This window comes from Panicum hallii, chromosome 5, assembly GCF_002211085.1.
Source record: "Panicum hallii strain FIL2 chromosome 5, PHallii_v3.1, whole genome shotgun sequence".
NCBI lineage: Eukaryota > Viridiplantae > Streptophyta > Magnoliopsida > Poales > Poaceae > Panicum > Panicum hallii.
In genome coordinates this window covers 15,963,914-16,095,956 of record NC_038046.1, presented here as the reverse complement: position 1 = coordinate 16,095,956, position 132,043 = coordinate 15,963,914, and the positions used below count along the sequence as shown (strand labels likewise).

Here is a 132,043-nt window from a genome sequence, read left to right as displayed (position 1 = left end):
ACGGTTGGTGCGTAGGTCGGCCGTACGGACAAATGCGTGTAGTCCAGATTCATTCATGGAGCCGCAGGGTCTTGCTACACGGCGCCAAGTACGTGGCCAAATTGGGGAGCCCTGCACCAGTCGTTTCATGTAGCACCTGGCCGCCCGGGGTCCCAACTCCCAAGTGGACAGAGCGCCAAGCCAACCAACCTGCGGAGTGCTTTCATGCCCAGTTGCCAATTGGGCTAGCACAACTGAGAATCTGAGATAGGATGACAGGAATATCTCCCTTCAAGATCTTCTTCGTTCCTGGTGCGGCAGCAGGGGTGTATGCTGGTGGTGGAAACAGTTGACGTGGGAGCAGACAAAAGCTAAGGGTGTTTGGCGCTTTATCAGGTACCGTGTGCAGTGTGGTGTCTCAAGAGTTTCAGTGTGGCAGGTAGCAGAGGATATAGATAGATGACATAATTTTTTTTCACTTGCTGCTTTTGGGCGATTGATACATGGCACTTGGCAGGCAGCAAGGAGTGTGTTTTTTTTTTTGCCTGCAAAGGAGCCTCGTGTGCTTGTTAGCACCATGGATAATCAACACGACAACACCCCACCCAACAAAAGCCATGTAATGGAAAAAAGATAAAAATCCGCGGGAGGCTATAAACTTTTATCACCAACTTATATGGGGAGCTAGCTAGTGGCTACTATTAGAATATCCGCTGGCTTCGCGTCAGTTAATGGACAATGGATGTTCTATTTCTCTTTCAGATTCGTATCCTTCTAAGATTTTTGTTGTATCTCACTTAAATTTTAAAACCAATATGTATTTTGATCCAACTATATATCTAGATCAACTTCTTCTTGTTTAAACCCTAACACTACCTGTTTTCTTCACATTACCTCCCTACTCCATCCTCCTGTGCATGACCTATATATGATGGGCTTATGGAGCCCATATCTTGCAATGCAGCTACCCAAAAATAACTACAAAGCCTTAAATTGGATGCGGTTGTATGGTACTTAGCCACTATAACTACTAATTAGTTGTATAGTGGGGCATTGAGACTAATCAATATTACAAATTTACAGCTTTTTAAATGAGACATCACTAGATGTGGTATGATTAGATACTTTTTTCTTAGATTGAGACCATTACTCATGGGTCCACCTATTTACCTGTTGACAAGTTATGTGTTAAATAAACTCAAATTCAAATTTTACTAGAGGTACATGCATTTATTTATACAACAAATATTAACTACAATTTACATATTGATCAATTGTAAAAATATATCTAATACACAAAAGAATGGCTCATAGTTATGAAATAAAGAACAAACATATATTTTTAAAAAATAAATATAATTTTAGAAAAAAATAGATGTGACATTAAACTTATGTTACGAAAATGGAATTTTATACGTGCACGGATAATATGTCTTGATAAATGATATTTCTATACAACACTCGAGTGAAATAGCTTCTTTTAGCACACGATTTTCTTAACACTAGATATAGATCCAATAGTTAGACATCTACTTCAACCTACAGTATAACTAGCATATTCTTCAACCTCATCAGTTTCCTCCCCAATCCATACTGCCTCATTCTCATCCCAACGTGCCCTTCCCCATGAAACGACAGGTTAATGGCTAACGTAGAGGATTTTCATAGGATTCTAAATGGATAAGAAATTCTAAACACAATCCTCAACATATAATGCATATAGATACTAAGACAGATAATGAACATAGAACAATAATTTATCAGCAATGATATTTATGCTCGATCAAACACTAGATCTGTTACATCAGATCATCGTACTATAAGTCACCTTAAAAAGATAACATGAAATAGATGTGTGCAGAAATTAAGAGGCAGCAAATTCTGATTGTTTAGAATAGCAACGGATTAATTTCATACCTTATAAATCATGCACAAATTAAAACAGTAGCCAACGAAAGAAGCATAAATATTAAAGTAGTTATGAGTTCAAATCAAACAGATTTTATGGTTAACAGTCTAATGAAAGACAAATAGCAATTATTAACTCATATTTAAGATAGATATATGATTATGAGGATCAATGATACCATAAATCAATAAATTTTATTCATAAAAATATCTAAGTGGACATGGTTTGAACTAAGATTAGTACTCAAACCTAAAATGTTGTGCCAAGCCGTGCACTGGTTCCTTTCCTTACGCTCTATTTCCTTTGTCATAGTTATTTTCATTTTTTTCTTTGTGATCTTGAATAAATATTTTTGTTACCAATCTTGAATTTTACTTTTTTTTTCCTTATTTATGCATAACAATCGAAATATTTGTCTCTAGTTTGAGTCGTTCAATCGTTGAAGTAAGCCACATGTGCGAAATATGGCATGGAGAGGGGAGATTCACTTGTGATGAGTCTGCTTTTTTTTTTAAAAAAAATGGCATTGGTTATTGTACCCATTGCATTGAATATATAAAACTACTATCATATCTAGTATGCCATTTTGTAGTCACCCAATGCCGAAGTATAAGTTTAGAGTTGGAAGACATGTCTTTTTAGCTAGAAGCAATGCAATGCTTAATTGGCATTAAAAAATATGATTGTGCCAAATTAAAATAATTTTATTCTAATAATATTTTTAGAGCAATTTCAAATTTAACACAAAGCTCTTGCAAAAGAAAATCGGATTCCTGGATTAACAACGGCCAAACTATCATCATCAGAGACAAAGCTCGTATGCATGCACAGCGGCGCCCGGCACGCACAGGTTGTCCGGTACGGTACCCGGCCGCGCCCCGGCGACGACTGTCCAGTGTCCACGACGACGCACCCGGAGCAAAACCCTATCCTTCCAAGCTTGCTGCCTATCCGGCCATCCGGGGGACCACGGGCCACGTACGCAGGCCACCGCGCGCTCCCGGGGGCAAGACGCTTGTATGATTTGGACGCTGCGCGGGGCGCCTTTCGGGCGACGGCGACGCGGCAGCGACCCTGTCCCCCCGCCCCCTCCCCCGTCCCTTCCACGTCCTCGCCTCTCTTGATTCGGCCTGCCTCGGAGTCGTCCACACGCGCGCGCGCGCGGGCGTTCGTGACATCTGCTCGGCGGGGCGCGCGCGCAGCCACATGCTCCGCCGCGCCGGCCCGCGCGCGGGCAGGCGCGCGCGCGTGTGGACGCCGGCGACCCATGCGAGGATACGGTCGGTGGCGCGGGCTGCGTGGCGGCAGGCGCAGGAAATGGTATGCTTCGGCGTGATGATGGCGCCGTAGCCATCGCGGGCGATCGCTCTTGTGGATATCCTTGGAGGTTCTTTGTTCGTGTGGATGCTTGGTTTGTGGAGTTGGCCAGTTGGGTCGTCGGAACGAATGCTTTTGCTTTTGTTTTGCACCGGATTATCAGGACCACTGTGGCTGTCGCCAGTAGCCCAGTACGGCGGCCTGCATACGTGTTTCTTGCTTCTCTTGTTTGTACTAGGTGTGTGTATCTGCGTTGGATCAGTGTACGAATATATCGGTTATGTACGTATATGCACTGGATCTAAAGATATAAAAAGTGGTGGTACTTCTTGTGTACTCCTGTTCTCTGAAAAAAAGAGAGGCAATTTTCTCGTACAAGCGAAACAGAGACCGGGCATAGACCAAAGGCTTGCTTGCTTCATGTCAAGCAAAAACAGAGTACGTTGGGAACTCTAGCACACCAAACTATTTTTTTTACAGTACTACTGGATAGAAAGAAACCTCGCTCTAACCTCCATCTAGGAAACAACAAAGACGAACAAGGTTTGCAGTGACCTACAGCGGCTAGCCCTGCTTTGCGGGTGTTAATCCGGTGTAAGTCAATTTCGTCAGGAGGCGCAAGCGGGTCTGATGGCATAACAGCTACACAGCTTTCAGCAAAGAGTGGACCACGGCGGCTAACTCTGCATGGCAGTGGCTGGCTCGTCGTGGGACATCGTCGTTATTGACGGCGCTAGCTATGATGATGGGTTATCATCTGAAGACCTTGTGTCCAAGCGACGTGCTCCTGTTGGTTCATGAGCTGCGGGGTTGTGGAGTATTCGGTGGTGTCGCTACCTCCACTCGACCAACCTCCTCCCCCGCGCTCCTCGCTTTCGTCGTCGCCTCCTCCTCCTCCCCTACGCGCCTCTAGTCGTCGCCGCCTCCTCCCCACGCGCCTCGCCGTCGCCACCTCCTCCTCCTCCCCCGCGTGCCTCGCCGTCGCCGCCGCCGCCTCCTCCTCGCACGCCTCGCCATCGTCGCCGCCGCTCCTGCTGCACCTGCGACCACCAGCATCTAGCTTGGGCCGGCACGACACGCACGGGCCGACCATGCCATCGTGCCGGCACGGCATGACCACGCGCCCTTTGTGCCGTGCTTGGGCCACGGCGGCGGCATAGCACGGTTCGCCGACCGTGCCTTGTCGTGCTGTGCCCAATCGGGCTCGTGCCGTGTTGGGCTGTACCGCCCATCTGGCCATCTATACTTGGGAGCAAAGAGTGTGTGAGCGCTTTTCTTGCAAAAGGTGCCATCATGATTGTAGGTTCATGATTTTAAGAAGTCAAACTTTGCAAGATTTAATCTAATGACACAGATACAATTAAATTCGTGTTTAGTGTACATACGTTGTATCAATATATTTTTATTTCAACGTGCTTTTTAAAATGGCGTTGTTCTTGCAGCAGCTACCAGCAATATTGTAAGAGAAGCGTTTTTGAAGCAATTTAGCACGAGAGGCTTATTCTCAACTACTTTATGAATTGATTGAGAACTGTCAATTAGGCCTCGGTACATATATAGATTATTAACACTGGCCATATTACAAATTAAAGATGGCATACACCTAGAAACAAAGAACCATAAGCTGCAAAGGGATGTTTTATAAATAACTCTCTCTCTCTCTAAAATATAGCGAGGAATCTAAAATTAGTGATTAGAATATTCAGATTAAAATGTTTGTCTTATATGCTTAAGATATTTGGATTAGAATATGCGGCTTGTGTATTTGTTTATTCGTTGATTAATTTTTATCCTCTTGTAATTAGTGTTTTATATGCTCAGGAGGTTATTAGTTTTTTATTAGTTTTATATGTATTGCAGGATCGTGTTAGGTTGGCGAAACCAACGTGACAGCCCGTGTATTATGTGGTTGTAAAGTTCTACTCGATACTCATAATATTTATCACGAGTACGTATCTAACAAGCAGCCTCCTTTCCCTAAATTTCTAGGGTCATGACTATGCGCCCTAAATTCATATCATCTCCCCAGGCGGTTCCACCTAAAGGGAACACTTCTGTAATAACGTTCTCTCAACTGTCAAACACGGCTATATTGACACGGCTATAAATAAGAACTACCGAAGAGATCTCTCCTATAGGATCCTTGGCACAAAGACTTAAAACGCACATCCAAACTAGTAGATATAGGGAAATTAAAGAAAAACTACTTTATTAAATCAAACAAGCTACATATGGTTTTGCCTTTCGGGAAATCCCAAACTCTTAAAACAAAGAAGGAAAAATATTACCTTACACGGGTTATTCTACGACAGGCTTGGTGGCTATTTTACAAGGATGGTACTAGGGATTTTATTATTTTTTGGGACTCTCAGCATGATCTTCGCTCTCGGAGGTTCTAGCTTCTCTCTTTGATGCCTTCGTTCTGTGTTATATACTGCTGCGGAGAGTGCTGAGATCTTCGCTGCTCTTATCTTCTTTGCCGAGCTTATCATTCTTCTACATGGCGCTAACTTCTTCTGCATGGTCTTAACTGAAGATTCTGCTCCGCTCGTGGATTCTATTTTTTAACAAATTCCCATATGGAATCCACAGCATGCAGAGTGCGTTCATACAAACTTTATCCAAAGCATCAGCACAAGTTCCTGAGCGCATGCAAGACTTCAACGGTGCCGCTTGCTATATCTCATGCTGCCTGATTTATTTTATTATTATTTTTCAACTATTTACCAGAGTGCATATTATGGATGATTTTGGAAAATATTTTTGGGTTTTTTACTTGGATATGTCTTCCATGCCCGAAGATTTGATAGTATTACTATCAAATTAAGGTGTTATTGATATGGTATCTTCCACATTCGAATTATTGATATTCTATCAATATTCAAGTACTTTCAAGCTTGGCTGTGGCCGCGAATATCCATCTTATGTTCTGGTGAGTCTTCTATTTTTTCATGAATTCAAATTTGTCATCTAAGTCTTTCTTTATAATTTCAAACTTTTCTTCAAATTCTTGTCTTAGCTTATTCATTATTTGGTTCTTCATTTCATCCTTTAATTCATTCATAATTTGTTCTTTTATTTCTTTTTTATACTATGGTGAAATATGTTCAATCATTTCTATGATCTTCCAATCTATATATTCACTATCTAGAAGCTCTATTCTTTTTTGCAGAGTTTGTTTATAAGTTTATCTGGATGGAACTTCTTGGGCTGTATTTATTAGGGATGCTCTTTGCTGTATTCCTTTTATCTTTTCTAGTTTGAAATTTTTGATATATTCTTTGGCAGCTAGTTCTATATAATAATTCACTCCCAATATAGATCTTGCTTTGGTCAAGACTTCATCAATTTTAGTGTATTTTTTCCATGCCATTCCGACTTGAGTCAGATTGGCTTCCATTTTCTCGGAGATTATTTCTTCAAAGATTATATATAGACCAGGTTGTTTTCCATCAGATATTGGTCTTTGTTTTGGAGCTTCTGGAATATTTGGGGTTGGTAGAATTTTGTTAATTTTGGTGGAAATATTCAGTAAGGCTATTTAGTATTGATAGCATGTAGTCTTTTTCTTCTCTTTTATTGTTGTATTGAAATCAGAAATTATCTAAAACTACATTCCTACACTTCATCCAAAACAATATGATCTCTTGGCTTGAATTTATATGAATTTGGTGTTAATACTTTGAGCTTGGTATCTTGTCCAAACACAAATATTTTGATTCGATTGAAGGTGACGCTTTTCTTCATCATTTCTGCAAGAAAGATAAACATGAAAAAATGTCAGGTAATTTGTTTTGCTTTTCTTTAATATACTCAAACATTACTTTATATCCATTTCTAGCAATAATATTTTTGAATAAAACACATCTTCTAGCAGAACTCCTTTTGCTATTTATTTGTTTATAATAACGACAAATGGCTTCGCAATCTGTTCACACTGTAAACTCTTTGAATTCTAAGTATAATCTAAAAGCATTCAGTGCATGAATTATCGCTAAGATCTCTCTATCAGTGTTATTCACTATTTCTAATTTATAGCTCCCTGAGGCATATCAGCATGCACTTCTTCTGTTTTTGGAGAATATTTATTTAGTTTCTATTTTAATATGGCTCCCCATCCAGATATCGATGTATCTGTTTCAATGATAAAATAATTATTTTTCTAAGGGTAACTTGAAAGGTTGCAGGTTTTTTACTTTTTTCTTTATGGCTTGGGCTAATTTTATATCTTCAGAGTTGAAGTATTTTTGACCATTTTTTCTTAACTTTGCATATAGGAGTCCATCAAGTTTTGCTAGGTTATCAATATAGTTTCTAGCATATTGACAATTTCAAGAAATTGTTGCACAACCTTTTATGTCACTCGTACAATTAGAAAATTGTAAAATTTTCTTTGCTATATGTTCTTGTAGATATATTTTTACTTCTCCTATTTCATGACCAAGGAATTTAATTTTTTATTCATATACTTTTATTTTCTTTTTAGATAAAATTATCCCGTTTTGTTCTAAGAAAACTTCTAAATGAGAAATATGTTCTTTATAAATTTTTGAAAGGACTAATAATTTGTCTATATAAACTAGTATATATTCTTGATTCTCATTAAATATATTTTGCATTTTTCTGTGAAATAATGCATGTGCATTTTTTAATCCTAGAGGCATAACAAGCCATTCATAGTGCTCTTGTTGGCATGTGAAGGCGATCCAAGAAATGGACTCTTCAACCATTTTTTATTTGCCAAAATCCAGCCTTGAGATCAAATTTAGAAAAATATTTAGTACCTTGTATTCTATTGATCCATTCTTGTTTATTCGGTATATTGTAAGCATGATCTACTATATTGTCATTAAGTCTTTTGTAATTTATTACCATTCTAGATTTACTTTTAACTATTTCATTATAATTTTTTATTATAAAAACTGTAGATCTATGAGGGCTTGTACTTTCTCTTATTGCTCCTAACTTTATTAATTCTTCGATATGCATTTTGAATTCTTTAACGTCTTTTGGAGTAGCTTCTACGGGGCTAGTTTTGATTATATGATCAGAGTCAATTATATTAAGTTTGCAAACAATAGCATTTTTATCCCAATACTTCATTGAAATTTTCCCAATTATTGGAATATCTTCTAGTCTTTGGACAATTCTTGCTATATCTGTGTACCAATTTGGTGCAAAAGATTGCAGTCCAACGCATTCTATATGATAGTTTTCTACATAATATGCTTCGATATTTTCATTAAGATCTATAGTATTTAAGGGTTTCAGATTCTATGTGTTTAATTTGTAAACATTGTTGAGTGCTTTTTTACTTTTCTTACTTCAGAAATAAATGGAACATTATAATGATAAGGGACAAATGTTACCTTAGTATGAGGGCACTTATAGAATTTTGTTAAAATGGTAACTCTATTATCATATCATCATTTATTAATGATTGGTCTTTTATTATAATTTCATCTATAATGTATCTAGTTTCATTTATATATGATTCAATGTTATATGCTATTTAGGTATGGACTTTTATTATACCAGACATATCTGTGGAAAGTCCAGTTTTATCATTATCTGTAGTGATAACTAATTTAGGGCATCTTGAAAAGTATTTATCATGAATGATATTTTTAGTGCAGCTAGTATCAAGTAAAGCTAATATATTATAGGAAATGTTAGGCTTTATGACTATTTTTATAGAGATTCTTATACCTAGTATACCTTTAAATGAAAATTTAACTATATATTTACTTCCAAAACTTATTATGGCATCTTTTAGTTGTATTAGTTTATCCTCCTTTGTCTCGCACTACTATCGTTTGTTCTTTATTTTCTATACTAATACATTTCTGTTTGCAATCAAAATATTCTACTTTATTTCTAAATTCTTCTAACTCTACTTCTAAGCTATTTATTTTATTTTCATGATTTCTAACTATACTAGATAATATTCTTTTCTTCTGGCTCTATTTCCACTTCTATTCTCCATTTTCGATTTCTTGATTTTTAAGCATTCACAACATGTCTGTTTGAAGCATAAGCTACATGTTGTTTTATTATCTTGCCTTGGGTAATATGTGCAGAAAGTACATTTTATATTATAATCACCCTTTCCCCTAATCCAATCATGTTCGCACTCTATTTAATTCATCATTTCAATATCTAGACCAGCTAACTCATCAATTAGATCTATTTCATCATTACTTGAATTATTTTTCTAATTCTTCATTTTCTATTTCGTCTATTTCTATGATAGAGTATATGGATTCATCATCTTTTATTTTATCAACACATACTAATATATTTTCATTTACACAATCTATGATTAGGACTCTTTCTTGCTCTTCACACCTATTAGAGTACCTTTTTTGATCTTTATTTGGACAGATTTTACTAGATTGACTGGTGAATTGCATATGAAACATTTAAAAATTTGGTCATAATTTTTTATAGAATTATATCTTCTTATATTTCTTTTATGCAAAAATGGTGCTCTATTATCTAAACTTCTAAGAAAATATCTTCTCTTTGTTTTAAAGTTATTGTTATATCTCTTGTAGGGTTTATAATCTTTTTATAGCCAGGTTTCCCATATGTCAATGGGATTTGGACAATTCTATTGCAAAAATTATAATATGATTTTTCATAGATCTTTGAGCTTGTATGTTTGTGTGTATTTTTCTAAGTTGCTTAAATACAATGGTTATCGCTTGTGATATATTTATAACAACTCCCTCAGTTTTATTTTTATATTCTCCAAATATCGTAGAAAATAAAAGACCAGGTAACTTATTAAAACATCTTTCTACTATTTCTCTATTATATCCTTGTTTTGCAGTAGTAGCATTATATAAGTAATGTTGTGAAAATTCTTTTATGCCCCTCCAGTTTGATAAAATTATTTTTTCAATTTTCTCAACCTCTCATTTTGTAATGTTGTATGACCTAATTCTAGGTCTTCTGTGTAATAATATTTGAGACAATATTAGCAAAATTATTTAGGTTATTATCTGCTTTTTTAATTCTTCATATTGCGCAGAACAATTTTATAACCATTATTCTCATAGAACTATTACTGATTCTCCAAGAAATATTTCTAGCTATGTTATCATGTCTTCGACTTTATTTCCTATATTAAATTAATTTTGTATATACCTTTGCACTATTGATCCTTTTCAGATATTTGTGATGTTTGACAAGTCTATTGGATCATGTGCAGTAAGGTTTAATATTGTACCATTAGTTTTGTGGTTTTGAAATTTTACTAATTTTTCAAAACTTCTTCTTTTAGAATCCAAAAATTTGTACTGTCCCGGAATATAATTATATGGGTATTCTTCTCTTTCTGGAGGCTATTTTCCTACTACTCTAGGTGATCTTTCTCTTTCTCCCTCACTTTTTACTGAGATTTCTCCATAATTCCTTGTTTTTCTTCCTTTTCCTAATTCTACTTCCACGGCTTTCATAGCATTTTCTAAATTGCGTATACTTTCATCATCTAGGAATTCAATATTATTATCAGAGTCATTAAATATATCACTATTATATTCTTCATATTCTTCTTCTTAACTTTCTAAAAGTAAATTATTATTTATATTCCATTGTTCTTCTTCACTTGGAACCTTATCCTTTGGGTATTTATGACTAGCATCACTTTTTAAATCAATTTTTTGTTTTCTTGTATATGAAAAATATTTGTAGCTAGATTTTTACTTTCCTGTAGCTTTTTAATTCTGGAAATTTCTCTTATTAGGAAAAGCTCCTTTTCTCTTATCTTAGGTCAATCTATTGTCATTGCATTTTTTATATTACCCATCTATTTTCTTTAAGATTTCATCATAGTGTTTAATTTCGTCATTCAAAATTGGTTTTTCCATACATTCAGATATACTATATCTTTTGCTATTTGATGTTTCTGAATCTAAATTTCCTATGGATTTCATCTTATATTTTGTAAATCTAATACTAGTTCCTTCTATGCTATTGTTATAACTAATATAATCCTTTGGTTGTTTTAAGGTCTTACTTTCTATTATCTCACTTATTTTCCATTCTTCTCCCGCTCTTTCTTCAGAACTAATTTTTAAAGGGCTCATAAATTTTATCCCTTTTGATTGTATACTTTCAATTACATCATTTACATTTACTTTATATCTGGTAACACTTCTATTAGTTAGTCTTTCTATAAATTCTATACTAACTAAAAGATTTTCTATACTAACTAAAAGATTTGTTCCTTTAAAATCTTCGTAACCCTTAGTTTGAAAATCAAGGCTCATTTTTTCTATAAATTCTTTTATAGGCATTATTAGGTCTGGAGCTATATAAGTTATTAGGTTATTTTCATTCATATCTTCTTCAAAAAATCCCATTGTTGCTTTATTTATGCAATCCCATCTTTTATCTAGTAGTGATATTAAAATTTTCGTTCCTAACTTTTTTCTAGTCATCCTCTTTATTCGAATAATATACATAGATTAGTGAATATATTTGTAACCTGAATATTTTAAGTTATTCTCAATATCTTTACTTACTATTCTTAGTTCAACCGGATGTGTTAGAACTTAGTTCTACTTCTCTTGATATTATGTATAGTCCCCTTCTACTTTCAAATATTCCCATTTGATATAGTTGTTGTGGTCTTAAGCTTCTTAGTGTATTTCTTTGGTATCTTTCCATATCTCTATCCACATCTATGACTTCTTCTAGATTATCTATATCTATGAGTTACGTTTTAATTTACTTAAAAGAATGAGTGGCTTGGAATCTTCTCTTACTAATTGGATGTGTTTGTCTCTTCTGATGAGGCTTTTAGATAATTCTATTTTTCTAAATTTATTGATTTACTATTGCAACTATCGATGATGAAGTTAATATAATTTCTTTATTACTTTGATTGGTGTCAAGTTTTTCAAGGACCTTTACTAACGATTGGATAATTGTATTATTTTGTCTTATTATAACACTAGAATCTTCTTTATATGTTTCGTAGTTTGAGAAGCCTATAGATGGAGACAGATGTTTTGTTGTTTCTTTTAGAGCTTGGTTATATTCAGATATATAACTAAGAAAGAATAAGAGTTTTAACTTCTTCTACTAATTTCTTAGTTTCAAGCACAACTTGAGCTAGATATGGATCTTTCTGAACTTGATTTAATTCTAAGTTATTGGCAGATAATTTAACTCTTTTCTAATAAAAGTTGCTTCTTCTTGGATATAATCACTATTTTTAGAGGTTTTGTTTTGTTGTAACTTTATTTCTTCTAGAGATTGTAAGATTAAATTAATTTTATTATCTAGTTTAGATATTTTATTATTGGTTCGCTGGTATTGTTTATCTGGTCTTTCAAATTTCTGATCTAAATCGTCTAGTCTTTTCATTCAAGTTATGTAGGAATTATGTATTAGATCAACAATTAAATTTAATTTATGTGACGTATGCCAAGTATGACCTTCTGTAGTATTAACTCTACACCTTATATTAATATGATCACTTGTGTTAACAACCTTCCCTGTGCTAACTTCAAGATTAAGATATTTTAATCTTTCAATATTGAACCGGCTTTGATGCCAGATAGATAGATAAAATATAGCGAGGAATCTAAGATTAGTGATTAGAATATTCAGATTAAGATGTTTGTCTTATATGCTTAAGATATTTGGATTAGAATATGCAGCTTGTGTATTTGTTTACGCGTTGATTAATTTTTTTCCTTTTGTGAATTAGTGTTTTATATGCTTAGGAGCGGATTGCATAATCGTTTCGGGTTGGCGAAATCAACGTGACAGCTAGTGTACTATGTGGTTGTAAAGTTCTATTTGTTACTTACCATATTTATCACGAGTTTATATTTAACAAGCAGCATCCTTTCCCTAAATTTATACGGTAGTGACTATGCAGCCTAAATTCCTGTCGTCTCCCCGTGCAGTTCCACTCGAAGGGAATACTTCTCTACGGTAACAAACTTTCTCTCAACTGCCAAACATGGCTATAAACGAGAACTACCAAAGAGGCCTCTCCTATAAGATCCTTGGCATAGAGACTTAAAGCGCACAACCAGACCAACAGATATAGGGAACCAAACAAGCTTACATATGATTTTCCCTTTTGGGAAACCCTCAAACTCTTAAAACAAAGAAGGGAAAAGATTACGTTACACTAGGTATTCTACAACAGATTTGGTGGCTATTTTATAAGGATGGTACTAGGAATTTTATTGCGTTTTGGACTCTTGCAGGATCTTCGCTCTTGGAAGCTCTGGTCTCTTCGATGCCTTCGTTCTGTGAAGCATCGCCTCCTTATATACTGCCGCGGAGAGTGATGAGATCTTTGCTGCTCTTATCTTCTTTGCCGATCTGCATGGCGCTAACTTCTTCACCAGTCTTAACTGAAGATTCTGCTCCACTCGTGGATTTTTTTTTGACAAGTTCGCCTGTGTGTTTGCTACTCTGCTGTGGAAGTCACTAATCACTTTCAGGCTTCAGCTGTCGCCGTCCTGCAAATCAGCCAGAGTTTTGTATGGACCTTCCATCACTTTAGGTATACGGAGCTTGTTTCAAACATGGGCCAGGATATATATTATCGTTCGAAATGAAGCGGGTGTAAGATTCATGGGCCGCATCCACGCTTACGGCCTGCGCACGGCACACATCACAAAAGACTCTGGACTTTATTTGTGATTCTACTTCTGTTTTCACTTCAAGTAATTTTGACAGCCTTTTGACAGACTTAATTTCAAGAGTATTTTGACAGCCGACGGTCAACACAGTAGGAATGGGAATGTTTGGTGGGCTAGTGATGGGAAAACAATCTTTTGATCTTTTTCTCATCTTTTCGTGGTTTTTTATTCTTTTATTCTGGATCCACCTAACGATAGTTACAATGGATTCTGAAGCTGTGTATCCGTTGAGATATTGATAGTGAAATAATGGTGAAGCCTTTTTCAAATCCCAAGTCGCGGAATTCTATTTCAATCAGAGATGACTTATTTGCTTCTACAATTGGTCAGTCAAGTCACCACTGAACAGTCCGCATTTGCCAAATTTGCTAAGCCGTTGAAGAGATCATCGGTAGTTCTACAAACTATTTACTAAGTAAAGTTTGGCCGACGACGGTGACTTCCTAACTTCATTGAGAAACAGATTTGCAGTTGTATGCAGGCAAGACCTCTTGCTGGCTTTTACATCTTGTCAGCCAAATCAATACCAAGTAGTCACATATGCCACTCTTATTCTTCGCTGTTGCAGTCTTGTCCGAGAATCTAGACATAACACCATATTATTCTCGCTACTCCAGCACCATCCATGTCCATAGATGTAGCTGATATAGGTAAAGGTAGACAATTCACTTATAAAATACTCCACTCATGTGTATACTCACTTAGACTTCAAACGTGGAGATAACACTCGGTTGTAATTACTTTATTTAATTGCGTTTGTCAAATTCGAATTCGAGACCTTTGCCTCTGGTACCATATTAAGTTGCATATATCCTAATTAGTTTAACAAAAAAAAATAAAACTGATGGTAAAAAGGTGGACAATTCGCTTATGCTTCAACATATTTGGAAGCACTTCTTATACATAATAGAGGAAACAATCCTAAACTTTGTGGGTCTCCCATAATTGTGAGCCTATTATCAAGTTTTGCACCGTTTCTCAGATTCCAATCACCACAAGAATAAATCCACATTGCTCTTGAAGTATTGAAGTATTCAAATGGCTACTCCTGCTAGGTCCATATATGCTTATGATAGACGGTATGCTCACCACAACAAACTGGATTACAGTTACTGCACAAGATATAATTTACTCAACAGAGGAGAGATAGATTTCGAGCAGAAAAGTTTCTTAAGATGAACTGATGGAGCTACCTAACATAGCACCACCCCTATGCATATACAAAAGTAAAAAAAAAGAAGAAGAATCAGGGTTTTCTGTCTTGAATTCCTGATTAAGATTACACATCAATCGACAGTGGCTTTCAAAGCTGAATCATCAAGTGCAGGCAGCCAAACTGCAGAAAGTAATACTATCAAACTAAAATCTTTCACTTGGTTGAAAAAGGACAACAGCAGGAATGATTCGATGCTATACGCATATGCCTAGTGAACAAATGTGTCTACTGAATAATGCCTAGTCCAGCCCAGCGACAATGAAATGGGGGGACTTTTCCACTATATCCATATCATTATTCAAGTCAAAGTCTTCTTTTGCAGTCAGAGACTAGCTGTTTCCATCTCCAATAGTCAACCAAATCATGATTCTTCTAATAGAGTGATAGGTGGAATCATTGACTTGTTCGCCTGCAGGCTCCTACTTTTCTCTGAACAACATATGATCGAATGCATACAGCTATAAATTTTACTCGTAACTTTAACAACTCTACTGATACATATGCATTAGTATCACAGAAAAACCAGAAACAACAACACAATCTCACGACTCCAGTACCCTCCATGGATGCAGCTTTAGCTCTTCGTCTCCTGCTTATTGTAGCCACTACCACTTCCTGCTCCGTGTATGCACACTGCATCACAAAAGAGAGGGATGCACTGCTCTCGTTTAGAGCTGGCATCACAAGTGATCCACAGAACCTCCTTGCCTCGTGGAGTGGCAAGGACTGCTGCCAGTGGAGAGGTGTCAAGTGTAGCAACAACACGGGCCATGTCATCAAGGTCGACCTCCGCAACAAATTCTTCCTAGATGATCTCTTTGCTCCATTCTATTCTCCCAGTTTTCGCGGGATGCACGGGAAGATAAGCCCCGGTTTACTCACTCTGCATCATCTGAAGTATCTTGATCTCAGTGGGAACCATCTCGGGGGAGCAGGCATACCCATACCAAGTTTCCTGGGCTCCCTCCGAAGACTGATATATCTCAATCTCTCTTGCATGAATTTTGATGGTATGGTGCCTCCTCAACTAGGCAATCTTTCTAAACTGCAATATCTTGACCTTGATAACTCTTACTATGATTATTACGGTAATGTTTTACTAAGTGTGGATATGTCCTGGTTACCACATCTCCCTTTTCTAAGGTTTCTTGACATGAGTGGCTTCAATCTTAGTGCCATTGGCCATTGGGTTCAAGTGGTTAACATGCTTTCTAATTTAAGGGCCCTTCATCTTCGTCAGTGCAAACTTGTTTTTAAATACACACCTCTTGTATATCGAAACCTCACGTCCCTTCAGATGGTTGATCTAACAAATAACATGATCGAAAACTTGAATCCCACCTATTGGTTTTGGGATGCTGGCACCATTAGGCATCTTGACCTATCATACAATATGGCTGTCGGTCCACTTCCAGACGCAGTAGGGAATATGACTTCACTTGAAGTACTCCGTCTTGGAGGCAATAACTTCTGTGATGTGAAGGCAAAAACACTGAAAGATATATGCAATCTGAGAGAGTTAACATTGAGTTCAAATAGCATCAATCAAGATATTTCAGAATTTTTGCAGGGGTTGCCTTCATGTGCATGGACTAAGTTGGAGTTGTTAGATCTAACTTCAACCAATATCAGTGGGGAAATTCCGAACTGGATAAACCGATGGACTAATCTGAGCATTCTTCAACTCTCCGCTAATAGGCTTGTTGGATCAGTACCTCTTGCAATTGGTTCGCTCAGCAAGCTCAGTCAGCTATATCTAGATTACAACCAGTTCAATGGCTCTATATTGGAGGAACATTTATCCAGTCTAGTGAATTTGAAGGAATTGGACTTGTCTTACAACTCCCTGAACATGATGATCAGGCCGAAATGGAATCCTCAGTTTCAACTGAGTCTGGCTTATTTCCCAGGTTGCAAAATGGGGCCTCGATTTCCTTTGTGGATTCAAGGGCAGAGGGATGTTAGCTATTTTGACATTTCTGACGCAGACATAGTTGATAATTTGCCAGATTGGTTTTGGAGTGTGTTTTCAAATGTTACATACTTGAACATATCTTATAACCAAATTAGTGGAAGGCTACCAAGGTCACTAGAATTTATGTCTTCAGCTCAGATATTTGACCTCAACTCCAACAACCTCACAGGCATGCTACCACAGTTACCAAAGCATTTGGTAGAACTTGACATCTCCAAAAACTGCCTATCAGGGCCACTACCGCGAAAAATTGTAGCCCAAAACCTTTCAGATTTATTGCTTTCTGACAACTATATCAGTGGTGCTATTCCAAGTTATATATGTCAACTGCCGTTCTTGTCAGTTTTGGATCTGGCAAAGAACCGTCTGGTCGGACAGCTTCCCTTGTGTTCGAAACAATCATTCATTTCAGCTCTGATCTTGTACGATAACCTCCTGTCAGGCAAATTTCCTTCAGTTTTGCAGAGCTGCCCTGATTTGATTCTACTTGACATTGCTGAAAACAAATTTACTGGAGAGTTACCAGCATGGATAGTGAACAAATTGCCTCAGCTGTCCTATCTTCGGTTGCGTAATAATTTGTTCTCAGGCTCTATTCCGCATCAGCTCACAGAGCTTCAGAACCTACAGTTCTTGGACCTTGCAAATAACAGTATATCAGGTTCAATACCTCGTTCATTGTTCAATTTGAAAGCAATGATGCAGGATCATTATCACCGAAAAATAGCGGATAATCCTTTAAGGTGGAGTTATTCTAGACCTGGATCTACCGAAATCTTTGATGCAAAATATGATGACACCCTAGAAGTGGTAGTGAAAGGCCAATATCTTGATTACACCAGTAACATTGCATACATGGTTTGTCTCGATCTGTCCCATAACAATTTATTCGGTGAGATTCCAAATGAAATAACATCTCTTGTCGGACTGATGAGCTTGAACATCTCCCATAATCATTTGTCCGGTAAGATTCCAGAAAAGATCGGCCAACTGCAATCCCTAGAGTCTCTCGATCTGTCATGGAACGAACTCTCTGGCGAAATTCCTGCCAGTCTCTCAGGCATGACAATGTTAAGCAAGCTGAACCTGTCGTACAATAATCTCTCAGGAAGAATACCCTCAGGGAATCAGCTGCAGACACTAATCGATCCAGCTTCCTCATACATTGGCAACAACTATCTCTGCGGGCCTCCTGTTTCCAGGAACTGCTCAGGGCCCGAGGTGGCTAGAGGTCATCATGATGAGCATCAATCAGATTCAGATGTGAGGTACTTGTATGTTGGGATGGCTGTAGGATTTGTTTTGGGCCTTTGGCTGGTCTTTGTTACATTCTTATTTGCTAGGACGTGGAGAGCTGCTTATTTCCACATGTTTGACAAGCTACTGTGCGGACTAGAAACTTCTGTGGCTGGAAATTTTCGAAGGTGTTAGGAAAACTGTATGCCAAATAAGGATAAGAATTACTACCTATGTCTAATTGCAACAATTTTGTATGTACATAAAGAAATATGAGAATGATGTTTTTTTTAAGTTGCACACCATACTGCTTTACAAAACACATGAAAGATTTTCAAAATTGTTGTCTACTATAGAGCACGAAGGTAAGCATTCCATCAAGCACATGGTGGGCGTGCGGGGAGCGGTGAAGAAGACATGATTGAATCAAGGATGGCAAACAAAATTGAACAATCTGTCGCGTATTTGCACCGTACCTTATCTGTTTGCTTACGCTGCTGCGGCATCATCGGCGCATCGCCCCACCCAGCTGCTGCCTGGATCTGTGTTGCTAGCCCGCCTCCGCCTCCGCTCTGCATCCCGCCGCCAGGAGTGATGGTGAGCGGCCCGCGGAGCCGCACGTTTGGGATTTGGGCACCGGCTTGGGCCTCGCGGCACATTATTGCGGCGTCGTAGTCGCTAGTGGGCCGATCAACAGTACACCGGCGACACATTGGCACATTGCGGCTCGCAAGCACTCTTCGAGTTTTTTTTAAAAAAGGGTTTAAAAAAATTAAAATTCGAAAAAGGGGTGCCGGTTGAGAAAAATTTGAAAAATGGGTGCCTCCCGCCCGATCATCGGGCGGGAGGCGTGGGGCCGGGGACATCCCGCCCAACCAGAGGGCGGGATCCTCAAAAAACTTTTTCCAGGCCCCCCCGAGGGCCCCTTCGCGAATAAGAAACTTTTCTTATTCGCGAACGGGTCCCTGAGGGAGCATCCCGCCCGGCCAGTGGGCGGGAGGCATCCCGCCCGGCCAGTGGGCGGGATGTTTAGAGCTATTTTTTTTTGTTATTTTCCTTTGGAATTTATGATTTACAATCTATTTGAAATTCAGACTGTTTTCAAATGCAATATTGATTCGCCATATTCTTTTGTGTACATATAAAATTTTAATTCAAATTTACGAAGAAGATTGCTCTATCTAAAATTCGTATGAAGATGGTTAAACGATAACGTTTTGCAACGTAGAATCCGAATATTACGACAGTACGATAGATCAACCGATTAAAAAAAAATAGTATCATACAAAAACAGTTTAAATATAAAAAGTTCACCAAATCAAGAGTATCTACTGCGCATGTCCCGGACCTCGCGCTCTCTTGGGCCTCCCGCCCCTAGTCCTAGGCCGTCGGCGTATGTGGTCCTCCGAGTACGTAAATGCATCTGGAGCACGGTGAGGACGAGGCGGAGGAGGTGCAGGTGTGAAGGGGTCATCCTGGGACTGTGCACCTGGAGCGTCATATGTCTGGGATGGACCAATGATGTCAGGCTCGGCGCCGCCGCCCACCAGCTCTGACCAAGTGGCGGAGCCGCCCTCCCAGGCGTCCCAGTCCGGCACACCGAATGGACCGCCGTATGCAGGAGCTCCCGTCGACCATGCATGCTGAGCATAGCCATAAGAGTACGGTGCAGCTGGCCTCGAGCCTGACGGGAGAGACGGTCCTGGAGCATAGGCGCCAAACGTCTGAGGCTCCATTCTTGCAGGAGGAGGTCCCATTGCCGTCGAGTGCATGACTACAAAAAGAAATGAAATTAGTCGTGTAAATCATAGGTGATTGAAATGGCAATTATGAAGAACTTACAGCTTGAACTAGCGGCAGTACCGCTGGACGCTGCGTGCGGTGCTGTAGAGGTCGACGGGCCAGCTGTGAACACGTGGGCGGACGCATGAGATGAACTGGAGGTCCCCACGTCGTCTCTGCCGCGACACGTCAGTGCACGTAACGCTCGCGTCAAGCTGTCTTGAATCTTACGGAAGCTGTCCTTGTACTGTGCCTCCGGTACACGCACTCCACGTTCAATCAACGTGATCTGAGATGTAGCTTCGACCTCCGCGAAGTTGATCAGATCGATCTGCATACGTAATGGGATGCAGATTACTATTGGTATCGATATTTTAGAAAAAATATTTAATAATTCAAGTTGCGAAACACGTACCGCGCCACGCTGGTCCTGATCACGGTACGAGGGATATGTGTCAGAAATGGTCGGCTGGTGCTGATCCTCCGCGTCATGAATATGTGAACGAGTGACGTACGGACGCGTACGAAGGAGGTACCAGCGGAGGTATGCGCTGTAAGACGCCTCTGTGTGTGGCTGCGGCTCGTCCCACACATCGTCAGGTGCGTCTAGCCACCCTTGCACGTACTCCTGCATCTTTACGACCCAGTTCACCTCGTTGGCATGATATCCCCTGCGCGAATATCTGTTGCGAACATTTGAAATTCAACATTGCTTTATGATAACGAATATATAAGTCATACAAAACGTGTTATCACAAACTTACTCGTATACGTTGCGCGGCACGGCCTGGAACGCTCGAGGTACGAGAGGAAACTGCTGTCGTCGCCCGAACTGTCTCATCACACGCTCGACGCAGTACGGCTCGACGAGAATATCGAACACTAGGTTCGCCTTTGTCAGCCAGTACTCCTCGTCACGCGTGCAGAGGGAAGACAACCCATGCGGCGCACGTGTCTGAATAGCCGCAGCGGTGTACGGTGTCCAGATGACATCCTGTGGCCGCATCCGATCAAATTCGGACACGAACTGAGGGTATGCTTTTCGGACCTGCCGATGTGCCCAGCTCATCTGAAAAAATTACACAACTGCATCGGTACTCCTCGTATACAGAAACGTATAACGGTAAATTAAAAAGCTTAAAAGAACTTACCCGTCGATCGGTCCAAAGCGAACCCATCGTGGGGCTATCCTCGTCCCACATCCCGTACATCTCGGGTGGATAAGGCTCTTCGCTGATTAGGGGACGCGCTATGGCGAATCGCTCGTACGACCATAGCTGCAGCAGAAGTGGGCAGCCTGTGATGACGGCAGTCCTCTCCGTCTTCAAACAGGCCTGGCAAAGACCTCGGTACGTCGCAGCAAGCACTGCCGATCCCCAGCTCCACCCAGGTACCTGGCCCGGCTCCGCATCCGCAATCGCGCGCGCGTATTGCATGAGCACCTTGTCCACGTAATTGCCGGTAGAGTTGCAGAAAAGAGTCCAGCCGAACAACCATAACAGATACGCCTCCAGGTATCGTGACACCTCGTACTGCCCAGCCAGAGGGTGCAGATCTTGAGCCTGTAATATATTTGTTCAAAACTTAGAGGTACTCACATATGATTCAATTAAATTAAATAAAAAATAACTGGACGTACCCTAAATTGTATTACCCAACTCTTGGCGGGGCCGGGCAAATCAGGTACGTTCACAACAAGTGGCGGGTTCGCGGGACCAAACCGCTCCTGCAGCTCCACCCTCCAGAAAGGTGGCACGGCAACCGGGCCAACAGCTTCACCCGCAATGGGAAGCCCGAGCAGGTACGACACGTCCTGCAACGTGGGGGCCATCTCCCCGCACGGCAAGTGGAACGTGTGCGTCTCCGGACGCCACCTGTCCGCCAACGCTGCAAGTAGAGAGCGGTCCAGCTGCATCCGCTTCTTCGCGCCACCGTCTTGGCCGTCGCCGGCCTGAAGCATACGTGCGAGTGGCAGCAAACCAGCCTCACGTAACCTGTATATTTTGCATTGTGGTTACAATTATCTTACACGCTATACATTAGTTTCGTAAAAAAAATATAAAGTATCACCTGTCAAGCCAGCGGTCGTCCAGGTGCAACAACTCCTTTGCTACACGAGGGCGCAACTCGTGAAGCTCCTGCCCCTCCACCGCAGCCAGGTACGACCTGTACCGTTCATCGATGTGCGCGTCAAGGAGCTCTGGTGTCTGCGCCATATCTGCATGAAAAATATAAGTACCGTGCTACACATTCCTACGAACAATTGAAAATACTATAAACTATTTACAATAGAACTAACCTAACAAATATTTGTAAAAGCTATTCAAAATACTGAAATCTATTCAAAATATAACTACCCTAAAAAATATATCTAAAAACTACTGCAATTATAAAAACTATTCAAAATATAACTACCCTAAGAAATATTTCTAAAAGCTATTCAAAATACCGAAACCTATTCAAAATACCGAAACCTATTCGAAATATAACTACCCTAAAAAATATATCTAAAAACTACTGCAATTATAAAAATTATTTAAAATATAACTAGCCTAAGAAATATATCTACCAACTATTAAAATACTCAAAACTATTTAAAATAGAACTATCCTAACAAATATTTCTAAAAACTATTGAAAATACTGAATTCTACGTATAACTACCCTAACAAATATTCGTAAAAATAATTAATAATTATACGATTATAATACCTCCAAACCGACGTGTGGACAGGACTTCGCCGCTTCGTCTCCTCTCTTCCTCTCCTCTCCTCCTTTTCTTTTTTCTGATTTTTGATGAATTTTATGAGAATTAGGGGGTGGGTGGGGGCTTAAATAGTGGGGGGGGGGGACATCCCGCCCGTTGGGAGGGCGGGACGTGCGCCTCCCGCCCGTTGGGGGGGCGGGATGCCCCCAACGGGCGGGAGGACCACGTCCCGCCCTCCCAACGGGCGGGAGGCCCCTCGGAGGACACCCCGCCCGTTGGAAGGGCGGGATGTCCCCTGACTTTTCGCAAAGAGGCCCCTGCGAAGAGGTTTTCCTCCCCCCGCCGACCCCCCGCCCGTTGGATGGGCGGGATGAGTCATCCCGCCCTTTCATTGGGCGGGAGGTACCCATTTTTCGAAATTTCCCAAACCGGCACCCTTTTTTTGAATTTAAATATCTTTTTAACCTTTTTTTAAAAAAAATTCAGCACTCTTCCACGTCCGAATTAGGCTCCAACGGCAGGCTTAGAGCTCGCGTTTCTACCAGCATGGAGGTGAGAGACGCAAAAATGTCAATGTCGACCTCTGACACACAAACATCGATGCTCACAGTATGCACGGTTCAGTATTGAACTACGATTCGATTTGGAAGAACACTGGAGCTGCTCTTAGTGTCTCAAGTCTCAACCACTACCAGTGGCCCAGCGCTAGAGTACGATCCGATCAGATACAGCTCGGTCGATATAGCTGACCCCGTATTTCATTTTCTTTTACCGAAGTTAGCAGGGAGAACCCCACCTATTTTTCATGTAAGTTTTTTTATTCAACCCTTGCATGCTTTTAATTGCCTTTTGCGAGAAGTTAAATGCTATTCAGTACTCTAACCACTAGACCGAGACTCTTTTGCATACCCACATTGTCTTGATTATATATAAGTAAATATGTATCAAATACATGATAAGTTCCTCGCAGAAAATGTCGGTCACGAATGTTCCTTTCGACACAGAGTAACAACAGCAACCATACATATCACATGTTCTAATCACTTGGTCAATCGACATATAAGTCCAAAGCTCAAGTACAATATTGTGCTTAAAAAAACAAATAGCTCCATCCGTCTTAAAAAATTCAGTCGAGGATTCAAAATTTGTACTAGGAAACAGGTCATTTTTACCCTATTTAGAAAGCGTATGTACATGCAAGAATTAATTAATTAATTAGTGCTAAATATGGATAATAATAAATAGGAACAAACATTGTAATTTTACCTCCTTGTTAATCTATCATAGAATTCCTACAATGATTTGTATTTTAGAATAGAGAGGGACTTGAGTTGCATAGATTATAGATATATGATTAGCTAAATTGCTGATGTTTTATGGGAATTTTAGATACATCACATTCTCACATATTGTATAGAAGTAATAATAGATAGTCGCAAAAAGCAATAGCATTGAACCAACTAGTGCAACATTGTGGGTGCTTAATTAAAGTTAAACTTGTCAATAAAACAACTAAATATTTTTAGTGATGTTAGAGTAATTTTTAGTTTAAATATATAAATACTTAAAAAATAAAAACTCTACTTCACTTAGAGGCCGTTTGGGAGGGCTTCTCCCAAAGCAGCTTCACTGGTGAAGTAAAAAAACTAGCTTCACGCGATTTCTAGATCGTTTTAGTCCGTGTTTACAAAACAGTTTCATGCTACAACAAAATAGGTGAAGTTGAAGCCAGTATAATCGCAAACAAGCGCTTAGCACTCTTTTAGTATGAAACATATTGGGCATTTAATTGGGCCCGCATGCCAAATCTAGTGGATATTCTATGCACGATGAGAGTTTGACTTAAAATAGAGGTAATATTACTTATAAAGTTGTAATTTAGAATGTAAGACTATTTCTAGTGCACGATTACATAGATTGCCGTGTCATCTAAGTATATTTGAGTTTGCGAATGAAACAAGGTTCCCCAATGCAAAGTTTCATTTCACGATTTTATAGACTAGACATAGCATTTAATTGTGAGATATGTGATTTGGCACAATTCCATGAAATGAAACTCTATAACCCCCAATGCAAGTTTCAATAAGTTCCTAGTCTTGGATTAGTCTTGGAAATAGTGTATACAAAGTTTCATCATAATGAAACTCCTCTCTTTTTCTTCATAATTACCTTGCTATGACATCATGAATGCTGATGTGTCATTGTATTTAATGTGCATGAATCCTCTATAAAACTTGCACTGGGATTAGCCTAAGCGGTACATGATATATTGAGCTTGGCTGGCCATAAGGGCAATCCCAACCCATAGTGTCTATGTTGCCATATCATCAACACACTATCTTTACAAACTACTACACTCTACAACCCATGATGTCTTGGTGTGGATTCTTATTAAACTCACTTTCTCTTCTCCACCTATTATATTTGTTCTCCATTTATTATGAAGACACCACCTCACTCCCAATGCTCAACTTATAGTGTTTATATTGGTTTTTATGTTGACACTGGGTCTTGCATGAGACCTGGTTTCTTCATCTCTCCACTCTCTCTTATTTATTATGGTGACATATAAGCTAAAAATCATATATGTATATAATTAATGTTATATGAAAACCATCCTACATGGAGGGTTGGGAATACCCTAAGTTTTGATAAGCGTGTGGGCCAGCCCAAGCCAACCTAGGTGGCACTCTAAAATTTATCCCAAGAAGCAGTTGTCTAGTCAAACCAAAAACAAGTTAAATCCAAATAAACTTCTATTTTCGTGCATAGGAACAAACTTGCACACACTATGCTTCATACTCTACGAGTCTAGGCCGGAGATCTAGTGAAATCCCTCCTAGGACTCCAACTTAAGGATTGCACCCAATCTGAGCGATCTCTTTTCAATGATAAACGGTCAAGATTGCCACTCCAATATTATTACCTAGAGGAATTTTGCTAAATGAAATATATTCAGTGATCGCTACAAGGATCTTGGTAATCGCTACAAATATACGAGGAGTTCACAATTCAATTTACGAACTGCCAATACGGAGAGTTTATTACCATTCAATTTACGAACTGTCAACTCCTCGTATACTTGAAAATGGTAGAAGTCAAGACGCTCCGGCTAGATCGAGGGCAACTTCGCCGCCGCTAATTTGGTTCTTGACCTAGTTATAAAGAGCCCCTTCGCCGCTTTGTATCCCACAAGCCGCGGCCCTCTCTGACAGCTCCGGCCATCAGGCATCAGCCATGACCGGCGGCCGTCAGCGTCGGAAGAGGCGTCTGCGAGAGGCTCGCCAAGCCGCCACGCCGCCGCCGTGGTTACACACATATCCTCCCTCCCCGACGACATCGTACGGGAGATCTTCCTCCGCCTCACCTCCCTCGTAACGCTCATCCGCGCCGCGTGCGCCTGCAGGGCGTGGCGGCGCGCGGTGTCCTCCTCGCCGGTCTTTCGCACCCGCTTCCGCGCGCTCCACCCGGCGCCCCTCCTTGGCGTCTTCTTCGACAAAGAGCGCGGCGATCTCCCCGTCTTCGCGCCCGCTCAGCGCCGGTCCGACCCGGACGTGCTCGCGGCCCTCCGCGGCGGCGACTTCTGCCTCACCACCCTTATGGAGGAGGTCGACGACGAAGTGCCGCTCGGATGGCGCCCCGTGGATTGCCGCGACGGCTACCTCGTCCTCGTGAACTCGGCCACGGCCAGCCTCAACCTGATCGCCGTCGTCAACCCCTTGCCCGGCAGCGCCCAGAATATCTTAGTATGCCCGCCTTGGATGCCGACACTGCAGACTTGCACTTGCTTTCTTCCGACGAAGACCCCATGTCGTTCCGGCTCGTCTGGCTTTTCCACGACATGTCCAGGACCAGCAGGGTGCGGGTGGCCGTCTTCTCGTCGGAGACCTGGGACTGGCGCGTTCTCCCATGGGTGGAGCTCGAGCATGAGGATGGCGCCAGCAAGTGGCTTCAGTTTGGGACGCAGGCCAAGGGACTTGTGTGCTGGGTTTTCACGGAGCAGGGGAGGATGCTGACACTGGACACCAAGACGATGAAGTTCTCCGTCCGGGAGCTCCCGCCATGCCCGGATCCGGAGCAAGACGATGCCTTCTTTCGTAGGGTGGTCGTCGCCGGCGAATCCAAGGATGGCGCGCTGTGCATTGTTCTTGTTGCTGCATCTGGCATCTATGCCTGGCTCTGGCTGATCGACGATGACTGCGGTTGTGGTGACAAATGGGTACTGCGCAACATTCTCAAGTACACCGGAGTAGCTGCGATGCTCCACAACGTCGATACACCGGATGTCGTGACCATAAGGGATGGGTTTGTGTACCTGGCCACATCAGACACGGTCCTGTCGCTCTGCTTGGAAACATGGAAGTTGGAGAAGCTGTTTTCGATGGGGAACTACTGTGAAGATTTCAACCCCTACTTTAATGTTCTTTAGTAGGCAACTATGGGAGGTTTGCAGTACTTCAAGATCAAGATGGTCCTAGCAATGATGCGTGACTATGTAGGCCGGACCTTGTTCAGCAACCATAAAGTTTGTGTGCCAACTGCTTTTATTATATTAAATCTGTTATTTGGATGCTCAATGTTCTTTGGATGCTTCATCATATTAAATCTGTTATATGAGCACCATGATCTGAATGAACACAATTTCATTCATCTCTGTGCCGTGCAATTGGCATTATTTGAATACACAAGTTCCTGAGGACTAGTTTAGTATTTGTGTTTTGAAATATCTTGCGAGTAACTTCTCCCTATTACGACTCATTAGAGGCTTGTTTTTACGTATGGACTCTATGGTCTATAAATTCATCACGAAACGAAGAAGAAATAGATTCTACAAATTCATAGAAGAATATACATATGGCCATCGATTCGGTAATTCTAATTGTTTTTCAGTAACTCTAATTGTTATTGACGATAACAGTCATTGGACCTAATTTGGTACTAAATAATTCACCTCTGTCATTACGAAAAACAACATAAAGTGAGATACTAAATATGCATTTGGATTCTCCACCTCCATTATTCTGAAAATTAATCTCATATAAACTACCTAATAGTATGCAATAATTAAAAATAAACTAATGACCCCTACATCTAAAAATATATCATAAGAAATACAATAAAGTCCATAATATATGCTTCTAAGTTACCCTATCCTACTATTAAACTCGCTCAAAGTACACTTGTATGTATTGTGCGCCACCGTGCTGACCGAATATGAACATATATTTCCGTAATGTAGCAATCGTGAAACTGTTTTCTTTACAAATAACATATCAATGACACTAGCAATGCATTTCAAATTACATTCATACTTCATGTTAATAAATTACACCAGTTTCTAATTTAGACAAAATTGATACATTTCGACCGAATAGTATATCGTATCTATATCAACAGCTGTGCTCGGCAGGCATTGCACATTTTGACAATCATTCGTCAAAGCTAGTGAAGGCGCAAGCGCACAGGATGGTGAAGCATATCGCGGATGCTGCTGCAGGTTGCCGGAAGCATAGGACTGCTTGCCTTGGTAATGCTGGAGTGACCGGGAAAGCGACGGATCTTTGCAACATCCTACTAACAAACTCAGGTTCGTCTGGGAGTGTATATATAGTGGCAAAGAAATCCAAAAGTGAGGTGCCAGATGACAAGGGAGGTCCGGAACCGTTTCCTTCGATGAACCGCCGCCTCTGAGGTAACGTCGCAGCATGACATGGTCACTAGCAGGTGGGACCCACACCAAGTGGTCCTGCATGTCAACGATCACGTCACGGTGCAGTTACAATATTTATTAAGAGTATGCACGCGGCGGCTGTTTTGGAAGTTACTTACCATGTCAAATGGACATTACATATAAAAACTACATTTCCAATGCATAGTTTTTTGAAAATAAATTGCTATCCAATCATATGTCTTCTCTCTCTCTTTTCCCCTATCATCTCTTATTTTATCTTGGTTTTCGCATAGATATAATTTTTTATATTTTCCTTCTCTCCTCATTAACTCCCTTGCCATCTCAATTTTTTGCTTATATGGCAACATATTTAATGCTGTAAAAACCAGTTGAGTTGGAGGATTGGGACTGCCACTTAAGTCTATGCTCGCGGCATGCGGCTAGCCAGTTGCTGTCCATATCTTTTTGGGCAGTTCTTGAATTGAACGGCCGGGCCGGCGAACTCCTCGTGGAATGGGCGAAGTCCAAACGCTACAACTGGAAATCGAGCGAGGCACGCGTCTTCTTGCTTTAAATCCTTGACTTGAGGGCTTGACAACCCCCTCCGATAAACAGCAAAACGTTTTGCCCCATCTGCAGCCATGGCCGGTGTCCACCAACGCCGTCGCCGCCACGCTCGCCAACAAGCTGCTGCCACGGCGACACACGTATCCTCCCTCGGCGACGACCTCCTGCTGGAGATCTTCCTCCGCCTCCCGTCCCTCGCCACGCTCGTCCCCGCCGCCTGCACCTGCCCGGCGTGGCGCCGCGCGGTGGCCTCCTCCCCCGCGTTCCGCCGCCGCTTCAGCGCCCTCCGCCCGGCCCCCCTACTCGGCCTGTTCGCGGACAACGACTGCATTCGTCTCCCTCTCCCGATCTTCGCGGCGGCCGACAGCAACGACGTCGACCCGGACGTGCTCGCTGCAATCCGAGGCGGCGACTTCGGCCTCGCCTCCCTCCTGCAGGACGGAGACGCGCCCGAGCCCGCCGGTGGAACGTCGCCTGCTGCCGGGACGGCTACCTCCTCCTGGCGGAGTGGGACGCCGGCGTGCTGCTCGCCATGGTGAACCCCTTGCCTCGACGGCGCCTAAACGGCATTGCAGCCGGGTGCCGTGGCTACCTGACGTGCCTCCGAAACGTGCACTGGCTTTCCTCCGACGAAGATAAAGACCCCATGGCGTTCCGGCTGATCTGGCTCTGCCACGACGAGTCGAGGGTGCGGGCGGCCGTCTTCTCGTCGGACACCTGGGGCTGGCGCGTCCTCCCGTGGGTGGACGACGTCGAGGCGAGGACGCCGCCGTACGACGAAGACGTCACGGATTGGCTTCATCCTGGGACGGAGGCCAACGGCCTCGTGTGCTGGCGTGTCAGGAACCAGGAGCGCTTGCTGGCGGTGAACACCAGGACGATGGCATTTTCCGTCTGGGAGCTACCCCCGCCATGCTGGCAGCTGGAGGGCTGGCCGCGCGGCAGCTTCGGCGTGGTCGTCGGGGAAACCACGCACGGCGAGCCTTGCATTGTTCGTGACACCGCGTTCGGGATCGACGTCTTGATGCGCCGCGGAGTCGACGGCGGTGCTGCTGCGGAGAAATGGCTAGTCGACGACGGCATCCTTAACTGGCACGACGCCGCGCTCTTTGACAACCCCGGCAGGCTGGATCTGCTGGGCGTCAGGGACGGGTTCCTGTACCTGGCCACGGCGGAGATGGTCCTGTCGCTCAGGTTGGAGACGTTGGAGATTGCGAAGCTGTTCCCGACGCCCACCGGTCACCATTTCAACATGGCACGCTTCTATCCCTACTCCATGGCGTGGCCAGCTTTCTTAGTTGCAACTGCGGCTGCGGGAGGGTTGTGAAAAGCTCCAAGGCCGATACGATTGATAGTACCAGCACTGCATAACTGTTCTAGTTCTACATTTCACGTGGCTTAATAATAAGTTTGCTGCTGCTTGTCTTCAAAATGTTCTAGTTCTTACAGTTCTGATCAAAAAAAATTCTGAATTTTCCAGAATTGAAAAAAGATGCCAAGATGGTGCTTTCAGGAGCAAGGTTCTTTGCAACTTTTTTTTAATTTCCGCTATTGTTGGTCGAAGATTTGAGGTCATGAGCAATCCCAGTGCCATATTGTGGACAAATTTGTACCAGAAAAATCTCATGTCGACCTGCTGAGAAGAGATATTGGGTTGACCTAATGAAAATAGCTTGAAGTTCTTGTTCATCTATGCAATCTGTCCAGAATTGTTTGGTTGATATGGCTATAATGTTAATGCCACTATATTAATTTTTTCAGATTTTTTTCGATTTCAGCAGTAAACTGCAGGTGTACTTTAATGCCAAGTGGTGCATAGTACAGTCCGTTTGCATCATCATATATACCAATACTATATATAGTGGCACCAGCAAACAAGTGGACATGGGGCCTCGGCTCGACAAGCGCCCGGGACGCCATGGCCACTGCGTGTGCGTCTAGGCTGCACACTCGCTAAGGTTGCCGGCGCTCGCCAAGACGCTTCTCCGGCCGCGGCCGGTCCGTCGCCAAAGTCAGATGGGTTTGCCTTGCAGCTGGGAAACGATAACGGAGGGGGAAGTTGCGGGCCCAACTGTTAGCGAGTGGAAGTTAACAGTTGTTAACGGAAATGGCAACCAAGGGAATGTAAATTTAGAATAGTGGAAATGAAGGGAAGCGAGAAGTTTCAATGGCAACGAGGGAATCTATATAAATTCGATAAATTCTAGTGGCAATGAAGGGATTTACTAAATAAAATAAGGTCATTCTGTTCAACCGCTCAAATGGAAAGGTTCCACCCGCTGTGATAAAAAAAGATCCGATAGAACACTGCGCAACTTGAATTTGGACCATCCTTTTCACCCCCTTTGAGACTCATGGGGATGGTCCAAACTCATTTGGGAGTGCCTTAACAAAATTAAATCCATTCATCAAACAAATCGTTGTCTCATGCATGTCTATTATCAGAATCGTTTAAGGTATCATGTGATCTGCTTTCCCTTCGAGCATATCCACCACGGTCAGCATGCTGGGCCTCATGTCCCACCGGCTCTGGATGCAGGATAGCGCCACCTTGACCACCGCCTCCACCTCCTTCTGGTCCACGAGCGCCATGGCCGCGTCCACCGCCTCCATGAGCTCGCCGCGCGCCATCTTCTCCCGCACGATTAACGGGAAGAAGTCCCGCGCGAAGTCCGGCGTCGCCGACGACGCGTCCGTGGACGAGGAGGGCTCGAAGTTCCGGCGCCCGCCGACGAGCTCGAGGAGGGTCATGCCGTAGCTGAACACGTCCGACCTGGCGGACACCGCGTTGACCATCATCTCCGGCGCCATGTACCCGGGCGTGCCCCTCCCGCGCGTGTCGATGTTGCTCAGGCCCTGGGTTATGGACATGGAGATGCCGAAGTCCGACACGTGCGCGCGGAGGTCGCCGTCGAGCAGGATGTTGCCCGGCTTGATGTCGAGGTGCAGGATTTGCTGGTGGCACTCGTGGTGGAGGTACGCGAGCGCCTTGGCCACGTCGACGGCGATGCCGCGCCGCGCCGGCCACGGCAGGAGGCGCCTCCTCCCCTCGCCGCCGTGGAACAGCCACAAGTCCAGCGAGCCGCTCTCGAAGAACGGGTAGACCAGATACCTGTCGCCCCCGCGCTGGAGGCAGTAGCCGAGGAGGCGCACCAGGCTGCGGTGGTGCACGTTGGCGACGATGGAGATCTCCCTAAGGAAATCGTCCTCGCCGTTGCCGGCTCTCACTATCCTTTTGACGGCAACCGCCGCGCCGTCGTCGAGGAGGCCTCGAAAGACCTGGGCGAAACCGCCTTGCCCCACCATGGTTCGGAAGTCTTGCGTCATGGCGCGGACCTCACCGGGAGAAAATTGCCGTGGCAGATCTTGGATGCGGAACGTGGTGGCCTGCCGCAGCGGGAGTTGCAGCCCTGTTTCTTCTTCCTCCAGAAAGCGCGGGGCAACAACACGAAGGTATTGGTGGAGCCAAGGCTTTGCAGCCAGGTAAAGCTTCCAGATGCAGTACGAGGACAGAGCCACAATATTGGCACCGAACATAGTTGCAATACCTAATCCGCGAGCGGTAACTGCGATCAAAAAACAATAATAGCAAGCGCAGCAAGAAATGCGCCGGAAACAATTTTCTCCGTCCGACCGGAGGGCGCCCAGATGTATAGACAAGCAATGGCAGGGTATGCTACTACTTGCATGGCAAGAACATCATAAACTTGTGCTAGAATGATATGAAGCAATAGGATGGCAACGATTAAGCCATGCAGAAGTAGAAAGGTACTATTCCTAGGAAGGTGTCTGAGCCAAGGCTGTACAATCGGATAAAGGTGGCCGATGCAGTTCTGGATGCAAGGCCTGCCTGCAAACGGATAGAGCTTCGAGATGCAGTGCTGGAGCCAAGGCTCTGCGGCAACCGGGTAAAGCTTCGACATGCTCAGCGTAAAGAAGCGTCCTCGAGGATGAGGAGGATCAACATGAGCACCGAATGCTTGGGGATGAGGAGGGACACTGAATGCTTGACGACGACGAGGAGGAGAAACGCTGAATGCATGAGGATGAGGATCACCAACAGTACTGGATGCTTGTGGATGAAGATCTTCAACAAGAGTACTACTGGATGCTTGAGGATGAGGGGGGTCTTCTGGATCTGCCATGCTTGTAGCTACACTCAGCAGGAAGAATTGAAGAAAGCAGATTCAGAGGATGACAGAAATCACAAGGAGAAAAAAGCAGCCCGGGAAGAAGAGCTTTTATAGACGCGGCGGCAAGGCCCTGGATCGGAATTGCACGTGGGAAATCGGTCCTGGCAACGAAAAAAAAAAGATTTGACTTGTCCAGCTCCCTGTCGACGACGACCGTATGAGCGAGTCCTGGTTTGACACACGCCACGGGACAGACAAGTTTCCATCCACGAGAAACATCTCAGCAGGCTCCCAGCGAGAAAACGAAGACTTGTTGCGTACGTGAAGATTCAACATTTTTTTGGCCTTGGGCGAGAGGCGAGTAGGCGATCGTCAGTCAGAAAGTCACTATACATGCCCGCACTTGGATATCGCTCACTATGGCTTGGTTCCTGCTCCCTCCGTCCCACCTAAAAGAAATGCAACTCTCGCTTTCCAGATAGTCAAACAGTTTCAAATTTAACTAAATTTATATAAAATAGTAATATTATAAAATAAGTATTATTAGATTAGTCTATAATATTTTTTCATACAAAATCTATTTGGAGATATAAATATTAGTAATAGTTTGTATAAGTTTGATTAAATTTGAAACTGTTTGACTTCTCAGGAAGCGAGAATCGCATTCTTTTAGTGATGGAGAGAGCAGTTGCAGCACTTTTGTACCACGCGATCCCGACCTTTAGTCCCGGTTGTGACTATTGACTATGAATCCGGAATTAAAGATTCCGGTCTTTAGTCTTGGTTGTAGCAACCGAGATTAAAGGGTCTGTAATGCTAAAAAAATTTGCACCTCATAACCTGCCCACTTATGCAGCATATGTGACTCTAGTTGGGATACTATCCTTTTGAAATAACCCGTGGAGAATCTTTTAGTCCGAATTGGTAACACCACCACGACTAAAGGGTCCTTTGGGTCTAGTAACACCAACCAAAACTAAAAGTTTGGACTTTTAGTCGCGGTTGGAGCCACCAATCAGGATACCCTGGTCATTGGATCTGAGACTAATGTCTAGATTAGTCCCGAGCTCAACTGTGACGGATAAATATGAAAAGCGGATAAGGCTATCTGTACCAGTGTTGAAAGATTAAAAGGAAAACATACAGGAAATATGTGGCTTGGCTACATATCCTAGTAGTACAATTTAACAGCGACCGATGATACTTAGCGAATAGCGAACATGTCCTGACGTCCATAACCACTAGCTTTTTTATTTTTTAAGCCTACGTAACCACGAGCTAGCTACCTCCAATGCGTGAGCTTTCTAGAAGCCTTCTTTTTCTCCTCCCTTCGTAGCAATCTCCGAACCATTACCTCCATCCTAAATTATAATTCGTTCTATCTTTTTTAAATATTTATATTTTTCTATGCACCTAAATGTACATTATGCTTAGATACATAGCAAAAGTTATGTATCTAAGAAAATAAAAATAAATTGTAATTTAGAACGGAGAGAGTATGTCCCACTAAAAATAGCTTACATCAAAAGATCTATAAAGTTTATTGTAGGAAACCATAACTATATCATTTCGGCAAAGTCATATTCATCAAAATATGGAGGATAGATACTCCCACTAACATTTCCTTTAGTTTTCACTTCCTTTTTCGTTAAACTGATTGCCCATCATATATGACCAATACTTACACCACTCCTTCTATTCCAAATTATAAATCATTTTGATAAATCTATGTATCTAGATATAGTGTATATCTAGGTGCATAAAAGGTCTATATATCTAAATTTACCAAAATGACCTACAATTTGGAATGGAGAGCGTACTAGATTTGTTAATACCCGAGGAAATAAAGATACTTTGCTAAATGGTTCTAGCGCTGTGGCACTTAAAGGAAAGGTGATTAATATATTTATTATGGTTAGAAAGTAGCGGTTCGGGCTTCTTCTTAATATCTTTTTGATAAATTATCTTTGGCTAAGTGAATTTCTCCTCCATAACAAAATCTTAATATTATGCAACAGCTGTTACGGGCCATGTGCTGATGTGCACTCAGCTCTCCATTTTGTTTCTTGCTTCAGTTTGGAAATGGGCTTCAACCCACACCCACGTCAAAGAAAAATGGGCTCCAAGCCCAGTCTTACACATGGACTCATGTGGTGCGATTTAAATGGGCCTAACCGCAGGACCTTACCATCCACGGGGTTCCTATATATCTTCCCGAAGATAATTTTTCACCCATCTTCCGCTTTTAGATTCGTACGTAGCGGTTAGCTTGATGGTCCAGATGCTAGCGCGTTTAGAGACGAGCCAGGTGGACCTGCCTGCCTTTTCCGGCCGTACGAGCACCACCTCAAGATGGCACAGGCAGGCGCGGGTTGTGTCAGCCTCTTTTGCGGACAACGTGAAGTTTGATTTCAAAATTTTAAACTTAGATTTCTCTCTAATGGTGACTCTGATTTCAATTCCGTTTGATTTATAGTGTTCATTATAATTTTCTCAAGACAATGAGATCTAATTTGACCATATTTTGTTTCTAATTTGTTTTTTAAATTTAAACATATTAAATATGTTAGTCCAACATTTTAATTATACCACTTCAACACTTTAGATATGCTATTTCAATATTATCATATCCAATGTTGATTTAGTTTTTTGCGGAATGTTGAGCTATATTTAAAGAAATGTTGAACCTAGAATTTTAAATGTTGAATATGCTAGGCACTAGCTCAACATGTACTCATATTTTCTTTTGAGAAAAAAAAGGAAAGCAAATACCACCTAGCAGACTAGCATCAGCTTTAAGGATACATCGAGCACGAGAAAAAAAAAGTTACTACCATGACCATTTGATGATGGGATCATGGGCTATATTTATTAGCCATGGAAGTTCATATAGGGGTTCTGCGGGGTCATATCTGCACTGCTGTCTTCTGACCTCTATCATTCTGCATCGTGGTTCAACACTCCACTGGAGCAGCAAAATATAATTGTTTTTATTGCACGGACGAAAAAGCCTAAAAATTCTAGACCGTTTTGTGCTTTATGGGCTGTTTTGGGCCTGTCATATGTAATATTGGGCTGTTAATGGATTAAAGATGCATAAGCTATCCACCTACCGGAACATATACGAGTAAATTAGTTTTTTTTCTCCAAACAAAGTTGCTCTTAATTTTTTAGCCTCTTTTCGATCGAACTTGCTTCCTTAGGCTCAAAACAAAATTTGTTTGAGTTTTTGGCCCTTCTGTTAGTTTAAAGGGCTAACGGTGTTAATAGCAACGTGAAATGACGTTTTTACCCTTGGCGCTTGGCGCTTGGCGCTAGATGGAATGCAGCAGCATCGTACACCTACAAGCATTTTAGGCTGCGTGTTATCATTAATCTACCAAAATAAGTTATAATTTTATTTTAAAGCATGAAATTATTATTTTCATATAGATTTGCACATGACATTATACTGACTATTTGAATTGCATATAAATCCACAATTGCAATTGAAGTGCACACATACACAATGATTTTGAATTAAAGGATGAAATATGAGATAGGTTCAGATCATACACGTATTAGAGATGTCTAAGTTATCTGTTTTGATTTTAAGATTTGAAACTAAACCTTACATAGAGGCCCTCGGATTTTGCATAAAGGATCCTAAAAATATTTTAATGCTCGCAATGTGATCCTTGGCCGGAGCTGAGTGGTTTCGTGCTGGAGTCCAGCGAGGGGGCTCGCTGGCGGTGAGGGGAAGGAGGTGGGGGAGTATGAGGGGGACACAAGTTACTTGGGAAAGGGTTTGGTTGGGTTCAGGGGCGGCCAGAAGGGGCTCGCCAGCGTGAGCCGAAGCTCGGCGGCGGCGGTGGTGGGGTTTCGGCAGGGAGTGGTGGCGGGGGTGAAGCCGGTGGGTTTCAGGAGGTGCATGGCAAGCTAGGTAGTTAGTTGGGGTGGAGGGAGGCCGGAGGAGGAGGCTCAGCGCTAGCTCCGGCGGCGAGCTCAGCAATGGTGAGCGGCAGCTGATCTTGGCCTTTTATAGACGCGCTAGGGAGGGGGGGGGAGGTGCTGGGGTGGTCGGGCAGTACGAGCAGGCTGGGCAACAGCCGCGGCAGGGGCGTGGGTTCGCTGGCGTGTCGCGACCCAACAAGAAATCGACGGCCGCGTGGCGCGTGCGCATTGGGTAGGGGTGGAAGGATCCCGGACGCGGCCGCGGTCGGTGGCCGGTCGGGGCGCCGGCCGCGGTCAGCAGGTAGCACCGACACCAGCCGGGCTGCCTAGCTCTACCGTGGATACGGCGGATCCAACGCTGGTACAGGTGGATCCGTCGGCGGAGCCTTGTTGGAGCCAGCCATCGCCGTCGTCCATGGTGGCTTGTGTAGTAGCCAGTGTCCAAATCCCTACAGGATTGAAATCACGTTTGGGTAAAGAAAAAGAGAAACATGTGAGAGGTATTTTTATCTTTTTGCGTATTTCCTATGTGCTGGCTCACGTCAACTGCAGATGAAATGGACGGAAGAGCTAAAAATCCAAATGAAATTCATATTAAGTCCGAATAAGCAAGTTCAATCGAAAACGGTCAAAAAAAACTAAGACAAATGTCCAAGAAACTGAAATATATAATATACATAGGAAGGCCCTACCATCCATCCTCCGCAGCAATCTATAAAAAAAAAATTCCTCCGCAGCGATGGCCGGCGGCAGCTCTCCGATCCAGCCGCCGCCGGCGAAACGCCAAAAAGAAACAAGCTCAGCCGCCGTCAACTCCCTCGGCGAGGACCACCCACCTGCGGCCATGACCGGCGGCCTCAAACGCCGCCGACAGCGTCGACAGTCGAAGGCTCGCCGAGCTCCACCCCTACACAAGCTCGGGGAGGACCTCCTGCTGGAGATCTTCCTCCGCCTCCCCTCCCTCGCCACGCTCGTCCGCGCCGCCCTCACCTGCCGTGCGTGGCGCCGTGCGGTGGCCTCCTCCCCGTCGTTCCGCCGCCGCTTCCGCGTCGTCCACCCGCCGCCCCTCCTCGGTCTGTTCTTCGAGGCCCCCGGTCCAGTGCAGACTCCTAACACCCCTGCCTTCCCCACCTTCGTCCCCGCCCGCCGCCGCGACAGAGACCTAACTGCCGCCGTCCGTGGCGGTGACTTCTTCCTCACCTCCCTTGAGGACCTCCCAGACGAGGGACCCTGCTGGTACATCGTCGACCGCTGCCGCGGACGCGTCCTCCTCGTGAATTGGGATGATGCATCACTCGTCGTGTTCAACCCCTTGACGCGCCGGATTGAGGATGTCTTCGATCTGGGCCCTGAGGACATGTTTGACGATAGCCGTGCCATTGCGCCCAGATCAACCCTCGCTTGCTGTCCTCTGACGAGGACCCTACGTCATTCCGAGTGGTGCTTCTTGTCCATGACGAATGCAGGATACGGGCTACCGTCTTTTCTTCGGACACATGGGAATGGTTAGTTCTTCCATGGGTGGACGTTCCGGCGAGTTCAGGTGACGATGAACGTTGGATTCAACATGAGGGTGGCATGCAAGCGAATGGGTTCCTGTACTGGGTCTACGAGGACCAGAGGTATCTAGTTTCACTTGAGACTGCCACGATGGAATTCTGCGCCACTGAGCTTCCTCACTGCCTGAGGGATTCTACCTTTGATATTGGCAAGGCGAAGGATGGCGCAACTTGTATTGTCTATTCAGATCAGCTGAACGTTGGTGTCTTGATGCACACAAGGGATGATGATGGTGTGGAGAAATGGGTGCTTGACAGGGTGGTTCCCTTGGACAGAGAGCTTGAACGAGTCCTTCGAGTCGGATTGGACTACGACACTGTGCTGAACCATCTGGTGGCTGACCATAGTGATCTGTCTGTTTTGGCAGTCCAGGATGGCTACGTGTATTTGTTTTCAATCGCCTCAGTGCATCATGATCCCCAAACATCATGCTGGTTCCTGTCCCTATGCTTGGAAACGATGAGACTGGAAAGACTGTTTAGGAGGACATTTGACAATGCTGTTCATCCACACATTATGGCGTGGCCTCCTTTAGTCGGCAACTATGGGGGTTTTGCACTTCAAGATGCTCAGTCACTGAAATAAATTCTAGGCATGAGTTCATCTGTTATCACTTATCCACTTATCATTTCTCCATGTTCCAGGTCTTTTTCTTAGGTTGTTGACTGTTTGTTTCCAAGCATGCTTGTTCCTCTCCCTGTGCTTGGAAACAATGGAATTGGAAAGACTGTTTCAGAGGACATTTGACAATCCTGTTCATCCCTACATTAGGCGTGGCCTCCTGCTTTAGTTGGTAACTATGGGTGGTTCGTCACTTGAAGATGCTCCCTGAAATGCAGTGCTAGGCATGGGTTTAGCTATTATATCACTTAACAACATGTCTCAGTACTGGTTTAGGAGTTCTGAACCCAGTCTGTTTCTTATGCTTTTACTGTTAGGTGTTGGGGAGTGGCATTATTGATCTGTTTCGTGGTCTGCCTGTAAGATACTACTCTTCAAGAGAAAATGGAGTTTTTTTCCGCTTCTATTTATTGCCAAATGTCTGGTAATCCTGGCATATTAATGATCATGCCTTGCTTTCTCAAAATTGAGATCATTATGTGGTACTCACTAGCTATGAAAGATGGCAGTAGACATCTACATTTCTGAATGATATATTTGCTTGTGTGATTCCTTAACCAACTTTCTGTCCACTACAATTTCTGCAATTGTCTTAGAAGCACAATATGTAAGAATTTGGAGAAAATGTAACGAGGTAAACGACTTATTTTGCTGATACACAATTTTGTACTTGGATTTATAATTCTTGAGGGATCCTACTTATACTTGGACTGAAGTTCTTTTGAAAACTGAAATGTTCTGCAGTGTTAGGCAGAGGACAAAATATTGTGATGACCACTCTATTGTGATTTTGGCAAGAGCTCGAAAATAATTTGGAACTCATAAGACTATCCGCATCGCGCTATGCGCTAATTGTCACGCTGAACAGAATGGGCCCACGCTGTTTGCTTAGGTGGATGGGTTTGGATAGCGCAGCCTGCAGCGTCATTGCGCCAAACACTGCGCTAATCAAATAGAATGCAACTACTTCCAAGTTCCAACGGATAGTATCGTTCCTTCCTTCCAACAGATATTTCCCACGGAAGCCGCGAAATCAATTCGGAGGCGTTGGACAGAACGCTGGGGAGGCATGGCGCAGCCTGCCAATTGCGCCTGATTTGGTGTAGTGGTGCGCAGTACGCCAACTTTGGCGTGTGTTTTAGCGCAGCGCTGTGGGTGTCTTTCCACGGAAAGGTGCACCAAAGTGGTTTGGCGCTGCGCTAAACAGGCGCGATGCGGATAGTCTAATATGGATCATCTGATGCTAAGGAAGTACTGTTGAAGAAGAGTAGTGCCATCTTTCATCTGCTAAGCACTGCTTGTATAGCATGCCTGCACACGCTGCAATTGCAATCCTGCTTTGATAGTAGGGAGTGCCAGTGATGTTTGTGGCCAAAATTTGAGTTTCAGACAGGAAGCAGAGGCTGATGACAAGTTAATGGTTTGCTATGAAGAAGCATGGCCTGTGTTGGAAGAGGATCCTCTGCAGTACTTCACAGTGCAGTTGGGTCCTGGCCCCACACGTCAGTGACCACGCACTGCTGCAGAGTCGTCCCGGCCCCTGTGTCTTGGCTAAGAATCGTTTGGAGGCCTTGGACTTGGAAAGCAAATGCAAGTGAATATCAAATTAGAGGGAAAATATTTGCAGGAGAGGCTGAGATCGACCAAGCACTTGGGAGGCCCAAAATTTCGGTCACACTCACACACACACTTCCAAGATTGTTTCTGGCATGGTTGACATGGCCCGTCCTGAACTGGCAGCATTCAAGGTCTGCCATGAGACGAGGAAATCTAGCGGGTCCTTTGTTGTGAGAATGGAGTGGACAAGGGTGGTTTTTTTTTGGTTTTTTTTATTGTGACACTTGGAAGCAGGCCACGATCAAATGCTAGTTTATCTGGGCCGCTAAACTCTAATGGCATGTGGCCTGTTCTGTAGTTTATGTGACTGCTGGAGATCAAAGTTGATATGGTTCAATGCTCGCTCTTTCAAAAGAATTGCGGAACATATATACTGAATAAGCGGATTCAGATGCAAGCCTTGGTGTGGTTAAATCTGGGGAAACTGGAGCACGCGGTAGGTTTATAGTCCACAGAAGAGATGCATCGACTGGAGGCAAGTAAAAGTCCAACTAGAATGAAGCTTTGTGGTTTTAACATTACAGCATGAGTTAGGTAAGTGCAAACATTGGTGTAGATTACAAACGAAAATGACACCGGATTATTTCTAGGGAAGCAACTTCAGACGAAACATGAGTCGTCTCCTATCATCGCCTCAGTCTGACCGATGCTCGAGGAAGTGGCGAGACCATCGAATGGCTGCAAGACAGAATCCAGGAGGATGCAAGACACAAGCCAAGTGCCGCACCGTCTTGAACAGAGGAATGCAAGACACAATCCAGAAGACAGAACAGATACCACATTCAGCCAAAGATATGTTGTAGACAGTACTTCTCATGTCCTCTCAAGTTATCACCTTGAATTGTACACATTTCTGAGTTCTGAACAATTAGGCGGAAGAGAATGCCTGTAAGGGTCAAAATTGCCAACATGCATACTCCCTCCGCCCCCCCCCCCCCCCCCCCCAAAAAAAAAAAAAGTTATTCTAGAATCAATGCCATATTCCATATATGTTCTGGTCTACAGTTAATCTCCTTCCGGTATGAAAATGGATATATGTATCTGCAAATTTTTGAATTTCATGAATCTTGTAAACAATGTTTCTAGTCAACTCTGTTTGCTGTAAGCAGCTTATGCTTAAGCACAAGAAACAAATACTGCTCTAGATTTTAATAGGGCAAATCTTTCAAGACTTAACAGTGTAGATCAACATCTTCTGCCTGCTGCACGAGTAGATAAAACCAGAAACACAATCAAATTCATGTAATCATGTAGAGGGAAGCAGCATTTTTTATGTACCTAATATTCTCAGGACAATATCAACACACAGAAGCCTAACTATTGGCTTGCAAAATATTTTTTGGAAATAAGGAAAGTAATCCCTGTTCTTTTAGGAGCAAGGATCTTACAGGGAGCCCACAAAAGAGACAATAACAGAACTAAAGATGACTCTGAAGTGAACATAAGAAATAGAATCAAGTTCAGAAGTTATTAGACCAATATTGAAAAGTGCTAACTTGAGGTAAACAGACAAACCATGCAAAAGATAAAGTTATGGGATTGACTGGCTACTAAAACTTGATCAGACACGTTAGCATGCCGCAGCTTCAAAGAACAAGGTTCATGGCATCTGGCATGCTGATTTACTAAAAAAAGAAAATATGAAGTTGGTTTTACTAGTTCTTCTCTTCTTCTTCCTCACATAATTGATAACCTGTTATGCACTTCACGTACCATCTTCAAGTGCAAACCTCCCATAGTTACCAACTAAACAAGGAGGCCACGCCATAACAGAGGGGTGTGCACCACTATCATATGTCCTCTGAAACAGATTCTCCAGTTTCATTGTTTCCAGGCAGAGGGACAAGAACCAACTTGGGTTCTGGGAATCATAGATGAACTTTGAAGTTGCCAAGTATGCAAAGCCATCCCTGGCTGCCACAACCAGCAGCTCATCATAGTTGCCCTTCTGTTTCCTGAGAACCCCATCAAGCTGTGTGTCCAATGGGGTGGCCCTGTCCAGCATCCACTTCTCAACTCCATCACTATCTGTTCTTCGCAACATCAAACCGACAGTGAAGTCAGTAGCATAGACAATGCAACGCGTACCACTGCTTGTTTCACCAACATCGAAGCTGCAGCGCCGATTCTCCAGGAATGGAGGGAGCTCCTCGACAGAGAAGTCCATTGTCGCCGTGCTCAGCGTGACCATATACTTGTGATTCTTGTAAACCCAGTACAAGAACCCATTGGATTGCATTTTGCTGTTCAGAAGCCACGACTTTGAACGCCGTGGCCGCCCTGGGACATCAACCCACGGGTAAAGTTTCCACTTCCTGGTGTCTGAGAAGAAGACGGTAGCCCTCACCCTGGACTCGTCGTGGGCAAGACGCACCACCCGGAACGATGCGGGGTCTTCGTCGGAGCAGAGCAAGCAAGCGTTCCGTACAGCTAGGTAGCCACGATAATCTTCGAAAGTGTCTTTATGGAGATCGTCAAAGAACAGTTCGCTCCGTCGCTCCAAAGGATTTACAACCGCCATTGCTTCCTCACTGAGCCGGTCACCATTACATAGGAGGACGTATCCGCTGCGGCAGTCGAGGATCTCCCAGGAGTGGGCCTTGTCGGGGTGCTCCTGGATTGATGTCAGGAAGAAGTCGCCGCCGCGGACGGCGGCGGCCAGGTCCCGGTCGCGGCGGCGGGCGGGGACGAAGGAGGGGAAGGCCGGGAGCACCGGGTCTTGGACGGCGCTGGGGGACTCGAAGAAGAGGCCGAGGAGGGGCGCCGGGTGGAGCTCCCGGAAGCGGCGGCGGAAGGCCGGGGAGGAGGCCACCGCGCGCCGCCACGACCGGCAGGCGAGGGCGGCGCGGACGAGCGTCGCGAGGGAGGGGAGGCGGAGGAAGATCTGGAGCAGGACGTCATCGGTGAGGGAGTGGACGGGGCTGGTGGCGGTTGGGGGGCTTGATTCCTTCCGGTGCTTCGCCGCCGGCAGCTGGGCTGGAGACCCCTCGCGCTCCATTGCGGCGGCGGCGGCGGCTGTTGGCGATTTCTCTCATGACTCTTTTGTTGGAGATTTTACCCCCTTTTTTTTTGTTTGGGGGAATAAAGTTCATTTGCACTGGAACCGATCACAGGGTCCAGTGTTTGACCTAGCACCTGCTCCGAAACTAGATGCATGTCGAAGGTTTGTTTGTTTTTTTTCATGTTCAATACTGAGATGTGTTAATTTTAATAAAGAGAAAAGCTCAAAAATACTGGAGGGGCTCTCAACACCTGATTTTCGTTTCCTATATATGCCTGTGAAGATTCGTACTAAGTGGTGATAGCTAGTGGGGGAGGACTGAATTAATTAAAGTAAGATACAAAGTAAAAATTTGCACCTCGGCCGTTACTTGTATTCTAAGCATGATTGGTTTGGTTCCAAAATTTGCCTTGCCAAAGTTTTGGTAACCATAAATTAAATTTCGGCACTTATTTGGTTAGAATAAAAAAAGTAGCCCACCTCATAAAGTACTTGCCAAGATTTTGGCAAAAAATTCTTGCCAATGTTTTAGCTTGCCCTAATTTTGACAACAAATTTTAGAATCAAACTAATCTGTCTCTTAGTTGCTGCACTGTACATGTCATTATTCATCATAAATCAAATCGGCATAATTGAGGCTGCAAGATGGTCTAGTTTACTTCTATGTAAATCGGTGCAAGTTAGAGGTTAGAAAGCTTTCATTTTGCATAATTGATCCCCTCCTCGTCAACGCGCACCAGTTCATATCAAACAGCAGCTAGTTTCAATTTTCAATCATAGTTGCTAATTTGTATTATCTGTTTCTGTTCGCTCGCTGCTGTAGGATTTCAAAAGATATACCGGTGGGTTGAGGCCCAAGGTTTTAGCGAGATTCTTTTAAGTCAAATATTTAGTTCATGTATATTTTTCTTTGTATATTTTTTTTCAAGCACTAGGGCTCACTATCTTCAGTGGTACACTGGTACTACTATATTTGGTCCACTGCTCTTCTCGTTTAATTATTTATAAGACAAAACAATGCTTTTATATTGATATAAATATATATTAGAATTGTGCTTCTGAAAGATTCATGTGACTTATTTGAATCCATCGTACATTCTCTCATAAAGCAGTAAAATGGCATACAAATATTAAATATATGTTATGGGTCCACGTATGGATTAAATAGTTTACAAACTATAGACAAACTTAATTTAATGTTTGTTTTGTTGCCTATATGACCTTGCAAGATAAAAGGCAGCACACAAACTTTTCTGCACGAATTGGCAGGGAGAAAGCAAAAATGAAGGAAAAATAAAAATAGAAAACTCGATTGCTTCCCAGTATAGGCCTTGTGAATGTGATCTGGGCCTTATTGCGACTCAAAAGAGTTTGGGCCATGCCGCTCGGTCCAGGTCCACTTCTTTTTTTTTTGAAAGGAGTCCAGATCCACTTTCTCGAGAAGTTGAGAGTGAATTCTGTTCGTTCGCGATTACTAGTTCGTCGCCATGTCCGGCGGCGATGATCCAACCCAGCCGCGGCCGGCGAAATTCCCAAAGCAATCGAACCCCACCACCACCATCGAATCCCTCGGCGAGGACCTCCTCCTCACCATCTTCCTCCGCCTCCCCTCCCTCGCGACGCTCATCCGCGTCGCCCTCACATGCCGTGCGTGGCGCCGCGCGGTGGCCTCCTCCCCGTCCTTCCGCCGCAGCTTCCGCGAGCTCCACCCGGCGCCCCTCCTCGTGATCTTCGAGGATCCCGACCGCGATGCCCTCCCGCCCTTCGTCGCCGCCCACCGCCGCGACCGGCACGTCCTCGCGGCCATCCGCGGCGGAGACTTCTTCCTCACTCCCCTCCTGGAGCCCAACAGTTGCGCGTGCGATGCGCCCCTCCGCTGGCGCGTCGTCGACTTCCGCGACGGCTGCATCGTCCTCATGAACAGGGTCGCCGGGCTACTCGCCATCGTCAACCCCTTGGCCCGACAGTGTCCCGCGGACTACATTCACATTCCCTTTGATATGTGCTCTAGGGACGGACCTCTGCCGCTCGGCGTGCATTTACTTTCCTCAGACGAGGAACCCATGCCATTCCGAGTTGTCTGGCTTCTTTGTGATATAACCAGGGTGCAGTTGGTGGTCTTCTCGTCGGAAACAAGGGATTGGAGTTTTCTCCCTTGGGTGGAAATCACAGAGAGGGTGCCGCCGCATGATGCTAACAACTGGTGGCTTCGATGGGGGATGTAAGCCAATGGCCTTCTGTACTGGCCTTTCAAGAACGAGGAGCACATGCTGACTCTGGACATGGCAACGATGGAGTTCTCTGTTTTTGAGCTCCCTCCATACTTGAAGGGTCAGCAGGATTGCTTCTTTGCCGTTGGAGAGACTAAGGATGGCGACCCTTGCTTTGTTTATTGTATTGGGTTCAGCATTGGTGTGTTGAAGGACAGAGTTGGCGATGACGGTGTTAAGAGATGGATTTTGGTTGGCATGGTCAACTATGAGGCAGAGTCAGCAAATGGCAATAGACTGCAAGTCGTCACTGTAGAGGGTGGCTTTGCATACTTGATCACAACAGAGATGGTGCTTTCGCTATGCATTGAAACAATGAAGCTGGAAAAGCTGTTTCCGCAGACTTTCTATGCCCTTCATTTCCATCCTTACATCATGGCATGGCCTCCATCTTTAGTAGGAAACTACAGACACTTTGCAATTATACAAGATGGCGTCGGAAATGAGTAACTAGGTATGACATATGACTTTATATAAACTTGTTGTCCACTTGTATGTGTTGTATCTATGATGTTATTCTTCTATTCTTTGCTCTATCCAGTAGACCATGATTATGATGATGCTAGTGAAAAATTAAAATACATAGTTGCTGTTTGAGACTGGTACATGTTAATCTCGGCATCTTAATTTTGAACTTTTTCTGAAATGGCTTTCAAAAACAGGGAGCTCATTTTGTTAGCTAACATAACAAAGGTTACATACATTAAATGGTTACATCAGATATACAAAAAGAAGGGCTGTGGGTGAAATACTAAGACAGTTACATTCTTTCATGTGATGTGTCTATTTGACTGTATGGGTAGTGTTTTTGATAAGCTTTATGAACCAAACTTATTACCATTGGTTAGATTTCTTTATCTATTTTGTGACATTTGTTACTATCCATTTCCTTGAACTATACAAAATTAAATATTAAGAAATTTTTTTTGCAGGTGTGGTGGTTCTAAGTGTGACCTACATTGGTATGAAGGTTTGAAGAAATAGATCTCCGAATATTTGGACAGAAATTGTATCCGAAAGTGAAAACTGCTTAGCATACATGTGTAGTAAAAACCTTTTATATTTGTAACAAACAAAGATGATGTTTATAATCAGTTTGTCATTTGATATTTATATTTTTCTTGATACCTTTGTGGTAGCCTCCTTGTTGCAGCGAAGGGTCAGAGTGTGTGCATAAGCCTTGGCTCTGAATCTATGATATTTTCTGTGCATTGATCTATGTGGCAGCAATGTGACTAGACAAATCATTAACTCAAGATATACATTATACTGTTGTATAAGAAAATCTTCTCTCTTGAATGAAATATTCTAGATAAAACTGGTCTTCTACAACCAATGTGAGAACAGTTACTATTAGTTTTGCTGATCAGCAGTAATACTGTAGATGTCAAAGTGGTGTGAAGGAGATGCATTTGTTGTTTTGGTTCTAGAGCTACCAGGTAGCCAGTCTCTGTACTGACAGGGCTTCCTTTTTCCTGAGGTGTTTCAAGTACTGCTATGAAATGCATGGCTTACCTTGTGATAGGAGCATGTATATCTGTTCAGTGGTAAGCCACTGATCACAGTAAGCAATTCTTGGAACAACACGAATCAACATATAACCTTGAATGTGCAATTGTGCATGGTGAGTGCGTATCCATCTTCATATCTGCTTTATTCAGTGCTTACTCCAATTTTGTGCAGGCTGTTGTGATTTTACCCAACCTCAGGTCAGCTTACTTTTTTATTGAGATCCCACAAGTTACCCAAGATATGAAAACTGCATTTTTTCCTATTCCATTGTCGGCAATGGCCAATCATACATCTTGAGTTTTGTTTTGTATTTGATGCATATATGATTGCCTTTGCACAACAGTATAGACCCAAAAGAAATGATCATAGAATATAAGTGCATAAGTAGCACATATGAGTTAATATCTGTTTTTAATTGCATGGGTGTATATTCGGTCATGGCTGTATGCAATTTGTTCTGGCCTTTTTCGTTATATTTGTTTTCTTGGTCCCTTATTTCTTTAAGGCAGATTATAGAGGGGTTTTTTTTTTCCGAAGTGGTTCTATGGAAGATTAGAGGAATGCATGGCTCCCCAATGTTAGGGACATGTCTGCACCTGGCTAATGGTGAACAATACTTTCAATCCGCTTCTGTTTTGAAGGTCACTGTAAAGCTTGGAATATATATTTTTTCTCAGGCACTTTTTATTAAGCAAGGCTATATACAAAATCAATCAACATAGTACCTTGTATATGCATGGGCAGCATGGTGTATTGGGCCGTTTGGAAGATATATGCATGTTTATTCATGCTTGTTCTAGTTCTGTTCACGCTGGGCTGATTTCAACACCAGTTCTGCTTAGTTTATGTTTTCACTGAGACTTGGTATCTTACCAATGTTCTATCTATTTGAGTTTCACCCTACATATGGAACTGCATTCTCTAACTCCATTAGCGCCAATGGCAGTTTTTTATTGTGCCTTATCTTTTTATGCTAGAATCATATTTCACCATTTGAACAACACTCTATAGTCTGTACCAACGAAGAACAAGGAAACGGAATGGAATACAGAGCACATATGATTCTGTTGACCAAAGTAGGCTCACAAAGTGCAGTGCTGCTAGTGGACGGTGTGTTTTTTTTTCATACCACAGCCAGCAATCCCTGAAATTGTAGTAGAAGCTATGATTCATGAGCTATTTGTTGAATTATTTTATATGCTGGCTAATATATATCTGGGTATGGCATTAGTGGTAGATTTGATCATCCGTCGGATCGGGTTGGGTTCGTTGGGTCAAAAGGAACCTGCGGGTTTTTTTTCTTCGGCCCGACACATGGCCGGGTCGGATCAGGTTCAGGTCGGGTCACGTAAAATCCAATTTTTAAGTATAGATTCGATCGGATCGGGTTGGGTTGGGTTTTTCGGAGTTTGGGTTAAAAATTTCATCCCAAGCCTGGCTCATTCATTGTTCGGGTCGGATTTTTTTCAGGCGGGTCAGGTCGGATTTCCTAGGGTTGGACGGCCCATAATTGAGAGAGCCGCCCACTTCTGTAGAGAAATTTCAGTATTTGGATCTCAATTCGCACATCTTTCAGAAATTGATACCCAATTCGTATGCCTTTCGAAATTTAACACCGAACATGTGAATTCTTTCATTTCGGATGTTTCCCTCCCTTTTCTTTATTTTCCTTCTTTATTCTCTTCTTTCCCTTTTCCCTACTCCAGGACTGTTTGCTCCTGCATGTTAAAGTGCTAAGTGTTATCCTTTCATCAGAATGGATGGAGCCGGTGGTGTCTCTCTCTCTCGCACGGCGCACACACGCATAAAGAATGGCATCACCACCATCGCTTGTGCCGAGACTCGCTGGCCCAGGTGAAGCTGAGCGATGTTGCCGCATCCCCATTATTCTGCAGGGGCGGCGGTATAGGAAGGAGCCCGCCGCTCTACATCGTTGTGGGGCAACGCCCATGCTCGCCGTATCCTTGGTGGCGGGTGAGTTTTTCCGTTCTGTAAACTAAAGAGAGTTATCGTTGTGCGCTAGCAGGACCTCGTCGCTGCCAGGGTGCTCCTCCGTAAACGCCGTGACGTCTTGCATCTGAGGAGAACATGGTCAGTTAAGATAACAATCGTCCTGCACATGAGCAGGGAGAGAGATTGTTGGGAATTGAGCTTGCAATTTTTTTTTCTAACGAACTTGAGCTTGGAATTTGGTGGTAGCTCAGTGGACTAGAGGAGCGGCTGGGCTGCTCCGCCGCCGAGGGCTCGCAGAGGAAAGGGAGGCACTGTCCTCATGCACGGCCACAGCGGCCCAAGCGCCTTTGCCGGTGACTGCAAAACGGAGGAGCAGGACCGTGGGACTGTACGAGGATAAGGGCACGGGCAAAATCAACTTTTCCCAGGGCTGGAAATCGAAAAGAAAGAAGAAAAGAAGGGAAATAAAGAAAAGGGGAGGAAAAAAACCTTAAATGAAAAAATTCTCATGCTCGGTGTTAAATTGCGGAAAGCACGCAAATTGGGTGTCAATTTCTGAAAAACGTACCAACCGAGACCCAAGTACTACTGAAATTTCTCACTTCTGCACCGCCGCCGCCGTAATGGCGAGAGACAGATCTCCGACGAATTCGCCGCCGGCGAAACGCCGCAAGGACTCCAGCACCACCACTACCATCGCTTCCCTCGGCGAGGACATCCTGCTCGAGATCTTCCTCCGCCTCCCCTGCCTCGCCACGCTCGTCCGCGCCGCCCTCACCTGCCGCGGGTGGCGCCGCGCGGTGGCCTCCTCCCCGGCCTTCCGCCGCCGCTTCCGCCAGCTCCACCCGGCGCCCCTCCTGGGCCTCTTCTTCAACCCCCCTGGCGCCGTCCAGGAACCTGGGCTCCCCGCCTTCCCCTCCTTCGTCCCCACCCGCGGCACCGACCGGGACCAAGCCGCGGCCGTGCGGGGCGGCGACTTCTTCCTCACCTCTCTCCAGGAGCGCCCCGGAGTCCTCAACGGCTGGGACATCCACGACTGCCGCGGCGGGTACGTCCTCCTCGCCAATGGTGGTCAGGAAACAATGGCGGTGGTCAATCCCTTGGCGCGACGGAGCGAAAGGTTCTTCGATTCCCTTGACGGTCACCGCGTCTACGCCGTGGGACATAGAGCCTGCTTGCTCTGCTCCGACGAAGACCCCACGGCGTTCCGCGTGGTCATTGTTGCCCATGACAAGTCCAGGGACTTGGTACGGGCTACTGTCTTCTGCTCGGACACCGGCGAGTGGTCCGTTCGCCCGTGGGTGCATATCCCGGGGAAGCCACGGCGCGGCCGCGGAGAAGGGTGGATGAGCTGCAACATGCAGGCTAAAGGATTCTTGTACTGGGTTTACAAGAATCGCAAGTATATGCTCACACTGGACACTGCAACAATGGATTTCTCTGTCGATGAGCTCCCTATTTTCCTGCAGAATCGATTCTGCAGCTTTGTTGTGGGTGAAATGAAAAATGGTGAGCCCTGTATTGTCTATGCTATTAACTTCATAGTCGGCGTGCTGTTGCGCAGAACAGAGAAACATGGCGTTGATAGGTGGGTGCTGGACAGGGCCGAACCCTTGGAGACACAGCTTTGTCGGGTCCTTGGCAAAGTAACGTTGGACTACAATAAGGTGAAGGTTGTGGCAGTAAGGGATGGCTTTGTGTACTTGGCAACATCAGATGACTTAAATGATTCCAGAACTCCTAGTTGGTTCTTGTCCCTCTGCTTGGAAACCATGATATTGGAGAAGCTTTTTCAGAGGACGTATGACAGTTCGGTTCATCCCTACGTTATGCAATGGCCGCCTTCTTTAGTAGGTAACTATGGGAGGTTTGCACCTGAAGATGGTACATGAAATGCATGGGCATGACTACCCACCAAACGTGATGCAAGGAAGAAGAGGGGCAGCTAGTAGAACCAACCTCCTAAGATGGGATGCCATGATAACTACATTCTTCTGAAGCTGCATCATGCTGAAGAATCACATCTAATTCCATGATGCTGAAGATTCTGTATTTCTGTCACCAGTCAATCATACAAGTTGATCTTTTGGCGCTTGTTATTTATGTTCAATTACCAGTTTTCATGATTGGTGTGATGGTTCTGAACTTGACTCTTTATTAAGTTCGCTACTGAGCCTTTTTTAGGTCTTGTTTGACGGCTTTCTTTTTGTGAGGTCCTTGCTCTGAAGAGAATAGGTACTATTCACCATTGTTGGAAGAACTATGTTCATTTTGCACATAGAAAATTAGCGTTAGCTTTGCAATATATGAAAAATGATGGTGGAGTGGCTACATCCTCTCTGTATGATATGTTTGATGGATTAGATGGCTTTTATGTCATGTTTCATTGACCAATTTTTTTAACTACTATGCCTGCAGCAGCCAGCAGATGCTGATTTATGCTTTTAAATCTTGAAAAGTTTGTTCGATTAAAATTTGGAACTGTTGCTTTGGGTCCTAAAGTAGCAATGTTTTCCTGTGATAAAGTATAGGCTGCCTACAGCCATCATGAAATATTAGAGAGAAACTTTTGTTTGCTAGTTTCATGTGCTCTGAAAAAAATGACTGGTAATCTGATGGATTTCTCTTGTGATAGTAGGAAATAGGAATAAGGAAATAGATGAACTATACAAGATTACAATTGTGGGGTCATGGATGATCTCAATCCTGATAAATTGACTAGATTGATTCCTGCAGAATTGGATTCAGTTTTTTGATTTTTTATTCTGATTTCTTTCTTCAGAAAACATGCTAAAGAGAGAGATTTTAGAATTAGTACATGACTTAAGGCAAGAATACTTTGAGCTCTGGAGAAAATTTAGAATCAGATGAGAAGTTGATAAGGTATAAATTTCCTGAAACACCATATCTTAGTTGGGATTCTTTGCTAAATTTTAGACAATCGATGAAATTCTTGGTGATGTCATTATCCGCCTAGTAGAATCTTCAAAAGTTGCTTTTGAGCAAATGTGATCAGATTGTAGCCGGGAAAGCATTTTCAGCAAGGTTTATGAGTTTTGTTTGGACCATGACATTGCTGTTCCAAACACACAGTAAACATACATTTTGCACGGTGGTTGCACTCGCCATCGGCTTGATTATTTTACAAATGAGCATTACTTCCAGGTGGAATATTTCGAGCAACAGTCAATATTGAACTAAAGGAATTAAATTTCAAGTTCAACGAGAAAGTGATGGGTTATCCATAAGTGTAACAGTAGTTCCCGAAAATGGATTTGCGTCTGCTAAGATATGGAAACAGGTGGAGAAGCGTTTTCCAGCTGATTTTACTAAAAAAAGGTAGAGCTGGGTTATTAGAGTCTTAAGGGCATGTACATCCCATTGTTATAGCCGTCTCTTGAGGGGTTTTAAGGGGGTAAATGAATAAAATTTTAAGAGACAGGCTTTTCGTCAAGAGACGGTCTCTTGCACATCTTTTTAAGAGTAAGAGACAATACCCAGTCTCTAGTGTGTACAACTCTATAAATGCTTGTCTCTTTGGGAGTCTCTACTCTTAATCATTTATTAAGAGATAGCTTGTAGAGACCTTGGGCTGTACTTAAGTGTTTCTTAGTGTCTCTTATGGTTTGAAAACTGTACAAGGAGTCTCAAGGCTGTACATGCCCTAATTGAATCTTGGTGGATGCTTGCAGCCGCCCAGAATTGAAGAAGACCACAACCTTACCGAAGCTTCGTTGATGCCTTGTCAAGATAGGACACCATAGAGTCTACAAATTGATTGATAGATTGCTCCATTTGTTTTATTACCCTCCCAATTTCTACAACTATGCGTGCATTTTCTAGCTTATTAAGACACGGCTGCATAACGGATGGAAGACGGCTAGTTCCCTTATTCTATTTTATCCATGTAATTACTTAGTAGGCTTCTAAAGATAATTGCAGGCATTTACTTGACAAAAGCCGGTTAATGAATCATGAAAGCAAATTTATGTAGTCTTTCATAGTTACCCTGAACTAGCACATGATTATTTCAATTTGAGGAAGCAAAAGCATGATAATTAACATGCCCAAGACTACATGAATACTGTTCGAATGGAGAGGAAACAGTCTTGAGCAGAAGGTTCTTAATAGACACCACAAAAGAGGCTAACGATACCACACCCCGAGCACCTAAAGTAAAAAAAAAAAACAAGCCTAAGGAACGTACCAGTTTCAGAATTCTTACACCAATACTGAGCAGCGTTAAGTGGTTCCGTATAACAGATAAACCGATACCTTGTAATGCATTTCAGAGAGCATCTTCAAGTGCAAACTTCCCATAGTTACCAACTAAACAATGCGGCCACTCCATAATATAGGGATGAACAATATGGTCAAATGTCCTCCGAAATAGCCTTTCCAGCTTCATCGTTTCCAAACATAGGGACAGGAACCAGCATGGAGTTCGGGTATCTTGATGGATCAATGATGTTGCCAAGTACACGTATCCCTCCCGAACTGCCAAAACAAACAGCTCAACAGGGTTGTCCACCAAATGATTCAGCACACTGTCGTCATCCAATCCACAACGGAGGACTCGTGCAAGCTCACTGCCCAATGGGACTACCCGGTCCAGAAACCATCTCTCAACACCATCGTTATCCCTTGTCTTGTCTGCATCAATACGCCAATGTTCAATTGATCTGAATAAAACAATGCAGGTTGCACCATCATTCGTCTCACCGACATCAAAGCGGACATCAAAGCTGGTGTTCCTCAGGCACTGGGAGCTCAACGACAGAGAATCTCATTGTGGCCGGGTCAAGTGAAACAAGATGCATCTGGCCCTCGTAAACCCAGTACATGAACCCATTCGCTTGCATCACGCCAACTGCAGTCTGAACCCACCGGTTATCATCATCTGACCGAACAGGGGCAGAGGGACCTTCACCCATTGGGTGAATTTTCCACACTCTGGTGCTTGAGGAGAAGACAACAGCCCGTACCCTCGACTCGTCGTGCGCAAGAAACACGACGAGGAACGGCATGGGATCCCCGGCAGAGCAGAGCAAGCGAGGATATAGCTGAATTTGGCGGCCACGGGACCCAACGAAGACATCCAGAGGAGAATAATCGAAGGCATTCTCACGCCGGCGCGTCAAGGGTTCATCACCACCAGTATTCCGTCATCCCAATTCATCAGGAGGACGTAGCGTCCCAGCAGGGGATTTCGCCGGGGCCGTCCTGGAGGGAGGTGAGGAAGAAGTCGCCGCAGCGGACGGCGGCAGCCAGGTTCTAGACTCGAAGCTAATTATTTGTTAAAATCGCCAACGTGGCACGCCAGGTCAGCCGGCCAGTGTGGAGGGAACGTGCGAAAAGACCGTGATGCCCCTGCCTAGAGTTGGTCCTCCGTTCTTCTTCAACCTCTAGCTCTCTCTTCAATTGTTTCGTCCGCCGGCGGCCATAGGAGCTTGAACTCAAACTTTCTGAGCAGGAAGAAGACCGGAAGAGTGTACAAGGTGGAAGAAACACAGCCTTGGACCAGTGCAAACCGTTATGTGTGAGATCTGGGCCAATGGGTGGACCTTTTGTTATTTAATGGGCACGGATCCACACCTCCCTAGCCGTGACTGCCCGCCCGCCTCCCAGTAACGTAGTGTGGGCTTGCTTCACGTGCTCACGACGGTGACGGCCTGCGATTGCACCATTGCCTAATGATTACTTTTCAGTTTTCATTTGTTTTCTTCTTTTCTCTTCTGATGAATTGATGATGCTGTTACGTTGTGCTCATGTACATGCTACTTTTTAACTTGAACTTAATCTTTGGACGATTTAACTTCACCATACCTTAAATTTTTCCATCCTCCGCCACTGGCGGGAAGGAGGCGAGGTTTGGCTTCGTGCTTGCGGCCGCGGTGGCGCGCTCCTCAGCGAGCTGCTCCTGCTTGCGGCCAACGTTGTGGTAGCCCGTGAATCAATTGAGCAGGACCCTAGTGCAGGCACGTGTTGGAGCAAATAGCCAAGGACCATCATCCATGGAGGCACTCAACCAATCAGCAACGAGAATGAATCGTGCCGTGACCAGCTCGATTTGGATAAAGCTGGCCTCGATTTAGATGGTGAGCTCGAATTGGATGGCAGTGAGTTCGATTCGTAGACAACGAGCTCGATTTGGGTGCGGACGAGCTGGAACCTGGAACACGAGTGGTGCTGGCGCTGCTGCAGACCGTCCTTATCCATCTCGCGGGCGCGTGCCCGAGCAACCCATTGCAGCTTCTCGTCCAAGGTGTTGGTCGGAGGATGGGCTGCGAGCGTGCGGCGTGGCCGCGGGCCGTGACGACGAAGCTCGCACGGGCGCTGGCCTCCCCGGCAGGGATGTGCAGTCGACGAACTCCAGGTCAGCCCTATGGGTGAACGAAGAGGTGGAGAAGAAGAGGAGGTTCGGGCACCGGCTGCTGCGCTGGAGGCTGCAGGGGCAGCCAGGAGCCACCCGTGTCCGGTGTGACTTCGCTGATGGCTGGAGGTGAAACTTAGCTGGAGGAAGAGGAAGACGGGCGGAAGAAGATAGGTGGGGTCCCACCAGTCATAGAGGTAGAAAGAGAAAGAGCACCGTATGCTGAGATAATACAGAGGTATAATGGTCTTTTCACCTATTCTCTCCATGCTGGCTAGCTGATTTGGTATGCCATATCAGTCAAATTGACAAAATAGTTAGCTTCGTAGGAGTGGCAAATCTGTAAAATTGGCAGATAGTTAAATATGCCGATGTTAGGGGCCTGCGCTGGGTCAGGAGCCTTGATGAATAAGCTGAGGGGCGACGGGTGGAGGGCGCAAAAGCGGCCGGGGAGGAGGCGACCGCGCGGCGTCACGCCCGGCAGGCGAGGGCGGCGCAGACGAGCGTAGCGAGGGAAGGGAGGTGGAGGAAGATCTGCAGCACGAGGTCATCGCTGAGTTTGTGTATGGACGGACCTCGGAGAGCCTTCCGACGGCGTTGATGTTGGCGGCCACCGGCCATGGCTGCGGTGCGAGCCCCTCGCAAAGGGAGTGTCTAGTGGTGCTGAGACTAGATTTATTTTTGGCGTTTCGCCGGCAGCGGCTCAAGGTGAAAATGTAAAAATTGTATACGTGCTATTGTAAATATGCAAGTTCGGAGATATGCCATTACAATTCATCTAGTTAGAATCGTACCATTATAATTCGCTACAGGTTTGAACCATGCCATTTTCTATGTTTTTTACAGTCTTAGGCCCATTGCAGGTCTGTGTTTTCGCATAGCCCAAAATACCCCGCTACATTTGTTTCTCTCCACTCGCTGACGTACTGACCCCACATATCTTCCCCTTCCTCTAGCCTTTCTTCCCTAATACATCTTACTCGTGGTTAAGGTGGCGCACCTTGTTGAAAAATTCTTGTGCTCAGGTCGTTCTGTTAGTTAGTTAGCAGCACATGGCTGGTTGTTAGGCCATGTAGATTGTAGAGCTCTGACTCGCGCTGAGTTCGCGAAGGAGCGCGTCGTGCGCCACGTTCCAGGCGTTTGGGATGGCACTCGTCGATGAAGAGTGTGGCGTGCATGTCGGGGTCATGGACTCCAGTTGGTTGTTATGTTTCTTTTTATATATAAGCAATGATCAGAGGAGAAAAAGCTGCTAAGATTTGCGGCACAAACAAGACCGTGTTCATCGTTCCAGTTCGCGTGAGTTATGTGCGTTCTTGAGCTCGCCGGCGTCGCAGGCAGCGACGTCTCTCCGGCGATCTCTGACAAGTGGTATCAGAGCCGGTTGCGGGCCGGGGATCGATCGCGGCGAGGTTTCGTCGTTGGAATCATCACCGCGCGATCGAGTGGGCGATGACGGGCACTCCACCGTCGTCGCCGAAAAGAGGCGAGAAGAAGACCGGAAAGTTAGAGAGTCCTGGAGCGAGCGGAGCCAAGGGCGGCGATGTCGTGATCCAGCGGGTCGTTCGAGAGGTGCGCGGCGGGACTAGCTACCCTGTCCTCACCAAGACGAACTACACCGACTGGGCGCGGCTGATGAAGGTGATGCTCAGGGCACGCCACCACTGGTGGGCGATCGAGGTCGGCGACGCTGATCCGGACGACGACATCGAGGCGCTCGACGCGCTCTGCAGCGCCGTGCCGCCGGAGTTGGCGACGGCAATCTCCGACAAGGACACGGCGAAGGAGGCGTGGGACACCATCAAGACGTTGCGCGTCGGCGATGATCGTGTAAGGAAGAACACCGCGCAGCAACTGCTGCATGAGTTCGAGCTTGCCACGTTCAAGGACGGCGAGTTGGTGGAGGACTATGCGCTTCGTCTGACCGGCATGCAGGCTTCCCTCGCAACTCTCGGCGAGGTGTTGTTGGAGAGCAAGATCATGGAGAAGATGCTGCGGAGTGTACCGCCGCGGTTCAAGTAGATCGTGGTCGCGATCCGCACGCTCCTCGACACATCCACGCTCTCCGTGGCGGACCTGACCAGGCGACTCAAGGCGGCGGAGGAGTCGTTCGAGGGACCGCCGTCTTTGCTGCTCCACGACGGCAAGCTGTACCTCACGGAGGAGGAGTGGAACGCGCGTCGGAAGCAGCGAGAGGCTGAGAACCGCTCCAGCGGAGGCGCGGGCGGGAGCTCTGCGCGCCGAGGAGGCAGGCGTGGACGCGGAAGAGGCCGAGGCGGCGATTCCGGATCGTCTTCGTCTACTGGACCGGGCAACTCTATGGGCAAGGTGGGCAAGGATCAATGTCGCCGGTGTGGCAAAACCGGCCATTGGGCCCGGGATTGTCCACTGAAGCCCAAAAGGGAGGCGGCCCACGTCGTCCAGGATGAGGAGGAGGCCTTGTTGCTTCTGGTAAGGTCAACGCCGTTTCTTCCCCTCTCCGCTGCAGCCCCGTCTCCGTCGCCGCCGGCGGACGGCGGCTCAACACCGGCGCCGGCCGATGCCTTGGGCGGGAGGCCCAAGGATGAACCCGAAGCAGCGACTCCCCTGGTTGCGACATCGACATCACCAGGAGGAGCTCGCCCAGATCCACTTCGGGCAGCGGCCGCGCCATCAGACCCGCCCCCGTCGTCGCCGGCGGTCGGCGGCTCAACATCGGCACCGGCTAAACCCTTGGGCGGGAGGCCCGAGGAGGAACCCGAAGTGGTGACCACGGCGACTCTCCTGGTTGCGACATCGGCATCACCAGGAGGAGCTCGCCCAGATCCACTTCGGGCGGCGGCTGCGTCATCCGGGGCGGTGACGGCGAGGTTGGCCGCGGGATCCGGCTCCCAGGTGCGGCTCATCGAGCACAAGGTGTTCGTGCACCTCAGTGAGGAGGAGAAGAACCGCGACACCATGTCGTGGGTGCTCGACACCGGGGCAACGAATCACATGTCAGGTGCTCGAATGGCGTTCGTGAAGTTGGACACGGCGGTGCGCGGATCCGTGAGCTTTGGAGACGGCTCGGTAGCGAACATCGAAGACTGCGGGACAGTGCTGTTCAACTGCAAGAACGGGGAGCACCGCTCGTTCGCCGGTGTCTACTACATTCCCCGCCTCACGTCGAACATCATCAGCATCGGGCAGCTGGACGAGGCGGGGTACAAGATCAACATCGACGACGGCGTCCTGAGGATCCGCAAACAGAGCCGGAGGCTACTGGCGCGGGTGCCACGCAGGCCGGACCGGCTGTACGTGCTCGACCTCGACGTTGCACGGCCGGTATGCCTCGCGGCCCGCGGCAAGGAGGAGGCTTGGCGCTGGCACGCACGGATGGGCCACATCAACATGAACGCGCTACGGAAGCTGGCGTGGGAGGAGATGGTGCGCGGCCTGCCACCGATCGAGCAGGTGGACAAGCTGTGCGACGCTTGTCTCGCCGGCAAGCAGCGGCGGAACTCGTTCCCGGAGGTGGCGCGGTACCGGGCCGAGCGCACACTGGAGATCGTGCACGGCGACCTATGTGGGCCCATCTCGCCGGCAACACCGAGCGGCGGCAGGTTCTTCCTGCTGCTGGTGGACGACAAGAGCCGGTTCATGTGGCTGTCGGTGATGTCGACGAAGGATCAGGCGGCCGCGGCGATCAAGGTGTTCCAGGAACGTACAGAGGCGGAGTCTGGGCTGAAGCTGGGGGTGCTCCGGACTGATCGGGGTGGCGAATTCACCTCGGTTGAGTTCGCGGAGTACTGTGCAGCTGAAGGGGTGTGACGACAGCTCACTGCCCCCTACAGGCCATAGCAAAATGGAGTCGTCGAGCGGCGAAACGGCCCGGTGGTGGCGACGGCCCGGAGCATGCTCAAGGCGAAGGGGTTGCCGGGCTGGTTTTGGGGTGAAGCGGTGAACACCGCGGTCTACATCCTCAACCGGTGCCCGACCAAGACTGTGACGGGCATGACGCCGTTCGAAGCTTGGTACGAGAAGAAGCCGGCGGTCCATCACCTGAAGACGTTCGGCTGCATCGCCTATGTGCGGAACACGACACCACACCTCAAGAAGCTGGAGGATCGTGGGCGCAAGATGATCTTCGTCAGCTACGAGCGGGGAACCAAGGCGTACAGGGCCTATGATCCTATCACGCGTCGCGTCCTCATCACCAGGGACGTGATCTTCTACGAGGAGGCGCAGTGGGACTGGTCCCATGGCGAGGAAGGCGGCACGGCAGCCGGGAACGTCAACGACACCTTCACCGTCGAGTTCACCACTAGGTACGCACCTGGTGAACAGGAGGAGATGCCGGGCGAGGAAGCTGCGACGCCGGGCACGCCCCCTGTTGCGACATCGGCCTGGCAGAATGGACCGAACGCGTCGCTGCCAAGAACGCCCCCTGCTGCGACGTCAACACCTTCGACCTCGACACCGCCTGTCCACTTCGTAACGCCTCCACCTCTCCAAGGCGATGAGCTAGACGCCGACCACGACAACGATGTGCCGCTGCGGTTTCGTGAAATGGATGATGTCGTGGGGCCGGGATCACCGCCGGGCTATGCCGTTCGTGATCCTGGCGATGGCAGGTTACTGGCGGTGAGCGCGGAGGAACCTGCATCCTTGGCACAGGCACAGAAGGAGGTGTGCTGGCGCCGAGCGATGGAGGAGGAGTTGCGGTCGATCGAGGAGAACCGCACGTGGACACTCACTGAGCTCCCACAAAGGCGTGCCATTGGGCTCAAATGGGTGTTCAAGGTGAAGAGGGACGAGCACGGCGCGGTGGTGAGGCACAAGGCGCGGCTCGTCGTGAAGGGGTACGCACAGCGCCACGGCATCGACTACGATGAAGTCTTTGCACCGGTGGCGCGGATGGAGGCAGTGCGGCTGCTCCTGGCCCTAGCTGCACATGAGGGCTGGGAGGTTCACCATATGGACGTCAAGACGGCATTCTTGAACGGCGATCTGCAAGAAGTGGTGTTCGTGGAACAGGCGCCGGGTTTTGTCCAAGCAGGGCAAGAACACAAGGTATACCAACTACACAAAGCTTTATATGGTTTGCATCAAGCACCTCACGCCTGGAATCAAAAGCTAGATGATAAGCTGGGTGTTCTTGGGTTCAAGAAATGTCCATCTGAGCATGCAATTTACTGTCGGGGTGTTGGTACTGAGAGGCTGGTAGTGGGGGTCTATGTGGATGATTTGATTATCACATGGGCTAGCTGCAATAGTATCAAGAAGTTCAAGACACAAATGATAGAAATATTCAAGATGAGTGATCTAGGATTACTCACCTACTATCTGGGCATTGAAGTAAAGCAAGGTGCAGAAGGAATCACTCTGTCTCAAGGAAGCTATGCATGTAAAATTCTGGAGAAGCCTAGCATGGTGGAGTGCAATGCTTGTGATGTTCCTATGCAAGCAAAGCTGAAATTGAGCAGGGACAGTGATTGCCCTCGAGTTGATGCTACAGAGTATAGAAGCTTGGTGGGAAGTTTGAGATATTTGGTGAATACTCGACCTGATTTGGCCTTCTAAGTTGGGTATGTGAGTAGATTCATGGAGGAGCCACATGAGGATCATCTAGCAGCAATTAAACATATTCTGAGATATATTGCTGGTACTAGAGATTGGGGACTCAAATTTGCAAGGAAGAAGAGAGATCAACCTGCACTTATTGGGTTCAGTGACAGTGATCTTGCTGGAGATATTGACAGCAGAAAGAGCACCACCGGTATCCTCTTTTTCCTTGATAAAAGCCCTATCAGTTGGCAGTCAGCGAAATAAAAGGTTGTGGCATTGTCTAGTTGTGAAGCTGAGTACATAGCTAGCTGCCTGTCAGGGTGTATGGTTAGCACGGCTTTTATCTGAAATTTTGGATTCAGTGGTGATCAAGCCGGTGCTTAGGGTGGACAACAAGTCCACGATTTCTCTTGTCAAGAATCCTGTGCATCATGACCGGAGCAAACACATCGATACAAGATTTCATCTGATCCGGGAATATGCACAAAATGGGCAGATTGAGGTGAGCTTCATCAGAACTGATGAGCAGTTGGGAGATGTTCTAACAAAGCTCCTTTGCAAGATCAAGTTCCTTAAGCTCTGTACCAAGATCGGCCTTCAAAAGTGTAAGTAGTAATCATGCTCAAGACTTAGGAGGAGATTTGTTGAATAATTCTTGTGCTCAGGTTATTCTATTAGTTAGTTAGCAGCACATGGCTGGTTGTTAGGCCATGCAGATTGTAGAGCTTTGACTCGCGCTGAGTTCGCGAAGGACCGCGTCGTGCGCCATGTTCCAGGCGTTTGGGATGTCACTCGTCGATGAAGAGTGTGGCGTGCATGTCGGGGTCATGGACTCCAGTTCGTTGTTATGTTTTCTTTTATGTATAAGCAATGATCAGAGAAGAAAAAGCTGCTAAGATTTGCGGCACAAACAACACCGTGTTCATCGTTCCGGTTCGCGTAAGTTGTGTGCCTTCTTGAGCTCGCCGGCGTCGCGGGCAGCGACATCTCTCCGGCGATCTCTGACACACCTGAACCACTTATTCTGGGAGCTGCTCCGACAGGCGGAGGAGTACGGCTTCCCATCCGGCCAGTGGGGCAACCGAACCTTCCTCTTGAGCACCGTCGCGCTGGGCATATGGTCGGAGAAGCGGACCCCGACGGGAGGTGAGCGCCGCTCTGCACGCCACGCCGGCGGGGCTCTCCGCCGCTCCCTTGTGCAGACCGCCTGCTACCCACTCGCCGCGTGCGCCGCCGCGTGGCACAACTGCGCACAGGCCAGCGCCGTCCTCTGGGCCGCCGCTACCTTCCTCGTCGGCGTCTCAGACACCCCCGGCATCACCGCCAGCGCCGTCCTCTGGGCCGCTGCCAACTTCCTCATCGGCGTCTCATACACCTTCGTACTGGTCCATGAACTGGCGCTGGTGTTACTATGCTTGGGGAATTTGAAGTTCGCGCCGTGGATTGTAGATCTACTCTTGCTATGACTAAATCATGTTACAAAGCTGCCATTTCTGCTAATCTCGACTTGAAATCTTGAGAAGGCGATGTTGAACACTGAAAAGTGATTTTTGTTAGTTCGGATGGCTGCATCTCGCCAGCAGTCTCGGCCATGTCTCCGGCGGTTTCGTAAACTACAGTCCTCGGGGTCGCCGGCGGGCGCATCGCCTTCCTCCTCGTGACGGTCATCAGCGTGGCCGTTGGCGCGCTAAATTGGCTCCTGGCCGTGGACCCCATTTCTCGACGAGCCACGACGCCGCCGGCCGCAAGTGCGACGGCAGGCCAGTCGCCAAGCAGCCTGCCACCGCATGGCAGGTTGTGAAGGAGATGACCGATTTGTGGTGCAGATTCCGGTGGTGGGGCGGCGAAGGCGGAGGAGGTTCCCATGGGTCAGTGGGTGGGCTTGAACTCTAGCCCAGGGTGGCCGCGAGTTCTGGCGCCGGCTACTCCATGGCGCAGATGCGGATGGAAGTAGGTTGGGGAAGAAAGGTATTAGGAAGAGATGGCGCATGGGTCCGTGTTTCAGCGAGATAGACACAAAGAGATGTGGTGGGGGTATTTTGAGCAATACGAAAATCCAGTAGCCCGTGTCCAAGAGCATCAAAGACGTAGAAAACGTTATAATTCAAACAAGATAAGAACTGTAATGGTATGTCTACGAATAGATGAATTGTAATGGTATATCTCTAAATATTTTGTAATGGCACATATTCAATTAACTTTTTTAACTTGAAGCAGTAGAAGCCCACTGAACCATGAGCTAATTGGGCCTGGAAGCACAGGGCCTAAATAATCATCTTGTTGGGCCTGGTCCGTTTGTAGAGGCACAAGATTGGTCACCCCAGTAGTGTCAATTCCATTGCTATTATTCAAAAATCTCAAAAAAAAAGGATTGGTATTATTTTAAAAAGTGCAAATTGGGTGCACGAGGAAATCAACAAATTGTTGGATGCTATTTGGCGATTCTATCAGTATTGCAAAGAGAAGGAATACTGCTAATTTTAGTTGAAAGGTACCAGGTCCGCTTTCCTAGTTTTCCTACATGTGCCTGCGTATGCATGAAGTTCTCCACGAATCATTCTATTGGGCATTGCATTCCTACCAGGTCTCTGCATCCGTTCTTTCACCTAACCCGAAAGAAAATTTCGACATCTTATTTCTGTGTACCTTCAAACTACCGAGGAGCACTCCAATTCCCCAATTCTGGGAATCAAGCACGATGAATTGTGAATTCGGTCAGACAATTCTTCCCTTTTTCCATGAATCGCAGTGTCAAATCGAATTTGCACTAGAGCAACGTATTTACACCAGCACATCCACATATCACACAATACACACGACCAATTCAATCCAGTTCGATTGTAAATGCGTCAGCGACTGCGAAATGGAGAAGAAGAGGCACGGAGCGCACGAACAGGGAAGGGGGGAATCGACCGACCGGTGGGGAGGGAGGGAACGAGAGTCACAAGGCGGCGAGGCCGAGGAAGTCGACGGCGGACTTGGCCATGATGGCGGTGAACTCCTGGAAGCTGATGACGCCGTCGCCGTCGGTGTCGGCCTCGCGCATCATGTCGGTGAGCTCGGCGTAGCAGATGGGGTGGCCCAGCCGCGCCATGGACCGCGCGAGCTCGGCGGCGGAGATGAATCCGTTGCCGTCGCGGTCGAAGGCGCGGAAGGCCTCGGCGAGCTGCGCCTGGTCGACGGCCACGGCGGGGCGGCAGGGCCCCAGGAGCAGCGGCGCGAGGGAGGAGGCGAGCTCGTCGAACTCCACGGTGCCGTTGCCGTCGGCGTCCATGGCGGCGATGAGCGCGTGGATCTCGTCCCCGGCGGCGGGGCGGAGGCCCAGGGAGCGGAGCAGCGCCGCGAGCTCCAGCATGGTGAGGCTCCCGTCGCGGTCGAGGTCGAAGCGGAGGAAGAGCTCGCGGAGCTGGCGCAGCTGCTCGTCGCGGAGCCGCGCGCGCCCGCCGGCCGCGGGGGCCGGGGAGGGGTCCCTGCCCTTGCCGGCGCCGGCGCCGTGGAAGGGCATGGACGCCGAGCGCTTGGGGCGGGGGCCGGCGGCGGACATGGCGTCGTGCTGCTGGGCGGCCGCGCGGCCTTCTCGGGCGCGGTCTTCGGGGGCGGGGCGGAAGCTCTGCATGCCGTTGCGTGCCTGGCGTCAAGGATGGATATGATCGCGCCCCCACGGTCTCTCGTGGGCGTTCCGTTGGGGGGCGCCGTTTTGACGACGCGGCCTGTGCAGTTGCTATTTGTTTGCTGCAGCGTTTCGGCACAGCTGTGGGGCGCGCTCAAATTGGATGGTTTCCTTCCTCCCTGCGGTAAGCGGGGAGTCTCAAAACCGCGTGGTCGTTCAGGAACATTGATCTGTTTGGCGTTGAACTGCGTTGGGAAAGAGATTGGGTATGTATTTCCTCCATGAAAAGTGACAACTCAAAAAAGTGGCACGGGTGAGAAAACTGCATTCTCATGATACGTGCCAGGACTGGGTCAGTGTTCCCAATCAAAATGGTCTACGACAAGACATTTCTTCCATAAAAAACTAGCAGAAAAGTTCTCTACACTCACCGTAAACAGCAGTACGATCAGCCCTGACCGCGAAAAGCCAACGACCAGCAACGGATGCTTCACCAAGCAAACGAAAAGAGACGGCGATGGCAATTTATAAGAATCAATAATGTCATTCGTATTCGTTGTTTGGCATCCTATTCAAGATTGAAATAAGCATTCCCAGCAAACTCTGAGATCTTACTGGTTGTATCCAATGGAATCATATGGACACTTCGCTCAATAGCTATTGCGCGTTGTAAGAAATTTATCTGGTGCTATGCCTTCAATAGTTCAGGGAGACATGAACGGAGAATATTACCATGCATCAGAACAGAATGCTATGAAAGCGACGCGCTGAACATCTCATAAAAAATTGAGGGGCATGCTCTATGTAAGGATGTTCTCTCTGTAGCAAGGATACCCAGGGTTCATGCTCTTCTACCTCAGCCACCATCTTTGAACTGCCGAAATGGGCGTGTTGAGGAATGGCGCATAGCGATAAATGTAGGGGTTTACAGCCCGGCCTATTCTTGCCCACACACTCTGGTGGTAGCCCGATGTGACAGGAGCATGGTACATCAGCTTCAACAGCTGCAGGAAAGAAATGCTCAAAAATGTTGGCTAGGTAATGAAGTTCAAGATGAACACCTAATAGGCTTTGTAAATCAAACAACCACAGTCAACATAAGTACAATGCATGAGATATTTAATTATTACGCTACAGCATATGCAAGATATCAAGAATTTGGTCTTTTTTTTTAAGAGTACACCAAACAGATTAACAAACTGGTACATATGAACAACTACTTCTCAAAAGTTTGAAGTACAAGTCACAGTGCATGGGCAATGCAAAACAATGAGACGGGAACAACAGTCCTAATGTTTTCCCAAACTACTAAAAGGAGGGGGTAACAAAATGAGGAGAAAAGGAAAACCATTTGTTCAGAGCAGTATAACTCACATGAAAGTACATAAATGTCTGGATTATGTTGCGTCTCGACCTGCATGAGCAAAAGGATAGAACATCTGATGTAAGCTCTTATATATACAAAAAAACTTATACAGATACTAGTTCTTTGACAAATAAATGCACGCACGAGAAAAGTGAGATGATCATGAGAAACCCCAGGGTGATTTCAGCATTCGAACAAAGTAGGCTGAGTGTAGTGTTGTTTGTCTCTACCCACAGGCAAGGGTCCTCTAAGTACTTCCTGAACAAGAGAAAGTAAGAAAGCAGTAACCACCAGGTGCTCATGATGGCAGAAATTGGAACATATACCGTGCACACAAGAACAACAAAACATATAAACAATTTTGAATTTACTTACCTGTATAAAGAAGAGCGTGTAAAATTACGCCTTAGGAACCGAGCAACATGATCAAGCGCCCAGCAGAGCACAGGAAGTAGAGCAACTGTGAAGAAAAAGAAAAGGAACAGCTTAGACCAGATGATAGATTAGCCTCAGAAATTGGATAAAGTCAACAAAATCAAAAGTTTGTCTTACTCACTCTTAAAGTGTACATTAGACGTGAACATCATAAGAGAGAACATCAAATGAACAAAGTCCTTGGCTACAATAATAGATTGCAACCAGGGCTGAATTACAGTCATATTCCAAGCTCTTGGTTTCTGCAAGAAGAAAAGAATGCATAACGACCATATAACAGAATATTAGCAAAGGAAAAAAATAAAGGTGAATTATCCATTCATTCAGATTAACAGGCACTTACCCCATAAGTGAGATATAAAGAATATGCAGATGAGCATATTGTTCCTAGCAATGAAAGTCTGTACACTTTACTTGAGATATGGTTGGGTAGAGTTGGGAGTATTCCAAGACTAGCTACAACAAGTACCTGCCAAATCATAACTCAAGAAGCCTTAGGTCAGCCAACATGTAATAGTATCAACCAAGCCATAGTGGTGATAAGAACAAGACAAACAGCAGGGTTGCTTCATAAGGGGCCGATAAAGGTATGATCTAATGATTAGGTAGTCAGACAGAATATATCTAGCAGAGAAAAAAAAAATGGCATGCCCACGATTGTGGTTAGCAGTCAGAATATGAGGATAGCTCTTAAAATTGAAATGGTAAAAGGTGAAAGAAGTGAAATGACCAAGTGAATGCGACATTCAACATAATAAATGGCAGCTCCTGCTCGCAGCTACTAGATCCTACATAGGAGTTTTAATTGTCAGGAAATAGTCATTCCATACCCAGGCATTGATAGAAAAGTGTATTGTCCGACCATCTAGCCATAATGAATTTGCACTCCTCTCTGCTGATGGTTGTTGAGAGGCTCCAGTTGATCTTGTGCCAGATCCTGCATGAGATCAACTTCGAATCTTAGTCAGATATGAGATAATAGTGGTAGGTCCCCTCCAATTAATTCAAACTGAAACTATAGAGTAAGCTTTCAAGTATAAGTTTATCATACCTGAGTCACGAGCTTTGGTATTCTCATTGGATGGTGTAGCTGAAGACCTTGCTGCTGGTCTGCTAGACTGAGTTGAAGTCATGGAGGACATTGGCTCAACAACCAAACCAGGATCCTGACATGTAAAGAAAGGAATTTAAATATTTTACAAACCTGGCACAGATTCTTTTACCTGGTTATCATGTCACCTTAAAACGATCCAGCACAAGCAGCAAGATTTGTAACATTAAAAGCTGAATTGACTGCACAGAAGCTACTATATGCAGCAAAAAGGGTACAATTTGAAATACTACAAAACCAATAAGGAGAATTCGGCTGAAATAATAACAAGACATTGATTAGATCATGAGTAAATAGAAATCACATAAATGTTACATTAGATATTACTCTGGCATTGCAAAGGAAACAAAATGGTTGCATCCATAAATGGTAAATATGAGCATCTATCCAATAAACATGATTTCATTCCATGAAACATTTAAGATGAAATGGGGGGAAATTAACAGAACAAAGTGCCAGCTCTTTATTGCATCCTTAATTGTGAGACTCCAAAAAGTCTTTCTTGCAGCAAGGTGTTCAAGTGTGGATGAGGAAGCAAAAGCACCAAGAATTCCTATAGAACAGACACAAGAGAAAGCCCATGTCCCCCAAAAGAGAGTGAAGGGTCAGGTAACAGGTTCAATATATAATGTCTTCTGTGTTCTCATGTTCGTATTGATCTGGCTTAACAGCTATTCAAGCAACAATTCATAATTTCTTTTATAGCGCTAAAAGAGTAATGCAGACCCCAATCTGGGCTACCTCAATCCATTGCGCCCTGATGAACCACCCTCCAATTCTTCATGAATAATTCCGCATGAAAAAGTGTATTACACCCAAATTACACGTGAAAATGGAAAGTCAAAATATTAGCAGAACCGTAGCAAATATGAGAATCTGAGCAAAAGGGCGATATGAATGCAGCTCGTACCAAATATGATCTAATAATGCTAAAGGTACATTACAGTAGCACAGTTATACTAATATTAGTTATCAGTGCTTTTGTTCCTTTGCCAAGACAATCTACTGGTACTACCTAAAAGAGGCACTTCCTTTCCATTGTCTGGAACATTTTTTAACAGAAGCGCACCAACCCTTTGGTGGAACTCATAATTCTTCTTCCAGGTACAAGCAATAGTCAAACAGATCGAGCTCACAGCAGCAAGAGAGCAAGAGGCGCATCCAACCCAAATTGACAGAGAGGCTCATCCAATCATGGAACGACAGCACGCGGGGGCTTTAGGGGGAGGGGGGGCTCACGATGTATCGCTGGTAGAACTTGCGCTTGAAGTGGTCGACGACGTCGGGGCGGGAGGCGAGGTGGGGCGGCACGAGGACGTTGGACCAGTACCCCGCCCACCGCGCGTCGTTCTCGTAGTCGTACGCCGCCGCGGCGATCCGCTTCAGCCTCTGCGGATCTCCACCGGCGCTCGCGTCCCCCTCACCCATCGCCGCCGCGAGAGGGGATCCTCTCGCCTGCCCTTCGCCGGGATCCTGGCCTCCTGGGGTTCGGAGGTCGGGTTCGAGACAGAGGAGAGGGATGACTGAAGAATTTTCAGCGGATGGGGAGATTTTTTTTTGCTTTTTCCTGCTTGCAGTTGCAGGGTGGGCCCCTTCTTGAGAGCCTGGAGGTTGTTGGTAGTTGGGAAATTCCAGACTTTTAGATGGTGGGGCCAGATGCTCAGTGCCTCGACGTTCACATGAGAAAAAGGTTTTGTCAGTTTCCTGGTTTATTGTTCGAGATGATGCACATTTACTTTTGATTTGTACGACCTTCTCATATGAGAAATAAATTTGCAGTTCATACTTAGTCTATACTCTATGGTATGGTTACTTGGTTAGTGGAAATGAAAGACTTGACCCACAACATCTTTTAACAAAAAATGCACCTCGAATTCTTGCTCCCTATGGGTAATGGAAGATGCAATATCAAACTTCAAACCTCATCCTACTCCGGAACAAACAAAGATTTTGTTCATCGTCTCTAAATTTTCAATCACGTTTCAGAATATTTGTCGATTTTTCTGACGGATAAACTTTTGACTTTGGCCATCAATACATAAGAAAGTTACATAGGTTTTTTTTAAATAAAAAAGTTACATTGAAATACAAAGCTTCAACTTTTTTTAGGATTAAGCTTCACAGTGTCGATGTTCTAAATGACATGTACTGTGTCTGTGAACATTTTTCTTTATTTCAATATTTTAAGAGGCTTGAGTTCTAAAGAGGCATGAGATCAATGACTCGCAACACTTCAATTTTTTCTTCAGGGTTGGTTTTACACCACTACTCATGATCATTGACTGCTGCGCAAAGAGTTTTGACTGTCCTAATCGACACTGCAGATAATTTGACCGCCGATCTGAATCAACAAGGGAGAAAATTTATGATGATAATTGATTGTTCACAAATGCTTCAGGACATGAACAACTTTCTCCCTTCTAAATTACTGCAGGTTCAGGCATATGCGTATATCTCCATCATCTTTTTTTAGGAAGTAAGGAGGAGAGGACCTTACCTAAATTTTATTAAACGGTAAACTGAAACTGTACAAATTCAAAAAGAAAAGGTGAATCTAGCTTTCGGGAAGAAAAAGAAAAATCCAGCACAAATAGCAGTAGAAGAGACAAGATCTGGTAACAAAGAAGCAAAAGAAGAAGAAAATGAAATAAAGGACTTGGAAGAAGAAAAGGAAGGAGAGATTAAAAAATGCTACATGATCATGGCTTGATGACATTATGCGATGACAATAACATCAAAGCTTCAAACATGACTACCTTCATTTTGAGGTGTGATTTAAATCGCAGCTATAGATGGGCGTGATTCGAGTTGATCCGGTGGTTCGTTGAACCGATCCATAAAAATGAACCTAATGAGCTCCTAATCTAACTAGTGAAACGGCGCCGGAGCAACGGATCGCAACCACGATAACCATAGGTTCGAGCGGATCATCCGCCCCCTTCTATCCCCCGGCAGAGGCGGCGCCTCCTCAAGCTTACTGCTGTTCGACGCTTAGCGCAAGGAGGAGCCACGCTGTTGGTTGCCGATGTCCGAGGATGACAACGAGGAGCGAAGCAGCAGAAGCTCTTTTTTCGATTAAGGAAATATATCCGGTCTCAGCAAACGTGAACTGAGAGCTTACAATCGAAAAGCACCACACGACTCTGCAACACTTATGCTACTAAACAGACTCAAAGACTCCAAACTTGATAGCAACAAAAGGGAACCAAAGTCTGAAAACAAAACCCTAGCACTTGATTCTCCTCAAGAGGTTCCATCCTGCCTTGTTGAAGACTTCCATGACTGTGATCTCCAAGCTTTGGCATCCCTTCTTCAAGCTGTTTCTCTCTTCCTCTTTAGATAGAATCGACCAACTCCTGATCCAAAACATCCCCTAAAGATATCCTGCGCAAACGAGTTAGCTCTCGATCTTTGAAACACCACATCGTTCCTACACAACCATGAAGCCCAGCAAAGAGCAGCAGCACCCATTAACACTTGTCCTCTCAGTTTTAGAGAAAAACCCCTAAGCCAAGACAACAAGATTAGTGATATTACTTGCTGGTGGTTATATATCAAAAAAGATGCTGACAGAATTCCAAATCAAACGTGCCATACGGCAGTCAAAAAACAGATGTTGGATGCTCTCCTCTGCGTTGCAAAAACAACATTTGGTGCACCCATTCCACTTTCTTTTAACAAGGTTGTCTTTAGTTAAATTACTGCCTATTTTAAGTACCACAAGAAGACCTTAATCTTTAGAGGAACTTTTATTTCCAAGCCAAACACTTAGCAGGAACCTCTACGCCTCGCAAAAGATCATTGTACATGAACTGTACCGAAACTTTTTTTATAGAGTCTAAACAAAAGAATCCCTTTGATCAACAAGTTGCCCTGAAATTACACTTCCTACCAAATCTAACCGCTTGATCATCTTATCCCCCACTATAGCACGTCTAAAAGAAACATTAAGAGGTGCAGTACTTAAAACTTTGACCACCGTTTTATTCTTTTTCCTGACTATGCTATAAAGAGAATGATACTTCTTCATCAAATGTTCATTTCGTATCCACAAGTCTTCCTAGAAACGGGTTTGACTACCATCATGAACCAAATGTTTGGAATTCCCCCACTATAGCACGTCTAAAAGAATCTTTAGAAGCTCTGTGCTGGCTTCCTGCACGGAGGAGCCGCTCCATTCGCTGTTGACGTCGTCCTCCGACGAGGGGCGGAGCAGCAGGAGCTACATGCAGCCGTCCCGCACCCGCAAAACACGCATCGAACACCACCGCTCGTCGCTTCTTCCATTGATTTGACTGACCTCCATGACCATGTAGTAGCCTGCTCAATGCCGCAGTTGCAGCAACGGATTGAGGATTGCTGTGCGATGCTACAAGCAGCTCTCGCAGCTGGAGGAGGTCGCGGTAGACGACGACACACTGGCCAGGGGCGCGGTATTTCCCCGGCGTCCGCGTCGGAGATCGCCTCGCTTCGCCTGCAGGGCAGAAGGATGGGTCGACCCACATGACCCTTTGGATCACGAGACCTATCCTGGCCGAACCGAATGGATCGATCCATGACCCTGCAAAACACGGTCGGATCACTGTGGATCGAGCCAAAGGCCCTTAGGTGCATCCACGCCCATCTTTAATCGCAGCATCTCTTGCCCATTTCTGAGTCTAAGCTTCAACACAGCTGCTTTATGTGTCTGTCTTCTTTCTTAGCTCCAAATTTCTAGACCTCCAACGTTTGTTTGTCGTTGTTTTTGATAGTCGAGACTGGTAAAGCGACGTTGTCAAAGGATTTTCGGTTTCTTGCCTACCAGATAGTCCATGCTACCGCTATTATCGCTGTTGGGAGGTCATTTGCTTGCTGTTGCGGGTGTCCTTGTTCACGAGACAGAGCATTGCTATTGTAAGATTGGTTTTGACTAGAGCTGGGATTTGGGCTGTGCTATTTTTAGACGGGCTACGGCTTGGTATTTTGGCACGATCCAAGCATGGCACGGCACATAAAATTTTGGACCGTACCGGCACCACACGAACACGAGGGCCATGCCCTTAGCACGATGGGCCGTACGGCACGGTCCGTATTTTAGGTCGTGCTTAGGCAACGCGGCACGAAAATAGCCTCTTGACCTGTACTTTCTAATTAACAACTGTTATCTTTAATAGAGTTATTAAAAAATATGACTTTTTATTTTCTATGCATAGAATTCTCTTCATGTAGTGACGAGTGCTTAAATATACGAGTATCCACGGAACGATAACTACAAAATATACCGAGGGCCGTGCTTGGGCTGGCAGGATACGAAGACATCCCGGCGTGCCATGGGCCGTGCTTGGGCCTAGTAAAAAGATTGCCGTGCCGTTGTGGCACGGCACGACGTGTCTCACGTGCCTAGAAATCTAGATCCGACATGGCATGAGGCACGAGGACTGTGCCGTGGTTAGGATCTTATTACGATGGGCCGTATGGCACGGCCCGCATTTTGGATCGTGCTTGGGCCAACGCGGCACAAAAATAGCCCGTTGACCTGTACGTAGCCAATTGCTAATATCAACAACCCTTAACTTTAATAGAGTCATTAAAAAAGATGACTTTTTATTTTCTATGCATAGAATTCTCTACATATAGCAACGAGTACTTAAATATACGAGTATCCACAGAATGATAACTGCTGAGTTGCGTGCTGGGACTGGCACGACATGGCACATGCCTAGAAGTCTAGATCCGATATGGCACGAGACACGAGAGAGTTGGGCTGGGTCAGCCCGGCCCAAGTCCCACCTCTAGTTTTGACTGAGTGCCGACAAATCCAATTGAGTCCAAACCTGCATATATATAGATGGGGCCATATAGATGGGGCCATTTGAAGGACATATTTATATATTGTTTCCTCCTCCTCCTACCAACCAGAAGGACTTAGAGTCTATGATCCTTCTCCTTGCTACGGCCACCCATGTTTTTATTCCATCTCTCATAGCTAGACAGGCAAAAAAAAATACATTCTTTTGGTGCCAATGATGCCCAAACAGCCGTAGCTGTCGGGCAGACTTTTCCTCCAAAGGTTAGCGTCTAATAGTAACATCCTTTCACTGTGAAATCTTTTGAATGACCAAATCTCATTTTTCCTTTTACCTTGATCTTTTGAATGACCAAAGCTGGTTGAGAAGTTGTAGTAGTTCTTGCTCTGCTCTTTGAGAAGCAATTGTTCTTGTGCGAATATGCCAGCCTACTTCTCTATCTCCTTTATCAATAGCCCTACAAAAGGAAAAGGCTCCAAAGCTAGTAGTCAAGTTCTATGACGTGTCGTCAGGTGCACGGCCCCATATAGGGGCCGCCCGGCAAACGGGCGAACAGGTGTAACGCTGCCATCCTGCCTTGTGCCTTATCACCAGAGGAAAGGGCCATATGAATCCAAGAAGAAAGAGACCACGAGATGTGCATCGACAACTTTCAGATCGGCCCCGGCCAGCTTTTCCTCGATCTATGCATGCAGTTCGTGTCTTTTCGTCAGGAAGTGTTCAGTGAAGGCGTCTTCCCAGGATCGATCATGCATGGCCCTTCAGTTCGTATATACCCCCATCCAGCAACACGTCGCTGATGAGAGCTGTTCATCCAACGGTTGCCAATCAAACCAAGGCTTGCCGATTGATCCATGCTGCCACGAGACACCATCATCAGATTCCACATACCCCCCCCCCCCCCCCGGCGGCGGTCCTAAAACCTTGCGAGGACTGAGGAAAAACAATGTTGACTACATTGTTATGTCTCTTTGGATCACCTAAAGCAAAAGGCGCTTATGATAACTTTGTCGGAACAATTTTTTGTGCCTTCTAATTAATCTTGAACACAGCAGTTTGCTGAGAGCATAGCTAGAATCAACAACAAAAATGCAGTTCTTTAAGAATGAAGCTAGCAAAGGTTCCTCTACTTCGCATACAAATAAAATCGCAGCAGCTCACCACGCAAATGCTGCGCACTGGCACAACAGAAAGGAGCAAATAAAGAAAGATAGAATAAAGCATCAAACCCTGCCAATCCTATGCCTGCCTACTGATGGTGTGGTGTCCTCCTCCTGCCGACGACCGTGAGGCGGCGGGCGGCGGCGGAAAGAAGGGTTCGCTCGCCGCCTCGCGGTTGGTTCAATGATGCCACACCCACCACCGGCGGCCGCTCGGTTCGCTCCGGGCCGGGCCAGGCGCGCGCGGACGTGGAGAGCACCGGCCGGGTCCGCGCGCGTGCTCCCTTGCTGTAGCGCCGCCCTTTTTGGGGGCAAAAGATCTCACCGGCTGGGCCTTCTGCCGGAGTGGATGCTGGACACGAGTGTTCGGAACTGATCGCAGCCACGCATCTGCGTCGCAACTGGCAAGGAGGAGTTTCCTAAATTTTCTCCATCGAGCTGAGCTGATACTTCCCCCCGGCCCGTTGCCCACTTTTTTTCCTCCTCGCCAAACTCGTCGAGCCATGACTGGCTAGTGTTGTTTGTACTAGCCACGTGCTGCAACTCATCTTTCCCCTGTCACGATGCAGTGAACATGCATGCATCCTGGAACAGCATGGCACACGCGGCTCTAAAACGACACTCCCTCAGCTCAAACACCACCAGGATGGGAACGGACCAGTGGATCCAAAGCGATCCAGAGGTGGGCCCCCTCAAAAACTGCCTTTTCTCCCCGCCCTGCCCCTGGCGGACAAATCCAGCTGGGATGTCAACCAGTCTCCGTCACCAACCGGTCCAGACGGCACAGGTTACAGACGCGTGGAATCGGGCCAGCGCAGCGCGGGCGGCCACCGTGGAAAATGCGACACGGACGCCGATCGGCGACCCGACCCGAGACGGCGGTGGCGCCGGGCGGTACCGGGCCTAGTGGCGCCACTGTGGCACCGTGCCGGGAGGCAGAGCGCGCGCCGGCAACTGTGCAGGCGACAGCTCTCTCGACAACCACCAAAGGGAGACTTGCCCACCAAGCAGCATCGAAGAAGAAACAGTTGGCTGGCGTTTTTCTATAAACGGGAAAGAAACTATGTGGAACAACTTCAAATAAACTGATTTTTAACATCAAAATCTGCACAAAGACCACACACATACTCCACCCAAGAAGAGCTAGCTGCAAATTAGATGCCCAACCGAACCACAACCACAACCGGATTCCTTGGCCTCTGAACTCTAATGACCTCACCTAATGCGTCGCCGCTCATGGGCAGTGCAGGTCAACATCCGCAAGTCCAAAGCGAGCACACAGAACCGTCAAAAGCGGGGTCGTCCAGCGAGGCCGCCGCAGTTCGGTTTCCAAGCTTTCCCAAAGCCTTCAGTACTACCCAACTAACAACGAGACTTTGCGTTTGTTCCGTCCTGCCGCCACCCACGGCAAAAAAAAAACGAAGAAAAAAGAAAAGAAAAGGAAGCCACGGCCGTACGCGGAAATTACTAGAAAACTTCGCCATGCCAGTTTTCTACTCTCGCCCGGGGGCGAGAGGCCTCCTTTCGTGGACAACGCACAGGGCTAACCCCATTGTCTAGTGGTAACTTGACCGACTCATCAATCACTTGGCACGGCCAGACGATCCGGCGTCCATAAAACCCAGCACCCAGACCCGGCTCCGCGCCCATGCCCATTGTTCTCGTTCACCTCCTCCACCGTCGTCCAGCACAGACAACCAACCAGCCGCCTGAACCAGCCCTCCCTGCATTTCGAGCGAGAGAAGAATTCGAGCACTGAGCACCGGGTCGGTCGGCGGCCGGCCATGGCGACCTACGACAAGGCCATCGAGTCGTACAAGAAGGCGGTGACCACGGCGGCGTCGGTGGCGGCGTCGGCGATGCTGGTGCGCGGCGTGGTGAACGAGCTGCTGCCGTACGAGGTGCGGGACCTGCTCACCTCCGGGCTGGGCTACCTGCGGTCGCGCATGTCGTCGCAGCACACGGTGGTGATCGAGGAGACCGAGGGCTGGGCCGCCAACCAGCTCTACGATGCCGCGCGCGCGTACCTCGCCACGCGGATCAACACCGACATGCAGCGCCTCCGCGTCAGCCGCGTCGACGAGGGCAAGAGCCTCATGTTCAGCATGGAGGAGGGCGAGGAGATGGCCGACCTCCACGACGGCGCCGAGTTCAGGTGGCGCCTCGTCTGCCGGGACAACCCGGGCGCCGGCGCCGGCAACGGCAACGGCGGCCGCGGCGGGAACGGCAGCTACCGCCTCGAGGTGCGCTCCTTCGAGATGAGCTTCCACAAGAAGCACAAGGAGAAGGCCATCACCTCCTACCTCCCGCACATCCTCGCCACCGCAAAGAAGATCAAGGAGCAGGACAGGACGCTCAAGATCTACATGAACGAGGGCGAGTCCTGGTTCGCCATCGACCTCCACCACCCGTCCACCTTCAGCACGCTCGCCATGGACCACAAGATGAAGCAGTCTGTCATGGATGATCTTGAGAGGTTTGTCAAGAGGAAGGAGTACTACAAGAGGATTGGCAAGGCGTGGAAACGGGGGTACCTCCTGTATGGCCCGCCTGGGACTGGCAAGTCCAGCCTGATTGCAGCCATGGCCAACTACCTCAAGTTTGATGTCTATGATCTCGAGCTGACTGAGGTGAACTGGAACTCAACACTTCGACGACTGCTCATCGGGATGACCAACCGGTCAATCCTTGTCATCGAGGACATTGACTGCTCTGTCGATCTGCAACAGCGGGACGAAGGTCAGGATGGTACCAAATCCAATCCTTCAGAGGACAAGGTAAGAAACTTGGAATCATACACTCCCTTTCTTGGTTCCTTAGCTTCCTGTTGCAGCGCTGATGTGGCTTTGGGTACTTTTGCAAAACAGGTGACACTATCTGGGCTACTCAACTTCGTCGATGGCCTCTGGTCAACAAGTGGGGAGGAGAGAATCATTATCTTCACGACAAACTACAAGGAGCGGCTCGATCCGGCGCTTCTTCGCCCAGGCAGGATGGACATGCACATCCACATGGGATACTGCTGCCCAGAGTCATTCAGAATCCTGGCCTCCAACTACCACTCCATCAGTGACCATGACACGTACCCTGAGATAGAAGAGTTGATCAAGGAGGTAATGGTGACTCCAGCAGAGGTCGCAGAAGTGCTTATGAGGAACGACGACACTGACATCGCACTCGAGGGCCTTATCCAGTTCCTCAAGGGAAAGAAGAGCGATGCCAAGGATAGCAAAGGTGAGAATGTGGACCATGTGGCCAAAGAGGATGCGAAAGAGATGACGACGAAACAAGACGCCTCAGGCGATCAAAATCTGAACGATGCAGGCAAAGAATGATGCCCTAGTAGTGTGCATATCATCTGTTAGTACTGGAAAAATCAGCCAAAAATGTACTGTTTTGGTATCAATAAGAGATCATTTTTGGAACTAGAGAATACTCTGGTATTATGGTACTTTTTATTTCCTTCTTTAAATCAGATGCCACATTGTAAAGTACATATGGGCCCAGGTGCACTCACATGAGTATATGCAGCAATTTAAACTGCCATTTAATATAAATAGTCTACAGTATCCAAATAATCAATATTGTTGAAATCTACAGACGACATTTTGCATACCGACATGGCTTCTCAAGATATTATCAATCTTCAGAATCTGTGTTCACCACATTGTCTTGTACCGCATTTTCTTCTCGCAGATCATATTCAACAACTAGACCAAGATTATCCACAAACTTGTGGTACACCTGGCACCCTGCACACTGTTCATGCAATGTATGTTAGATCACAAATTTACATTGTAATGAAGAATACAGATGAGCACACAGATGTGCGTTTTTTACTCATATAGTGATTCAAAAGAATAACCAATAGGATTTGTGTTTGGACAAATTTGAGCAAAGCTGCTGACTCAAATCTGCACATAAACACACAAAACAAAGTTTACCTGAAGAAAAATTGTTCCTCTCTCATAGGCAACTCTGTTTATCAACCGCTGGGTCCTTTCACCACATGCATTACATGTAAATTGGACAAGCAAGCTTCTTCTTGGAAGCTTTATATCAACAGTGGCTTCCTGAAACATCACATACAAAAGTTGCATTACAGACATTCTGGCCTACAGGTTAATCAGCACTTCTGAAGCATGTACTAGCAATTTGAGCTACTACCGTTCTGAACCTACTTTGTTCCTCAATCAGCAAGCACATTGTTTTTGTTTGATCGACCACTGAATTCTAATAAAATGCAAGACCCCTTCCCCCCATATTTTCACATCAGTAACCTCTCAACCTAACAAATTTTGCAGAATAAAGATTATGTTACCTTTTGAACACCATAATCTGTAACCCACCCAAACAATGAAGATTCTAGAGTAATACTTGAAAATTATAGCAATTTCATATGAACAAAAATATTGTTGTGTTTGCGTATAGTTTACTTTACCCAATGAAGAAAGAAGACATGATGCTAGAAAAACCACACTTTATCCTTACATAGGAAAGGCAGAACCCAAGAATCTTAAAATTGATAGATCATCAACCATACAACGAGAGATGATAACAACAGGTCTCCTCTCGTTTGCATAGTACCGCACAATCACTCTCTTGTAAGTAAAAATCAGGTATGGTGCACGATGCTACCTATTTCTATCCACAAAGTATTCAGACAACATTGCTTCAATAAGCCAACTAATTACTGTATCACCGTAACCACCAGCTGCCTGATCCCATCCGTAGTCCCTGAATACCTTACAAATCTCCATCACCGAGCGTCCTGAATTCAGACCAACTCACACGAAAAATCATATAGTAGAGCCGAAGGAGAGAGTTTACCGTCCGGGACGCCGCCGCGTCCGAATTGGACTCACTGGAGGAGCAAGCAGAGACAACTAGCTTCCTTCTACGGAATGAAACTCTCAACCTGCAGGAAGAGGAGCACAAGCTTAGACACCGGAGAGCCGAGACCGACGCGAGAAGAAGCTAAAACGAAGCGCACCCGTGCGCCGTCGCCCTGAGCTTCGAGGAGGCGATGAGGGACACGCGGGGAGGGGGTGGAGACCGGCGAGAGTATCGGCTTCCCGGGAACGCTGAGAAGGGCAGCAGCGCCGCCGCCGAGGAGCAGCCGTACGCCGCCGCCGCCGCCGTCGCCATAGCCGGCTACTGGATTCGCTTGCCGTCAGCGAGGAGAAAGGAAGAAAGGGGCTGAACAAGTAACTGGGCCATACGTGAGGCCCAGCAAAAGCCCATTAGCCATGTGTCCAGCAAAAAGCAAGCGCTTCCTTCCTTCTGAGCCGATGGGCCCACACGCAGCTCCGATTTCCCCCGTTCATTTCCACCTCCCCGCTCGTGTTGCCGCTTTCATTCCCGCCGCCGCGGCCAAATTCTTCATTCGAATTGAGAATTGAGACGCTGGAGTGGGGTCTAGAACTCCCCGATCGCTACGCGGAGCGCGGTGGAGAAATCCCCTATCGCTCGCCGCCGGAGTCGGTCGCCGTCGACGCCGTAGGTAAAGGCCTCGTGCTCTATTGTCTGTGCTTATTATTTCCTTGTTTGGAGCACGGCCGCTGGCTGTTCGGCGCAATTCCCCAACCTCCGGCGTGGACAGGGTTAAGATAGCGGCCTGCGCGAATCGAATATGCGCAGCAGGTCACCGATGGTACAATGCGACGGTGGACTGTTCAGGGTAGGTTGATTTCGAATTAGGGATCTGGGGAATTGCTGATTTGATGGTTGGATGACTCTATTTCTGCTTCCTGAAAGTAGGGGACTGATGTGCCTATAGTCGTATAGTCGCACAGCTCGCAGCCTCGCAGTGAAGCCATTGTCCTCAGTGAAGCAAATATGTGACTTGATTAATTGCAGGCAGTTTTGTGGATATATATTAGTGTAAACAGTTTCCTGACTTCATTCACCTATAAATAAGTTATGTCAGGCTTTGGAGACTTATATGGGAATCCTGCAGTATTGTAGTTCATTTTTTGTTTTTAATGGTCCGGCTTGATCGATAGAAAATAGTAGCATTGTTTTCCTTCAAAATGCTAAAATAGTTGCATACTTGAGCACTTGACACGAAGACTTACAATGAAATATGGTGCGATTTGTGACTTCTGTCTGAAAAGATAACTGGGATTTCTATCTTATGTTATGCAGTTGAGCTAACCGCCTGAAAGTTAATATGCTTACACTGAAAGGTAATTCCCTACGTTTTGTCCAGGGTAGAATTTTCTGTAAACCTCAAGATGGCTCAAGCTGCAAGGCTCAGTCTGAGAATGCAGAAAGAGATTAAGCTTCTACTGGATGATCCACCCCATGGGGTCTCGCTTAATCTTTCTGAAGATGAAAATGTCTTATCATCGTTATCAAGTATTGAAGCCAGTATGTCCTTTATAATTTATTACTTCTGAATTACTTTTAATCTTCTCTAAATTTGGCATTGCAACTTGATGTTCGTCGGTTTGTATGCTGATTCCCTACTCTTTAAATTAAGGAATTGAGGGGCCTGAGGAAACGGTTTATGCTAAGGGAGTTTTCATTCTGAAGATACAAATTCCTGAAAGGTGTGTGATTTTTTTATATAAATATGGAAACCAAACCCATATGCTTCACAGAGAAGAGAAGCTCATCTTTATCCCCCTTATAATATCATTTCTGATATTCAAACGTTTGCTGAGATGCAGGTATCCTTTTCAACCACCCAATGTGACTTTTGTCACTCCCATTTATCATCCTAATATTGACAATGGAGGACGCATTTGCCTTGATATTCTCAATTTACCCCCAAAGGTAATTGATAGGAATTGGGCATATGCTGAATAACCGTTTATAAATCTTAGAAACTCATATTATTAATCCCAACAGTTTTTGTCATTGATGATGATTATTACTGCACAGGGAGCCTGGCAACCATCACTAAACATTGCTACTGTTTTGACAAGTATTGGCTTGCTGCTATGTGAGCCAAACCCAGATGATGGCCTGATGGCCGAAATAGTAAGCACATTTCTGTAGCCGTTGCCGCATGGTCAATGATATATTGATACCCAAATGCACTTCTGCTCATCATCCAACCATTTTTTTTTCTGAGACAGAGTCGAGAATACAAATACAACAGGCAAGTTTTTGACATAAATGCTCGGTTATGGACTGAGAAGTATGCTAGTCCTTCTGCTGTTGATGCTAGCGGTTGGGGTCCTGTAGATGCTGGTGTCCTGGTAAACAAGAATCCAACTTTTATTTTGCTACTTTAGTGTTATAATATATAATAGAACTTCTCTTGATGTTTTATTGAGCATTTATTGTGTTCTGCAACTTTAGGCACAGAATGCACAAATGGAGGACACAAAGAGCCAAGGGTCATTGCCAAATGCTTCTAAAAGAGATTGTGAAGGGAATCAAAGGAAGATGCGGTTACTGGGACAAAAGTTATCGCTGAAGTCTGAAAGATCTGAAGAGAATATGAAAACTGTCAAGCAAGATCCAGTTGCTAGCCACTTACCATCCACGGCCCGATCCACCTATCCTACTGCTTGTTTTTCTGATGTTTCAGGCAGACAGAATGACACTTCAGAGAACATGTCTGTCAGGACTGCTAGTGGAGTGGTTTCAAAGAAAGAATACCAAGGAAATAATAAGAACTTGCAGTTACCTGGCCTGGGGCTTTCTGTTATCTCAGAAGCTCCTAGCAAAAGGAGTGATGGAAATGATATGTTACCTAATCATCTTCCAACATCTGCATCCGATGCTAAAGATCACGCCATGCAATCTTCTGATGACATTTTAGGTAACAGTTTTCCAAGGAGCATTGGTGGATCATCAGATCGTTCATATAAACCACCAGAAGGAAACCGAAGGAATATTAGGACACTGGGTCTGAAGTTGTTGCTGAAATCAGTAAAGCCTGAAAAGAAGAGCGATGACCAGAAGGAAAATATGGCTCCAAATCACCTGCCTCCACAACCTGGCTTCAACAAGTTGCAGAAAAGGCCCTTAGATGTTGTTTCAAGGAAAAAGTTCAGCGGAGGTCCTGCACTGGTTCAACAGGATCCTATTACGGAACATCAACAGTCAAACACTCAGATGGTATCAAATGAAGAGTGCAATCAAGGTCGAAAGAAGTTGTGTTCACTGAGTAGGAGGTTGTCGTTGAAATCTGGGCTGCTTGGAGGCGACAGCGCCTGTGACAAGGAGTATAAGCCACCCAATTGTTCTGTAAGTGATAAGAAGCCCGATGAGCTGCCATTGTCAGCACCACCAGCACCAATCCCAAAAGGTGAGGCCGTGGCACCCAATGAACTGCCATTGTCAGCTCCAACAGTCCTTGAAAGCCAAGCCAAGACCCTCGGCTTTGCTGGTGGACAGAAAGACGCCAGCTCAGGCAATTCCTCTGTCAAACAAAACGCGGTTGCCGTGGAGAACATCGTTGTTTCAGATAGTGAAGAGAGCGAAGACGAACGCGAAAGGCCCCCAAGATCAAGGCTGTCACTCATGCGGCAACGATTGGCAGGAAAGCTGAGAACCTAATGTCACCCTCCCTCAGAGCTCTTGCTCTTTCTAATGCTGCGTTGTAAATTCTTGGAAGACGAGTGTTCCAATATACTTCTAGTAAGTTATGTCTCTTTCTGTGGTATATCATGCCATATATGTGTTAGATTACTCGATGCTGCCCTACAGTGTGGGATGCTAGGATCCCGTTTGGCGGCACATCCTTTTGTTGGAAGCCAAATTCTAAGAACTAGACTTTGCCTATGCAATTCAGTTTCAGCCGCTATGTATAATGCACTGAAGTCTGAACCAGTATTGGCGGTTTACTGTTTCTTTATCGGATGTCTCCGACGGGTATGTACATGTGTACTTGAAGCGTCCGGCACGCGCTACTGCGGCCGGCGACGCGAATGCAAGCGCCCCAAAAGCAGTAACTGCCTGTACAACTGTACAAGTGTGCATGGCCGAAGAGACGGCGGTTCCAGTTTTTGGCTGCCCCAACTGCTCGTCTGCCCTCACCACTGCATACGCCCTGCGCTGCGTTCTCGTGCTCTCGCCGCGAAGCCTGCGTTCTTCGACTTCGACCGAGCAACTGTGCCCGTCCATCGGTCCTTCCATCATCACTGGGCGCAGTACGCGCTCGGAGCCATGGCCGTGGGAGTGCCGTGGCCTCTGTGCCTGCTCGCGTGCCTCCTGCTCGGCGCAGGCGGCGTTGCCGGGAACGGTAAGAGCCCTCTCGTCCCTCCCAGTTTCCTCGTGGCTTGTACCCTTCTGCCAGCGTTCCTACCGTACCGTATGATGAGATCCTCGCCGTGGCGGCATGGCCGCGGCTGCGCCTGATCACCGATCAGTCCCGGCGAACGACGCTGACGGTTGTTCTCCGTGGCAGCTCGTGCGCCACCCAGGGTCGCCCGTGCCCTGTCGCGCCCTCTCATCGTCAACGACGGGCGTGTCGTCGCCTGCTCCGGGAATGACCTCCTCGCCTTCGAAGGGAACGGTTCCATCGCGTGGGTCGCTCCCCTCGGCCTCAGGTGCAACGACACCATCAGCCCGGTCTCCGACGGAAAGAAGGTAAACCAACCCATCATGCCTCTACAGTTTCTTTTCCCCTGAGAAATTCCATTCAATATCTGAAGGTCTGCATGATCTTGCAACACATGCTGATATCTAACCTGACGATCAATTGTGTTGGCTGTGCTTCAGGTGTATCTGGTGGCAGAGGACAGGGTCATCAAGGTCACGCCACCGAACGTGCGCACCGCGAAGCCAGCATCTGAGGTGTTCTTCAGCTACAACGCGACGCCGGGGAGGTCCGAGGAGATCGTCGGCCTGTCGGTCACCGGCAGCTACTCGTCCCTCTTCCTCACCATCAGAAACCTGGGGCTTTTCGAGTTTTCGCTGGAGGGCGAGCTCCAATGGAGCCTCGGGCCTGTGCTTGATTGGTTCGGTTACCGTCTCGGCTGCAAGGGAAACATCTCCGGCTGCTACTTCGATTCAGCTCCTGTGCTTGATCACAGAGCGGGCGCTCTTTATGTAAGGTTCACTCCGACTCGTATGGTTTACGCTTCCCATAGTTTTGTCTTGCACTTTCGTTCTGTACTAGCTCGAGTGTTCATCAATCATGTTCTTGCAGATATTTAACACTGAAGGCCAGATCTATTCCTTCAACTTTCAAAGTCGTGCGTTGAGGTGGATCCAGGACTTGACCTCACTTGACAAAGTGATGACGCTTGCGCCGGGGAGCAGTCGGTGCCTATACATTGTCTTTCCACGGAAGTCTATTGTGGTGGGGCTTGATGTTTCCACAGGAAACATTTCTTGGCAGCAGAGTATTGGTCCACTAATTAATGAGAAAAGTTTTCCAACTGTAGATAACAACGGTAAAGAAATGCCTTATTTCGTTATAATCCAGGTCATATTCATGCTAACTGGTTTTAGTAAATTCACTGTGCCCATAGTATTTTCGTGTTCACGGTTATCCTAGGAAAACTTTCATGTTCTTGTTTTCCGGGTAGACCCAAAATTTTCATGCTCTTCAATCAGAAGATCATCTCCGTCTTGCTGCACCTAGTGTGGTTGATCAGAACCAAACGGAGTTCTCCCTTCTTTTCTTTTCTGTTCTCTTCATAGTCTCAAGTAGTCTCCAGCACTAGTTTGTTTATACTATCTCTGATGGTAAGTTGTTCAATTTCTGTAACAGGTTGGATGTCGATTGGCTCGCTAGATGGGATCCTCTATTCAATATCTCCTGATGGTGACTTGAGAAAACTTTTTGAAGAAACAGCACTTGATTCAGCGATCCCTGTTGATCCAGTCCTTGACTGCTCAGGGTTTTCCATGTATGTCGCTAAGACCGTAGTGGAAGGAAAATCAATCTGGACAACTGGTGAATATACCTCTGTATCGGTGATGAAGCCATCACGCAGTTTGGTAACTTTGCTGGATCCAGCAAATGGAACAATCTACTGGACTGGAGAGTATCCTGGTTTGTTACTCTATATGTTTATAAATCAATTTTGAAATGTTGATGTCATTTTTCTCTTGAAAGTTGCATTGAGTATCATATGCGGTACCAATTGTTTTCCAGGGAATTTATCAAATTTGATGTCCATCGGTGACCTGAATGACTTTGCGGTAGATGAGACACTTCTTCTCACTCTTCTATCTGCGTCAAGTAAGTCTTTGTATAGCTCTGAAAATTAACACATCCTAAATTAACTGACAGAACCTAAATATTTCAAATCAACTAATCTGCAATGACTCTCTCCTGAAATTTCTTGGCACAGGGTTCAGCAACGCAACACAGTGTGACGCGAGAAGTATGCTTCTTCTCTTAAGCATCACATTTTTTGTCATTATAAAATGGTCCTAACATCTTTTTTTTTAATCGAACAATGGTCCTAACATCTTTGTTGTGCAAGGAGAAACATTTGCTTGGTATTGCAGGCAAAATAAAACCAAGTCTGCGCAAGCTGATCCAGGTGAACTTTAACTGCTTCCCCTTATGCTTTTATGTCAAAAATGACGTCATTACTGACTGAAGAACTTCTGTCCATTAGGTGAAAATAACCCTGTTCTTCTTGTGCTGTTGGTCTTCCTACTCATCATAATCGTAATACAAGCCGAAGCCTTTTGTTTTTGCTGCATCTTTTGGAGGAAGAAAAAGCTCCGAGACAAGGGCTTGCAGAAGTTCCTGGAGAAGCGGGTAGGCACAGCGGAATCTGCGCTTATCCTTTGATTTCATCTTGTTCAGAGTTCTCAGCTTGAAACTGACCTAGGACTCACCTCCACTCCACCTTCTGAAGTGCAGCGCTCTCTTCAGAGTAAGAAGAGAGGCTTAGGCAAGATGATCTCAGAGCTTGAACAGCAGGCAGCAGAAGACGCCACTTCGAATGAAACTTTGGGAGAGCTGGGTGAAATGGTGAAAGCAAAGGAAGGCGTGGAGAGGAAGCTGTACGTATCATACAGCCTGGGCAGGGACAGGCTCGGCTTGAAGCAAGGCTCCTCCATCTTGCCACTGTATCATGGCAAGTACAAGAGCCATTCCTTCCACAGCTCACCGGACGAGAGCATTCATGTTTTCAACAATCCGAGTGATACCTCTACTTCCAGCAGCTGCTCTGACGATAGCGAGAGTAGTTGCAGTTCTACTTGCTCCGGAGATACGGATGTCGACGCGAGATTGAAGTCAGTAGAAGAGGCTGGACCTTCCAACACCGCTAATATCGGGGAGAGAGTTCAGGAAGAATGCCCATCAGATGTGAGATCCCCATTTCATGTCTTCACGAACCCTTCGTTCGTTGAGGAGCAATGCACAGGAAGCAGTGGCAATGCCTTATCACAGAAGGAAGAACGGATGGAAACAGCAAAGGATTTTATCTCCAGCAAGAGACTTTCGCTGAAGAGGAGGCGAACTTCTTCAACCAACTCTAACTGAAGTACCTTGACAAATCCGTATATGATGGCCGTGTTAATTACGACTTGGAACTTGAAACAATGTAAAACTTTATTCTTTACTGCTGCGGAGTTTTCCAGCTTTATATATTGGAAGGTACTAGCAAGCTTTATAGTGGCTTCGATGGAGGGACAGTTCATGGGCCACCAGTTTTACTTTCTCCTCTTCTTCACCGTGTCATATATATTTGAAGCATATATACATAGTTCATGGGCCATCTTCGAGTACGAAACAACCATAGTTACCAACTAATGAAAGAGGCCATGCCATAACAACACTCATGAGGCCTCTGAAACAGCTTCTCCAGTTGCATCGTTTCCAAGCAGAGGGACAACACCCAGCTCAGGCTCGTGTCGAAACGGTACCTCACCCATGTTGCTAAGTATGCCACGACCTTCAGCTCGCTGTACTTACCCTTCAGTTTTCCCAGGACCCCATCAAGTTGTGGGTCTAAGGTTAGGGAGTAAACTTTAGTCCTCTTTTTTAACACTGATTAGATAGACTGAATAGAGACTAATTGCATAAGCCGCGGGTACTTATCGAGACGAACCTGTTGATGCTAATTAGTCTATGATTAGCATATATATGTTTATGGTAGCACAATATCGTTAAATTATGGTCTAATTAGATTTAATGGATTCGTCTAGCGAATTAGTCTCCATTTATGCAATTGGTTTTATAATTAGCCTACATTTAATGCTTCTAATTAGTGTCCAAACATCTAATATGACGGAACTAAACTTCGTTCCTGAGCACCCAAACACCCCAGAGGTGGCCTTGTCCATCACCCACCTCTTGACGCCATCACCATCCATTGTTTGCAGGAATTGACAAACTCTAAACTTCATAGCATAGACAACAAAGGGCGTGCCGTCGATCGTCTCGCCAACGACGAAGCTGCATTCCCGTGCCTTCACGCATTGAGGGAGCTCGGCCACCGAGAACTCCATTGTCGCCGTGTCCAGTGTGAGCATGTGTGTCAGATCGTTGTAAGCCCAACACAGCATCCCATTCGCCTGCATGTTGCTGTTGAGAAGCCACAGCTTGAAGCGCTCTGGCAGTGGTGTCGGCGGGACATCCACCCACGGATGAACGGACCACTCGCCGGTGTCCGAGGAGAAGACCGTCGCCCGTGCCCTGGACGGCTTGTCATGGGCAACAATGACCACGCGGAACGACTTGGGGTCTTCCTCGGAGCATAGCAAGCGGGCGTCAAGGGAGACCTCGGAGTCGGAGCAGCAGAGGTGGCAAGCGTCGTGGGACACTAGGGGGAAGCCGCGGGTACCATGAAGGGTGTCCTCCTCATGATGGCCATGGCCAAGATCAAGGAACCTTTCGCTTCGTCGCGCCATGGGATTCAGTACTGCCATTGTTTTCTTCTCACTGTTACCGACGAGGATGTACCCGCCACGGCAGTCGAGGATGTCCCAGCCGTGGAGACCGCCCGGGCGCTCCTGGAGGGAGGCAAGGAAGAAGTCACCGCCACGGACGGCGGCGGCCTGGTCCCTGTCGGCGCCGCGGGAGAGGACGAAGGAGGGGAAGACGGGGAGAGCAGGGTCCTGGACGGAACCGGGAGGGTCGAAGAAGAGGCCGAGCAGGGGCGCCGGGTGCGTCTCCCGGAAGCGGCGGCGGAAGTCCCGGGATGATGCCACCGCGCGGCGCCACGCGCGGCAGGTATGGGCGGCCCGGACGAGCGTGGCGAGGGAGGTGAGGCGCATGAAGATCTCGAGCAGCACGTCGTCGCCGATGGAGGCGGCGGTGGTCGCGCTCGATTTCTTTTGGCGTTTCGCCGGCGGCGGATAGGTCGGAGATCCTCCTCCCGCCATGGCGGCGTGGCGGCAGAGATGAAGAAGTGGCTATATGAATCGGCGTGGCGGCGGAGATCCTTCTTCCCCCACGTTTGTTTCGGCTCCGTGTGGCAAACGTTCCGGATTCAGGAAGGTTTCTTATTCGGCTAACTTTTGAAATTGCTTGGCTAAAATCGCTTGATTATGAACCTTGAAGTGATTAACGTTGCCTGTTGTGGTGCGAATTTCTTACTCAGAGTCAGAGCCAGCACTTCAGACGTAGGACTTTTTGTATGGACTTACTTTCTGAGGATTTCATAGTACTGTATATCTTCTTAAATATTTTCTAGTCGTCTGACTAATCACAATTAGTCAGATTTATCGTTCCTTTACCAACTAGCGACTAGTCTGAACAATTTGGAAACCTAGTCGTCTGGTTAGTCATCGATTAACCATAATTAGTCATTCGATTAGGGTTAAAAACAATCAGATTTGAAATAATGGGATTCGGCTAGTTGATGGTAGACGACTAGCTTAGCAATTAGGTTTATTAAATTTTGGGTATATATCTTAGAGGTGCAATGCTGTCGAGCCACTTCATCCCAAAACATCCACCATAACACACATTTGGACGCGCCCCGCCCTCCTCCCTGCCAAAATATGCGGTGCCGCCTGCCAAAATTCATGCCACCACCACCGTCCGCCCGAATACGCGTCTACCGACGCATCCAGATACCCAGAAGCTCATCGCCGCCAAGAAAACTCCCAGAAGCTCCACGCCCCACGCCTCCCCACTGCTAGGAGATACCCACTGCCCTGGAGCTCCCCACCAAAATTTATGGTGCTTACTATGTACTATGTATATAGTATATATATCATATCGTTTCTAAATTTAGAATTTATCGTTTCTGAATGTACACGACAAACGACGAGATTTGATTAGGCTCGACTAATCATTCTAATCAATGATTAATCTTGACTAATCATTTTATCAATGATATGGCGACTAGATTCGATTAGATGACCGTAAAACATTACATTCCTTCTTATTAGTAAATAGAATATCTTCACGATGCTTCTAAAAGGATAAAATAATGTTTTTAGCATGCTTATGTGCTCCGTTCTAGTGTACGACTATCCTTTTACTACTTAGCATGTGGTCAAGTCAGCATACCATGCAAGAAAATAGGCACTGCCGCATTAGAGCATCCACAGCAGTGAGTCGATGCATGAGAAAAAATCAGCCACGTATGCCTTGAATCGATTCATCCAAAAATCGAACTATCGTTCTCCAGTCACGTGTGGGATCAACAACTAAAAGATTCCCTCCCCTCTCCTCTGTTGGCGCGCGGACACAAGTGCTCTTGAGCACTGTCAATCTAAGCTATCAATCTTTTATTAGCTATGAATCGATGCATATCTTTGCATCGACTCTTCTCTCTCCTCCGTGCTCCGAGTTTCTCCAGCAAATGATTGGACTCCTGCGGAGGCCACGGAGGACAATGCATCGATTTTGTTTTCTCACTGCAGATGGCCTTACAATGCTCTCTGTAACTTTGCGCTGGAGCGTTCAATGTTTAGGGTGAATTCTAGCTTTTTTTCATACCATCATTAATTACCCATCCTCCACTGGCTCAAATGAATTGACTTAAGATTTTTTATAGTATAGAGGAGATTTAACCCTCTATTAGCGAGGATAACTTTATAATTATTTTTAGATATAATTAAGGCAAAAGAAATTTAAATGTTGTACTCTACGTAGTTTCAAAATGAAATGGATCCTGATGCCATCAATATATTTTCCAATATTACCTTATACCACGTATATCACTCACATGTACTACCTATACTACTACTGAGATTTTTAATAGTATACAATTAATCTGAACCGAACCGTATAATGTTTCTACATTAGTTTTTTTCAAATACTAGTGTAGACTAGTATTGTTACAGTAAAAGATCTCTTATTACAAGCATGACTGCATTTGCAATAGAAGCCAAGTGCAGGTCGCTATTTTTGATGAAGAAGACGACCTGAGAGTTCCAATGTGGCAAATTAAAAAGCCTAAAAAAATGCAAGGTGTGCCTCTCTCTTTTTATCAGATCAATTATTTTTTTCGTCTGCTTTTACATAAATACTTAAGTATTCATTGTGCTCTTCTTTTCCGTGAGTTCGTTGGGTATCGGCATTCTGTCCGTTAATCTTTGGCTTGGCTCTTGGCGGGCTAGGCGCAAGGTGTAGTACGGCCGTCGGACGCGCAGTGCGGCTGGCCAGAGCGCGGCGCGCCGCAGCATCAGGGCCAACATTTTTGGCTGAAGAGGAGCCGGATCAGTAGGGGATCAACCCCTCCCGTTTCATAAAGGAAAAAAGAGGAGGCGGAACCCTATTATCTTTTCTTTTCTATAAAAAATGGATAAATGTCCAGCCTCTACAGCCACACACAGCCAAATCCATACAGGAGGACTCTGTTATTCATCTTATTTTGCCCACTGCACGTTGAAGAGCAGCAATTCCGCAAGCTCAGCTGGTCAAAAAGTCAAAATTATTGCCACCTTTTCGGTTTCAACAGCAGTCAGATGGGAGAAAAAGTATAAACTTAAGCAAGATAGAAGCCAACGAAAACTGTGTCTCAAGTTAATTTAAGTATCATCTCATCTATCTCTCCTGAACAAATGTTTTACAGTTCCAGTGGCTCCAATGGATTAAAAAAACTAAGAAGAAAAACATTTTCTTTTCAAAAAAGAAAAAAACATTGCGCTGGTTCAATTTGCTCAGGCAAACTGAAATCAAATTAGGATAATGAATTTCAACTAAACCCCAATTAACAAAGCTGAAAATGGTAGGCTAAAATTAAATACTATGAACACCTCTATCCTCTGGAGGCAGTCTCCTCCTGTGCATCTTAAATGCCTCAATGGATTGCTCTTTGCCGTGCAAATCCCGGCTGAAAGGAAGTGAAATTCAATGATCAATAAAAACAATACAGATGCTCAAAAGCCTCCAGCAATAATCTCGTGCGAAGCAAGAACTGAACTTTTTTTTTGAAAGACGAACTGAACAGGTTATTATATGTCTATACCTGACGCAGCATGGAAGGACCTTTCTTAGGTGTCTCTGTAGCAACATGGCTTCGAGTCTTTCTTCCATTGGCAGCAAGAACTGAAGGGCTGTTGCCTCCAATGTCCCAGAAAGTACGCTTCTTCGCTGTTGGGGCTGGCGATGTGAACCGGTGGCTCGGGCTTTTCAGTTCACCTGCAGCTGATGCATCTTTCTGCACCTTTCGCAGGCTTGCCCTCGTGACGACTCTTCTGTCACCTGTTGCCTCTTCACAGTAGTTGGAAGCCTTCCTGTTGATCAGGTCACGGATGAACTCGTCCTTTTGCTTGAGCTGCAGTATGTGCTCCTTTTTCATCTTCTCGATCTCGGCCTCCAATGTCTTCACTTTCCTCTGGAGCTCCCCAACCTTTGTGTTGTCGGCTGCGGGCCTCTTTGAATCTGGTGTGTTGAAGCAGTTCCCAGCCAAGATAGATCGCTTGACCTTTCTTTGAGTTGAGCATGGAGTTGAAACGTGAGACGAGGGAACTGGAGATTGCTGTGGCGATGTGTTTGAAGCAAGTGACTGAGCCTGAACTGTCAGTAGCTTCTGTTGCTGCTTTACCAGCTGCTCCCTCAAGACACTATTTTCCTTCTGCAGCTCCAGTAATAGCTTCGCTTGATCAGTTTCAGAATCTGGTACATTCAGAACCTCTTCATTCGCAGTGGTAAGTGCCTATAAGATCATAAGATGATTACAATTAATCATGGTTCTACTGAGTACAACGTAACATGTTTAATCACAAAATGACAGTATGAGACCTTTGTTTTTATCTCCTTGGCACGATCAGCCCAATGAAGCGTGTTCTGTGTCTCACCGAAGGTAAGGTTGGAGGGGCTAATATTGGCAATCATCACAGTATTGCAGGATCCTCCAAGTGAGTCCTTCAGGAGTTGTGTCAGCTTGGAATTGCGATATGGTATGTGCTTCTTCCCCTCCACAAGGGCATTGATGCAGTTGCTGAGTGCAAGAAGAGAGCGATTAATGTTTGCTCCTTCGATCGACCTCTGTGTACGTTGGTCAGTTGCCAGAGCTCTTTCAGATCCAGCAAGGTCTATGAGAGATAATTTTCCAACTCGTGTTACTATGTTAACTCCATCCATGAATCTATATTCTACAATAACCTGCAAATTTTCAAAGGCGGTGAGTGGTTTTGCTCTAGGAATTACTCACCACAGATCAAATGAATGTAGGAATCTTACCTGCAGTATCGCATGGGAGCGTGATGAGGTCTCGTTTACTCGAGTTGGTTCAGTTGTTCGATTCTTGTTACCTTGCTGAAGTAATTTCATAACCTACAAAAGAAGCAAATATTCAAGTATGAAGATTCCTATCATTTTGCTTGAAAGCCAAACAAGTTAACCATACCCAATAAATAACTCATTACCTCGTCTGTGGAATATGCTCTATATTGAGTAAGACCAGCAGCAACAGTTCCCTGAAATACCACAAACATGTTTTCTGTTAGAATAGCATTAGTGATGAGGCTTATCGAATTTTACGGAGAGAACGTAACAAAAGGACACGTATTCAGAACTGAAAATTGATGTATTTGACTACTCATAGCACTGGTAGTAATTAAATTTAGTACTTGCCATTATCAGAACTAAGGTTTTTCTGCAGCAGGGTTTACTTTTACCATACTCAGTACTAACAACTAGTTAGGATTCACTAATAGTAATCAATTCACTAAACAAAACTTGCTTTGAAAGCATGGTTAAGCAGTTTAATTCATGTACCTGCTTATCTTCTCTCAAGTGGAGGGGTCTACCAGGAGACAGCAAGTCCCTCACCGTCTCATTGTATATCTCAAGGTACGACAGCTGAATTGAGTGGTTGCCGTCATAGCTCCTCTGCCTCACCTTGGAGAACAGATCCTTTATTGCAAGCACCATTACGCCAGGGTTTTCCATTGTCCCAAGCATGGTGTAGGTCTTGCCGGCCCCTGTAGCACCATAGCAGAACACTGTCCCATTCCTACCTTGCAGAACACCCTCCACAAGGTTTGCTGTTCTGCAGAACCAGAACCACAAACAGAAACAGAAACAGAGAATTAAATTTAAACAAATTACTGTGACAGCCTTGCAAATGATTAATACTGGAATAGTTGTCATGAATGTTGGGCAGTTCCAACAGTAAAATTTAGCTATCACTATCAGATAACTAAGGCTATGTTTGGATCCAAGGGCAAATGGCAAAAGGGCAAATGGTAAAATTTTTGCTCCTGTCACATCAGATGTTTGGACGCTAATTAGAAGTATTAAATATAGTTTAATTAAAAAACTAATTACATAGATGAGGACTAAATGACGAGACGAATCTATTAAGCCTAATTAATCCATAATTAGCAAAATTACGGTAGCATTTGCCCTTTTGCACTTTGGGGTGTTTGGATCCAAAAATGCAAAAAAATTGCAAAAGAGCAAAAGTTTTGCTCTTTCTCTTTCTCTTTCCATTGGATCCAAACAGGCCCTAAGTAAATAATAATATGAATTTTGCATGAAGTAGAAGCATGAATTTTTTGTCTGAAATTTTTGTCATTTAGATGTGATAAGCAAACAATATTAGTACTGTACTTGTCACGAAATGAGCGACTTGTATCTAAAATAAATTTATCAAATTGTGCAGCTTCATGAGCAGATTCAAATGTTAGCATCATCAGATAAGCAAATAACATTACAAAATTTTGGTCTTCTTATTGACAAGATAACCAAATAATAGTCTGGAATATAAGTATATGATTGAAAATTGGGTGCTATATTTATATTTTTACATCTGATAAGCAAACAATAGTATAAAACATTAAAACCTTTCATGAAGGTGGACATTTCTTTTTTCCAGGATTTTTCCCCCCAACGGATAAGCAAAATCAACTTGTGCAGTTTCATCAGCAGATTCTGCTTGTCATCATCACATAAGGAAGTAGTCTGAATTTTTTTGTTGTATTCAAATTTCGTAACAAGATGAGCAGATAGCAGATAATATATTAACACTATGGAATATGTGCATCTAATCGAAAATTGGGTGCTCCATTTGAATGTAGCCTGGGGATGTTTGTGCTCTTACGAGGTGCTGTAGATTTCTGCCTGCGTCGTCGAATCAGGGAAGGCGGAGTCGAAGCAGAAATGGCGGCCGCGCACGCGCTTCAGCCTGAGGTAGTCATTCTCGGAGGCGTACTCCGTGAGATACACTTCCTTTTTGTTGACGATCTTGACGCAACTCCTCGACCCGGCCTCCTTCTCCTTCCTCGACATCGGGCGCAGCCTCACGAACACGAGGATTCGGTTCTCCGCCGCCTCGGCAGTGCCAGCCCCGATCTCCGCTGCGGCCTTGAGCTTCCCGCCCACGGCGCCTCCCAGCGAGAGCTTCCTTGCCGGCGGCGCCGGGAGCACCGGGAGCGCCGGAACCGCCTTCTTGATGGGGCAGGACATGGCGTTGCCGGCGTGGCCCACCACGTTCTCCTTCTCCTGCGGTTCCGCCGGCCGCGCGAACACGACGACGTGGCTGTCCTTGGACCGCGCTCTTGGCTGCGGAGGCGCCACGTTCTCCCTCAGCACCACGGCCTCGGGGACCAGAGCGAAGGCGTTGTGGTGGCGCATTGCCACCTCGCCGCCCTGCTCCTCCTCGGCGTTCTTGGCGTTTTCGTCGTTGACGACCTCCGCCGCGCTGAGGGACCGGATGCTGCGGCGGTGCTGCCGCGCGGCGACCCCTCCGGCCTGCGACGCGGCGACCTGCTGCTTGTGCTGCTCGTAGAGCAGCGTGAGCGCGCGCATCTTCTCCTTGAGCCCGTGGTGGTGGCTCGCGACGCCATCGCGCGGAGCCGGCGCCGCCGACGCCGAGCCCCACGCCTGGGAGCCCTCGCCGCCGCCTCCGCAGGCAGCCGTGACCCGCGACCGCGTCGCGACCGGCATCTTCCTCCTCACACCAGATCCGAATATCACAAGCCGTCGCTCAGCCTCAGCATCGAAGCCAACGCCCCCCCGTTCCTCAAGACAAAAGATCCAAGAAACGGGTTTGCTCCGGCTCCCTCGGAAATCCTCCTCCAATTCCCGGCGAGATGCTCGAACCGGCGCACCGGATCGAAGAATTTCTCAACACCGAGGACGAAACGCCCTCGAATTTCGCGAAATCTCCGGGCTCGACGGGGGCAGGGGTCTCTTGATCTGGGAGGGATGCAGAGGAAGAAGGCGTTCGTCTCTTGTAAAGCGAGTGGTAAACAGTAGGGCAGCTTGGGGACGACGTGGTGGGAACTGGGGGAACGCCCCGTGGCCGTCCGATCAGAGCGGGGACGGGGACGGACGGCGGATGCGTAGACGGGGGTTTGAAATCCCGGGGAGGGATCGAGCTCCAACGGTCGGGTCCGGAGCTCTCGCCTGGGACCTGGCCCTGCAAGGCTGCAACGGTCGAGAGGTGCTCGCTGACAGGAGGACCCGCGGGCTATGGGGCTCACTGATCGCGGGCTCGTCGTGTGCATTTGACTTGCCATGGCGGTGTTGATTTTTTTATGATGGTGCGGCGGATTAGCAGCTGATAAATTGAGGCGTAACGTGCCCATGATTTGGGTATGATGAGTGTTGAGTGGTTTGACTGGTGAGGAAGGCCAAAATATGAAACTACTCGGCTTTTGAGTTCTACTACCGGTTTCTGTTTGGATTTTCGATGACATGTGAATTATTGTTTTTAGGTTGCCCAAACAATTCTTCGTTGATGGACGGACCTCAGGAAGCAAACTTCTCATGCAAACTGCTTACAATCCTTGCATTTCATTTTCATTTGTATTTCTCATTTGTTTGACACAGTTATTTTTCTCACACCTTTGCTCTGCACATATGTGGTTTTATCCTTGCCATCTGTGCTAAAACTGTGTACCTTCTTCCTCTCTTTGATATAATGTTCAAGCTTCTGTCGCTGTTTTTTTTTTCAAAACAAAATTAAGGGATGATTTCAATTTGGCCCACATGTTGTCATTGTAGGGGCATGTCTTATAGCTCATCGCAGTAGATAGAAGTCGACCTGGGTAGAATCCTAGATTGTTTTTTGTGTCAAAATGTATTTGGTTGGTTAGTATTCCATCAGTTTCAAATTATAGTTAACTTTGCCTTTTTTCAAATCCAACATATCTAACTTTAACCAAATCTATAGAAAAAAAAAACACCACACGGTATCAAATTAGTTTCATTAAATCTACCATTAAATACGTCTTGATAATGTACTTATTTAGTATTGTAGATGTTATTATAGTTTTCTATAAATTTGGTCAACTCTAAATAAATATTATTTAAGATAAAGGTAAAGTGAACTATAATTTGAAACTGAAGTAGTGTGTAATATTATTTTAGGAAAGTATCAACCTACAAGAATAATTAATTGATATGGTGGCTGAGACGTGAGAATACATCTCTTTTTAGCACGGTTAAAGGTTATTGGCATATGACTGAAACAATGTAAGTGCTTACAACGGTGATGGAAAAGCACTTGCTTTGGTGTGTAAAAACGTGCTTTCTGTGTATAGTGACGGGAAAAAACCCAAAGGCATCGATCAAACTAACTTTCCTCAAACCAACTGGACCACTGATCAAAAAAATAACTGGACCAAAAGGCATCGGGGACACAAAGCCCAAATAAAAACACGATGCGAACAAGCCCAATAATTTCAGAGCCCAAGCTCACCGGCACCGGGCGGCCCACCGCTACTATGCCTAATGGCAGGCGCATTTAGCAGCAGCGGCACTAAGCACGCATCACCACCCCATCGCCGTGTCCACCGCCGATCCCCCACCCCCCTGCCAGCCACCTCTATGGCCGCCGGCGGAGGCGGAGGCGGAGGCGGAGGAGGGGACATCGGCGCCGACTCGGAGCGGCGCCTCAAGAAGGCCATGGACAAGCTCTACCACTTCCCCAAGCCCAAGCCCAACGGCCCCGGCGGCTCCAAGCCTTCCTCCTCCTCGGCCCCGGCTCCAAGGTTTTGCCCTACCCTTGCTCGCGCGCCTCTCCCTTGCATATCTCTCTCCATCTGACTGTGTCTTTGACGTGGGTTTGATCTGATCTGGCGCGGCAGCTCCGGGAGGCCGGTGGGGAAGGCAGCGGCGGAGGCGGGGAGGAGGTTCGGGGTGGTGCGCGGGTCGCGGCTCCCTCCGCAGGTGGCAGCCATGTCGGCGATCTCGCCGCCGCCGCCGTGCCGTCCCTGGGACCGCGCCGATCTCATGCGCCGGCTCGGGTCGTTCAAGGCGATGACCTGGTTCGCCAAGCCCAAGGTACACACATTTGTACCATTTAGCTTCGTGTTGCTTGTTGGATTGGTGGTATTCAGGTGGGCACCGGCCACTGATTTTTTGAAAACCTTTTACTCCTCTTTGGAGACGTCGCATATTTTGTAACTGATTAAATGAATGATGATTATTGAGCTAATTTGTTTGGGTACCAAATGAGCTGTTCGATGCACTTTTTGCTTAATACACTAGTTAAAATGCAAATGACGGCTTGGTATTTTCTGTAATTTTGTGGATTGGTCAGAGTATGTATTTTGTATTGTGGATAAAGGTTTTTTAAGAGCTGGGTGAGTAATGTTATCCTGATGTAGCATTGCAGCTGATGACTGTGCATTCAGGTGGTTCATATTGTTGGTTGATACTAGTTGCTTTTTTCCAGGTTATTAGTCCTGTTAACTGTGCAAGGAGAGGATGGACTAACATTGAGCCAGATGTTATAACATGTGAAGCTTGTGGCGCGCGGCTCCTGTTCTCCACTCCTTCCTCATGGACAACACAGCAAGGTCTGTGCATTTACGCTGAGTCTATGACTAAAGAAGACAATCCTTGTGTGCTTTTCTCATATAAAATACACACTTCTGTAACTTTATGTCAACAAATTAGAAGTCCTTAACGTCTTTGTGGTGATGATTTATTGAACGATTATAACACATTCCATTTTCATCTGTAAGAGAGCATATAGGCTTCATTTACCTGCTTGATTTGACATCTTTGTTTATATTCACTTTTATTTATCGGGAGCTGTGTTATATGTGCAGTTGAAAAGGCTGCTGCTGTTTTCAGCCTGAAGCTGGACACTGGGCATAAACTTCTATGCCCATGGATTGATAATATATGTGATGAATCACTTGCCTTATTCCCGCCGACGCCTCCTCCTGTTTTAGTTGAGAACTACTATGAGTGTTTCTCCTCTCTGTTGCGACTTTTAGCACTTCCAAGAATTTCATGCTCTTCTCTGGAGATCATGAAAAAGAGGAGTCCACAGCTAGAGCAGTTCCTATCAGAACCATTCTCTTCATCAGTAGTCCTCAAAGGGCGATTTGTGCTTACTGAAGACTCTACAATTAAGGATTTGGATGATGCTTTTCAAGATTCTGACGCATATTATCAGGTGATTTTCTTTTTTATCTATTTGGGGAGTTGCTGTGAGATTTTTCTTTGTATGTTCTATACAGGAGCCACATGCTGAATCATATAACTTTTTAGGTCATAAGTATATGATATTGACCATGCACAATGCTCATATGCAACTTTTCAGTTCTTGTATTAGTGTTACTGAATAAATTGTGCTTAGTTAGAACCTATTAATGGCTGTAGTTTATATCATCCTGAAACATCCAGTGGTATATGCAATGAAATATGCTAGGTCTGATCTGAGATAATACTGTGCTATTATTAGGGAAATTTAGCAATGCCTCTCATGAAGCAAATGTAAACATATAAAATATGCTTCAATAACAGTAAGGCATATATAACATTTGTTAGTTTCTAAATAAAATAATCTCCATAAAAGGTATAAGGTCCAACTGCATGTTTATGAACTTAATTATGTCTGTTGCAAGCTTATTTGTTGGTTTCATTGGAATTAGATTATTTTATCTAGATAGACATTCCATATTTGTTCATGTAGATATGTGTATTCCTTTACAATCTATTTCCTTTTTGTGATTTTTTTCCGTGTATTCCTGCATCAAATCATTCAACTCTCTTCCAACTTAACACTTAATTTTGTAGCAGGCACTGAAGATAATAAGTTTGTGTGGATGGGAGCCCCGCCTACTTCCTTATGCTATTGACTGTGGAACTGAATCTCATTCGGATGTCAGCTCCACCCCTAAATTGGCCAAACCACAGCAAATAAATAAGACAATGGAGGATCGGGTCATACTTTACTCACCTAATGATGCTAATGGTGCCCGAGCATCTGCAGATTCTAATCGAGAAGATCAGCATTATGATCCATTGTCAGTTGTTTTGGATTGCCAATTTTGTGGAGCATGTGTTGCCTTGTGGCCTTTTTCTCTTGTAGAACGACCTCTTCAACTCTTTAAGCTGATTTCGGATTCTAATAGACAAGATGATCAGGATAATGGACATGCCAATGTAGTCAGTGGAGTAGGACATTCAAAGGATGCAAACATTGGCTTTAATTTCACCATTGCTGGTGGTCCTCCACCAACTCGACAAAGTTTCCGACCAAAAGTTTCGTTTCCTGTTGTTAGTCGACATTTGAAAGCCGACTTGAACTCCCGTGGGAATTTGCTTTCCTCTGGAAGTGATAGCCACATGGTTCCTGTTGCTTCGAATGCTTCAGGTTCCATGAAACGGAAAAGAAGCACGGATCAGCCTGATTTGTTGGAAGGTGATACCGATGATGTCGATACATCCAGCATAGGTGCAAAGCCACACCAGCCTGGAGATAATTCTGAAAAGAGCATACCAAACTCGGAAGCAAGGCAAGAACAAGAACAAGGTGGTTCGCATTCAGATAAAGATAAGGATATCAATATAGATGGAGCTTCCAGTGAAGAACAACCAGAATCAGGTTCTCCTTCAAGAAAAAGTATAACAAGCACAGATGCGGCACTTGATCAACATGGATCTGAACCTAGATTTTCATCAGCTCAGGGTACGAATGAAGAACCTTCTAATGGAGCAACCCTGGCCGAGACACATGCAAACAATTCCAGGCCAACTGAGCTCAGCACAGTAACGAAATCATTAGTCAACAAGGAAAAAGCTGCATATGGGCCATCAGGTAAATAACTCATTTCTCTGTATTGTGACAATTGGAAGGGATTGATGTCATTAAACAAGTAGTAATGTGAAATTGAAGGGGATGGAAAAAAAAACTGATAGTACGAGTTACCTGACAGCGGTCTGTTAGCCTAACTTCATATTGCTGTAACAGTCTGGCAACTTCTGACTATAATTGGTGTATTCAAAGGAAAAAAGTGTTTAGCACAAACTGCTCTAACGGTGCTGAGTTTTCTTTCTTGTGTCATAATTTTTTCTTATTTCTTACTACTGTCTTAACGAAGTGGAATGAATACCCTGCATGTTTAGTTGTTTGCCATTGTTTTCTTATGTTTCTTATTTGTTAATCTAGTTAAGTAATGTGCTTAAAATTCTTCATCAGTGTCTGCAGTTCTTAATCGTGAATTTACGCTTTCTGTGACAGAAAAACAAGGGTTGTATGACAGAATGAATGAGTTTGATCCTATCAAGCAGCACCGGACATTCTGCCCTTGGGTTTCCCCTGATGACAGTGAATCCTTGCCTGGATGGAGGCTGACTCTCACAGCATTACTTGCTCAGGACAGAAGATCTGATGGGGACTCACGAGGGGAGGTTCAGATCGGCCTTCTCGATGAGGTAGGGTCCTTCCACGAAATCATGCCTTGTGTTCCATTAATCATGCCTTATATCACTAGAACACAGCTCATAGTTTATTTTCTATGGTTCAGGATGACGACCCTCTTACATCTGTTAGAAAGCTTTTCATGACACCACCTCCGAAAAGGCGGAGGATACAGCAATCAGAGAAGAGCTGAGAACTGCATCCACTTGTTTGAAAAGTTGGGGGTCAAACTCAAACAGTTAATCATACAAAGGCACAAAAGCAGAAAGCCATATTAATTGAAAGTTGGAAAATTTTACGGAGATATTTGTGTGACATACAGATGCTTCCAGGCGGATGCAGGGAAAGGATTAGTGACTTGACCAACTGTTCCAGAGCGATGCTGCCATCATAGAAACCATTGAGCTTCCACATCTCGTTGTGGTAGTTAGAAAATGTAGGAGTTGCTTACCTCTATCCCGTTTAAAACCACCTTCGCTGGCATACACACCGTGATTTTGTAGCTTAGTAATGTTGTTGTATTGCATTCGTTATTATATTGCTGTACAAGCGCCTGTAAACTGTTAAACCCTGGAAGAATTTTGATATGTAAAACTATTTTGACGCCTTGCTGATTCACCTGTGACTGAAACATCTGATGTGCTTTGAAGTACACAACCCAGTTTGTAAAAGGGTTTGGCAACGGCGCTGCTGTGCATGTGTCTTCCTGTTTCGAGCAAAACAAAATGCCTGTGCCGTGCCCCCATGGCTTCCTCACGCGAATCGCGTGCGGCTGCATAACGAGTACTGGCGACATGCCAGTCGTGTTGGATGATTGGTGTCTACCTCAGTTTTTAGCTTCTATTCCCTCGTAACTGATCACGGTTTAGGCAGGTCTAGGATGAACTGCTGCGACTAGACATCGCATATGTTACAAAATTCGAATCCACCCTTGGTCACATTCGGCCAGATTCGATTTCCGCAGCCCACGTCACCCTTCTTCCTCCTCTTGTGCCACGCCTTCTTTCTTCTCTGTTCATCTTTCTCCGCTCGCCGCTGCCGCGTTCGGGTTAGGGTTCGGAGCTTCGGAAGGTTCAGGTTGCCGAGGTCGGGGGTTATCTCTAGTGTGCCTAGCCATAGAGGGAGGTCGATGGCGGTAGGGTAGTAGGCGGTGGTGGCGGGTTGTGGGCAGGGCGGCGGGAGCCGCCGACCGCGGGCCGTGCGGGACAACCGGATGGCCTGTGGAGGCGGCGGGGGAGTCATGGTGAGATTTCCAGCGCTCGATGGAGGCAGGTTAGGACTGCGGAGGGTGGTGGCGCGGGAGCGAGCAGCTCCAATGACGGCGGTCGGCGGAGGCGAATCCGGCTGCAAGGTGGAGGGTGGAGCGGGAGCGAGCGAAGCGACGACGGGGAGCTTCAACGGCGCGAGGAAGAAGAAATCCTCCTGGACCGCGAAAGCCCTCCTGAGCCGCTCCTAGGATGCTTAATTCATCACCTATGCCCAGCCGCACCTAGGATGAACCGCCGGTGGTCTTAATTCGATCCGGTTTTGGCAGCCATTCAGACAGGTCGAGTAACGGAACCCTAGATGTTGGGCCAGGCTGCCGGACTAGGTGAAACAAGATGTTTGGACCGGTTTAGCTAGAACTAGCCCGTCATCGCTAAAAATGAGCAAAGTGATTCGTTGCGTTGCGGATGATGACGGCTTGGGTTGGCCGATTGCAGATATTGCTTTGAATGCAATAAAATGAGAAGAGGAAAGGATTGTTCGCAAGTACAACTGACATGAAAATGGATGAGAGCCATCTTCGTTGTGTCGCCGCCAACGGACATATATCTAAAGATAACATCTAGGCATTGCACGATAATGGGATTGCTTACTTGATGATAATCCAAAAACAAGTCCCTTGCTGTCCTTCATAATTAATTAGTTAGCTAGTTACTGGCCGGTACATGCATCTCTAGCTACTTGCTCACAGGTGGCATGTATGCGGTCAAAACTCGAAAGACATCGGCGTGTGAATTGCTCTATCTAGATTCCGGGGTTGAAATGAAGATTTGAATCCTAGCAAAAAAAGAAACAAGAAAAAAAGTTTGAATCCTCGCCGAAAAAGAAAAGATTTGGACGGGTAGTATACGTACAAGAGCATTGATGGTAACAATCAAGAACACTATAACTTGTGATAACAATAAGATAAACACCGGATTGGTACACAGCCAGCTAGCTAGTAAAGATTCGGGGCTCAGAGCGATTTGGATATGGATTGGATAAGGAGTAATTACTAGGAGTTATTATCCTAACAAAACTACTCCAACGTACCGCGGATAGGATGTTTTAGGAAATCGGTACAGGAGTCCGAGTAATACACGATTGTAATCAAGATTAACACCGGGATCTCTTCTTCTTGCCGATCAAGTAGTACTAGCTCGCAACGGTTTACACCTGCGGTCAAAATTCCCCGACGTGTGAATAGCTCTCTAGATATCCTCCAGCGCATTTACCACCCACGCACGCCGGAACCCCCCTGCCCGAACCCCCGCCCCGAGCCACTGCCCCGCGGGCCCGCCCCTCCGCCCGGCCCCACGCGCCAGCCTCCCCCAGGCCTTAATCACCCAACGGTAACACGGCGGCGGGGGTTAACCACCTGGCCCCCGTCCGTCCGGATCGGATAAGCACACACGCCTGGCGAGTGGCGACCAGCGACTCGGGCGCGCTGCGGCGCGGCGGCCCCGCGCCCGGCCCTCCTCACGCGCCGCGCGCCTATAAAGGCCGGGGCGAACCCGCCGCCAACCACCTGCCCCCGAAATCCCCAATCGCGCATCGCAGAGCGCCGCGTCCTCCAGCGCCCACGCCTCGCCTCGTCGTCTAGCCCAGTTCCAAAAGCAACCCGCACCTCGCCGGCCGCAGCCGAGCCCACTCGCTCTCTGAGGAGGTCCGCAAGGGCCCCTCACCACCGGCGAGCAAGATGATCTCCGCCGACGCGGCCCGCAACGTCGTCGGCATCATCGGTAAGTTGGTTCGGTTCGATTGGGACCTTCTAGTGGGGGCGATCCAAGTATCCAAACTCCGGATCGATCGACGGCGGGCGCTGGGTTTTGGTTGGTTTGGTTAGATTTCGCCGAGTCGGCGGCTCACGAGTGGTTTCGCTTTGGTTGCAGGCAATGTCATCTCCTTCGGCCTCTTCCTCTCCCCAGTGTAAGGCCCCTGCCCCGCCCAGCGCCGCGCATCCACCTCCGACGAGCTCGGTGGTTCTGGTTAGGGTTTTGTTCGTGCTGACGGTGAGGCGGCGGCGCCCGCATTTGCGCCCGCGTGTCTATGTGCAGGCCGACGTTCTATCGGATCTGCAAGGCCAAGGACGTGGAGGAGTTCAAGGCGGACCCCTACCTGGCGACGCTGCTCAACTGCATGCTCTGGGTCTTCTACGGCATCCCCGTCGTCCACCCCAACAGCATCCTCGTCGTCACCATCAACGGCATCGGGCTCGTCATCGAGGCCGCGTACCTCACCATCTTCTTCATCTACTGCGACAACAAGAAGCGCGTGAGTGCCAGCGGTCCTGCGTATCATGCTTTCCGCCCTCTATCGATCCGATCGATCTGGTTTCGAGTTTGATTCGTGTGCCTTAATTCGCGTGTGCAGAAGAGGGCGCTCGCCGTCCTGGCCGTGGAGATTGTGTTCATGGTCATCGTGGTGGTCTCGGTGCTCCTGGCCGCGCACACCCACGAGAAGCGCTCCATGATCGTCGGCATCCTCTGCGTCATCTTCGGCGCGATGATGTACGCCTCCCCGCTCACCGTCATGGTACGTGAACGAACATCCATCCAATTCTGCCTCTCCCTCATTGTGCGGCGTGTAGTGGTGTGTTTGAATCCGTCGCCTGCCTGATTTTGCTGCTTAATTGCGTGGATAATATTTGCCATTGGGTAAATCAGGGTTGCAATAATTGGGCATATCTGTGAGTGCTTATCTGCATGGGTTTGATTTGGGACCCACATGTCGGTGGATGGTTAAGCTAATTTTTAATCGATATGGATAGGAGTTACTAGTACAGCTCTGATACTGTTGGGGGGAGATATCGAGGTATGAGTGCCTAATTTGGTTGGTGGCGGCTGCGGCGGCGATGCTGCTGCTGGTGTAAAGGAATAAGGATGCGTGTGCCTAATCTGGTATGCATGGTCACTGGCTGGTGGGCACAGCAAGGATTTGGTGGACCTGCTTGCCAGTGAGATTGTTAGTCTGCTGATTGGATTGGCTCAGGGGGGTTGGGGTTACAGTTCAGGTTATTTTGGGCTTTGTTGTTCTGGAACATGCAAAATATGTTTACACATCTTCTTCTCCAGGTCATGCGTGTAAGCTATAGAGTTAATTGATTGCTAACTAGTCAGGAGTTCCCATCACCTTTAAAACTTGTTGCATGATCTAGACACGAGTGGATATGGTATGGATTTTGCAGGCTACACAGGGCATCCAAGTGTGACTCATCAGGTTGTAGTTAGTTGATATGCATGTATTATAGCAGCGCAGATTAGTTGTTTTTTTCTTCCGAAAAGCTTAGATTAGTTGTTTGTCTTTGAAGAACAGATGGGAAAGCCAATTTCGTTTATAATCTCTAAAAGTTGCATTGAACTGCACTTTTTGAAGCTTAAACCATCGTGTCAAATCTTTGCTCTTTGGTTATAAAACAACGTGCCCCTGCTGTGTATTCCTGGACAGTGGACACCACATGATCTTTCAGAAGATGGTGTATTCCTTTGGTGTTCGGTCAAAAAGGCTATTGTCTCTACCGGATAGATGCCGCAGCCAGCCGTACGTGGTGCGTGCTCGTTCATCTGGTGTACTTGCATTCCATATAAGGTCTCTGTCTTTGTTGTGCACACTGGATTAGCAAATCAAACTTGTTCTGTTGCGCTCACCAAACTCGCGTGGTGCTGAGGTGACGGGTTTGGAACGAAATAAAGGAACCGATTGGCGGTTGCCTTCCGTCGCAAACGTGTGCAGGTTAGTGGTTCAATTGGCAGCTACCTTTCATGACAAACGTATGCGTGGTAGTGATTTTGTCTGATACTACATGGACTTGGGATTCCCCGGGATGGAAGCTGAGTACATGTAGCTTTTCGTGACCCTTGTCTTTGCCAAACTTTTGTGAAGCCGTCACGTTGCAGATAAAAGGAAGGTACAGTGGCGGCCACTATCAGCATGCTGCTGGTACCTTCTCGTGCTCACCGTTACCTGTGTGTTCCACACCACTCCGTGTTGAAACATACCGAACACTACTTGCAGATACATGTGGTTGTTATAGTATGTTTATGGATGGATGTAGCTGTTATGGGTGTCACCTTTCGAACTCTGAACTGACGACGGTTTTTTTGTGCAGGGGAACGTTATCAAGACCAAGAGTGTTGAGTACATGCCCTTCTCTCTGTCGCTGGTGAGTTTCCTCAACGGTGTCTGCTGGACGGCCTACGCCCTCATCCGCTTCGACCTCTACGTCACGGTCAGCACCTTTCAATCTATGTCGTCCATGAATTATTTTTGAATTGGATCTCTCATTTTTCGACACACATCCAAGCTGAACTCGAACCTCTGCTAACCTTTGTTTGTCCTGCTTGTGCACGCAATTAAATTAATGCAGATCCCCAACGCCCTCGGCACCTTCTTCGGAATGGTCCAGCTGATCCTCTACTTCTGCTACTACAAGACCACCCCCAAGAAGGAGAAGAACGTGGAGCTGCCCACCGTCGTCTCGGGCAACGTCCGCGGCGGCGCTGGCGGCAACGTCTCCGTCACCGTCGAGAGATAGATTAGAGGAAGCGGCAGGTAGCCGCCGGCGACCGTTGAGGAAGAACTCGACGAGACGTGCCTTAGTCCCTGTAGTAGTTTTGCCTCAGTGTTGAGTCGTGGTTTGCTCGCTCCTCGCCTCCTCCCGGATGATGGTTCAGTAGTGAGTGCTAGTTTTGCCCGGTGTGTCGTGCCATGAACAGTTAATGTATCCAATTCGCCGATTGAGATAATGACAATCACGTCTGATTGCTGCCTCTAATCCCGGCCCCCAATCCCACTGTTCGATTCTTCGGTGTGGCACAGAATCAGATCTTGTTGAGATTATGGATCGCGTTTTACTCGCCCCATGTTTTTTTTGGTGGTGACTCTTTCGTCCGCCAGAGTTGGCGAAAAGGAGACGGGGACTTTATTTGGTGGTCAGAGGTCGGCAGCTGCTGTCTCGCCCAGGAGGTGAGAGGATAGCGATGCCTTGTTGGCGCTCGCTGTGACGCGGCCACGTTGCGCACCAGATTCTGTGGTCTCGTCGTACTGTTTCGGGAAAGTTTTGCTCTCGGGTCAATTTGGATAGATGAACAAACCCACCTCGGCGAAAAGATGGTCAATTTGGATGATCAACTTACCTGGCAAAGAATATAGTCAATCTGGATAGATGGTGAAGTAACACCTGTCTCTGTCGAAAGGGACATAGGCGTGTGGAGCACAGACAGAGAGCAATACGGGATGCTGGTATCCGGTAGAAAATGACCGAAGAAGAGTCGCCAATGTGGGTTGCTCCCTCCACTTGCGTGCACTAAACAAATTTGGCAAGCTTTTTTTTATGGCAAATTAGGCAAGCGAGTAGGCTCTATGTTTTGCAAAGGGAATCATCTACTACCACTACTGCAGCTTTGTCACCAACCTGTTACGTACGTAACTTGCTCAGAATTCCTAACGTGTCATTGCCATCTCTGGTCTACCGATGCCTATGTCAGGCTTTCCTACAGTGCAAGGCTCATGCGTTGCAGGTAGGGGCATACTGAACAAACGAGGTATGTATTAAAACCGTCTTTTCGGCAGAGAAACGTGAGTAGCAGCTGCCGATTCAGAGACACGCCAAGCATACATGACACACACAAGTCGCGGACAGCTGGTACAACATGACAACAGAAGCTCCTCGACCTCGCCAAAGCTAACCTCACATGACACGGGTAGGTACAACATCATTCTAATGTTGGAACGCAAAACTGGCTCTACTCGTCCTTCCTGCAAGAAAAAGAATGCTAAAGAACAGGAAACCGACTTGCTTAATCTTGCACGGCTCATAGAGAATCTACCAACAAAATTGTTCAGCTGTACTCGACATCGTACGGTGCAATATAATGCGTGGACGATCTGTTGGGCAGGCCTGCGTTTGTGCAATTTTTGTAACACGATGGGTCGATGACGACTAGACCATTGGCGCCACCAGCTGCTCGTGATCCATAGGTTTGCAGAGTGCGTCCGTTGCTCTTGATTGGCCATTGTTTTTCTTCTATTTTTTTTCGAAAGTCTTGTTTTTTCTTCTGTAAAGATCCAAAGAAACTACAACGTCACACGAAAAGGTTTCAGACTACTTGATTAGGCATTCAGTTAAAAACTATTCTGGCAAACAAAAAGAACTTTTCATTCATATCTATTCTTGCATTGTTCTTCACAAGATTCAGTCACCATTTTGAATGTGATATTATCCGCTAGTTCCGGTAGGAATTGAATTGTGTCTTCTGGAGATTTTACGTTCAAACTAAAACCTTGTATGTAGAAAATGGTACAGTACTTGTTCAGTTTTGGAGGAAATTTGGACTCTCCCTGTTTCTTTTTAAAGAAACTTGACAGTCGACACTCGGCTGGTGCAAATTCGAAAGTTTTGCCAACAACAAAAAAGTGGGACACAAAAATGGCCCATATACTCCTTTCACGTCACATCGGCCTGGCCCAACTTGCACTAGTGCCATGCCATAGTCTAGAACCCATCCCATTCCGCTTCGCGTGTTAGCGGGGCTGCATTCTCTGGCGTTCTTTCCTCTTCGCAGTTTTGATTCGCGTCTACACCACGAGCTGACACAATCATGATCTCGGCGGCGGCGGCGGCGGCGGCGGCCTGCTAGGCTACTGACCTATCTAGGGAATTCGCTGCGCAGCGCAGACGCCAGAGGTCCTATTGGTAGAGTCTCCTTCCCCTACCTTATCTCCTTTGATTCGGGACCAAATTTGTACCTGTGGGAATGTAGAGCAGCAATTCTTAGGGAGTTTGGTTGCCCTGGAGTTTATTTTTAAACTCCATCACATCGGATATTTAATGCTAATTAGGAGTATTAAAATAGACTAATGATAAAATAAATTTCAAAATTCTAGGTTTATTCACGAGATGAATCTATTAAGTCTAATTAGTCTATAATTAGCCCATATGATGCTACAATAAACATGTGCGAATTATAAATTAATTAGATTTAATAGATTTATCTTGTGAATAAGTCTAGGCTTATGCAGTTAGTTTTATATTTAGCTTATATTTAGTCTTTCTAATTAGCATCGAAATTTTTGATGTGATATGGTTTAAAATAAATTCCAGAAAATCAAACAGCCTCTTAATCAGCTTGGTGAACTATGGTATCGAGGGGCGCTCCCGCCTTTGCCCTGGTTTCTTTACTAATTCTAACCTCTGGAATGTGCACGTAGTGGTAATGTGCATTGTTCCGTGGAGTTTGTTGGGCCCATGAAGGGAAGGTGCTCGTGGAAATGCCAGAATGGGACGTTTACTTGAAGTTCTATGTTAGGCTTTGCCAAATTGCCATGCTAGTTTTCTATGCTTCAAGAGTAATGATGAATAGGATGATTGGTTCACAACTGCCTGTTGCCATAGGTTTGATGATGTTAAGCTCGACATAACAATTTGCTTGTTAGACGTGTGTTATAAAACCACTTTGCAATCTCTAATAATCTAGTGTGATGAGGAATTAATGCATTTCATAAAGAAGATCTTCTGTTAATGACCTTTGGGTATTGTTTGCATACTGATCTACTCAAGAAACTATGCCTATATCTTGTTCTTTTATTTGCCAAGATTTATTTAGCCACATGGCCTTTCTCAATTTTGTGCACCAATTATATTATTGCCATTAACGCACAAACCTAGGACTTGTGCTCTTTAGAAGCAGATAGGCACTCCATTTTGATACTTCCTAACCGCTGCAGATGGCATTATCTTGTCAACTGACAATTCTGTACATTTCTGTCAGTCAACCGAGGCCTTGTTTAGATTGCAAATTTTTTCAATCGGAGATACTGTAGCGCTTTCGTTTGTATTTGACAAATTTTATCTAATCATGGACTAACTAGGCTAAAAAGATTCGTCTCGTGATGTACAATTAAATTGTGCAATTAGTTATTTTTTTACATATATTTACTGCTCCATACATGTGTCCTAAAATTGATGTGATGAAGAGAGTGTAAAAAGTTGAAATTTGAAGGGGAACTAAACAGACCCTGACTTTCTTCTTTCTTTCTTTGTCGTCGCACTAGCATCAAGCTGCTGTGAGATGGACATTTTTATCAGTGCAAAGAGATCCTGAAAATCCAGAAGTTTCGACGCATAGCGTCCAACGCTGGATTTTACTGCTTCAGCACCCTCGTGACCTATGCCTACACGGGCAACACGTATGTCATGCTGAATCACCTCCCTTGCACATGTTTACAGAATCTCCACGCTTCTTGTTCTTTCCTGACAGTATTTCCTGTTTGAGCTTATTGTAGGACAAGAGCTGGGATTTCTAGAGCTGACCAGTATTATGCTTCCTACCCTGCTGGCACCGAGTTACTTACTGATACTGCAAAGGTATGAATATGGACACACTGAAATTTGCTGCCATTGCCTATGCCCACGAAGTTATGCAAGTCCAAATAGTATGTAGATGTCAGAATTGTAGATTTTGTTTCTTTCCTGTATCAAATGATCGCTTACGGAGGGGTAATGATTCATGTCATCCGGTGGTTCACAGCTTTACAAGGCGGCATTAGGTAATTGTTTCGAAATAGATGAGTGGGGCCCATAGAATTCTCGATCATGACAAAGCATTTCGACCGGCAAGGCAAACCACCATATGCATGCCTACCATGCTGTAAGTTCTTGGCCTCTTGTCTTTCATAGCTGCATTTAGTGTGTCCTATCTCATACTTAGCATTCGCATGTTTTTAATTGGAGAAAACTCCTTTCTCCATGTTTAGCTGAATATTCTTCCTGCACTATTTGCATGCCTTATATCTGCCTCTACTTTTTATCAGCAATGTATGGCGCACCTCCTCTCACATGGGCAGCTCGATGGAAGTGGTTGAACTCATGATGTTTTGAGTTCAAATTTGTGAGGCTCGACTATAGTATTGTAATATCGGCATCATCAGTAAATTGAGGTTTCATTGGATCTTAAAAAAACTGAGAAGTGTTAGATTATTAGGGTCACTAGGTGTTAGATCAGAGGGTGTTTTGCAATAACCTTGAGGTAAACAACATAATTTACATCTGGGAGAGGAAGAACAGAGAGAGAGAATGAGGGAGTGAGGGTATAGACCGTCAGGCTTCGAGGTGTTGGAGTCTATGGCGGCGATGTCGAACCGGCGGTGGTGAGGGTGAGGTTGATGGCGGCGCAGGGGCGGCGATCGAGGTCGGGGTGTAGTCGACGGCGGCGGCGGCGTGGTGCAGAGGTGGCGGCACTTCCCGCCGTTTCAACGCTCCTGTGGATCGGATCGGGACTTAGGGTTTTCGGTGGAGTGTTGGTGGCGCACGGTGAACCTCGTACTGTGCGCCGCCGGCACCCACCTCTATTTATGGCACTACACGACGGGGGTCCATCAACCATGCTTGGGTTGAGCGGACCCCATTAGAGCGCGAGACCGAGTTCGGCTCGATTGTTGGACCGATTCGGGTGGGAATCAACCTAACATTCTCCCCCTTGATCTCAACTTACTTACTTCTTACAATTCTTAATTTAACCCATCTCATCATAAATAAGTGTATAGAGCATGCCTCGTCATAAAGGTTAATACCATCAGATTAGCAGCCACAATACACCTTTCTATTTTGAAATAACTTTTCAACTAGGCCCTTACTCATACCGGCTAAGTGTTCTCTAAACACATTGGGTGGTAAACCTTTTGTGAGCGGATCCGCAAGCATTTTCTTTGTTCTTACATGCTCAAGACTAATAGTATGATCCAAGATTTTCTCTTTCACAACATAAAACTTTATGTCAATGTGTTTGGCAGCACCACTTGATTTGTTATTGTGAGCATAAAATACTGCTGGCTCATTGTCGCAGTATATCTTAAGTGGTCTTTGAATGTTGTCTACCACTTTCAACCCGGGTACAAATTTCTTTAACCATTTTACCTGCCCCGTGGCCTCATAACACACTACAAATTCAGCATACATCATCGATGATGCAGTGACAGTTTGCTTGAAGCTTTTCCACGATATTGCTCCTTTTGCGAGAGTGAATACATAACGTGATATGGATTTTCTGTCATCTACATCTCCTGCAGAATCTGAATCTAAATAACCTTCTATCTCTAGAGAATCAGATCTTGTGTACGTTAGCATGAGATCTTTTGTGCCTTGCACATAGCGTAGAGCTTTCTTTGCCATTCTCCAGTGTTCTATTTCTGGTTTATCTTGATATCTGCCAAGTAGCCAGGTAACAAATGCTAAGTCAGAGCGTGTACAAACTTGAGCATACTGTAAGCTTCCGACAGTTGAAGCATATGGAACCGCTTTCATTTGATCGATCTCATACTGGTTACTGGAAGATTGGAATTTCCCAAAACTATCGCCCTTGACTATAGGAGTAGGTATTGGCTTACTCGCATGCATACTATATTTGTTTAGAATCTTTTCTAAGTATGCCTTCTGCGATAATCCTAATACCCTCTTTCTTCTATCTCGGAGAATTTCTATTCCTAATACGAATGAAGCTTCACCGAGATCTTTCATATCAAAATTTGAGGACAAGAACTTCTTCGTCTCCAATAGTATATTAACAACACTACTAGCGAGTCATCATCCACATATAGGATTAGAAAAACGAATTTCTCATTCTTAAACTTTGCATAAACGCAATTGCCCTCCTCATTCTCTTTAAACCCAAACTTCCTTATTGTTTCATCAAACTTTAAATACCACTGTCTAAAGGCTTGCTTCAACCCGTAAATGGATTTCTTCATGCAGCATCCCATACTTCATTTCCTTCCATGATAAAACATTTGGGTTGTGCCATGTAAATATTTTCGTACAAATCCCCAATAAGGAATGCCGTCTTCACATCCATCTAAATCATAGTGTGCCACCAATGCTATTATGATTCTAAAAGAATCCTTGCATGAGACTGGAGAAAATATCTCATTATAATCTATTCATTCTCTTTGCGTGAACCCCTTCGGCATTAGTCGTGCTTTATATCGTTCTACATTTTCTCTGGAGTCATATTTTATTTTGTAGAACCATTTACAACCTACTGTCTTGGCTCTTTTAGAAATTTCTTCTAAGTACCCATTGATTTCATCTCATCTTGAATGGCTTCAAGCCACTTCGACGAGTGAGCACTTCTCATGACTTCTTCAAATGTGGTGGGATCACCTTCCATTTGAATTTCTTTGCTAATATAGACTTCGTAGTCTTTCGAGATAGCTGGTTTTCTAGTTCTTTGATACCTCCTGGGGCCTTCATTAATTGGCACTTCTTCTACCTGGTACTGTTGTAGCTCTTTCTCTTGTGCGATAACGGGTTCTATAGGATCCTGAACGATAGGTTCCTTACTTTCATTCATTGTTTGAAGCGTCCCCCCATCACGGAAGTCTTAAAAGTGATGCTTTATCAGTCCCAGGAGGCTGATAACACTTTTATTACATCAGATGGTACATCACCGTACAGCTCTATGCGGTAATGGGCAGTGAAGCGCCACTATCGCGAGGATTACAACTAAAACCCACACTACTACACTAGCTACGAAAAGAGGATTATCAGAGTCTTGCGCCATGCGGAGTTCCAGCGGTGGCTTAACCACAGGCAAGACTGGGTGCAGGACGAAACCCTACTCGACGTCTTCGGGGATGTAGTCTGGATCTTCCACTGTAAAAGTAAGAATAGGGTGAGTACAAACGTACTCAGCAAGTCCAATCACACCCACGGAGGGGGTATATCAGAAATCAATGCACAGGACAATCCAAGGATAAGGTTATGGTTCATTTGCGGAAAACTTAGTTGTATGCAAAGGTTTGTTTTACAAAAAAAAACATTTCCAAAACAAGTTTTCTAGTACCAAGGAGCACACGATGTTGATCCACACAGGATCCAAGTTTTAAACCGCTACCGGACTCCTCGTCCGCCGTAGCACACGGCACAACTGCCGGACACTTTTCAAACAACTCACACCAGCCCAATCATTCCCAGAGAGAAACAATAGTTATGTGACCACACCATAACTTGCCCAGTACCGTGGGCACGACTATTCGAATAGATTTTAACTCTGCAGAGGTGTGCAACTTTACCCACAGGTGGGGTACCACAGCACGATCACCTTAGTGTCGGTGCGGATCCCAACAAAGCCATTACCCACCTTAGCTAGACCTGACTAGCCACCACGGGGTCCATCAAGGGGTCATTCGACCTATCTCCGAGGTTTAACCGGGGCATAAGTCACACAGAGCTTATCCCTTTTCCTTGATCACCCGTTGCTCTCAGCTCTCCTGATGGCTACCAGTCTAACTAGCGGGATTTATGCTAAGTCGTTGCCCATACAACGGTCAAGTGGTTTGCACGACAGGAAGCTAGGTGAGATGACACATCAACTCGGTTCTTAGGGGTGACAAGATGGATATCTCCCTTCCTTGCCCAACCACACAGGTACGGGCACACCAATCGGCAAATCACACAGAAATGCCATCCATCCCGTCTGACTCATCTTTCAAAACCACATTTTATCCCTTCCCATACACACACATTTTCTTTATAAAACCAGGTGGTCAAGGTATGGTTATCACAAATAAGGGTGGCTATCCTACCATGTCTTCAGCAAGCAAAACCATGCAATTTTATAAAACAGGCCACTGGGTTGTGTTTATAAAAAAACTAGGACAGAAACATGCATCAAAGGGCGGGATTGAACTTGCCATCATCAAACCCTTGCTCGAGGTCCTGATCGAAGCACTGTCCCTCGGGTTCGGGGTCGCAGAACTGGTCTTTGTTCACTTGGTCACAGTTGGGACCTTCCTCGTTCACTTCGTGTCCTACGACGCACACAAACAGGCACACAATCACGCGAAAGAACTAAAAGATTTTACCGTAGAGCTTGAATCGGAAATAATTTAGTTACGGAGATAGGGGTAATATTTTTGGGTGGTTTCTTAATGGCATGGCTAGAACTATACTGGAAAGGGCGTGGTAAAGTTTTAGGTCGATCGGAGGTCGTTTGGCGCATAAAATGACGAGGCGAAGGGGGTTTCAGGGGCTAAACAGGGGTCCAGGGGCTTATTCGTATTTATCCGGAGGAAGCAAGGACCTATTTGTGGATTCTAGAAATACCCAGGGCACGCTAAAGGATGTCGAGTATAATTAGGTCTATGTAATGGAGGGTTTATTTTGAAATAACGGAAAGAACAGGGCCTCTTTTGCAAAAGAGAGTAAGTAGGAGGTTTCTCTTGGGGAAAATATAGGGAAGGGGGGGGGCTATGGGCAAAATGCCCCTTCTTCCTACTCTCCCGTTGATAGGAAACAGGGGAGGGGGAAACAGGGGCGGCGGCGGCGAGCACGCCGGCCGGCAAGGGCAAAAGGGCGGTTCGGGGTAGGGGGATGAGGGAGAGGGAAGCAGGGGAATCCCATCCCCGGTCTCACCTCGGGCTGAGGTGGAGCGAGGAGGCGCGCCCACGGGAGCGGAGGCGGCGGCGCAAGGCGGCTCGGCGTGACGGCGGTGGGGGCTAGGAAGGCGGCGGGCGGTGGCGGTGGAGGCCGTGGGAGAGGGTGAGCGGGGCGGGGGCCTATTTATAGGCGGGGTGAGGCGGTGGGGAGGCCGGGGGTAGGTGAAGGCCGGCGAGCGGCTCGGAGCACCATTAATGGCGTTCGTCCGTTCGCTCGCGTCGTGACGCGGCGTGCGGTGCGAGCACAGGACGAAGGCGGGGTGTGGCAGCGGCGGGCGGCGCGGCTAGCGACGAGCGGCGCGTCGGGGCGGGGCGCGGCAGCGGAGGGCGGCGCGGCGTCGCGGGTCCGGGTGCGCGCACGGCGCGGCGAGGCGCGGGCCAGAGCGGGGGCGCGTCGACGGGCGGCACGGCGCGGCGCACGGCCACGCGCTGCGCGTGCGCATGCGTCGCGGCGTGGCCGGGGCAAGGCACGCGCACGGCCTGGGCGGCGTTCGGGCTCGCGGCAGGGGAAGGAAAGAGAGAAGGAAGGAGGGGGAAAAGAAAGAAGGAAAGAGAGAAAGGAAAAAGGGAAGAAAAGAAGAGAAAGAAAGAAAGAGAAAGAGAGATTGGAAAAAAAATAGGAGAGAGAAAAATGGAGAAGGAGAAAGAGAGGGAGAGAGAGAGAGGGAGGGGGGCGCGTCGGCGCCGATCGCGGCGGCGACCGCGGCCGGTCGGCCACGCGCGCGCGGCATTCGCGCGCTGCGCGAGGAGAAAGGAATCGCGCCGGCACTAATCGCGGCGGGCGATCGCGCGTGGGCGGCAGGCCTCCGAGCGGCGCGGGATGGGACGGCGACGAGGAAAAAGAGGGTACGGCCATCGGAAAAGGGGCTGGGTCAACAGCTGGAGCCGAGCGTCTGGTCGGTGAAGGGTCCGGGAGGTGATTAGGGTTTCAACGTTTTGAACAAAACATCTTAGCGCGCAATTTAACTTGGTAAATTTTCAGGGCGTCACATTGTTGCCATAAGAGAACTAACAACAGGTTCCTGTATTGCCGTGCAGCAGTAATAGGTATGGAGAAGAATGGTTCTTGAATCATCGGAGTGGGTGCATGCACCCGCTTCTCTTCAAGACTGATTTCTCGAGCTACCATGCTTCCTCTGACCATCTCGTCCTCCAAGAAGACATCATATCTCATTTCTACGAACTTTATATGTCTGTCAGGATAATAGAAGTGATAACCTTTTGACTTATCTGGATAGCCAATAAAATAGCAACTGACTATCTTGGGATCTAGCTTCCCAAGATTTGGGTTAAATACTTTTGCCTTACCGGACAACCCCACATTTGTAAATAATTTAACGTGGATTTTCTTCCTGTCCATAACTCATACGGTGTTTTTAGCATTGACTTGCTTAGTACTCGATTAAGAATGTGAGCTGCGGTTTTTAGTGCCTCCATCCACAAACTTATCGATAAAGTGAAGTAGCTTATCATACTTCTCACCATATCCATTAAGATACGGTTGCGTCTTTCAGCTACTGCGTTTCGCTGAGACTTGCCCGGTGTAGAGTACTGAGCGACTATACCATTTTCCTATAAGGACCTTGCAAAAGGGCAAGGGTCTAGAAAGTTGACTATATGAGGTATGTCGACCGTTGTACTCCCCAAACGGTTGAATCTTACTATCTTAATCTTTAAATTATGCTGATTTTCTACTTCAGCCTTGAATATCTTAAATTTATCCAACGCTTCCGATCATTCTTTAATTGGATAAATATGCCCATAACACGAATAATCATCTGTAAATGAATCATAACCGTCCACGGTCCTTATGAGGAATGGACCACAAGTATCTGTGTGTATTATTTCCAAAACCTCCACACTTCGTTTGGTTTCTTTCTTAATTTGTTTAACATATTATCCCTTAATGCAATCGATGCAATATTCTGTATCTGAAAAATCTAGAGGATGCAGAATTTTCTCTTTGATTAATCGTTCAATTCCCCCTCTCGAAATATGGCCTAAGCGATAGTGGCATAATTTCGCTGATATTTCGTTATCGCATCATTTGCGTTTGTTTTGTATATTCATAGTCAAGGAAGACTCATTCTTTTCTTCATTGCATACGGCATTCACATTCTCATGCATAGATAACATATAAAGCTTGTCTTGTCGGAAGGCAAGACCAACACACTTGTCATTAAACTTAATCATACATTGTTCTTTGCTAAAATGGCAATCAAATCCATCATCTGTTAAGCATAAGACTGAAATCAAGTTCTCAAAGAGAGTACATAGAGCACATTATGCAAATGAAGAATGAAGCTATTATTCAATTATAATGGGAGTTCTATCGCTTCAACTTCAGCCTTGACGCCGTTGGTGACTCAGCCTTCTTTCTCCTCTTTGCAGGGTACTTTTCGTACGGAATCTCTATAAGGAATTGGCAACATTAATAGTTGCACCTGAATCAATCCACCAAGTAGATTTTGCATAACTTAAATACAAAGATTCATCTACGAATGTAATATGATCCTCACCTTTTCTATTCAGATGCTTCAGGAACTCCGGACAATCCTTCTGGTAGTGTCCAATCTTGCACCATTTGCATTGGTCCCTGCCCACTACTTCTTCATTGCCCTGTCTCGGATGGTGAACATTTTGTGGGGCCTTTCCAGGTGACTTAGAAGAAGAGCCTCTTTCCCACTGAGGTTTCCCTCGTGGTTTATCATTTTTGTCAAGGTAGATCCTCTTCTTGTTTTGCTTCACATAGTTGACTGAATCACCATGTGAGCCCTTAAGTCTCTCTTCTTCTTGCACACACATGGCAATAAGCTTCTCAATATCCCATTTCTCTAGGTGTAAGTTGTAATTAACTTCAAAAGAATCATACTCTTTGGGCAAATATGCAAAAACCAAATGAACTAGAAATTCAGTTTTGAGCTCCATGTTCATAGGCTTGAGTTTGGATGCCATGTTGCTCATCCTCAGTATGTGCTCTCTTGTCCCTCCACCTTTGTATTTTTCAGTGACTAATCTCTTAATAAGAGTACTTGCATAAGCCTTTGAAGAGCTGTTGAACTGACTCTGCACCTTCCTGAGATACTCAATGGCAGTGGTTGCTCCCCTTATCGCCTCCATACTGGGAGCTCTTGATCACCATCAAGCACTTGCGGTTCGACTGATCCCATTTTGCCTTCTCAAGGTCATACTTCATGATGATCGGTGCATGCTCACATGTCCGAGCGGTCCACGCTGCATCAATCTCATTTTCTCCCCTCACCAAGTCCACAGGTTTAGTGGGACAGGGTGAGGTCAGTGCTAGATCAATCTCGGACCGCGCAAGTGCCATCTCAAGCTTCTCTCTCCACGAGCCATAATTCCCTCCATTGAGGGGCTCGATGGACGAGATAAAAGATATTGGATTGTAGCCTGACAACAACAATTTCAAAAAGGATTGAGAATATTTAGTAATAACACTTGCATGCTTTAATTTAATATTGGTCAAAATTAAAACATACAATGTTTACTTCTACGTTAATTCGGGCAGAAATAGAACTAATGCATGGAAAAACCAATGAATAAAATTATAATATTGCTATCATCAACTTTGGTCAGAAGAATAATAATATCATAATTAACTTGAAAATTACAACTACTCTTGTAACGCCCTGAGAATTTACTCAAGAAAAACCGCGCGCTAGAGTGTTCAATTAAAAATCACTCGTTGTCGAGATCCTAGCTCTAACCCCTAAAACCCTATCGCCGTCTCATTCTGCACCACTCACGCGCTAGAATAAATCGTAAAAACGGTTCGAGATCAAAACCCTAACCCTAACCGGATCGTCATTCCGCATCGTTCGAGGGCTTGTCGCTCGCGCGCGACCGCCCGCCGCGACCAACGCCGGCACTCCTCGTGCCGCGCGCCAATCCCGCGCGCGTGGCCGACCGGCCGCGGTCGCCGCCGCGACCGGCGCCGACGCGTTTCCCCCCCTCTCTCTCCTTTCTCTTTTCCCCTTCCATTTCTTCTCCCTTTTCTCTTTCTCTTTCTCCCTTTTTCTTTTCTCTTTCTTTTTCTCTCTTTCTTCCCTTCTCTCTTTTCCCTCTCCCTCTTCCCTTCCCGGTCTCCTCTGCCGCTCGCCCGCACACCGCCCAGGCCGAGCGCCGCGCCTGTGCCCGGCCGTGCTGCCGCGCGCCCACCCCGCGTGCTCCGCGTGCCCGCGTACCGCGCTGACCGCCTCGCCGCGCCACCCGTCGCCGCACGCCCGCCCTGGCCCGCGCCTCGCCGCGCCGCCCGTGCGCGCAAGGGCGCGTGCCGCGCCGCCCGTCGCTGGCGCCCTGCCCGACCGCGCGCACGCCGTCCCCTCCTGGCCACTGTGGCCGCACAGCGCCCCGCCCTCGGCGCCCACGCCGCTCGACGACGCCCACAAGCCGCCGGGGCACCATTAATGGCGCCCCGTGCAGCCGCCGGTCGCCACCCCCCCGAGGGCCTCCTTCCCGCCGCCCTCTCCCTATAAGACCCCCCCCCACCGCGCAGCCGCCTCCCCACGGCCTCCACCGCCACCTGTAGCTCCTCCCCGAGCCCACAGAGCCGCCGCCACCCACAGCTTCCCCTGCCGCCCGCCGCCCACCGTGGGGGCGTCCCCTCGCTCCACCTCGGCCCGAGGTAAGGCCGGGGATGGGTTCCCCGCGCCCCCCTCCCTCTTTTCCCCCACTCCCGGGCCGCCGCCGTGCCTTGGCCGGCCGGATTGGGCCGCCGCCGGCGCCCTGTTCTCCTCCCTCCCCTATTTCCACGGCTAGAGGAAGAAGAAAGGGCTATTTTGCTCTTAGCCCCCTCCCTCTCCCCTAACTGATTGAAATAGCCCCCACTCTATTAGCCTTTTTGCAAAAATGACCCCACCCTTTCCGTTAATTCAAATCAAACCCTTCGGAACATAAACCTAAACGTATTCGACACCTTTTAGCATGCTTAGGGTATTTCTAGGATTTACAAATAGGCCCACACTCTTTCCGGATATTTACAAACAAGCCCTCGAACCCCCGAAACCATCTTTGGCTCGTCATTTTATGTGCGAAACAACCTCCGATTGACCCGAAACTTTACCACACCATTTCTAGTATAGTTTTAGCCGTGCCATTAAGAAACCACCTAGAGATACCACCCCTAACTCCGTAACTAAATTGTTTCCGATTCAAGCTCGACGATAAAAGTTTTTACTTCTTGTGCTTGATTGTGTGCCTGTTTGATTGCGTCGTAGGACACGGAGTGAACGAGGAAGCACCCGAGCGTGACCAAGCAAACGAGGATCAGTACTGCGACCCCGAACCCGAGGGACAGTGCTTCGACCAGGACTTCTCGCAAGAGTTTGACGATGGCAAGTTCAATTCCGCCCTTTGATGCATACTTTGGTCCTAGTTTTTATAAACACAACCCAGTGGCCTGTTTTATGAACTTGCATGGTTTTGCGTGCCGAGAACATGGTAGGGTAGCCACCCTTGTTGTGATAACCATACCTTGAATACCTGATTTTTATGAAGGAAATGCGTGTGTGTGTGTGGGAAGGGATAAAATGTGGTTTTAAAAAGCGAGTCAGACGGGATGGACGGCAGTTCTGTGTGGATTGCCGCTGGTGTGCTCGTACCTGTGTGGTAGGGCAAGGGAGGGAGATGTCCGTCCTGTCACCCCTAAGGACCGAGTTGTTGTGACATCTCACCTAGCTTCCTGTCGTGCGAACCACTTGACCGTTGTATGGGCAACGGCTTGGCCTAACCCCACTAGTTAGTCTGATAGCCATCAGGAGAGCTGGGAGCAACGGGTGATCAAGGAGACGGGATAAGCTCTGTGTGACTTATGCCCCGGTTAAACCTCGGTGTTAGGTCGAATGACCCCTTGATAGATCCCGAGGTGGCTAGTCAGGTCTAGCTAAGGTGGGTAAGGGCTTCGATGGGATCTGCACCGGCACTAAGGTGTTCGTGCTGTGGTACCCCGCCTGTGGGTAAAGTTGCACACCTCTGCAGAGTTAAAATCTATTCGAATAGCCGTGCCCACGGTATTGGGCAAGTTACGGTGTGGTCACATAACTAGTGATTCTCTCTGGGAATGAATGGGCTGGCGTGAGTTGTTTGGAAAGTGTCCGGCAGTTGTGCCGTGTGCTACGGCGGGCGGGGAGTCCGGTAGCAGTTTAAAACTTGGATCCTGTGTGGATCAAAATCGTGTGCTCCTTGGTAGAAAACTCGTTTTGGAAATCGTTTTTAAACGAACCCTTGCATACAGTTGAGTTTTTCCCAAATGAACCATAACCTATCCTTGGATTGTCCCGTGCATATGATTACTGTTATACCCCCCCCCTCCGTGGGTGTGATTGGACTTGCTGAGTACGTTTGTACTCACCCCTCTCTTACTTTTACAGTGGAAGACCCAGACTACATCCCCGAAGACAACGAGTAGGGTTTCGTCCTGCACCCAGTCTTGCCTGTGGTTGAGGCCACCGTTGGATTCCGCATGGCGCAAGACTCTGATGATCCTTTGTTCGTGGCTAGTGTAGTTGTGTGGGTTCTGGTTGTAATCCTCGCGATAGTGGCGCTTCACTGCCCATTACCGCGTAGAGTTGTACGGTGATGTACCATCTGATGTAATAAAAGTGTTATCAGCCTCCTCGGACTGATAAATCAACACTTTTAAGTCTTCCCTGATGGGGGGACGCTTCAACTCTTCCAATTGAATTGTCACGTTGGTTCTAATTTAACAAGACGAGCATAAACACAGAAGCGGAAACATGAATAATACTACTTTTTCAGGAGCATTTTGCGTACTTATCTACTCTCTAAACAATATCACGTTGGTGAAAATAAATTAGAGATTGAAACTAATCAAAACATCAAGAAAAAACATCTGAAAATAATTAAAACCAATTCTTCTTCTTCTATACTTGCAGCCCGGCTGAGAGAAACGGCCCACCGCTCATGCGCGCTACGCGCGCTCCACGCCCCCAGGCCGCAACCCTGGCCTGGGTCGGGATTTCCCTTCCCCACCTGGGCTGAAATTGGTCCGGCTCGCTGCTGCACTCGGCCTGCTGGCCTGCACGGCTTACTGGGCCTAGGGCCCGAAAACAGACGGCTGGGCCGCGGAATCGGCCCGAGCGCGCGGCGCCAGCTCTCCCCCTTGGGCTTAATCCCGGTTCAGCCGTTCCTGGCCGTTGATCGGGATCGGACGGCCGGTCGGCGATTTCGCCGGATCAAAAACCGGCGTCGGCCGCCTCCCCCTGAAACCCTAGAACATTCCGTTCCCCTCACCCTCTCTCTCAGCATGGAGCCAAGCGGCGGCCGCCCATGGCGGCCGGAGGAAAGGTGGCGCCGCCGCCGCTGGTCCCGTTGCCGGCGTGCGCGCTCACCCGTGTGTGAGCGCGCCGCCGTCGAGCGGCCTTGTGGAGGTGATCTTCCCGCACGGCAACCATCTCAACGGCCGGCGGTGGCGACGAATCAAGTAAGGCCCGCCGATGCTTTTCCATACTTAAGGTTAGGGTTCTTTGATTTTTTTTCTTTCTTCTTCCGATTTGAATCAAAATCACCTCCTACTTTTTTTGTTCTTCCCCAAGCCGATCTACACACTAGCCCCGGCGATTGGTACCATTGTTAGATTATTAGGGTCACTAGGTGTTAGATCAGAGGGCGTTTTGCAATAACCTTGAGGTAAACAACATGATTTTCATCTGGGAGAGGAAGAACGGAGAGAGGGAATGAGGGAGTGAGGGCATAGACCGTCAGGCTTCGAGGTGTTGGAGTCCATGGTGGCGATGTTGAACCGGCGATGGTGAGGCCGAGATCGATGGCGGCGCAGGGGCGGCGGTCGAGGTCGGGGTGTAGTCGGCGGCGGTGGCGCAGTACAGAGGTGGCGGCGCTTTCCCTGCTTCAGTGCTCCCGTGGATCGGATCGGAACTTAGGGTTTTCGGTGGGGTGTTGGTGGCACGCGATGAACCTCGTACTATGAACCGCCGGCTCCCACCTCTATTTATAGCACTGCGCGACGGGGGCCACCAACCATGCTTGGGTTGGGCGCCCCTGATCAGGGCGCGAGATTGAGTCCGGCTCGGTCGTTGGACCGATCTGAGTGAGGATAACCTGACAAGAAGATCATGATAAATTGATAATGCCCAGTTGAACCATTGATTTTGCCCTTTCTGCCGTTGGATAATGGCTCTTTGGTTCTCGATCAATGCATATTACAGTAGTTCGTGAGCTGTTGCGAGTTGTACGTGCACCAGAATCTTCAGCAGAAATGGCACCTTGTGGTTGTTTTGGTATGATCTTTGAACTGCAACACGTGGCTCTCGTGGTGCCATTGTGCAGCGCACGTGTAGCCTAGGAAGCCGCCTGTTTCATTGCACGCGTTTGCCTGCGAGTTAAGGTGGGTCACACGTTCATACATTTTCATGAGGGGATCGTAAATAAATCATGATAATCTCGTATGGTCGGAATGTTTTTAATCACCTGCCGTTATCTTATTTATCAAACACATTACGAGATTTACTGTAGCTCCTTTCCGTAGCAACTTGAAAAATAAGCACAACATAACAACCGCAAACTCGTTTTAAGCCTCAAACTTGGGCACTAATTTGGCCAGCTATTTCTTCCCTGTTACCGCTGGTAGATGCACACACAGTCACAAACCTTCAGGCAATTCACGGGATAAACTCGAGCAATCGCCCTCTACGTTTTACTTTTCACTGAGAAATGTACTGCAAAATCCAACAGGAAAAACATGACGAACACAAGCAACATGTGCAATCAATCTAGCAAAAAAACCGAGCACAACGCCATGGGCGTCGAACGATCGAGCACGGATCGCCGCAGCCATTGACGCCGACCGGTTGGGAGCGGCAGCGCGTGCCTAGCTAGTCCACATGTACGCCAGGGCGGCCTCGTCGACGTCGCACGCCGAGCGGCAGAGCAGCGCGCCCGGGCCCGGGCCCGCCGTCGCCTTGCCGCCGCGGGGCGGGGGCGCGGCCGCGAGCCGTCGGCCGAAGCTGTCGTAGTGGATGGCGCCGGGGAAGTCGAGCGGCTTGCACCGCTCCCCCATCAGGATCGCCCGCCGCCACAGGCCGCCCTCCTCCCCGCCGGAGTCGTCGCCAGAGTACTCCTGGCGATCGTCGTCGGCCGGCACGAGCTGCCTGCAGTCGCGGCGCGGCCGCCGCGCGCGGAGGAGGCGCCGCGCCGCGCGCGAGACGCGGCGGGCGCAGGCGGCCACGGCGCTGGACACCTTGCTGAGTAGGCCCGCCATGGGCGGTGGCGGTGGCGGTGGCGGTAGTCGGTGGTGTGGGCGCTCGCCTGGTTGTGGTTGTAGTAGGCGGCTGTAGGCAGAGATCATCAAGTGGGGCAGGAGACTGGAATTGAAAATCTATATTTTTCTCGGGGTCCTTATTTATTGATAAAGTAGGTTCGAAATTACTTGAATGTCTTCTTGGAAGAGGAGAATCCAAAATCTTGCCAATTTATAAATGACAAGTATTAAATACTGACAGTTCGAAATCTTGAAAAAGAAAAAGGCTCCAATAAACACAAGCAAGAAAATACATAGGCGCGGCAGATATATTGTCCTTTGCAAAATCTTCTAGGGATCCTACCATGTTAAATTGGCACTCGGAATGACGCATAATATACTACCTGACGAAATTTGGTTATTATCATTTGGTTTGCTACCAACCATGTATCAAAAGTTAGTCATGTTTGTATTGCTTTGGAATGTGTTTTCCATGGCAATGAAATGGTTACACTGATCTTATTGCTCAGTTTACTGTCTGGGGAAAAAAATTGCGGGGTTGCTGCATCCGGAGGCGAGCTTGGGTGGTAACAAACATTCTTTGCAAATATGGTAACAAACATTGAGGTTCAAGCTATCGGGTACAGATGCAAAAAGAAAATGACTGACTGCATAGTATATGGAATTTCATGAGACAAATGTGATTAACTCATGGAACAAAATATCAACCCACTCGAAACAAAATGTGATTAACTCGTATTACAAAAGATCTAGACACGTGGAACAAATATTTTGAACTAGTGGAACAAATGTAGAGATAAATAACATAGATGATAGATCAAAAAGCCTGAAATTAATAAATGGAACAAAAGTTCTGATAAAAAAGAACAAATGTTCTGAGCTGTTGGAACAAATATTCTCAACTCGATGTGGAACTAAAAGATTTGATTAGGAAAATAATTTTATTGAACTTGTGGAACAAAAATTGTGAACTGATGGAACATATATGGAAATCACTTGGAACAAAAATGCTCATTTTGCATGGAACAAAAAATATTTGATCTACGGAAAATTTTACTGAATTTGTGGTACAAAAGTTGTAAACGGGTGGAAGAGATCATAAAGCTTCACGAAAATTCAACATAGGAAAATAAGATTGTGAACTTCAGATAATAGTATGGTTGTCTTTAGATGCATCCCATCCACCACATCATTGGGCCGGTGAAATGAAGCAGGAAGATTGGATGGACGCGAGGAAACGTTGGCTTTGATTGGCCTGAAATTGAGCTAGAAATGAAGCAGGAAGAAGATGCGAGAAGAAACAAAAGGAGGAAAAGGAATATGGGCTGATAACTTGGGCCGGTGAGAAAACAAAGAAGCCAGCGGGCCGCCAGGTGAACAGCTTCTGCGATAGGATGAATCGCACGCACGTGACCCTTAATATTTGCGGTCTCCGGGTCCGGAAACGGGAAGGTTTTCATCCCACTGTTCTCGTTGGCGCCCGCGGAACCAGCGGTGGCCGGTGGCGGAGCCTTCGGAGCCCGAGCCTGTCTGCTGAAGGGAGATGGTGACGTCCGGTGGTCAAGGTTCGTCCTGTGTACCGCCACTTCCATCCTCCTATTCCTTCGCCTCATCGTCCAGCGCTCGAGTTTGGACTTCAAAGCTGGATGCCCGTTTGGCGTAGATTAGGAGATTAGGAGATTTGGGCCTGTCAATTAGCTAATCTACTGCGTGCGATTTAGACTATAGATTAGTTAATCTTAGATCCAGCGATTTGGGCCTCATGGATTAGAAGATTAGGAGGACTCCCAGTAATCTACTGTGATTTCAGCCCATAAATTCACTAATGTACTGCAATGTAGGGTTTGTAATAACATACCAGAGGCAGCGGCTGCTGGAAACCGGCCCCCTCCCCCCTCCATCTTGCCAATTAGCGCGTGTCGGTTGCTGCAGGTGCGAGTCGGGAAACCCTTGTCCCTAACTCTCGATCTCGGATCTACAGAATTCTGATTTGGAAGGTTGGGAACTATATGAAGGGCTTGCGATTTGCCATGCGAGGCGCGGTAAATATAAGAGCAGCCTCCTTCCTGCTGGGTCGCGACGAAAGTGCACGCAAACGCGAACTGGTTCACTCGGTAGATGGTGCCACCTGACGCGAACCCCACGTGAACCACCTGTTTCCAGCCTCCGGCTTGCCTTATGTCTAGGTCACCGACATGCGGGACCGAACCCACACACCGCGCCACGGGCGATGCAACGCCAAGCCATCCCGTTCAGTGGATGTGGTCGCCTCCTTCCTCCAGCTGTCTAGCTGGGAGCAAGAGTGAGGGGAAAAAACCTCACCGCCATCGCCGCCGACGTCAACCCCACCACCCCGCCAAGATTGCCGTGGGTTGCAGCATCCCCCGCGTCGCCCATGTTGGCACAGAGGGCTTATCGCTGGCGCTTGCCCCCTCTCATGTTGTGACTGATTGTCACGTCTCGTCCTCGCCGCCGCCGCCCGTCAATTGAACGGGATTAATCTACTGCAATTTTGGCCAATCAATTAGCTAATCTACAGCGTGCTATTTAGGCTGTAGATTAGTTACTCTCAGATCCAGCGATTTGGGCCCCATAGATTAAGAGATTAGGATGACACCCGGTAATCTACTATGATTTGGGCCCATAGATTAGTTAATCTACTGTGATTTCGGCTCATAAATTCACTAATCTACTGCGACTTTAGATCCGTGCAACGGAAGGTAAATATAAGGCATAGTAGGGTTGTAATAATGTACCAGAGGCAGCGGCTGCTGGAAACCGGCCCCCTCCATTTTGCCGATTAACGCGTGACGGTTGCTGCAGGTGCGAGTTGGGGAACTCTTGTCCCTAGCCCTTGATCTCGGATCTAGGGAATTCTGATTTGGAAGGTTGGGAACTATAGGAAGGGCTTGCGAGGTGCGGTAAACATAGGAGCAGCCTACTCCCTGTTAGGTCGACACGCGAGTGCACGCAAACATAAACCGGTTCACTCGGTAGATGGTGCCACCTGACCCGAACCGCACCCCAGCCTTCGGCTTGCCTTATGACTAGGTCACCGACATGCGGGACCGAACCCACAAACCGCGCCACAAGCGATGCAACGCCAAGCCATCCCGTTCAGTAGATGTGGTCGCCTCCTTCCTCCAGATGTCCAGCCGGGAGCAAGAGTGAGAGAAAAAACCCTCGCCGCCGCCACTGCCATGCCGAGATTGCTATGGGTTGCAGCATCCCACTTGTTGTCCAAGGCGGCACAGAGGGTTCGTCACTCACCCCCTCGCATGTCACGCCTCACTGTCCCATCTCGTCCTCGCCGCCGACGCCCGTAAATTGAACATGATTAATCTACTGTGATTTTGGCCTATCAATTACCTAATCTACTGTGTGCGATTTAGGCTATAGATTAGTTAATCTCAGATCTAGCAATTTGGGCCCCATAGATTAGGAGGTTAGCAGGACTCCCAGTAGTCTACTACGATTTGGGCCCATATATTAGGTTAATCTACTGTGATTTTGGCCCATAAAGTCACTAATCTACCGCGATTTCATATCCGTGCAGTGGAAGGTAAATATAAGGTATAGTAGGGTACGTGAAAGGACCTCAAGATGCCTAGATGGGGTGAATAGGCTAATCTGCAACTTTAAAACACTTTTTAAACAGTCAGTAACCCAAATGTCTGGATACTCCAGATATATGTCCGGATACTCCGGACCTGAGGTCCGGAGTTTCTGGATATTATATCCGGAATGTTCGGGTATGAAATTTCAGTGACAAACTACAGTACAGGTGTAGGAAATTTGGATCGAGTAAATTTTCAAGTATCAGGGGTTCCTTCTAAGTATTTCTCACCAACTAGTTCAAGCTAGAAGCTTGTAAATAAGTAGATCAAGGTCAAACCCTAGAAAGTTAGTCTCACAAGCAAATAGATGACAACTTAAATAAAGAATACGCGGAGAGACAAAACTTTATTTTCTGAAGTTCACTCCCAAAGGAGCTATATATCCGTCGAGGAAGAGTTTAAGAGACGGTGCTCAAGAACTCCTATGCTCCTCACCCAAGGCGAGACCAGCGTGTGGCAGAACCGCCTGAATTATTCCGGCTCAAGTGCGTTAATGATCGCTATGCAGCTGTCATTAATTCAACGCACTTCAAACGGAACAATCCATTGGTTTGCCGGGTCTCCGCCCGATACAACCACGGTTCAGCAGTATCGAGGCAGGTTTACCTCGCACGAAGGCGAGTTTACAATCACAGAACAGCTCATCAAACTTTAATTTACAGATATTCGAACATTATTACAAACTAGGGTTAAGCTTAAGTAAACTTATACAACAGTGTTCAAACTGACAAGCAGAACAGCTTATCCAAACTCACAGCGGAAAGAAAAGATTACGCGACTACACACGTCGCGAAGGTGGACACCATGCTTAGCCCAAGGTCTGGTGTCACTCCGGAGGGTCACTGCCAACCGGGGACGGGTCCCACTCCACGGACCAGCCAAAGGGAACGGACGTTGGCCACACAGGGTTGTCCGTGAGATTCTCGAAGGTTATACCTGAAACAGATACTAGCAAGACTGAGTATTCTAATACTCAGCAAGGCTTACCCGAGTTTGGGTATACTTTAACCCGTAACTAGATTCATGAAGGTATTATGGAGGTTCGGAGTTATCTTTAGCGGAAAAGCAACTAAGAATATAATCTACTTTCAAGTTTTAGCTTTCAGATTCTAACTTGATTAGCCATTCTAGGTAAGCACCTATACTAAGCAAGCAAAATAGATATTCTCATCCTTCAAAATTATTCATCATAATTACACTTTTTACTCGATGTGGCAGAAGGGATAAGCAGTCTCATTCATCGTGAGAAGCGGACGATTCCTGAATCGAATTCAACCTTGCAAGGTAAACCTAACTCACACGCCTGGAAACATCCAAAGATCATTCCAAGCAACCGTTTCCCTCATATTCCAGGTTATGGATCAGGGCCACCACAAGCGATTGTAGGACCGTACGCACACCAATTGTGCAGGACATACGTCTGTAGCGCGACTACAAAACCCGTATTCCTGTCTGCCATGCAGAACGTACTCCCACACGTCGGTGCGTGTAAATATAAAATAAAAGTCGAGTGGTGGAGACAAGTCCATTTGCCGGGCCATTCGGGTACTAGGCTTACCGCTTACCATATTTCGCGGCATGTGGCTAGTACTTTCAAACACTTAGCCACCACTACCACACATTTCGACCTTAATCACTTTTGACAAAACAGACAGGGTAAATCTCCAGGTCATGATACAGCACATGACCCTATCCATCATTCTTATAGTGATTGCAGAATAGTAAACATGCAACTCCTATATCGCGCGAGTGACAGGGAATCACCCGACTTTTACCGGTCCTATTTAGCAGAGCATCTAAGCGATAAGGACCAGGGCACAATACATTGGATTCCTAAGATCTCATGCAACTATGGTTTCATTTCAACTCCTAGACATAATGTAAGATATATAGTACATAAGTGAAATGGTAATAATTGAAATACTGGGATATGCATCGGGGCTTGCCTTCTTGAGCGGGGTTGGGGGTAGGGGTGTCAGAGGCTTCCGAACTTTGGTTCGGGGCTTCAGTTAGTTCCTCGACGGCTTGTGTCGGGTCTTCAGAAAACCCTTGGTCTTGTCCTAAGACCAACTCGTAATCTCCGTCGTCAAGCGTTGTTGATTCTATATGATATGCAACAATATAAATGAGACGATATTTATATTTAAGATCTTATGTTACAACAAAGTTGCAAGCCAATCAAGTCAACACACAAGAGTTCAAGAAAGACAGGGGTTTAGACTTGATTTACTATTTATAAACGAGTCATGAGCATAATACTGAATTTATTGCTAACAAGAACCATAACACTTGCATTTGAATTTCAATTTCAGGTTTAATTTCACAACTTAGGCAAATAGGATCATAAAATTTTGGAACTCTAATTGTACACTAATCATCAACACATTAGAGTATGGTAAAAAGATCTTAACCAATTAGGTTTAAAGAGTATACTTAACTAACCTTAAAACATTTCAAATTTGAATTGTCCAAACTCAAAAGAACTTACATTACCAAATAAAATTAAGTGTAAAACTTCAACATAAGATCACATAGGACTCATAGCAAT

General features: G+C 46.4%; 16 protein-coding genes, 1 long non-coding RNA gene and 4 pseudogenes across 20 annotated transcripts; 11 read left to right on the top strand and 10 right to left on the bottom strand.

Annotated features, from left to right (window-relative positions):
• Positions 1–14,980: 14,980 nt before the first annotated feature.
• On the bottom strand, positions 14,981–18,958 carry LOC112891389. Its single transcript, XR_003228544.1, has 2 exons — positions 18,785–18,958; positions 14,981–15,217 (listed from the first exon to the last, which is right to left on the bottom strand). It is a non-coding gene; the product is annotated as an uncharacterized LOC112891389 (long non-coding RNA).
• LOC112891388 (receptor-like protein EIX2) lies at positions 15,213–18,602 on the top strand. Its single transcript, XM_025958233.1, has one exon. The coding sequence runs from the start codon at positions 15,546–15,548 to the stop codon at positions 18,501–18,503; it is 2,958 nt and encodes a 985-aa protein (XP_025814018.1). The 5' UTR covers positions 15,213–15,545; the 3' UTR covers positions 18,504–18,602.
• Positions 18,959–29,108: 10,150 nt separating the features above from the next.
• On the top strand, positions 29,109–30,424 carry LOC112892485 (annotated as a pseudogene).
• Positions 30,425–31,485: 1,061 nt separating this feature from the next.
• LOC112892484 (probable receptor-like protein kinase At5g20050) lies at positions 31,486–37,946 on the bottom strand. Its single transcript, XM_025959636.1, has 2 exons — positions 37,937–37,946; positions 31,486–32,600 (listed from the first exon to the last, which is right to left on the bottom strand). Exons 1-2 carry the CDS (start codon positions 37,944–37,946, stop codon positions 31,486–31,488), a joined length of 1,125 nt encoding a protein of 374 aa, XP_025815421.1.
• On the top strand, positions 37,918–39,562 carry LOC112895419 (annotated as a pseudogene).
• Positions 39,563–42,313: 2,751 nt separating this feature from the next.
• Positions 42,314–43,952, bottom strand: LOC112893993. The gene has a single exon (XM_025961544.1). It carries the CDS (start codon positions 43,894–43,896, stop codon positions 42,604–42,606), a length of 1,293 nt encoding a protein of 430 aa, XP_025817329.1. The 5' UTR covers positions 43,897–43,952; the 3' UTR covers positions 42,314–42,603.
• Positions 43,953–45,359: 1,407 nt separating this feature from the next.
• LOC112895031 lies at positions 45,360–47,282 on the top strand. Its single transcript, XM_025962894.1, has 2 exons — positions 45,360–46,623; positions 47,102–47,282. Exon 1 carries the CDS (start codon positions 45,387–45,389, stop codon positions 46,122–46,124), a length of 738 nt encoding a protein of 245 aa, XP_025818679.1. The 5' UTR covers positions 45,360–45,386; the 3' UTR covers positions 46,125–46,623; positions 47,102–47,282.
• A 2,131-nt stretch (positions 47,283–49,413) lies between these two features.
• Positions 49,414–51,817, top strand: LOC112891577. Of its 3 annotated transcripts, none has more exons than XM_025958473.1 (3): positions 49,414–49,535; positions 49,708–49,772; positions 49,886–51,817. In XM_025958473.1, exon 3 carries the CDS (start codon positions 50,129–50,131, stop codon positions 51,524–51,526), a length of 1,398 nt encoding a protein of 465 aa, XP_025814258.1. In that variant the 5' UTR covers positions 49,414–49,535; positions 49,708–49,772; positions 49,886–50,128; the 3' UTR covers positions 51,527–51,817. The 3 variants fall into 3 exon arrangements, with proteins under 3 accessions (XP_025814258.1, XP_025814259.1, XP_025814257.1); XM_025958474.1 differs by having other exon boundaries at positions 49,881–51,817; XM_025958472.1 differs by having other exon boundaries at positions 49,425–49,772.
• Positions 51,818–53,651: 1,834 nt separating this feature from the next.
• Positions 53,652–54,799, bottom strand: LOC112892483 (annotated as a pseudogene).
• A 9,471-nt stretch (positions 54,800–64,270) lies between these two features.
• Positions 64,271–65,547, bottom strand: LOC112895193 (probable calcium-binding protein CML12). Its single transcript, XM_025963113.1, has one exon. The coding sequence runs from the start codon at positions 65,147–65,149 to the stop codon at positions 64,475–64,477; it is 675 nt and encodes a 224-aa protein (XP_025818898.1). The 5' UTR covers positions 65,150–65,547; the 3' UTR covers positions 64,271–64,474.
• Positions 65,548–65,684: 137 nt separating this feature from the next.
• On the bottom strand, positions 65,685–69,615 carry LOC112895192. Its single transcript, XM_025963112.1, has 9 exons — positions 69,295–69,615; positions 67,996–68,110; positions 67,775–67,881; positions 67,288–67,413; positions 67,066–67,186; positions 66,885–66,969; positions 66,654–66,767; positions 66,518–66,557; positions 65,685–66,147 (listed from the first exon to the last, which is right to left on the bottom strand). Exons 1-9 carry the CDS (start codon positions 69,481–69,483, stop codon positions 65,995–65,997), a joined length of 1,050 nt encoding a protein of 349 aa, XP_025818897.1. The 5' UTR covers positions 69,484–69,615; the 3' UTR covers positions 65,685–65,994.
• A 6,513-nt stretch (positions 69,616–76,128) lies between these two features.
• Positions 76,129–78,429, top strand: LOC112895411 (AAA-ATPase At3g50940-like). The gene is made up of 2 exons (XM_025963360.1): positions 76,129–77,778; positions 77,869–78,429. The coding sequence occupies exons 1-2, from the start codon at positions 76,786–76,788 to the stop codon at positions 78,334–78,336; spliced, it is 1,461 nt and encodes a 486-aa protein (XP_025819145.1). The 5' UTR covers positions 76,129–76,785; the 3' UTR covers positions 78,337–78,429.
• A 5-nt stretch (positions 78,430–78,434) lies between these two features.
• On the bottom strand, positions 78,435–80,220 carry LOC112895412 (DNL-type zinc finger protein). The gene is made up of 4 exons (XM_025963361.1): positions 79,995–80,220; positions 79,832–79,919; positions 78,946–79,074; positions 78,435–78,760 (listed from the first exon to the last, which is right to left on the bottom strand). The coding sequence occupies exons 1-4, from the start codon at positions 80,147–80,149 to the stop codon at positions 78,641–78,643; spliced, it is 492 nt and encodes a 163-aa protein (XP_025819146.1). The 5' UTR covers positions 80,150–80,220; the 3' UTR covers positions 78,435–78,640.
• A 66-nt stretch (positions 80,221–80,286) lies between these two features.
• Positions 80,287–83,748, top strand: LOC112891524. Its single transcript, XM_025958407.1, has 7 exons — positions 80,287–80,504; positions 81,213–81,373; positions 81,486–81,555; positions 81,676–81,781; positions 81,890–81,988; positions 82,087–82,209; positions 82,313–83,748. The coding sequence occupies exons 2-7, from the start codon at positions 81,238–81,240 to the stop codon at positions 83,516–83,518; spliced, it is 1,740 nt and encodes a 579-aa protein (XP_025814192.1). The 5' UTR covers positions 80,287–80,504; positions 81,213–81,237; the 3' UTR covers positions 83,519–83,748.
• Positions 83,636–87,499, top strand: LOC112891525 (protein GAMETE EXPRESSED 3). The gene is made up of 10 exons (XM_025958408.1): positions 83,636–84,203; positions 84,369–84,550; positions 84,683–85,012; positions 85,113–85,359; positions 85,680–85,964; positions 86,067–86,153; positions 86,266–86,298; positions 86,401–86,460; positions 86,539–86,684; positions 86,790–87,499. Exons 1-10 carry the CDS (start codon positions 83,675–83,677, stop codon positions 87,414–87,416), a joined length of 2,526 nt encoding a protein of 841 aa, XP_025814193.1. The 5' UTR covers positions 83,636–83,674; the 3' UTR covers positions 87,417–87,499.
• Positions 87,500–88,096: 597 nt separating this feature from the next.
• On the bottom strand, positions 88,097–89,260 carry LOC112892482. Its single transcript, XM_025959635.1, has one exon. The coding sequence runs from the start codon at positions 89,258–89,260 to the stop codon at positions 88,097–88,099; it is 1,164 nt and encodes a 387-aa protein (XP_025815420.1).
• A 2,568-nt stretch (positions 89,261–91,828) lies between these two features.
• LOC112894577 (kinesin-like protein KIN-8A) lies at positions 91,829–96,720 on the bottom strand. The gene is made up of 7 exons (XM_025962331.1): positions 95,383–96,720; positions 94,056–94,329; positions 93,704–93,754; positions 93,519–93,611; positions 93,078–93,440; positions 92,302–92,991; positions 91,829–92,166 (listed from the first exon to the last, which is right to left on the bottom strand). The coding sequence occupies exons 1-7, from the start codon at positions 96,225–96,227 to the stop codon at positions 92,134–92,136; spliced, it is 2,349 nt and encodes a 782-aa protein (XP_025818116.1). The 5' UTR covers positions 96,228–96,720; the 3' UTR covers positions 91,829–92,133.
• A 1,337-nt stretch (positions 96,721–98,057) lies between these two features.
• On the top strand, positions 98,058–102,564 carry LOC112894569. Of its 2 annotated transcripts, none has more exons than XM_025962321.1 (7): positions 98,058–98,278; positions 98,375–98,570; positions 98,965–99,088; positions 99,344–99,696; positions 100,323–101,343; positions 101,767–101,960; positions 102,053–102,564. In XM_025962321.1, the coding sequence occupies exons 1-7, from the start codon at positions 98,115–98,117 to the stop codon at positions 102,137–102,139; spliced, it is 2,139 nt and encodes a 712-aa protein (XP_025818106.1). In that variant the 5' UTR covers positions 98,058–98,114; the 3' UTR covers positions 102,140–102,564. The 2 variants fall into 2 exon arrangements, with proteins under 2 accessions (XP_025818106.1, XP_025818105.1); XM_025962320.1 differs by having other exon boundaries at positions 100,320–101,343.
• Positions 102,565–104,655: 2,091 nt separating this feature from the next.
• Positions 104,656–107,965, top strand: LOC112893909 (bidirectional sugar transporter SWEET6b). Its single transcript, XM_025961437.1, has 6 exons — positions 104,656–104,933; positions 105,084–105,120; positions 105,249–105,465; positions 105,565–105,726; positions 107,300–107,419; positions 107,558–107,965. The coding sequence occupies exons 1-6, from the start codon at positions 104,891–104,893 to the stop codon at positions 107,723–107,725; spliced, it is 747 nt and encodes a 248-aa protein (XP_025817222.1). The 5' UTR covers positions 104,656–104,890; the 3' UTR covers positions 107,726–107,965.
• A 2,495-nt stretch (positions 107,966–110,460) lies between these two features.
• LOC112892481 lies at positions 110,461–112,053 on the top strand (annotated as a pseudogene).
• A 13,225-nt stretch (positions 112,054–125,278) lies between these two features.
• On the bottom strand, positions 125,279–125,970 carry LOC112895067. Its single transcript, XM_025962937.1, has one exon. The coding sequence runs from the start codon at positions 125,963–125,965 to the stop codon at positions 125,489–125,491; it is 477 nt and encodes a 158-aa protein (XP_025818722.1). The 5' UTR covers positions 125,966–125,970; the 3' UTR covers positions 125,279–125,488.
• Between the last annotated feature and the right edge of the window lie 6,073 nt (positions 125,971–132,043).

Bases quoted from the DNA above. Each gene is read 5' to 3' on its own strand.
- LOC112891388 (XM_025958233.1), top strand. From the start codon at position 15,546: ATGCATACAGCTATAAATTTTACTCGTAACTTTAACAACTCTACTGAT.
- LOC112893993 (XM_025961544.1), bottom strand. From the start codon at position 43,896: ATGGAGCGCGAGGGGTCTCCAGCCCAGCTGCCGGCGGCGAAGCACCGG.
- LOC112895031 (XM_025962894.1), top strand. From the start codon at position 45,387: ATGTCCGGCGGCGATGATCCAACCCAGCCGCGGCCGGCGAAATTCCCA.
- LOC112891577 (XM_025958473.1), top strand. From the start codon at position 50,129: ATGAAAAAATTCTCATGCTCGGTGTTAAATTGCGGAAAGCACGCAAAT.
- LOC112895193 (XM_025963113.1), bottom strand. From the start codon at position 65,149: ATGCAGAGCTTCCGCCCCGCCCCCGAAGACCGCGCCCGAGAAGGCCGC.
- LOC112895192 (XM_025963112.1), bottom strand. From the start codon at position 69,483: ATGGGTGAGGGGGACGCGAGCGCCGGTGGAGATCCGCAGAGGCTGAAG. The intron at 67,882-67,995 runs GTATGATAAACT...GATCTCATGCAG, and splicing joins TACCAAAGCTCGTGACTCAG to GATCTGGCACAAGATCAACT. The intron at 66,970-67,065 runs GTGAGTAAGACA...TTTTCTTCACAG, and splicing joins GTCTAATGTACACTTTAAGA to TTGCTCTACTTCCTGTGCTC.
- LOC112895411 (XM_025963360.1), top strand. From the start codon at position 76,786: ATGGCGACCTACGACAAGGCCATCGAGTCGTACAAGAAGGCGGTGACC. The intron at 77,779-77,868 runs GTAAGAAACTTG...TTTGCAAAACAG, and splicing joins CCAATCCTTCAGAGGACAAG to GTGACACTATCTGGGCTACT.
- LOC112895412 (XM_025963361.1), bottom strand. From the start codon at position 80,149: ATGGCGACGGCGGCGGCGGCGGCGTACGGCTGCTCCTCGGCGGCGGCG. The intron at 79,920-79,994 runs GTGCGCTTCGTT...CTCTTCCTGCAG, and splicing joins CTCAGGGCGACGGCGCACGG to GTTGAGAGTTTCATTCCGTA. The intron at 79,075-79,831 runs GTAAACTCTCTC...GTGATGTTTCAG, and splicing joins ACGCGGCGGCGTCCCGGACG to GAAGCCACTGTTGATATAAA.
- LOC112891524 (XM_025958407.1), top strand. From the start codon at position 81,238: ATGGCTCAAGCTGCAAGGCTCAGTCTGAGAATGCAGAAAGAGATTAAG. The intron at 81,782-81,889 runs GTAATTGATAGG...ATTACTGCACAG, and splicing joins TTCTCAATTTACCCCCAAAG to GGAGCCTGGCAACCATCACT. The intron at 81,989-82,086 runs GTAAGCACATTT...TTTCTGAGACAG, and splicing joins ATGGCCTGATGGCCGAAATA to AGTCGAGAATACAAATACAA.
- LOC112891525 (XM_025958408.1), top strand. From the start codon at position 83,675: ATGCTAGGATCCCGTTTGGCGGCACATCCTTTTGTTGGAAGCCAAATT. The intron at 85,360-85,679 runs GTAAAGAAATGC...TTTCTGTAACAG, and splicing joins TCCAACTGTAGATAACAACG to GTTGGATGTCGATTGGCTCG. The intron at 86,685-86,789 runs GTAGGCACAGCG...TCTGAAGTGCAG, and splicing joins AGAAGTTCCTGGAGAAGCGG to CGCTCTCTTCAGAGTAAGAA.
- LOC112892482 (XM_025959635.1), bottom strand. From the start codon at position 89,260: ATGGCGGGAGGAGGATCTCCGACCTATCCGCCGCCGGCGAAACGCCAA.
- LOC112894577 (XM_025962331.1), bottom strand. From the start codon at position 96,227: ATGCCGGTCGCGACGCGGTCGCGGGTCACGGCTGCCTGCGGAGGCGGC. The intron at 94,330-95,382 runs GTAAGAGCACAA...CTGGTTCTGCAG, and splicing joins GCAGAAATCTACAGCACCTC to AACAGCAAACCTTGTGGAGG. The intron at 92,167-92,301 runs GTATAGACATAT...ACTTCCTTTCAG, and splicing joins GTCCTTCCATGCTGCGTCAG to CCGGGATTTGCACGGCAAAG.
- LOC112894569 (XM_025962320.1), top strand. From the start codon at position 98,115: ATGGCCGCCGGCGGAGGCGGAGGCGGAGGCGGAGGAGGGGACATCGGC. The intron at 99,089-99,343 runs GTCTGTGCATTT...TTATATGTGCAG, and splicing joins CTCATGGACAACACAGCAAG to TTGAAAAGGCTGCTGCTGTT. The intron at 99,697-100,319 runs GTGATTTTCTTT...TTAATTTTGTAG, and splicing joins ATTCTGACGCATATTATCAG to CAGGCACTGAAGATAATAAG.
- LOC112893909 (XM_025961437.1), top strand. From the start codon at position 104,891: ATGATCTCCGCCGACGCGGCCCGCAACGTCGTCGGCATCATCG. The intron at 104,934-105,083 runs GTAAGTTGGTTC...CTTTGGTTGCAG, and splicing joins CAACGTCGTCGGCATCATCG to GCAATGTCATCTCCTTCGGC. The intron at 105,727-107,299 runs GTACGTGAACGA...TTTTTTGTGCAG, and splicing joins CCTCCCCGCTCACCGTCATG to GGGAACGTTATCAAGACCAA.
- LOC112895067 (XM_025962937.1), bottom strand. From the start codon at position 125,965: ATGATCTCTGCCTACAGCCGCCTACTACAACCACAACCAGGCGAGCGC.